We start from the raw sequence: 106004 nt of genomic DNA, 5'->3' as shown, positions 1-106004 counted from the left end.
GTAATTTCTCATTTTCTCCCTCATCGACTCGCATCTTAGTCCCGCCCCAAGGGGATGCGATCGGTGGAGTCGAGGAGGGAAATCTGTGTTTAGAGAAATTAGAAATCCTGTTCTGTGAGCAGTCATTTTAAAGCGACTTCCTTTAAAGATGAAAGGAGGCACATCAGACGTCAGTCCGATGGGTATTGTTAGAGCCAGTATTTTGATTTTATAAGAAAGGCCACCTAATTGTGACGTCTGTAGTCAACATACTATAAAGGACTACAAATCCCACAGCGCCTGCGCTAAAGCGACATGAGGGCAACCTGTTTGAGAGACGCAGTCGAGGAACAGTTTTTAACCGTGCACGTAGCCTACTACACGTACACATAAAAATCGTACAAGTACCATTTAAGTTATGAAGTTATGTAAGCATTATTAAGAAAGAAAGAATACCTAAGTTGTTTATTATTTTACTTGAGTTTTGCTTATTTTCTTTTGAATATTGTAAAGGCCTATTTTCTTTGTCCAAAAGTTTGTTATTTCATTTTGAGCAAACACATCGCAACATTATTCAAACCACCGGAGGCCAAGCAACTCTTCAAACTGTAAGTCATTTAAAGGAAGGAAAACGAGTTAGAACTGTCTGTTTAAGGCATCTAGTGGCTTGATAGAAAAGACGATGAAGGAAGCCACGACAGGCATAACTATGTTCATGAAAATGTATATATTTACTTTCAATTAATTCACAATGTGGTATAATGAGACAACAGGCTGCAGATTTGGATATATATATATGATTTCAGAATCAAACGAGTATCAGAGCACTCATAATAACGTAATACTATCAGAGATATACACAAGTTATTGAGCCGTTTCCGCTCTACATCCTGAACTCCTCCCTTCGATGCAATGCACTTCCGTTTTGGCGGACTGGGTTTGTTTTGCTAGCTAGCTCCGTTGTGCCGACAAAGCACTGATATCGCAGAGACAAAGAGGATATAACAATTACAACATGAAGAAAAGTGGTTCGGGAACTACGTGTGCGGTAGTTGGTTGCAATCACTCGAGAAAGCACCTGAACGAGTGGTTAGATAGAGAGTGCTACGACCACAAACCAGCACCCAGCACCCAGCCATGTTGTTCATTAAATACAGATAAACACAACAAATACTGCATGCATTGTATTTTTTAATATTATATATGAATATTTTCATAGTGATGTAATTGTGTGGGCTGCTTTTATATTTTAATTTGTAATACCTGTTAGGATTAAACATGTGATCTTTCTTGTTGAAGCCATTTCTTTAGTTTCCTCTAAACAATTAATTAATTCAGTGTTATTTATGTACAGTATGAGCTTAATATGAATGATGAACTGTGTTAAAAGAAATTGTAGCACTCTAAGGAACATATGAAATGCAATAATGCAATAACAGTGCAATAATGAAATGAAATTACATCAAACTTTATTTTCACTCAAACAGTACAGGCACATATGATATATTGCACAGCATAAAGAGATCATGTAAATTGTGCATTATGTAAACAACAGACAACTGTTGGCTCCTGTGGGCATGACCTAAATAAGGCAGTTTATTATGCTGGGCCACGTCGTCATGTTATCCTCCCAGTTTTGCACTGAATTCGGGTGGGGGAGAGTAACGCCATCTCCAGTCAAAGAAGTAGAATCGTGTTCCCAAGCTAGCATCACTGTTAGCATCGAAATCGCTGTGTTTACACCAGTGCCCGTCTGACTGTTTACACCGGTTTACACCGACAGACGCTGTGCAAAAGACTTCCGGCGGAAATGAAGTGCATTTGTGTAGGGTTATGGCGCTACCCGTGGTTTGTCGCGTAAACTTGTCTATATTTCCCTCACCTCTCTCTGGTCGCTACAAAGGGGAAAACGTAATTACGGGCCAAACGTTTTTTGCTATTATTAACAGTAATCAGGGGAAACCAACCAACTGAGACCTGTCACATGCACACACCAGCCTGTCCGTCAACAAAAAACGACCATATAGGCCGATTGTTCATGCCCTTATTACGGGCCAGAGACACGTTTTAAAGTGTATGTTGTTTCTTACACGACCACTAGAGGTGCTCTAGTGGTCGTGTAAGAAACAATATGCTCCCGGCCCGTTCATTGCAAACGCTCCGGAGGGACGTTTATTCACAAATAACTCTGTCCGGAAAATCCTAAATTGTGGAAAAGTTTGGCCATTAAAATGCTTTTTGATTCGATTTTTGGCGAGAAGTGTTTATTGTACTCTGGTCTCAAAGTTTTCATAATAAAACCGGATATATTCCCCTCACTGTCAAATGATTACACATTGATATCTGCATTACTCATCCACTAAAAAAAATCAGTTTATACTTGTTAATTACACAATATTGATAGGTTTAAATTGTGTACAATGCTTTTTTGTTTTTAACCTTCGATTCAGAGAAACAAATAGTTTTTTCGGAATTAAGACACTACAGTTTCCGAAGACACTACACTACCCAGAATCCCCAGCTATCGTTTGGGACTACAACATCCGCCTTGCTTTACAAACCCCGTGATTAGTCATCAAGCCCTGTGATTGGATGTTGGAGTGGCAGCGCGACAAGGTTACGCTGAGCGTCACAGCTCTATGAAATGGAATGGAACCACGGCAGACTTTCCAAAACTGGAATTGGACGAGTCCAGCCCCCGGCTCCAGAAGCTGATTCCACAAATGTGGAGCTTGATAAGAAAAGGCTCTGGCTCCCATTGTACTTTTAGAGACTCTAGGAACAACCAACAACCCTGCATTCTTGGAACGCAATGCCCTAGTACAGGGGTGTCAAACTCATTTTCATTGCGGGCCACATCAGAATTATGGTTGCACTCAAAGGGCCGGTTTTCACGTTAAGACTATATAAATCTACTTATATAAATATATAATATATATTAAATAATGTCTTATATTACATTATTGTCTCTGCATTGGATTATTATCAGTTCTGGTAATAACTTTAATAATTAGTAATTAACTGGTAATTACGTCTGAAAGCAGAAGTCTAGGGCAAATATTTTAAAGCAAATATTCAACAATTGCACCAATTGTTTTGTATACTATATTGTTTGCAAGCTCTTGTGGGCCACATCAAATGAGGTCACGGGCCGGATTTGAGTTTGACACCTCTGCCCTAGTAGGACAGTAGGGTATAATGAGTTATTTAAGGTAAGATGGCGCCTGCCTATTAAGGGCTTTGTAGGCGAGAAGAAGAATTTGAAATGATATCCTGTGTTCTATAGGGAGCCAGTGTAAGGCAGCCAGAACAGGAGTAATGTGGTCCCTTTTCCTAACTTTGGTTAGTACACGAGCTGCAACATTTTGAATCAGCTGAAGCGACTTGACTGACTTATTGGTACACCCTGATAATAAGGAGTTACAATAATCCAGCATTGAAGTAACAAATGCATGGACTACTTTGGGGCGGAGCCACTGGACTTTGATTGACAGCTGCCAGGAAACCTGGAGTTGCCAGGTTTGATAAATGCCTGAACTACCAAGAGCCGAGGAGTGACAGCAGCAATATCAGTTGGACGAGATTGAATTGTAAAGATGTCCATAAAAAAACATTATATTCATAAAGTGTACAGTTAATGTATAAATACATTTTATATATAACAATATATTTTTGAGTGGGCTGTATCTGTCAAAAACTGCTAGCTACTGTCTGCTGTGTGCACCTCTTACAAAATGAACTATAAATGGACTATAGTATTACTATAGTATACTGTAAGAGTTGTATAGTGTCCTATAGTCAGTTTGTGTTCTGTAGTATTTTTCACCTGCTATCGTATTACTATAGTTTTTTCTGTAGTGCCATTTTATTAGCTATAGTAGCCCTATAATATTTCAATAGTAATACTATGTATCTAGATCTTTGTAGTATTCCTATATTATTTTATATAGTATAACTATAGTATAATATATAGTGTTTCATAGTTGTTTTTTAAACACACTATAGACCACTCCTAGTAATATCATGATATTGTCATAGTGAATGCATATTATTACTATAGTGTTTGTAAAACTACCACTATAGGTTTTTTGTTGGTGTTTCCGTATTAAGACTATATTATTTTAAATAGTACTACCATAGTATAATATATAGTGTTTCTGTAGTTGTTTTTTGAACAAACTATAGAACACTCCCATAGTAATAGTATGATATTGTCATAATGAATGCATATTATTACTATAGTGTTTGTAAAAGCATTACACTCCTAGAATTAATGTGTCATTTTTTTTATATCAAATTAATTGATAGTTCAGGCATTTATCAAACCTGGCAACTCTGGGCTTCCTGGCAGCTGTCAATCAAAGTACAGTGGCTCCGCCCCAAAGTTTGAGCAACTTTTCACGCGCGTACAAACAGACTCCGCGGGCGAGTGAGGCTGACAATCCCGCGAGCGAGTAAGAGGGCTGTCTGCGCGCGAGGGTCATTTCATGCGCGTGTAAAAGCACATTTTCCGCTCGTGAGTAGCTTGTTTTGCCCTTACTTGATCTGTCCGGCATGTCCTCCATATTCATGGTATGTGCACCGCTGCTAAAATGTAACACATTCATTAATATCCTCCACTTTCCAGTATCAAGTGTCGCTTTCCGGGACACACACCCACACACAATATTGTGTCTCTGTTTTGATCTGTGTGTATTTACGGTATTTACATGAACACAGAGCGGATCAAAGCAGAGACATAAACACAGTTTTTTAGGGAAAACACTGCGGTCCCACAGACAATATTGTATCTTTAACAATCAACACCTTAAATGGGTAAAGATGGTTGCTTAACGTAAGGTAGGCCTACAACCTGCATCAGCGCCCTTAAAAGTCGGCACAAGAGTAGACATGCAGAGCCGGACCGACGCAGTAAAGTTCTACACCGCCTGACAGCAGACATGAAACAATCATTTAAAACAAGACGTAGCCTATAGACATGCCACAGGCTCATCCATCAGCTATGACTCCCCCCTCCCCACTGAGATTGGTTTAATGTGCATAACTTTGGGCAAGGTTCATAGTTTTAAATATTGTAAATCAAGCAATTGCAGGACTTACGCTCTACAAATACTCACAGTATAAAAACACGCTAAACACAAGTCAATCAATAGTAGCTAACACCAGTGAATGACAATGTTCACAAATTGTCAGCTGTATTTACGTTGCTCGTTGTAAAGGCAAATGTGAACTCTGCTTTTTGCGAACAATGCGTCTTGTGATAACCTGTAACTATGACGAACATTTGATGACATTAAAAACCTTTAAATAACTTTGACCTTGTAGAGATGTTCTCGGGACAGAACCAGCTTACTACTCCGATGCGGGAAGAAAATATGGTAGAAACCCTCCCCCCACCCCTCTTTTGTTTAAAAAAGACAAAGCTTAAACATTTTTTAAATAAATATATTTTGCAATTTTTTTCTGCTTTACATCTTGTCCATTAAAGTGCCATATTGTTCAGGCTCAATTACGAAACTATTAAAGTATGGGTTTGAGTCCGACCATATTAATTTGTGAATAAAATATTTGTAAATAATAATTAGAAGCTGAGTAATCGGCTGCAGAGCAAGCTGCTGACGTATGTGCTCAGTGGGCGGAGTTACAGAGATAAACATAACTTTTTTCTTATTTCTTAACATGATTGAGACTTATAGAACGTACAGCCCTCAAGATTAAAATAGTTCTACATGATTGATTCATGTTTCGACGAGAAACATTATTAATTATGTCTCATATATTAACTGCATATTTGCAAATTGAACAACCCCACTTTCCCCTTTTTTTCAGTGTGGGGCTGCATGATGGAGAAACCAAAAGCACATCTGGATGTGTGGTGGTTGTTAATATTGTTTTATTTTTTGAGAAAAATACATGAATGTTGTTCAAAGAAATGTGTTTGTCTTTATTGACTATTTGTTTTAAAATGTTATGATAAATGCTGTAGATATAAGAGATTAAGATGGATCCTGTTGAAGAATGTACAGAATGCCTCTATTCACATGATCGACCAGCTGTGCAGGTGGGGGCGGGGCTTTTATACGCGAGTGGTGAAAACACTTCCACGTAGTCTGCTCGCGTGTATCCTCCCTTTCGTCTCCTCCTGCACCCCTCCTCCCTCACCTCTCCTCGACTCCTCCGTGTGCATTTCAGCTATTGGGACGTCCTTCAAAATGGCGTGTCTTGATCGATTTCCGGGTCAAGTCCCGGAGGAGGGGAACAGAGGAGTCGAGGAGGGGTATTGGGATGAGGCTCTTGTGTTTTGTCTGGTCCTCCTCCCTGTCGTTAGTTTCCCTGGTGTGTCTGATTGTCTCATTGTGTTCACCTGTTGCCCTTGTGTTTCTCCCTCCCCTGCCCAGCTGTGTCTTCTCCTGTGATTACCCTTCTGTTTATTTAGTCTGGTCTTCCCCTGTGTTCCATGTTGGTTCATTGTTTCCCCTCCAAGTTGTTTCCACGGTCTGTGTTCCTTGTGCTGCTCGTTTGTTTTTGGATATTTTGGATACTGCCTTTTTTTGCCACAGCTTTTGTTATTTAATAAAGCTCATTTTTCGTTAATAATGCTTTTGGGTCCTACCTTTTCCATGCACCCTGACAGCAATGAATTCCTTGTTAAAAAAAGACTTTAAAAAGCTGAATATTTTAAAAAGTATAACATATTTTGAAAAAGTTGAAAGTTTCCCATCATGTGCTGAAAAGGCTGAATAGTTTGATATTTGAATGGTTCCTGCAACTGAAATTAGGCTGAAGGAGTTAAACAAAGATATTAAATGTAAGTAGTAGTGAATGAATGTGTACAAATGTAACAGGGACAGTTATGTCTCATTTGTATATAATATATTATGTAAATATGTCTATATAATTACACAAAATCTGTGTTTATTCTTGTTTCATCTTGTGTTAATACCTGACGCAGTAGGACTCACATCAGTATGTGGAACTATAATTTTAGCGTGTACCCCTACGTTCCTTATGTATGTGACACTGTTCCCCTTTTTTTCGCGGGGTTCATGCATCGTTCTCCCCTTTTGATACTGATCTCTGTGGGAGAGGTAGGCGGCTCTTCAGCCAGAAGCAATTTCCGTGTTTTAGTGTCGACTTTATGCAATTTAAGTTACTTTTTATTACTTATTTTTGTTGTAGTGTCTCACGGGTGTTCACAATGTATTTCTGTGTTGTTTAATTTGTATAGGGGCACGTTAAAGAGAGTACTGACTGGAGAAATGTTTTCTTTCTGTCGCTGTTTCGTCAGGTATGTTGTGTTACTTTTTACGTTATGCCCTTTTTGATACTGATCTCTGTGGGAGAGGGGCACGTTAAAGAGAGTACTGACTGGAGAAATGTTTTCTTTCTGTCGCTGTTTCGTCAGGAGTGAAAATAAATGTACATCCTGAATGAAGCTACACGTCTGGGTCGTCGTCTTTCTACACAACACAACGCAGAGTCAGACACAGCCGGTTACACAAACACCTGTGTGTAAACCCAGAGATCAAAGGTTACCATGGTGACGACTTATGACGATTTACCAACTGCAGCACTGAGTCCCATTAAGAATGCATTGAGGATTATATCAGACAATTTTGCCACCTGTTCAAAAACCATGGCTCCTATAAAAAAAATTACCAGACCGTGAGCATCAGGGAACCCCAATGAACTGATATGTTTATTTTTTTGGTTTTGTGTATAAAATGTGGAGATGGGAGCAGTTTGTCTAAAGTTTACTTCTCTCTGTTCTGAAGAGAGTTCTGGAAAGATTTAACATGGGAATCAATTGGGAGCAAGGTGGACTTTTTGTCTCTTCATGCCCTCAAGAGGCATTTTGTTTAATGTTTTTGTTTCATTTTTTTTTATTTTCCAACCTAGGAGAGGTTTTCCTACGTTTTTCATGAAAAAATATGTCTGAGCTTGGGAATTATGGCAAGTTTAAAACATTTTTTGGGGAGGATTTATAGCACTCTATTTTGAGATCAAAGCACTCTAGACTTAATGAGCTGCTCCATCCACACTAATGTTAAAATCTAAAAAAGGCCTCCCTACCAAGCTCCAAACTAAGTTAAATATCTCAAAAAGTGTAAAAGATATCAAAATGGTGTCCGAAAACCAGTCACTATCTGGTGTGACCACCATTTGCCTCACGCAGTGCAACACATCTCCTTCGCATAGAGTTGATCAGGTTGTTGATTGTGGCCTGTGGAATGTTGCTCCACTCCTCTTCAATGGCTGTGCAAATTTGCTGGATATTGGCAGGAACTGGAACACGCTGTCGTATATGCCGATCCAGAGCATTCCAAACATGCTCAATGGGTGACATGTTAGGGTTAGGGTTAGTGTTAGGGTTAGGGTTTAACCCTAGGGTTTTCGGACCCCCCCAGACCCCCCCAATAAAGCAAAACTGCACGTTTCAGAGTGGCCTTTTATTGTGGCCAGCCTAAGGCACACCTGTGCAATAATCATGCTGTCTAATCAGCATCTTGATATGCCACACCTGTGAGGTGGGATAGATTATCTCGGCAAAGGAGAAGTGCTCACTATCACAGATTTTTTCAGATGTGTGAACAATATTTGAGAGAAATTGTTATTTTGTGTATATAGAAAATGTTTTAGATCTTTGAGTTCATCTCATAAAAAATGGGAGCAAAAACAAAAGTGTTGCGTTTATATTTTTGTTCAGTGTATAATAAAAAATAAAAACGATTTCCTTAAAAGATTATGGCTCGTCATCACGCTCGTGACCCCAGGGTGACACCACCAGCTCGCCGCCCGTCGATTTTGTAGCAGCTCTTTCCCTCAAGAACGCAAACAAAACAGCTCTATAATGGCAGGCAAAAAAACGTTACTTGACTTATTTTCTAAAAAGTATATCATTCTTGAGAAGAAAGACAACCTGTTCAACCTGTTCAATCTGTACAACCTGTACAACCTGTACAGGTTGTACAATCTGCCACAAGTGCGTGCATAACGTTGTTATTCCAAAGTGAACTTCCCCATGGCTAAATGCCATAAAAACCGCCTTTGGAGGTTCCGATAGCATGACCTACATTCTCGTGGAGGCAGCAACAGGTAAGAAGCTCTTTGTTCCAGTTAGACCCATAAAAAGAATACTAAAAGGATTTGCAAATTATTCGTTTAGTTATAATTTATGTTTTTGTTTTGCATTGATTTGAGAAATGCAGTGAAAGTCAAGTGAAGAGAGTGAAATTTAAATTACTGCTAAAAGGATGTTGTCTTTATTTTTGTTGATGTCATTTTTAAGGGTGAATTATCAGAGTCAGGGGAGTTACTTGTACAATGTTACCCATGGCATTTATTTCATAACAAAATACACTATAGGCTACAGTACATGTAACCTGACTACTTTCTGTCAGTTTTGGATTAACTCAATATCCAATGCAATGCAAATAAATCCAAGAGAAAACATTTATAACTAAGATGTTTTTTACTGAACAGAACAATGTGACCTTAGAAAATAACATATTAAGAATTTTAAATGATTTAATTTACAGTAAAACCTATCTTAGACGGGGGAGGTGATATCATAAAACTGTTAATGTACGCATTCAAACCCTTTTTTTTGTGTATCAGCTGTTCTTCCTGCATCTTACAGGTGCAACTATGTTACTTTTATCCAGGATAAAGTGTTTAAATCATGGATGTTTAAAGTTGAACTTCTTCGTATTTGTCTAACGTGATAGTTTGCTTTTCATTCAGGAAGTATGACACTTCGCTGTCAGTATGCTTGTCCCTGTTTGTGATTGGTCAAATGTTGATAACCCCGCCCTTTCACGTGAACCGTGAAAGCCGGAAAGAGAAACCCTGGGTTGATTTACCGAGTTGATAACCAGCGTCGTAGGACCGCTTAGCGAGATGTCGTTTGTTAGGGTTCGTTAAGCCGGGTAACTCAAACATATCCAGGGTCTGTTGAACTGGCTTCGTAGTACAGGTCACTGCTCCATTAGTATTCAAACCTGTGTGTCTTATCTATAACTGAAAACCTGTTCATATTTCCTTGGGTGAAACTCCCAAGGTGGCTTGTCGGAATTGTGAGTGGTGTAATCAAACCAACTTTAAACAAATACATTCACCTATCCTCCCCTCTGCGGCTACTGCCACAATAATAAGGTTTTTTGGTGCCTGTGGACAAATATTTAGAGTTTCAGAAAAAAACATGTTTGGGGTAAATGCATTGTATCCAAATTAAAATGTTTTCATGAAAGAAGGTTCACAATGGCAATGTCAGCATTGTTTTTGTTTTGCTGTGTATTGGATCCTTCATTCTGTAAATTAAGAGAGTGTTTATTTTTCCAAACAGTATCCACAGGTGACCATGGCTGAGTACAAGATAGAGATGACAACGGGTGACCTGCCATATGCAGGAACATCGGACTACATTTATGTCACCTTATTTGGAACTGAGGGGCAGAGTGAGCGAACTTTGATGGACAACTATGGTTTCGACTTTCAAACAGGGGCAGTAAGTAAAACCCAGTTAAACATCTGCACTTGTCTGTACATAACAGATTGCATCATCAAGTAAGCACTTTAGATTTAAAGTCATCATTTAGTGCAAGACTTAGCGCAAATGTATACCACACTAGTTCAACACCTTTAAAATACCTTAAACCCATATTGATCTTTGATACAGTAAGCCACATTTTTGTAATGAATCGCCAAATCCTTTAGCGTGTGATCTATGTGACGTTAACTGCTATAACTCTTACTCTCAATGTGCAACACTGATATAAACACAATCTAATGGGCTTTTACATTTATGGTACAGTCAAATGATACATTTAACTTTAGTGGTCAGAGTGAGAGGACTCATTTGAAAAAAGCCACTATTGTAAAAGTAAAAATCTTAATGTTAACAGACTGGACTCTGGTATTCTATACTGTAAATATCAACCCAGCCAGTTGACGTAATGGGCTATCATCACATGTAATACAATGCTGACCACTTTAAAAAGATAATCTGGTTTTGGCTGAGGCTTCTAATAATCTGTATCATAATATAATAACAATGATTATTCTTATTCCAAGACAGGGAGCTACACCGTGAAAACCAGTTTTTCTCTGGGCAAACTTCTGCTGGTTAAGGTTGAGAAGGACCAGTATTTATGTCTCCCAGAGGATGAGTGGTACTTCTCCAAAATGGTGGTGACGACTCCAGAAGGAGATGTTGTTCTTTACCCCTGTTACAGATGGATTGGCAGGGGAGAAATGGTGGAGCTGAGAGGAGGGAGAGGTCTGTATCAATGTCCCCAAATAACTGATTAATATAGATAATTATTGTCAGTTTTTTTACATCTTGTTGGCTTTGTCAATTTAAATTTGACAGCTAATGTTCTTTTCATGTCTCAGCAATGAAAGCTTTTGAAGATGATCACCCCCTGTTGATTGACCACCGGAAGAAAGAGCTAATGCTCAAAAAGAGCTTGTTCCAGTAAGTTTCCATGTGTGCAATAGAGCTGCCGTTTGTAGCCAAAGTTTATCTGGAGAAATGTCTTTGTGCTTTTGGGTATACTTTGTTTGTTTTATTAGATGGAAGAGTATGGGTGACGGACTACCCCATATCAACAGTTTCAATGACGTGTCTGAGATCCCAGCTGAAATGCGCTTCTTCGATTCCAGAAACGCTGACTTCAATTACTCAAGAAAAAAAATGTGGGTCAATATATGTCATTAAATGTGTATATATTTATTATTATACAGCTCTATTCTTTAGATTTCTATATATTGAGGGAAAGGGTAAATTGCCATTAATTTCTGTATGTTGTTTATTCCTGTGTTCTAATTGTTCCTTGTTTTATTTCAGTGGTATTGAACTCAAGGTTAAGGGGCTGCATGGATCTACTGCACAATGGGAAACCATTGAAGACATGAAAAAAATATTCTGGTACAAAAAGACAACAATGTCAGGTATTTTCTTTTCATCCCATTAACCCAGTGGTTCAGCGCTATTGCTATTGCTATTGCTATTGCATTGCGTGAAGCTTGGGAAGAAGTTGTAAACAAACATTGTTTGCTCATATAATGTATACATTTTTAACACAACTGGCAGTTAAAAGAGTGGACGAGCCCACGACAAGTCTTTCAGCTATAATGCCCAAATCAACAAAGTATGATGAGGCATACATCTCCCTTGACATCTAACGGTACGTCCACACAGCAGCTTTAAACAAATCTTCCAACGCTTCCAACGCTTCTCTGCGCATTGACTTTGAATGGGGATGACGTCACGTTGCCTCGCTTTTCGCCGAACTGCATTGTGGGGAAGCGAAGCGAAGATTTACAGGATTTACAGGATTTTCAGGATTCAAAAGTTTAGCAATGTTCAACTTTTGAAGCTGAGCTGGAAGCGTCAGCCAATCAAATCCCGTTTATGCAAATCTGACAGTACAAGCGCTAGCCAATCAAACCGCGTGCAAGCTGGGAGAGCCACACCGCAGTTCATTTCCTCATATTCCAAACGAGAAATTACGGTAGCAAATCAACCGGTTCTTTACGAACAGAACTATTTACCGGGATACAAACCGGAGGAACCAGGCATGGAGGGAGGTGGCAGAGACAGTGGGTGAAACTGGTAGGTTTTCGCCTGTTTGGGGAGTTTATATATATATATATATATATATATATATATTGCTCGCATAAAATCCCCAGGGTTTTTTGCTTTGTATGCCGGGGGCGGGAGATTCATGTGATTGGTTGTTGGTCGCGTTGTTCACGAAAAATCCCCAAGCTCTCAGACACGCCCAGCTCCAAGATTTTCAAGATTTTTTCAAAGCTGCTGTGTGGACGTACCGTAACATGTTCGGTGCGGAGATCTCTCTTTCTCCCACTCGCTCTCTCGTTTGAATGGGGGGCGGGGCATCTCGCTCACAGACTCGCTGCACTGCTGCAGCACCGTGCACACAGAGAACCGCTGGTGAAGAACCAACCCAGTCTCACATTTCGTGTTATCGTCACGACATTTAATCCATTGATTCATGTTCACCAACACGATTTTCTCCTTTTTTTCGTGTCACACGGAACGATTTTAAAAGCAATGTATTTCAATTGGTGGTATTTTTCGTGCCTGCAACACAGATATTTTTGTCCGGTCGGGTGTTGGAAGACCGGAACCTGTGGGGTTGATAAAAACATCTCCTTACGGCCCGTCACTACAGGCATCAAAACATCTTGAAGCTGGGCGTGTCTGAAGCTTGGCGATTTTTTGCGAGCAACGCGACCAACAACCAATCACATGAATCTCCCGCCCCCGACATACAAAGCAATAGCAATGTTAAAACGAAGTAAACTGGATATAAACTCTCCAAACAGGCGAAAAACCTACCAGTTTCACCCACTGCCTCTGCCACCTCCCTCCATGCCTGGTTCCTCCGGTTTGTATCCCGGTAAATAGTTCTGGTCTTAAAGAACCGGGTGATTTGCTACCGTAATATCTCGTTTGGAATATGAGGAAATTAACTGCGGTCTGGCTCTCCCAGCTTGCACGCGGTTTGATTGGCTGCGCTTGCACTGGCGGGATTTGCATAAACGGGATTTGATTGGCTGATGCCAAGCATCGAGCCTCAAAAGTTGAACATTGTTCAACTTTTGATGCCGATAGATGCTCGTGATGCTTGCAAAGCCATGCCATACTCCCCACAATGCAGTTCGGCGAAGATTAAAAATCTTCTACGTCACGTGAATGGGTGAAGCTTTGAAAGCATTTTTCGATGCCTGTAGTGTAGACGGGCCGTTACTCAATATCAAGCCACGATTATTGTTTTTATTTTAAATCGTATAATGTGGAACTTTTTTTGTCGTCTGTGAGGAAAATAAATGGGGCTGAAATAGTATAGCAATATGCTGTAAAATTATGTGAAAACATGAATAAAACTACACATCTTCAGATGTTATACATACACAAGTGTCCTACACTAATAATAAAAAGTTGTTATGGCTGTGTGTACCTTGTGTGCACCGCCTAGTGGTTAAAGCATGTTATTTAATTATTGTTTTTATGCGTTATATTTGATGAAAAAACATATTAAGAGTACATGCTTTCATAGGGGGAAAGTAGAAGGTCAGTCAATGATAGAAATATAGAATATAAAAAATCAAGAAGATACTATAAGTGATCTCTACAATAAAACAGTTTAGTGCAGGATGTACAAAGATATTAATAGGAGGATGTGCAAAACAGAACAACAAATTAACCTTTATTTAAACATTAAACAATACTTTAGATTAAACTGTTAAACCCAGAGCCTTTTTTTCAGGTTTCAGGCTCGAAAATGACATTCCCAAAACAAATGACCATATCTTCCCTTCTAAAAGGGTTACATTAATAATCTTTTTTCTCAAAGTAATGATAAACCTGTCGGTTGGATGTAGAAAAGTCAGATTCAATATAGATGTTTTTTTATTTTAAAGAAAATTCAGATTGAACATGGTAAAAAACTGTAAATTATAGTGTCCGTCCAAAATATATTTTGTACTTATAGTGAAAACTAACCTTGGATGATGGGTTAGAAGACTAAAAGCTTTAGGAATCCAAAGTACAACATATAATAAGTACCCTGTATCAAGATTGATGCAAAACAAGTGATATTTGACATTTTTAGACAGATTTAGCAAAAAAAAACTCTTCTGGGGCCATTTGGGTGGATTTTTCATATCTCTGGCTCCCCCTGCTGGATTTTGACATGTGACATCTCTTTCTAACCGTCAGAGCCAATGGAATCGAGGGGAACTGCCACATAGTCCTTATTTGGTCATGTGTGTGTATTATACTGCAGCATAGCCAAGACCGGAAGCAGCAGCCACTCTGGTGGCTACCATTAGCAGCTAACTTTTGCACTGCGATTTTTACATAAAAATTGAATTATGGATTATAAATAATTCCAATTATTGCCCAGAAACTTTATCAACCTATGGATTAACCGATTCATCTGCGTCTTTTCTCGTTTTAATGCCATTGAACACGTCTTTTGATCAGATTAACAGCTACGGTGAGACGATCTCCCTAGAAGCTACGTAAAGGTACGTGTTGTGATGTCTGTGTTTGCTTCCCCTGTCGCAAGTTCGGATCACTCCGTGATGATATATATACCTAAATAATCTGTGGAACCTCAGCTTTAATGGGATATCTTGTATGTGCAGCTACGATGAGTAATAAATAGGTGTACTTTTATCTTGAGTTCTGTGCCAATGTCCGTTAGCATTTTTCGCTAAGGGGTCATTTAGATGCTTCTTATGAGACTTGTGTTTTGTTTTGGTAAAAATTGTTTATATCGTCAGTTAGCTGAGATTATTCCCGTTGATCTGGTATAACACATTAATAGGTTCTTAAATATTAAGATCCCCTGAGACACAGTGTCCTGAAAAAAAAGCTTAACAGGTTTTAAGGTCTTCTTTTAACACTAGAACCGCCAAAGGGTACATTTTACCCGCAGCTGTTTTTTGATTGTATGTAACTTTTGTTCAATAACATATTAAAGTCTCCCAGTCCATGACTTTTCCTGAAAGTGTGTTATGTAGAACCCTCTGTTGTTAACAATTGTCAATATGAAGTCAGATTGAAGAAATCGGCAACAAAAATGCCATTTATACCTATATCCGCCAGCGGGTAATATTTACCTCATAGAAAATGCAGCGTAAACATGACGTGTTGCTATAGCAACGCCTTTTGTCTACTGCGGTTCCTTATAGATAGAGAGATATATTGAGAGAGATAGATAGATATAGATATATTGATAGATGGATAGAGAGAGAGATAGACGGATAGATAGTTATAGATCGTGTAACATCTTGGAGAATACAAGATCTTGGATGACTGAGCTCACGTTGAGGACGTAATTCATGTGTGCAGGTTACGTGCCGGTTGAAGAAAGATGGACACTCGGAATGAGAGAATTAGTCCGCATCGTCTATTTATGTAGACAATTATATGTTCATAGAACAGAACATTACAGATATATCGATAGAGAGAGATAGAGAGATTTGTACCGAAACAAAACACTAACACCAAGCGTTTAAATCAGCACTCTTAGCGATATTTTAAACTTCATGCTATCTACACAACCTATATAATATGAAAAGCTGAGAGTCCACAGATTATATTGGTATAAGTTTCATCCCTGTGCGATCAAAACTCACTGTTCTGTATGATAAATAAAAGAACATTGTACCTTGAAAATCTATAGCGGGTACATTTGACCCGTTGGCGGTTTTAGGTATACAGCGACCTCTGGCGGTTCTAGTGTTAAATAAGAAACAAGCTTTGGGGGTATATATCTACAGATAAATATTGAGCCTGACAAAATACTTAACGTCTAATATATTGCTTTCCTGCAATGTTAACTATGTTGAAGCACTTATTTAAACTGATATTATACATATATGAATTATACTCTTATGCATGTAGATAGTATAAGAAATGTGCAGAATATGACAGTTTAATGGTGGAGGTATACACACATATTGATAGATGTCTTGTAATGCACTGTTGAGGAACCGGCGACCCACGTTTTTTTATTAATTGCATAACTACACCATAGTTGTGTATATGATATGTCAATAAACCTTAGAAAATATTGAAATATTGAAAGGGATGTGCAAAATAGCCATTATACAGTCTTTAATTAACTATTAAAAATACCAGGTTAACCTCTGAATTATAGTGGAGTAGAATTACAAAGTAACAATGAGCTGTGATGGGGGTATATATTAATGCTGCGCATTATGGACACAAGCGATTTTTAACCCATTTATTCATTATATGTTTTACATTTAATAATGCCAATGTGCTCTCAATCCCCAAGGCCAAACTCCGGAGCTTCGGGGACAGAGCCTTCTCTGTGGCAGCCCCGAAGCTCTGGAACTCCCTCCCCCAAGACCTCCGTGAGTCTGATTCCCTCACCCTGTTCCAGTCCCATCTCAAAACCCACCTCTTCAACTCTGCTTATCCTTAAACCCGCCCCTCCTCCTGACTGCTTTTCTGTTTTTGTTTTGTTTTTGTTTTTGTTTGTGTTTTTGTTCTTGTTTTGTTTGTCGACCTGACTCATAATGTGAAGCGTCTTTGGGTCTAGAAAAGCGCTATATAAATCCCATTTATTATTATTGTTATTAATACTGGCAAATTGTGGGAAAAACGAAAACGTTCACAATAGCCAGCATGTGTAGTTCTGGGGGGCGTTCGATTCCAGTTTTGGATAGTGTAGCGTGGTTTAGATCCATTTCAAACAGCTGTTTGACGCTCGCCGTCACCTTGGAGCACTGCCACTCCAACATCCAATCCCAGAGCTTGAAGATTAATCACGGGGACAGTAGTCCTAAACGATAGCTGGGGATTATTACTCCGAAATGTTTCTCGGATTTCATATCACAGTAACACCATATCCCGACGTGCATTGCGGCTAAAACATCCAATCAAAAAACCGGAGATTATGGAATTAAGCAAATAAATAAAAACAAGGATAATCGTGTGTTATTGTTGAGTAAATAACAGTGTGTTATTTAGAAAAGAATAACAAATTAGAAGGAAAAAAAGATTTTAAAAAATACAGATTTCAGTATTTTGAGGCTCTGAGTCCCATTTATTTTCCTCACAGACGACAACAAAAGTCCGACATTTTACGATTTAAAATGATTGATATTGAGTAAGAAGATGTTTTTATGAACCCCACAGCTTCCGGTCTTCCAAAGAACCGAACGGACAAAAAGACGGGCTGCAGGCACGAAACATACTACCAATAGAAATACGTTGCTTTTAAAATCGTTCTGTGCGACAAGAAAAAAAAGTGGAAATACTTAAAGGTGGGGTAGGTAAGTTTGAGAAACCGGCTCGAGATACACTTTTTGTTATATTCCATGGAATGCTCTTAACATCCCGATAGCAATGAACATCTTAAGTGCTTTGAAAAAAAATCCATACAAAAAATTCATCTGTGGAAGCCGTAGTGCTATAAAAAGCACGACCAATCATTTTAGCCGGCCCGGCTTAAAAACTGGATCGCCTACCCATAGATATATATATATAAACACTAGATGACTCACCCGCGCTGCTGGCCAATGGAGACCGACGTTGCCACATGGCGGCCATCTTGCCACAGGCAGCTCGCTCATTCATAACATTATGTCTATGGTGCACTATTGAAATAACCGTAGATTGCTCAATTTTCAACCAATTTTCAAACGGTTTGGTTTGTTATAAACATCAAAGATGTAGTTATGATACTGCATACTTATAATTATAATCATGAACTTTTTTTTTTTCAACATGTCTTGTTGTCTCCCGTATCATAGCCATGCTAATAACGTTTAAAAATAAACCAAACCGTTTGTAAATCAGTCAAGATTTCAGCGAATTAAGAGTATTTTTCTGCAAATCACTCACCTTACAACAGCTGTAGCAGTAGTTGTTGACTCTGGCAAGATGGCCACCGGTGAGCTACGCTCGCGACTCCCCCTTGAGCCATCTAGTGTTTATATATATCTTTGGGCCTACCTGCCTGTCAGCCTTCCATCTGTGCACAAACGTATCTAGTGCCCTCATTGGTCATATGCGCGTTCGTGTGTATTGGAGGAGGGGCTCTGTAAGTAAGTAGCAGATTTCTTCCGGTTGTGTATTTTCAAATTCTAGCTTACTCGAGCTGGTTGCTCCAAAATTACCTACCCCACCTTTAAGTACCTCAATATAAGAACAGTACTTGAGTAAATCTACTTACCACCACCACTGCAGGAATGTTATGTGTGCTAGCAGCCCATAATCCACACTATACATATCATTAATCAATATGAATTATGTTTCTAATTTGTTTAGTTTTCCCCTAAAGAATTACATAAATAACCTATAAAAATACTGTTAAAGAACCGGATCGATAAAACGTATTGTAATTGTTTCAATTAAGCCTCATTATTTCACAGTGGCACAGGATCATCTGCCAATACAAGCACTTTTGTTCATGTTCAATCCATAATAATGTGTACAATTATCGTTGGATATTTTTGTCTTGTTATTATTAGCAGAACAAATGTAATGTAGAACTATTTCCAAATTAATTCTACCAATCTCGGTGGGAACCGGATTGAGGAGGCTCGAAAATATTTTCCAATTACACAAGGGGGGCCTCACTGAAAAAGGTTGGGAACCACTGCATTAACCAGTTGTCACTGTAACTCACCCCATCTATGTCATGGTTTCATAACAACAGATAGATATTCAGTAGATGTTCTTGCTGTTCTGTAAAATGTTTTGTTTTCTACAAAGTTAAGTATTTCTGTAAAAGTTTAAATTATTTAAATAACTGACCAACATTCTTGCTTTACAGTCAATGACAATGATGATTATGTTGAACCTGAAACACCCAAAAACTATTTAGATAAATGATATTATATTATTTATGAAATGTACCAATTGTTATTCGTATTAAACCCAATATATAATTATATTATATTTTTTAAATATCAATTGCTATTCTTCCAGAGTATGTTGCAGACCACTGGATGGAAGATGACTTTTATGGATATCAGTTCCTGAATGGAGTCAACCCCGGTGTTATAAAGCGCTGCTCAGAGCTTCCCACAAACTTCCCGGTCACAGAGGAAATGGTGAAGCCATTCCTTGAAGAGGGAAGCTCTCTGCAGAAGGAAATGGAGGTATGAGTGAAGATTAACTTTAAATGGATGGTAATCTTTGTTTTGGAATCACGATTTGTCCATTTACCATCCCTCTGTCCTACTTCCTTGACTTATTACAATTCTGCGATACCTCTCGTTGTCTTAAAAACTTCTTTCTGATGTCTTTCCAGAAAGGCAATATGTTCCTTTATGACCAGAAGAAGATGGATGGAATTCCCCCTGCAGCCTATAATGGTGAACCTCTGCACGTGACTGCTGGTCTCTGTTTGCTCAACGTGAACCCAGAAAACAAACTGATGCCAATTGCAATACAGGTACTGTAAAATCCATTTAAAAGCCAGCATGTAATGTTATGGGTCTTTACCATGGTCAGTCTATGGAAAACAGAGGTATCTAAAGGGAGAGTTAATAATAAATTTCTTATACATTTCCAGTTGAATCAACAACCATCTGAGAAGAACCCCATCTTCCTGCCCAGTGATCCAGAAACTGACTGGCTGCTAGCCAAGATGTTCATTAAAAATGCAGATTGCATGGATCACGAATCAGTCCATCACTTCATGAGAACTCACTTTCTGGCAGAGGCCTTCGCTGTTGCAGCTCTCCGCAGCTTCCCTGTGATTCACCCAATTTACAAGGTATAAGTACTCCACAACAGAGGTAGTGCAGGTTTTTTGTATTCCCTTGTTCTGCACTAATGCTTATAATTTGTATTGATTGATTTCCAGGTATATTATGTCTGTAATAGAGATGGTTGATGGTAAAGCTGAGACAGCACATTTTCAAAATAAAAAGAGGAATGCTTGCAAACAAGTTTCCTTGATTAAACCCCATTACTTTGCGAGGTTGAGTGCAAAGTATGTGACTATGCTGAGATGGTCTTATGAACCATTTTTTTTGTATGTATTGAAGAAGTCAAGCTTTTAATACAAAAATTGTAATTGATTTCAGTTGTGTTTGCTTATAGGTTCCTTCAGTTACCCTGGTGATGTTCTGCCTGTTGTCTGCTGAATCAAGCATCTTACTTTGACTTTTATATTTTTTTCCTCTGTCTGTTCAGCTGCTGTTTCCCCACTTCCGGCACACTCTTCACATAAACATTAGAGCCCGCCTAAGTGTATTAGGCCCTGATGGGGCTTTAAACAATGTAAGGATTTTTAAAATTGATATATTTATTACAATTCTAAATCAAATCAAATTCATACCACAACTTGCAGCTTAGATTAGGACGTTTTGGATGTTTTCTAATTTGATGTCAATAAACGTGTCTGATGGTATAGTGTATTTTTGATTTGTTAGAGTTCACTTGGATGTGATGGACTAATGGAGCTCATGAGAAGGGATCTCTCTGAAATGACCTACAGCTCTCTCTGTCTGCCGGAGAACATCGCTACACGAGGACTGGAGTCTATCCCCAACTTTTACTACAGAGATGATGGCCTGAAGCTGTGGAACATCATCCAAAGGTTTTACCTATTCATAAATATTGTGACTGTCCACAGTGATTCATTGTACAAACACCATTAGAGACTTTCTCTGGCACTCATATTATTAAAAATACAACTGTTTTGTGTTTACCAGCTTTGTGAAGGCAGTAGTGGAGCACTATTATCCCTCAGACTGTGAGGTACAAAGAGACACTGAGCTGCAGGACTGGATCAGTGAGGTCTTCACACACGGCTTCTTAGGAAACAAAGCCTCAGGTATTTGTCCCATATTCTGATATCATTTGTAGATATAAAAAATATTATCATAGTATATTTTAATACACATAGTGATTGACAAAAATAAACCTATTACAGTATGTGGTTATGAACATATTGTGCTGCCAACAGGGTTTCCAGCTGCCTTTCATACTGTCGAGGAAGTGGTCAAGTTCACAACCATGGTGATCTTCACAGCAACGGTTCAACATGCTGCCGTAAACAGTGGGCAGGTAAAGAGTTGGGGCATTAAAAAATGTATTGATCAAGTATAAGTTTGGCAGACCAGCCAACTGCTTTCATTTCCATTACAATAACCATTCCTTTTGCAGGACATTAGCTGAGCATTACAATGGAGTAAAGGTTTCCTTTTTTTCTATAATGTTTTTTTTCATAGTATGACTACAACTCCTGGGCCCCCAACAGCACGCTCCGTCTGCGCAAACCTCCTCCAACCACCAAGGGGCAGTCAAGCATGAAGACGGTCCTGGAGACCCTCCCGAATGTTGGTGATACAGTCATCTTGGCAGGAATGTTGTGGTTGCTTTCAGACAGATACTCAAACTATGTAAGTTTGGCGTCATAAATACTTACAGAAGGATGTCCTGTCCTGATGTTTTCTTTTTTTTTACCATAAACTTTGTTTCCTGATTTTATCCTTCTGGCAGATTCCCTTGGGAACATACCCAGAGGAACGATTTGATGAGCCTGAGCCTAAGCAGATGATAAAGGAATTCCAAGCAGCATTGTCGTACCTCAGTGAAGCGATAACAACAAGAAACTCACATCTTGAACTACCCTACACATACTTGGACCCTGCGGAGATAGAGAACAGTGTCTCAATTTAAGCAGATCTGCGATTGTATCCATGTATTTCTCATCACCTATTTTACATTCTGGGAGGTCAATTATACTTTTAATATAATACATACTGTATAAAAGCTGGGGAAGATAGATGAGGTGTAATGGATAATTCACTAGCAGGGACCACGCCAAAAAAGTGTGATGTTTGTAGGTTTATTGCAAGAAGTAACAAATGAATTGATATTTTTGATGTTTGTAGGTTTATTGCAAGAAGTAACAAATGAATTGATATTTTTGATGTTTGTAGGTTTATTGCAAGAAGTAACAAATGAATTGATATGCAGGGGGTGGTGAGATTTTCTGGTCTGGGAGGACGTGCTGTGGGAGACTCAGAGTGGGGGTTCCGTCTCCGGCATGATCTGCTCGGGCTGATTACGGGCCCCCAGACAATTCCTAGAATTAGACATTTTAAAATATGAAAGTTAAATATGAATGTTGACAGGCAGAGGATGTTGGGATGAAGGGATGAAGGGATGTAGGGATGAAGAGATGTTGGGATGAGGGAAGGGAGGGATGAAGGGATGTCTTGATGACGGGATGTAAGGATTGAGGGATGAATGGATGTAGAGATGTATCACTTGTTAGGGAATAATTCTGTCTTTACTTTAGATATTTAACCTATTCTGTGTGTTGAAGTTTACGACCAAACCCTGGCTCGGTTATCTCTCTTCAGGAATGGGAGGCTCCAGCTATCTTGATAAACCAGTTCAACTCTCGGTCACAAAATGGTTTACGACTGTGAGAACGCTGGCTTTCTCAGCCTCACAGACAGGTGATTGAGTATTTCCAGATATCGGGGATATCTTCAGTGTTCCCAGTGTTTACGCACCCTCCCCTAATATGCTCATTAACTCTCTGTAAAGGTCTATCGAGAGATTGGCTGGTCAGATTTGACATGGCAACCCACCCGTGCAGTCAGAACCTTTGACTGTGTGACTTGTGATGTGAATTTCTCTGGCCGATGCTTGTATTAAAGATCCGTGTGTTTGACATCAAAGCTCCAACTCTCCTCGTGTCTCTCTGAGTCCTGACTCTCCATTGCTGCAGAAGTTTCCCTTACAAATTGGCGTTGTCGGCAGGATACCAACAAATCTCCAGAACTGGTAAGTGTAATTTCAAATCCACATTTGGAAATTGCCTTACCAGAATCTGTGATTGACGGTATCCTAAAATTACCTGTGAAACTGAGCGGTTGTGTTTCGTTTTTGGTTAATGAACATTTGGGGATAATAAACCCAAGGGATCAGTGTCTGGGGACTTTGGTCCTGGCTGATTCTTTCTGTGTATGCTGCTCGGGACGAAAGTACCATACAAGCATGCACAGCTCATGTTCAGAGTAACCTTAAAGAAAGGCATCAGTAAAGTGGAACTTCTATATAGCAATGTAAAGATTTGTATTGAACGAATCGCCGAATTCTGGGGGTTTCAGCGGCCAACACAGCAGTTAAAAATAAGCAGCCCAAGATATTTCCCCCCATCGCCTCTGTGAGCACGGCTGCAGCAGCAGCCGCCGGTGTGTGTGTAAATATCCCCCCGTGTCTGGGTGGCTGGAAGCCGTGCAGCTGAGAGGGAGAAAGTCACAGCTTTTTGTCTATATCTTTAACTCACACCACCGCCGTCTCTATTAAAAACGAGATGGTCTAAAATTATCAGAATTCTCTGAGTTTGTATCAGCTTTGGTACTTAAAACAGATAAAGTAATTATCGTAGGTGACTTTAATATTCATGTTGACGATGATAAAAATAGCCTTACTGTTGCATTTAACTCTATATTAGATTCTGTTGGTTTCTGTCAGAGTGTAAATAAACCAACCCACTGCTATAATCACACTCTTGACCTTGTTCTGACTTATGGTATTGAAATTGAGCAACTATTAGTCGAACCGCATAATCCTGCTTTATCCGACCATTTCTTAGTAACTTTTGAAGTACTGTTACTAGACTACAAAGCATTAGTCAAAAGCTCCTGCAGCAGAAACCTATCTGTTATTGCTATAGCCAAATTTAAGGAAGAGATTCCACCAATACTTAACTCGATAGCATGTCTGCATGTAGGGGAGGAAACTTATACAAAATGTACACCACCCCAAATTGATCATGTTGTTGATATTGCTACAGATGCGCCGCGAATAAAATTAGACTCTGTTGCTCCTTTGAAAAAGAAGAAAATAAAACAACATAGATTAACTCCATGGCATAATGCCGAAACCCGCAAAATAAAGTAAAAGTCGAGAGAACTTGAAAGGATATGGCGTTCCACTAAACTTGAAGAATCTCGTTTAATTTGGCATATTACTCTCAATGAATATAAGAAAGCACTGCGTAAAGCGAGAGCAGCCTACTACTCTTCATTAATAGATGAGAATAAGAATAATGCAAGATTTCTTTTCAGCACTGTAGCCAGGCTGACAGAGAGCCACAGCTCGATTGAGCCTTCTATTCCCATAGCACTCAGTAGTAATGATTTTATGTGCTTTTTTAACGATAAAATTGTTACTCTTAGAAACAAAATCAATGACCTCTTGCCTTTGACCAGTATAGTGTTATCAACAGCTCCCGGAAACGTAAGTTATAATATTACACTAGATAGTAAACTAGAATGCTTTTCAGCCATAAACCTTGAACAATTAAATTAAATGATTCTCTCTTCTAAACCATCAACGTGTATCTTAGACCCGATTCCAACTAAGCTGTTAAAAGAAGTTTTTCCATTAATTAGCACTTCTTTATTAAATATTATGAATATGTCTTTATTATCAGGCTATGTTCCACAATCATTCAAAGTAGCAGTGATAAAACCGCTTCTTAAAAAGCACAACCTTGATCCAGAGGTTTTAGCCAACTATAGACCTATTTCTAATCTTCCGTTCCTCTCAAAAATTCTTGAGAAAGCAGTCGCAAAACAGCTGTGTGATTACTTAAAAAACTATGATTTATTTGAAGATTTTCAGTCTGGCTTTAGAACACAACATAGCACAGAGACAGCTCTGGTTAAAGTCACAAATGACATTCTAATAGCCTCAGACAAGGGACTTGTCTCTATTCTTTACTTGCTCGATCTTAGTGCTGCATTTGATACTATCGACCATGATATCCTATTGCAAAGACTAGAGCACTTAGTTGGCATACAGGGAACTGCTTTAGACTGGTTTAGGTCCTATCTATCTGAACGCTCTCAGTTTGTACGTGTCAACGATGAATCTTCCATGCAAACCAAAGTTAGCCATGGAGTGCCACAGGGCTCAGTGCTTGGACCTATTTTGTTCACCCTATATATGCTTCCGTTAGACAATATTATAAGGAATCATTCTGTAAACTTTCATTGTTATGCGGATGATACTCAACTATATTTATCAATCAAGCCTGATGAAATTAATCATCTAAATAAAATTCAAGACTGCCTCAAGGACTTAAAAACGTGGATGACCTTACATTTTTTGATGTTAAACAGGACCAAAACTGAAGTTATTGTACTTGGCCCGAAGAATCTACGAAACAAATTATCTAAAGATATACTAACTATGGATGGCATTAATTTGGCCTCCAGTGAGACTGTAAGGAATCTTGGTGTTATATTTGATCAGGATTTATCCTTTAACACCCACATAAAATCAATTTCAAGGACTGCCTACTTCCATCTACGTAACATTGCAAAAATCAGGCATATCTTGCCTCAAAACGATGCAGAGAAACTAGTCCATGCATTTGTTACTTCAAGGCTGGATTATTGTAACTCCTTATTATCAGGGTGTACCAAGAAGTCAGTCAAGTCGCTTCAGCTGATTCAAAATGCTGCAGCTCGTGTACTAACCAGAGTTAGGAAAAGGGACCACATTACTCCTGTTCTGGCTGCCTTACACTGGCTCCCTATAGAACACAGGATAGAATTTAAAATTATTCTTCTCGCCTACAAAGCCCTTAATGGGCAGGCGCCATCTTACCTTAAAGAACTCATTATACCCTATTGTCCTACTAGGGCATTGCGTTCCAAGAATGCAGGGTTGTTGGTTGTTCCTAGAGTCTCTAAAAGTACAATGGGAGCCAGAGCCTTTTCTTATCAAGCTCCACTTTTTTGGAATCAGCTTCCAGTTTGTGTTCGGACGGCAGACACCCTATCCGTTTTTAAGAGTGCGCTTAAGACCTTCCTTTTTGATAAAGCTTATAGTTAGGGCTGATTAGATTCAGCCCCTAGTTTTGCTGATATAGGCTTAGTTTGTCGGGCCACATCTTACTTCTTCCTTCTCTCTGTCTATACCTGTGTACTCTCATGTTCCGATTAACCCAGCTTCCCCAAATCTCTTTCTTTTTGGTGTCTATATACGCCGGGATCCGGAGTCATGGATGATCTTGCGGTCCTGTGTCATGGATTGCGAGTCCTGGATCTTGAGTCGTGGCTGTGGTCCTGGATCATAAGTCCTGGATGGATATCCTCGTGGATTCATCTTCCTATTATACACACATGCATTTCCAAACATTTGGACTACCTATGTTGCAAATGTATTATCTTTTCAATTTATACACGGCATCTATTGCACGTCTGTCCGTCCTGGGAGAGGGATCCCTCCTCTGTTGCTCTCCCTGAGGTTTCTCCCATTTTTCCCTTTAAACTGTGGGTTTTCTGTGGAAGTTTTTCCTTGTACGATGTGAGGGTCTAAGGACAGAGGGTGTCGTATTGTCATACTGATATTCTGTACAAACTGTGAAGTCCACTGAGACAAATGTAACATTTGTGATATTGGCTATATAAATAAACATTGATTGATTGATTGATCGTTGTTTGTGACCGTCTTCTACATTGCTGGCAAGGCCGGGGCAGCGCGAGGTGCTTGCATCACCCGATGCGACACAGTTCCCTACATTATGCTGGCCGAACTGGTGCCGGTCCGGGGTGCATACATAACATTATAGGCTAATTGATCACGGGTGGGCAGTGGCAATCAAGTGTAGAACAAAACTGTGTTTCATCGTTGTGATGAACACGATAGCGGGTGTATAGGCTGGTTTTGTAGGACTACAGTTAACTGTGCTGTTGTTGGAGAGAAAGGGTAGCGGGGAAAAGTCTGTGTCTGTGTGACCTCCTGGTCGGGGGTTTATAGCGCCACTAGAATAGAGTAGTGGTTGTCGCAAGAGGACACGCTAGTTATCGCTTTTGGACGGTCTTCAGGCACCGATCTTAGCACTTGTATACAAAGGTGGACGCGCGAGTCAAGGTGCCCCATCTGTAATTCCCTACCCCCTCTGAAACCTCTTAATTCTGACTGAATTGAGCTGGATGAACTTTGCTGTCGTGCTGGTGTTTATTGCGAGTTCATGTTTGTTTGTCTAAATTGTTTGTATCGGGGTCTATATTGGTTCGTCTTCCCGCCATCTTGTGTATGCTTTGTAACACCTAATAATTAATCAGTCCATAGCCAGGGAAAATGAACTAAACTTTAGTTATCTGACCAAAAGTAAATGACTTGAGAAAAATAAATAATGTAAAGATGTAAAGCAAAATTATATATTATATAAGTGCTGCAAAATGAAAATAAATAGCAAAAGAGTGTTTTTATGTCCTGCATCTGAGTGTGCAGAGGAAAATATAGACAAGAAGCACACTGTTCAGGGTGTGTGCTGTAGGTGTAAGAAGAAAATAAGATGATATTTCTTTAACAGTACATTATAAATTGTATTGCTGGTATCTTAAGATATTTTTGTGACCTTGTATAAACCCTTTGCCCCGTCTTACACCCTGAGACCATCAGAGGCATCACTGCTGGTCGTAAATACCTGCCTGAGGAGATCAGGGTTGCAAAAAAATCTGTCTGCTCAATTAGGTCAATGTTGTATTATTTGTTTCATTTATTCTTAATCTATGTATTGTATGGTAATAATGAATTAAAAAAACGTAATGTATTGAACACATTCCGAAACAAAGCAGATAAGACATAACTAGACTCAGACATAATACTAATTATTATTGAAACCTTTTGCGCTGTTGCTGCAAAATGGAGGCTTTGTTGATTATCTATTCCAACTGGCCACTGGAATCAGATAATTAATATAAGTTGAAGTTCAATTACAGTTTTAAATATAGTTTAACATTCTTTGTTAAACTGTTATATATATATATATGTAATATATTACATTTTGGAAGTAGCTTGCCCAACACTGATCATAAATATATCAGCAATTAAACAACATCTTACATTTCTTTTCACACAATACGTCTCCTTGCAGTATCAACACTAATTTGGCTGACTTTTATATTTCATCCAATTGGTAGATAGGCTGTATTTACACCATAATGGTGCACAGCTGATAGAAAGGGACACCTAGTGGTTAAAGCACGTTATTGAATTTTATTATTTGTATTATTGGATATTAATAGGATCCCTATAAAGTATATTCATTACTTGTTATTCTCTACTAATAGTTAATTAAATACTGTATATAATGACTATTTTGCACATCCCTTTCAAGATTTTAATATTTTTTAGTTATGCAATGAATGACAAACTTGGGTCGCAGGTTCCTCAACAGTGCAACAAGACATCTATCAATATGTGTGTATACCTCCACCATTAAACTGTCATATTCTGCACATTTCTTATACTATTTACATACATCTTATAAGAGTATAATACATATGTATAATATCAGTTAAAATAAGTGCTTCAACATAGTTAACATTGCTGGAGGTATACATACATATTGGAACCTACGACCAAAGTTTTTCATTCATTGCATAACTACACCGTAGTTGTGTATAATATGATATGTCAGTGAAAGTGGAGGCTAGAAGGGGACACACTACCCCACTCGAAAATACACACACACACACGTTCTTAATTGCTGTTACAAATAAATACTTTCAATACAAATCCTTATGACTCATTGGCTTGATTCAAAGTGAACGGGTCAATTTGACCCTGAACAGAAGAGGTGTCTCGTCTCTATTTATCAACATCAACCAATTAGAAAAACATTTTTAAAGTAATTTTAAAAATGTTATGTTATGCAAAACTAATGTATTTTATATCAAGGTTTTTCTAATGTAAAAGAGAAAATAGAAAATGTGTTTGAATGTATATGTTTTGTGAAAAACGAGTGACTTATTGTAATGGAGCCATGATCTGTGAGAGGTAAATAACACAATTGCACTAAATATTGATTTCATTGATAGTAATAAAGGGTACAAACTATGTACCAAAAAAATCTGGATTTTGGGGTTTCTGACCATTTTTGGATGATTAAACTGGGTCAAATAGAACCATGAATATTATTGTGAATATAACAGGAGGGTTAATTAACATTGAGTTGTGTCAAACAGTCCACCTCACTCTTTCTGAACCGTCTCACTGCACTAGAGAAGGTTTTCTCCCATGTGCGGTTACACTGATCTTTAAGTGGTCTGGTTCTTTTAAACTCTTCTCACAGTGAGCACAGACGTCAGGTTTCTCTCCGTCGTTGGTAGGCTGGTGGAGCTTCACACTGCCTGAGTCCCTGAAACCTTTCTCACACTGGTCACAAGAGTTAGGCTTTTCTCCAGTGTGGGTTCTCTGGTGGACCCTCAAATTGCCTGACTGGCTAAAGCTCTTCTCACATTGGTCACATGTGAAAGGTTTTTCTCCAGTGTGGGTAAGTTTATGGCGCTTCAAACTGTTTGAAGTCCTGACACTTTTCCCACAGATGTCACAGGAGTAGGGGTTTTCTTCAGTGTGGGTTTGCTGGTGGACCCTCAAATGGCCAGACTGGTTGAAGCTCTTCTCACACTGGTCACAGGTGAAAGGTTTTTCTCCAGTGTAGATTATCTGGTGAACCTTCAAATGGAGAGCACATGGTGTAGTCCTAAACGATAGCTGGGGATTCTGGGTAGTGTAGTGTCTTCTGCCATCCTTTACTCCGAAAAAATATTTGTTTCTCCGAATCAAAGGGGAAAAATACAAAAGCATTGCACACAATTTAAACCAATCAATGTTGTGTAATTAACAAGGATAATCTGGTGTTTTTTAGTCGATGAGTAGTGCAGATATCACTGTAAAATCAATCGACAGTAAGGGGAATACTTACTTCCGGGTGTACAATTCTCCGTTATCCAATGGGAATGGACGCTCACATTGCCTTTAAGGGCAGCCGACACAAACGAATGCCGTGCTTCCATGAGCGTCAAATCGCGCCGCAGATGGGAATACATTGCAATCAGTTGAAAGCTATTTGCGTCCCTTTATGAAGCTGAAGGAGCCTTGGAGCGTCACAACTGCACGCCACGGGACCCTGACCAAACGTCGCTCCTGGACGATTATGGAGTGAGAGTGCGTTGGATACTATCAGAGACTGGATATATTTCCCTGACCACTCTCTGGTCGCTACAAAGCGGGAAATGTAATTACGGGCCAAAAGTTTTATTTACAATTATTAACAGTAAACAGGGGAAACCAACCAACTAAGACCTGTCACATGCACAAACACACGCACCTACGCACAGACAGCATATCTCAGGCTACAGCCGTTGTGTATTGTATTATGTGAAATACTAGTGTCTTCCAATTTTTATTTATTTTTTATTTAGACTTTTTCAATGTAATTTTCAATGTTACAGTATGTCTACTGTAGAAGACGTCAAGACCATATAAGTGTGAAAATATAGCCATAATTAACAGATAAACGATGTAACATTATGCTTATAGCATGATATTAATTCATGAATACATTCATCTTTATTTAAACAATAAATAAGTAATTGTTCTGAACATTGCTGTATATTTGATCACTATAAAACCTATGTTACCTCAATCCCAAATGCAATGAAACACATGAGCACATACTGCAGTTTAAAAAAACAGTTTACCGTTTTAGTTTAGTATGCAGTTAAGCTCACACAGACTATTTTACAAACATATAGGTTCAACAAATGAACCAAAGAAAGTGAAAACCATAAAGCAGATTCAGGCAATAGGCGTATAGATTCACACTTGAAGTATTATAGCCTACAGAACAGTACAGCTTACAGAGAAGAAGTACAATCTGACCCCTTAGGTTTTTACTCACATGGGTTGTTTTTTTCCCCCCTAATTATCCAGTTACATGTAATTTGTTAGTCCCCAGGCCAGTAAACTAATAGGCTATGTCTTTTACTCACATGCCTATAAAATTGTAATTCAATTTTGCAGAAAATAAAATTACTGATATTGTGGAGTTACCTTTATTATTTTTACAGTCAAAACTCACCCAATCATCAGCAGCAGTTTTGGTCATGGATTGCACAGAACCCACCATCAGTCCATCAGGTAAAACAACCACATTATGTAAACATTATTATTATTATCATTATTATTAATATTGTTACCAGTTTAAAATGTTCACTGAAAGGGAAATAGTAAAATTATATTTGTTTACAACTTGAAACTCTTCGCTTATTTTCTGTTAAAGAGAACTTTATTAATCCAGAGGAGAAGTACAGTTTTTACTCTGGTGTTATACTACAATTAGCCGAACGCCGCTGCTCTAGTCCTCACTAACACTAAGAAAGTGGATCACATCGCTCCTGTTCTGAAGTCTTTACACTGGCTTCCTGTATGTCAAAGAATATGTTTCAAAAATACTGCTGCTGGTTTATAAAGCACTGAATGGTTTAGGCCCAAAATACATTTCTGACCTCCTGCTAAATTATGAACCATCCAGATCTCTCAGGTCTTCAGGGACTGGTCAGCTTTCTGTCCCCAGAGTCAGAACTAAACATGGAGAAGCAGCGTTCAGTTATAATGCTCCAAATATCTGGAACAAACTCCCAGAAACCTGCAGGTCCGCTGCAACTCTTACTACTTTTAAATCCAGGCTGAAGACTTTTCTTTTTGCCGCTGCTTTTAATTGAAACTGAGCGGTTGTGTTTAGTTTTTGGTCTATGAACATTTGGGGCTAGTAACCCCAGGGAATCAGTGTCTGGGGACTTTGTCCTGGCTGGTTTTCTCTGCGTACGCTGCTCGGGACGTATGTGCCATACAATTGTACACAGCTCATGTTCGGAGAAACCTTAAAGAAAGGCATCAGTAAAATGGAACTTCTGTGTGAATTATTCATATCTTAAACTGCACTCTAAGTTTTTATTCATGTATTTTTTCTTTTAATGTTTATTTTATTATCTTTTCTTTTTAATGACTGTTTTTAAATGCCTTTGTCTGAATTTCTTTCATTTTTGTAAAGCACCTTGAATTGCCTTGTGTTGAAAGGTGCTATATAAATAAACTTGCCTTGCCTTGCCTTGCTGCTGTAACACCCGTAAATGTCCCAGTTGTGGGACAAATAAAGGATTTCTGATTCTGTTGGAACATCATTAAATCAGTACATGTGATTAATGTACAATTACAGTATGTGCTTGCTGTTGTTATTTCAAAGGGAACTTTCCCATGGCTAAATGCCATAAAAAAAACAGCCTTCGGGCTGAATGAATCGGTTCCTATAAAACCAGAGGTTCCGATAGCATGACCTACATTCTCGTGGAGGCAGCAACAGGTAAGAAGCTCTTTGTTCCAGTTTGACCCATAAAAAGAATACTAAAAGGATTTGCAAATGATTCGTTTATAGTTATTATGTTTTTGTTCTGCATTGATTTGAGAAATGCAATGAAAGTCAAGTGAAGAGAGTGAAATGTAAATTACTGCTAAAAGGATGTTGTCTTTATATTTGTTGATGTCATTTATAAGGGGAAACTATCAGAGTCGGGGGAGTTACTTGTACAATGTTACCCATTGCAATTATTTCATAAGAAAATACACTATACAGTTCATGTAACCTCATTACTTTCTGTCAGTTTTGGATTAACTCAATATCCAATGCAATGCAAATAAATCCAAGAGGAAAAAATGTAAAACTAAGATGTTTTTTACTAAAGTGTATTATCTAACACAACAGAACAGTGTGACCTTAGAAATACATACACATATTAAGAATTTTAAATGATTTAATTTACAGGAAAACCTGTCTTTCATTAAGCTTATTCAGGCAGTAGTCTATATACCAACATTGCTCGCTTCAGGAAAAGTTCTGCAATTTGCCAGCGTATTGATACTTAGCCCTGCTTTGCCTTGCTTAGTGGAGGGTCTTCCGGGTGCCGCCTGTCAACACAGCCATAAAGAGCGTGAAGCTCTCCCCTCTCGGCGTCATCAATAGGAAAGCCTGATCGGTGTGCGCTGTATGGGGATCTATTCAGTCAATCCACCTCATTACTTTTCTTAATATTAACGCTGTATTTGTAAGTGTTCATCAACCTAGGGCCAAACCAATGTTTAAAGGACATGTGCTGTTTGGCTTCACCGGATAAAGTGTTTTGTCTGCAGTAACGTCACATGTGCTGCTGATCCTGCCTAGTGTTTGGGCTACATAATTGTTGCTTCTGATTGCTGCTTCTGGTCAGCTTTGCGTCGCCTACTGCGTAGGTTCGCTCACCAGCAAAGTGCTGCTTTAACTGGATGCCTTCCTGCTGCCTTGCTTGGGCCGACACTTGAAGTGTGGAAGTCACAACTCTGGGTCTAACTCCCTCTATCATTTGTTCTTACTTTGGCCAACTTGATTTAAACTAGTTTGTTTATTTTGTTCTAGTTAATTGTTTATTTTGTTTGACTGAACCTTTTCTCTTGTGATTTGTTTTATTTTAAGTGTCTATACTAGTTGTTATCATCTTTTGTTTATGAGAACATATCTGATATTGTGTTTGTTTATTATTTGATTTACGTATTTTGCCCCCATTAACAGCGTTTCCCTCTTTTTTTCCCAACTTACAGTAGGTACTGAGAGCTGAAGGTGGTGGTTTTCCTCCCTTCTTTTGTGTGTGATGTGCTCCCCCGTCAACCCTATCTCCCCACTGGTAAGCCTCAGCTCCTAATTCATTTTTCCCTTTGTGTTACAGCCCTGTGTGACTGTTTTAAACTGCATTTTAACAATTGACTTGTGAGCCTTTTTTTCAGGTCTCAGGCTTGAAAATGACATTCCCAGAACAAATGACCATATCTTCCCTTCTAAAAGGGTTAAATTAATCATCTTTTTTCTAAAAGCAAGGTTACATCTGTGAGTTGGATGTGGAAGTGTCAGAATCAATATAGATTTTTTTATTTTAAAGTAAATTCAGATTGAACACAGTAAAAAAATGTAAATTATACTTATCGTGAAAACCACCCTTGAATGATGGGATGGTAGACTAAAAGCTTTAGGAATCCAAACTACAACATATAATAAGTACCCTGTATCAAGATTGATGCAAAAAAAGTGCAATTTGACCTTTTTAGAGAGATTTAGCACAAAAAAAACAGGCGTAGATCTCCATGGTAACTTATGCTGAACACCAAACCTGCTCCGGAGCAGGTTAGGTGTTCTGTTCAGCATAAGTTACCTTGGAGATCTAGCCCGCTAAGAAGTGAACCAGTGTTGTAGGACCGGATATCCAGAGCTTCCCAGAAGTTAGCTCGCTAAGCCAAAATCCGGCTTCGTAGTACAGACCTCAGGTTTGGTGTTCCAGGATAAGAGATCAATCAGTGAAAGCACCGCCTGCTGACCAATCAGAGCTCAGTGTGCGGAGTTTAAAGCTATCAAATCATATTACAGGATAAAATAAATACGTTTAAACTGCCGCATGCAGGAAAGAGGTCTGGCAAAAGTCACCGACTGTGTGAACATGAACATTTATAGAACATCACTTCCCATCTTCAGAGCAATCTGACTATTATTACATTAGCGTTAAAAAAGCTAACTTAAATAGCTGCCACAACATAAGTAACCGGAGCAAAGTAACATTACGTACAGTCCGCGACACTGAGTGCAGAAATCGATGTGTCACATTATCATTCATATCACATCACATCACATCACATCACATATTTCCTTATCTGAGTCAGCTTCTCGAGCCGTATCTGGCCGTGCAACACTTGGCGCATTTCCACTACACAGCCTCGCTCGGCCTCGCTCGGTATGGCTAGGCCTCGTTAGGCCTTGTTAGGACTGGCTCACTTTATGGCACAGTTTAGGAACTGGGGTAGTATCTATAGTAATGCAGTGTAGGCGGAGCCGTGACGTCATGTTAAGCTCAAGCTCACAGCTCCTCATATCTGTTCAGAAACTAGACAAAAGTTAAACAAGTACAAACCACAGACTGTCTTTGTCATGGTGAATACAGTTGCTGGTTTATTTATATCTGTATGTTTTTGTGAGTGTGGACGGCATATACTGCATTAGCTTAGCCGATCTCCATTTAGACAACACACATTTTAAAAGGTTTTTCGTCTGCCGTCTGTCTGCAGACTTGTCAAAGCATTAATTCTTGGTTTTTACTAACCGGTATCAGTATGTTTTTTACTTCGGCATCATTTGAAACGTGTATTAAAATTAAATCACGGTCAAATATGTCCATCTTGTTGTAGTTGTAGCCCCCTTGCCAGCAATTCTCCCTCTAGTTTAGCATACTCAGCTCGACTCAGCCCGGTTGTTGGCCCGGAAAGAACCTTGATTTTATGGGGCCAGAAAAACTGTGAAATAGTACCCGCTAGCCGGTACTAACCTAAAACGGGCCCCGCACAGCTCGGCGCGCTTAAAGCGAGCTCCGCGCTGTAGTGGAAATGCGCCATTACATTGTCACATACTGTATGCAGAAGTATTATTAAAAACAACACATTAATTGGCAAAACACTAGAGTCAAATGTAATTAAAGTCAGATCTACTCGTGTCTTAGACGGGGCAGTGATATCATAAACCTGTCAATGTACGCATTCAAACACTGTTTTTGTGCACCAGCTGTTCTTCCTGCACCTTGCAGGTGAAACTATGTTGTTTTTATCCTGGATAAAGTGTTTAAATCATGGATGTTTAAAGTTGAACTCCTTCGTATTTGTCTAACGTGATAGTTTACTTTTCATTCAGGAAGTATGACGCTGCGCTGTCAGTACGCTTGCCCCTGTTTGTGATTGGTCAAATGTTGATAACCCCGTCCTTTCACTTGAACGCGCTCTCGGCCGGAAAGAGAAACCCTGGGTTGATTTACCGAGTTGATAACCAGCGTCGTAGGACAGTTTAGCGAGATGTTGTTTGTTAGGGTTAGTTAAGCCGGGTAACTCAAACATATCCAGGGTCTGTTGAACTGGCTTCGTAGCACAGGGCACTGCTCCATTAGTATTCAAACCTGTGTGTCCTATCTATAACAGAAAACCTGTTCACATTTCCTTGGGTGAAATTCCCAAGGTGGCTTGTCGGAATTGTGAATGGTGTAATCAGTGGCGATCCTAGAGTCGGTGGGGGCCCTAGGCAAACATTCACTGGGGGGCCCCTCAAACCAGCTTTTCATCACCACGTCGGCCGACAGCAAAACTTAAGATGAGAAGCAGCATTTTACGGCGCTCTATGCATGGGTCCACCTTTAGGGGGTTTCCCGACATGTCGTTGCAGTAAATTAAAGGGTGTTTCATGTTGTCGTTGCTGTGGACCTTCTTAATCTACCTTCTTTGGGGGCCCCGTTCTGGTCCGGGGCTCCAAGCAGTTGCCTGCCTTGCCTGTTCGCAAGGAGCGCCCCTGGCTGTAATCAAACCAACTTTAAACAAATACATTCACTTATCCTCCCCTCTGCGGCTACTGCCACAATAATAAGGTTTTTGGATGCCTGTGGACAAATATTTAGCTTTTCAAAAAACATGTTTTGGGTAAATGCATTCTATCCAACTTAAAATGTTTTCATGAAAGAAGGTTCACAATGCACAGGCAATGTCAGCATTGTTTTGTTTTGCTGCGTATTGGATCCTTCATTCTGTAAATTAAGAGACTCAAATGTGTTTATTTTTCCAAACAGTATCCACAGGTGACCATGGCTGAGTACAAGCTAGAGATGACAACGGGTGACCTGCCATATGCAGGAACATCGGACTACATTTATGTCACCTTATTTGGAACTGAGGGGCAGAGTGAGCGAACTTTGATTGACAACTATGGCTTCGACTTTCAAACAGGGGCAGTAAGTAAAACCCAGTTAAACATCTGCACTTGTCTGTACATTCAGATTGCATCATCAAGTAAGCACTTTAGATTTAAAGTAATCATTTAGTGCAAGACTAAGCGCAAATGTATAACACACTAGTTTAACACCTTTAAAATACCTTAAACCCATATTGATCTTTAATACAGTAAACCACATTTTTGTAATGAGTCGCCAAATCCTTTAACGTGTGATCTATGTGACTTTAACTGCTATAACTCTTACTCTCAATGTGCAACACTGATATAAACACAATCTAATGGCCTTTTAAATTTATGGTACAGTCAAATGATACATTTAACTTTAGTGGTCAGAGTGAAAGGACTCATTTGAAATAAGCCACTATTATAAAAGAAAAAACCTTAATATTAACAGACTGGGCTCTGGTATGCTATACTGTAAATATCAACCCAGCCAGTTGACGTAATGGGCTATCATCACATGTAATACCAGTGTTTCCCCTAGGTTTACTGCCTTAGCAGGGTGCTGCAAGAATTTTGTTTTGGAATTCTGAATTTTGTTTATCCTCTTGAGCAGAGAGAGGAGCTGTGGGTTATTGTTATTGATATCGTACAGTAACAAAGTATTTGTAAATTAAAAAGTAATAAAGTACAGTGTTAGACTGTACTGTATTACTTTTATTCAAACTGTATTCCCTTCTTATCATGTAGCCTACAGTTCTTCCTTTCATTGATACATTTAAATCACCTGACTACAGCATATAACATACCTGCTGCAACCCTGTGCTGCTGCTGCTTCTCTCTGCCTCATCCTCTATTGCTGGAGGCAGCTCCACCTCATCTGATCTCTGATATGAAAGCAATCGTGTTATGATCATATTGAGCTATGGTGTGAGTCTAACATTAAACAAGCAGTCTGCTTTTTATACATTGATGACGATACATTTTAAGTGGCAATTTGTTGAGTCACTGCCGCTAAATGCCGGTAGCATCAAACTAGCAAATCCTGCATTAGCCTCACATCAACAGGTGTAGACAGAACATCCAATTATCCTGAGCTAATTTACTGAATAAACCAACTCACATCTCCTGTCTTTTTTTCCACCCAACTCATTAGACTTTTCTTCTGCTGGCGTTTCAATGTTGTTTTCTGTCGAATTCAATACTGTAGTTCAAAACCGTGGAACCTGCTTACCATCTGTGAGCTATTTTTAGAATGCGCACGCTAAGTTCGTTGTTGCGTTCGCGCGCGTCCACCTGGGCAGGCTGTGTGTGTCCTTCTCCCGTGACGATAACGGCTTGAGGTTAAACAATAATAATAATAATAATAATAATAATAATAATAATAATAATAAACAAATTTGAAACTGGGGGGGAGACACAAAAGGGCAGACAGCAGAGCTCGGGGCAACAATGCAGATTTGTTTGACTTTTTTACACTTTGTTGTTCTGCTCTTTTCCTCCGCTCTTGGTGTGTGTGTGTGTGTGTGTGTGGGTGTGGGTGTGTGTGTGTGTGTGTGTGTGTGTGTGTGTGTGTGTGTGTGTGTGTGTGTGTGTGTGTGTGTGTGTGTGTGTGTGTGTGTGCGTGCGTGTGTGTGTGGGGGGGAGCGGAGCGGAGCCCCGCCCTTCAGAAACAGAGCGGAGGGAGAATGTGAATACGCAAAGCAGTGGACACTGAAACATGCACATACATTGGATCAGTGGCGAACCGTGTCTATCACAACTGGACCTTCTGTAGACACACACACCCCCCGCCTGGAACCGATGGAAACTCTGAAAGAATAAGCCAATTGGCTACAAATCAATATATGATTGGTTGATCAAACTGTCAGTCCAAACGTACGCTCTCAGGGCCGTGGGAAGTAGGGGTGCTGAGGGTGCTGCAGTACCCCCTGGTGGAGGACAGGTGATCTGCACTTCTACAAGATATAATACAAAAAAAAAGAATTTTCAGCCTTGATGTAACAACATTCAAAATTAAGTAAAGATAACACCCTTTTCACCCCGGTTACATTTTCCATTTGCCCTGTACGATGGACGCTGTAGTGATGAAAGTGGGGGATGTTGGCTTATCAGGCGCCCGCAGCTCACAGCCAAAGTGAGAGAGATAGAGAGAGGGGGTTCACCGGTACCGGCGGGGATTGTTGTTAGCTTCTGCTGCGCTAACGGATATAAGAAGCTGTTTCTACAATAATGTGGAGGGAGAGCTCTCTCCTGTCAGACTGAGAGGCTCAGTGAGGTAAAGGACTCTGAGGGTTTCTATAGTTCACTTTAGTCTCAAACGTATTGATCACAATTTATGTAAACAAATATTTCCAAGGCACACCTTTATAATTATTAGGATAAATAAAAACAGGTTTGAAATTATTCCAATGTATACTATAGGACAGTAAACCAAAAATATCGTTTAAAACTGGAGAGATTTAAAAATATGCATAAATAAATAAATGTTAACTGGTAAAATAAGATATGAATGAACAACAAAAATAAAATAAGTTACATTTATTTGTTATTGGCTATGGTAGGTGATTGGAAATGTTCATATACTTATTTGATTAATAAAATGCAAACCGATCTGTTTCACATGGGTGTTTAGAGTTGTACCCCCTAGATCAGTCTCTAGTAATTGGGTGCTCAAAGTGCTCCAGATTGAAGCATTTTACTTAAAAATGTTAAAGATCTTCCCGGGGGGCCACCCCCGGACCCCCCTAGAGGATGTGAAGTCTACCCCCCAATTAAAACATGTTCATGCAATACTAAATACATTTGAAGCCTTTTTATATAAGCTGTCCACCATATCAATATGTTTCTCTTTTTGTCGTCTATTGGTCTTTTGTAGAGGTTTTTCCTTGCCAGCTAAAATCTCGCCTATAGGGCAGCACATTGGTCAGAACCAGCCCTGGTGTTATCCCCTCAGCACCCCCCATTTGAAACATGTTCCCACGGCTATGTACGCTCTCAGGAGTGCAACGGCCAGGGCATTCTATCAAGGATGTAGAATACCTTGGTTGAAGGATATTCTACCCAGACACCCAGAACAAGATCTGATTGTTTGCTTTCTTTTCTAACACAAAACCACTGAAACGCGTAGTGCATGGTCCAAGAAGGACAAACAAATCAACGTAACACTGTAATATTACAGATCAACAACACTGCCATTCTCATTTATTCATTTTATATACATTTTATTACATTTTATTTATATAAAATTAAATCGATTTTTTGTTTGTTTTATCTGAGTGTTCCAGGGTATTCTTTGAATACCTTGAAGGCCCTGACGGTTCGGGGCATTGGATAAATAACATAGGTATTTAGTTTATTTAATAAAAGATTACATGTTCAATGTGAAAGGTGGCCGTAGATAGATTACTTCAGTTGCAATTTGGTGCTATATATATATTTTTTTTTAATTAAAAAAACACCTTGAATTTCAGGCGGGGCGTGGGGCTCCGTTGGCAGGGTACAGCGCCCCGCCAAGACAATGGTAGGGGAAACACTGAATACAATGCTGACCACTTAAAAAAGATAATCTGGTTTTGGCTGAGGCTTCTGATAATCTGTATCATAATATAATAATTATTCTTATTCTTATTCCAAGCCAGGGAGCTACACCGTGAAAACCAGTTTTTCTCTGGGTAAACTTCTGCTGGTTAAGGTTGAGAAGGACCAGTATTTATGTCTCCCAGAGGATGAGTGGTACTTCTCCAAAATGGTGGTGACGACTCCAGAAGGAGATGTTATTCTTTACCCCTGTTACAGATGGATTGGCAGGGGAGAAATGGTGGAGCTGAGAGGAGGGAGAGGTCTGCATCAATGTCCCCAAATAACTGATTAATATAGATAATTATTGTCAGTTTTTTTTACATCTTGTTGGCTTTGTCAATTTAAATTTGACTGCTATGTTCTTTTCATGTCTCAGCAATGAAAGCTTTTGAGGATGATCACTCCCTGTTGATTGACCACCGGAAGAAAGAGCTTATGCTCAAAAAGAGCTTGTTCCAGTAAGTTTCCATGTGTGCAATAGAGCTGCCGTTTGTCGCCAAAGTTTATTTGGAGAAATGTCTTTGTGCTTTTGGGTATACTTTGTTTGTTTTATTAGATGGAAGATTATGGCTGAAGGACTACCCCATATCAACAGTTTCAATGACTCGTCTGAGCTCCCAGCTGAAATACGTTTCTCCGATTCCAGAACAGCTGACTTCAATTACCCAACAAAAAAAATGTGGTCAATATATGTCATTAAATGTGTATATATTTATTATTGTACAGCTCTATTCAGTTTTCTATATATTGAGGGAAAGGGTAAATTGCCATTCATTTCTGTAAATTGTTTATTCCTGTGTTCTAATTGTTTCCTTGTTTTACTTCAGTGCTATTGAACTCAAGGTTAAGAGGCTGCTAGGATCTACTGCACAATGGGAAAGCATTGAAGACATAAAAAAAATATTCTGGTATAAAAAGACAACAATGTCAGGTATTTTCTTTTTATCCCATTAACCAGTTGTCAGTGTAACGCCGGGTTACGTATTGTAACCCTTGTTATATTAATACAGGCGGAGCTCTCTACTGGACTCTATGGGTACTACCTTATCATGCAAGCATTCACCTACTGAGATTTCTATAGACGTAGCCGGCCCCGGGGCGGGCCTACCTGAATGCGCGCGCATCTCACTTCCGTATAAAAGGAGGCCCCGCCTCCTGACCATCATCCTACACCACTCTTCAGCGAGCGGTATAGGACAGACAGTGCCCCAGGGTAGAGGGCTCCGCCTGGGTTAATATAACAAGGGTTACAATACGTAACCCGGCGTCATATCTCTCATAGGCTCCGCCCTCTACTGGACTCAATGGGTACAGTGGGCGGAGCCCCGATGTATGCACGCACTGTCGTCCAACACACCGTTCCACCTCACTGTCCCTGACCGGCTTTATCAGCCGCTGCGCCTCACTCACCTCTCCCTCGGTTGTAACCGTGGAGAAGTCCGGGCCGCGGCTGATAGAGCACACCCTGACGCGCTTGCCACGCAAAAAAGTGTGCTCGAAGACAGTGCTGAGGGCTCCCCTGCGTCCGCCTATAGGCAGGCACGGAAAGTTCGCAGCCCTGTATGGGTTCACTATGCACCATCTCTCCTGAGTCCCTAAAGAACGGGGGGAGAACGCAAGTGCCCCCTATGTCCCCACACTCAGACACTGACCCCGAGCAGAGTGTGTAGACTATAGTGTGGAGGGCTCTCCCCCTCCTGCCCCCAGGCAGGCGAGGGGAGCCCTTCAGCCCTGTAAGGGCCCAGAACCCTCCACGGGTCCGGAGAAATGTAAGCGCATGCGCATTTACGCTCCTCACCAGTCCTGTGTTGCCCCAGCAGGCACAGACGCTGAGAAAGACCCAGACATATCCAAGAGATAAAACGTTATGAAGGGGCCTGGCGTTGACCAAGACACCGCCGTGCATATATCCTCCACACTCACCCCGTTGAATAAAGCTGTTGATGCAGCCACAGCTCGTTTGGAGTGCGCACGGACCCCCTTGGGACAGGCTCTCCCTGCCTGCTCGTAGGCGTGTGCAATGCCTCCACAAAGCCAGCCTGCCAGGTGTTTCTTGGACAGAGCTTTTCCAGTCACCCCCTATATATAGTTAACATGAGGAATTTTCTGCAGGCAATGTAGCGATTCAGGCTGCTGAGATCAATAGATCTGAATTCCCCTGTCTTCCTGAGAACCAGGAATTACATGGAATAAAGACCCTTTTCTCTGTGCTGAGGGTGCACAACAGACACAGCCTGTTTCTGCACCAGAGCCTGAATCTCTGCTGAGAGGAAACCAATCTCCTCCTGGGAAGACATATTTACCTCTCGCATGCCCACCAAAGGAGGTGGGACGCTGCAAAACTGGAGTGAATAGCCCCGTTTCAGCGTCCTGTCCATCCACTTTGTTAGTACACAGCTGAGTTTCCATTCCCCATAACATTGTGTTAATGGACAAGCCCTCAGCTGTGGGGCCGCAGAAATGAAGCTGTGATACTCTCTGGTGACCCTTTGCTCCGCAAAACTCCCCGTGAAGGGAAAATTTGCCCATGGAGGGTCGACACAGAAAGGGCCGATTATTTACTGATGTCCCTGAACGCACCGCCGTGTGCTCTTGTGTGACCGCACGCTCCACCATAATGCTGTTTTCACCACTAAGGTAAACAGCATTAATAATCGGAGTCTTTATAGGCGTAGTGTGTTCTACTGAGGTCCCTGAACGCACCGCCACGCGCTCTTGTGTGAGTGCGGGCTCCGCCATAATGCAGCCCTTACCACCACTACGGTAAACTGCATTAATTGGAGTCTTTGCTCTAGGCCAGTGGTTCTCAAACCTTTTCTGTCAGGCCCCCCCTTTGGAGAATAAAAAAAGTTGGGCCCGCCTAACACAAGTCAGGCTCAGTGGCGGCGCCAGATATTTATTTTGGGGGTGCTGTGGGGTAGCTTGACGTTTCATAGAGGTTGCTCAAATATTTAGGGTTTCCCGTTAATGTACCGATCGCTACAGTGGAATTTTCTACTGCAACAATCCCCACGCATATACACAATATACCCGCGACTGTTACAATGAAGGCTCGATAATCAGCTCACGGCATATAAGCTAGGTGTAAGCAGGGGTAAAGTGCTATTTTTATAGGTGGTGTGTGGATCTAACATCCTCTAGGGGGGTCCGGGGGCAAGCTCCCCCGGGAAGATTTATTTTTAAATATTGAAGTTAAAAGCATCAATCTGGTGCACTTTGAGCGCAAAATGAAGAGATCTATACCTCTCAACCTAACCCTAACCCTCAACACCCATTTGAAACAGAACTGTAAACAGATTTACTTTTTCTTTATGGATATTTTACAAATCACCCTTTTAAACTTTATTCTTTTTTTACTGTCATATAGTTTCATACCTGTTTTTCATTTATTCTCTTATTTTTTTATAACTATAATGATCATATAAACGTGTGCCTCCGAAATAATTGTTTACATTAACCAGATTAGCCCTAAGCCTGTTTTTCAGGTCTCAGGCTCGAAAATGACATTCCCAGAACAAATGACCATATCTTCCCTTCTAAAAGGGTTAAATTATAATCTTTTTTGTCAAAGTAATGATAAACCAGTGAGTTGGATTTAGAAAAGTCAGAATTAATATAGATGTCTTTTATTTTAAAGAAAATTCAGATTGAACATACTAAAAAACTGTAAATTATAATGTTCGTCCAAAATTATTTTTTTACTTATAGTGAAAACTACACTAAGGTAGACTAAAAGCTTTAGGAATCCAAAGGACAACATATAATGAGTACCCTGATGCAAAACAAGTGACATTTGACCTTGTTAGAGAGGTTAAGCAAAAAAAACTCCACCTCTAAGGTGATTTGGTTGGAAATGGGGGTTTTACCGTTTCTCTGGAACCCATTGGTCCATTTTGGTGATTGACATCTCTTTCTGACCGTTAGAGCCAATAGAATTGAAGGGGAATCTCCCCACTCACACACATGGTAAAACAAAAAGGTGGGGGCTTCGGGACGCAGTTTTGCATGAGAGTTAATGATGGGAATTCCGGCTCTTCTTGGTGAGCCGGATCATTTGGCTCGGCTCACCAAAAAGAGCCAGCTCTTTCCCAAACGGCTCTTCAGTTTACCACATATTATACCTTTTATAATTAAATCAAATTAAGCCCTGCTTTGACTAATGAATGATTTATATGTGTACATATATCACTTAAATTATTCAATACATCCTTTGTACTGAAGTATTCAAAAGTAAAAATTACATGTTTAATATAAATGATTTGCTGTGGCCAAATGTTTTCATTGCATTTACAGACCTTGTAACTCTCTGATACCACCCAATGAATGCACTGACTTGCTTGTAGAACCACGCTACACAAAACAGATAGCAACACCTATAAAAACTATTTAAAACAAGGGGCTACTGTATTGACATTTTAAAATTATATTTAAAGAAAAGGCCCTGACAAAACAGCAGGGCTCTATTTCAGTAACTATTAACTATTAAAAAAAAAAGACAGCAACAGCTGACATCAAACCTTTGCTGACCCTAAGGATAATCATAAATAAATAACATAGTGAAAATAAATATATTTCAATGCTCAAAACAGCAGCATCCAACCGTCTCTAATGATTGGATATTACCATGGATATTACATTTCCCTGCATGCATGCACGGAGCAGCTGTAGCGCGGAGATCATCATCATCATCATCATCATCATCATTCTGTCTTGTATTACTTAACAAAAAAAAAAAAACGGCTCGTTCGCGGGCGCGAGCCGGCTCCTGTCGTTCACTTAAAAAAGTTTGCGACCGACACATCACTAATGAGAGTGAAGCTATAAGGCAATAGCTCTAGCTCTGACATCTGGAAACCGAAAAGCAGGTTTATTGCTCATGGATTATCAGAAATCATTTCAAAGGGACACAGACACATTGGAATAACCTATGGATTAACTTCAGCAGCGTTTTTATCGTTTTAATGCCATTGAAGACCACTTTTGACCAGACTACGACACAGGTGAGCCATGTTAGCGTTTTTAGCTACCTAGCGCCATATGTTTGATGTATGTTCTTGTTATTACCGTCCTCGAGTTCGTGTATTTGAGTGATAATGAGGGTACCCTTCGATTCTGTGTCACCTCACGATGTGAAACGATGGGTTGAGATGTGCACCAAAGATAAATAATAAGGTTTTGCGAGTGAATTTCGGTGCGGTCATCTGTTGGCATTTTTCGCTTGTTGCTAATTCAGAGGCTCAGCGTTAGCATTGTGGGGTTTTTTTTTGATTTTTTTTTAAAATGATCAGTTAGATGAGTTTCTTCCCGTTACATGGATATAAAACCTTCATAGTTTATTAAATGAACATGCCCTCAGACACTGTTTCCTGCAAGATGTTGAGGCAATACTTGCCAACCTTGAGGCCTCAGAGATCGGGAGCATTTCCAAAACCACCGCGGGGCGTGCTAGTGGATCGCCGGAGGTGTATTAGATTAACATTAACATGCTTATTGTAGTTGCACTGCCTTGGGGCCTATAGCATATGTGTGGACTGGACCAGGAGAGGACTGAGCAGAGGGTCGAGTTGTCCATTCTTGTTCTGTTTTCTGTGACTACCTTCCTCACCCTCTCAGACTTTCAGTTGTGCGCACTGCTAAAGAGACGCGCTACCATGGAAACCAAACAATGGTGTAGCTGTATTAAAGTCATAGTGGAAACAGTCGTGAGTAAATCTGATTTTGTCAGAAATCGGGAGGAATGCGGGAGAAATATATATCAATCAATATATATCAATATATATACAGTGGGGCAAAAAAGTATTTAGTCAGCCACCAATTGTGCAAGTTCTCCCACTTAAAAAGATGAGAGGCCTGTAATTTTCATCCTAGGTATACCACAACTATGAGAGACAAAATGAGAAAAAAAAATCAAAAAATCACATTGTCTGATTTTTAAAGAATTTATTTGCAAATTATGGTGGGAAATAAGTATTTGGTCACCTACAAACAAACAAGATTTCTGGCTCTCACAGACCTGTAACTTCTTCTTTAAGAGCCTCCTCTGTCCTCCACTTGTTAACTGTATTAATGGCACCTGTTTGAACTCGTTATCAGTATAAAAGACACCTGTCCACAACCTCAAAGAGTCACACTCCAAACTCCACTATGGCCAAGACCAAAGAGCTGTCAAAGCACACCAGAAACAAAATTGTAGACCTGCACCAGGCTGAGAAGACTGAATCTGCAATAGGTAAGCAGCTTGGTGTGAAGAAATCATCTGTGGGAGCAATTATTAGAAAATGGAAGACATACAAGACTACTGATAATCTCCCTCGATCTGGGGCTCCACGCAAGATCTCACCCCTTGGGGTCAAAATGATCACAAGAACGGTGAGCAAAAATCCCAGAACCACACGGGGGGACCTAGTCAATGACCTGCAGAGAGCTGGGACCAAAGTAACAAAGGCTACCATCAGTAACACACTATGCTGCCAGGGACTCAAATCCTGCAGTGCCAGACGTGTCCCCCTGCTTACCCAAAATACCAGCAACAGTGTGTCAAAACCTTGTGAAGACTTACAGAAAACATTTGACCTCTGTCATTGCCAACAAAGGGTATATAACAAAGTATTGAGATGAACTTTTGTTATTGACCAAATACTTATTTTCCACCATAATTTGCAAATAAATTCTTTAAAAATCAGACGATGTGATTTTCTGGATTTTTTTTTTTTTATCATTTTGTCTCTCATAGTTGAGGTATACCTAGGATGAAAATTACAGGCTTCTCATCTTTTTAAGTGGGAGAACTTGCACAATTGGTGGCTGACTAAATACTTTTTTGCCCCACTGTACATATGTGCCTGCATACACGACGCTCCGCTTCTGAAACGCTTCTGGAACGCGCCCGGTGGGTTATGGCGCTAGAGGAGGTCGGACCAAAACCGCGGCGCCGCCGTAACGTGACGCAGACGGACCTGGTGGAAACTAGGGGTTAGACTTTCAGTTGCACGCGCTACTAAAGAGATGCGCTATGGAAACCAAACAATGGTGTAGCTGTATTAAAGTCTGAGTGGAAACAGTCCAAATATGACCCCGGGAGGAAACCGGGAGACGGCTATGAAATCGGGAGTCTCCCTCGAAAATCGGGAGGGTTGGCAAGTATGATCACACGGAAGGCAGCGGCGGCCGCCTGTGATGAAGTAGGGTCGACCCTATATCATGTGAAGCCACCGAGCACCGGTCCCCGGGGGAACCGGGACTGGGGCGAGGCCCGTGGACCAAGCTACTTATTCGGCCTTGTGTCCCAATAATCGCTCTGACCTGGTGAGGCGGGGGCATCTCTAGCAATGAGCGAGTAGCCCACACACCCGCCGCCATGATCATCATCCAGGGAGAGTACAGCCCTGGGCGGTGGACTTCCATAGACGCCGGACTCAGATGGAATGGCGAACGTGAATGGCACCACCTCGGCCATATCCTGGTCCCCCAAACACTAGAAGCAGAGGTGGTGGGGATCTGCGCCCGCTATTTAAGCCAGGGCACGATTTCAAAAAATACTTCCTTTCTCTCAAATAATACGTCTCGGACTCAGTGCTAGGCTATCACCTCCGCTCGCTGAAGAGTAAAGGATGATGGTCAGGAGGCGGGGCCTCCTTTTATACGGAAGTGAGATGCGCACGCATTCAGGTAGGCCCGGCCCGGGGCCGGCTAAGTCTATAGAAATCTCAGTAGGTGAATGCTTGCATGATAAGGTAGTACCCATAGAGTCCAGTAGAGGGCGGAGCCTGTGAGAGATATAACTCACCCTATCTATGTCATGGTTTCATAACAACAGATAGATATTCAGTAGATGTTTTTCCTGTTCTGTAAAATGTTTCGTTTTCTACAAATTTAAGTATTTCAGTAAAAAAAGAAAAAATGTAAATACCTGACCAACATTCTTGCTTTCCAGTCAATGACAATGATGATTATGTTGAACCTGAAACACCCAACAACATTTTAGATACCAATTCTTATTCGTATTAAACCCAATATATAATTTATGTTATATTTTTAATATATCAATTGCTGTTCTTCCAGAGTATGTTGCAGACCACTGGATGGAAGATGACTTTTATGGATATCAGTTCCTGAATGGAGTCAACCCCGGTGTTATAAAGCGCTGCTCAGAGCTTCCCACAAACTTCCCGGTCACAGAGGAAATGGTGAAGCCGTTCCTGGAAGAGGGAAGCTCTCTGCAGAAGGAAATGGAGGTATGAATGAAGATTAACTTTAAATGGATGGTAATCTTTGTTTTGGACTCACGATTTGTCCATTTACCATCCCTCTGTCATACTTCCAGTTCCTTGATTTATTACAACTCTGCGATACCTCTCGTTGTTTTAAAAACGTCTTTCTTATGTCTTTCCAGAAAGGCAACATGTTCCTTTATGACCAGAAGAAGATGGATGGAGTTCCCCCTGCAGCCTATAATGGTGAACCTCTGCACGTGACTGCTGGTCTCTGTTTGCTCAACGTGAACCAAGAAAACAAACTGATGCCAATTGCAATACAGGTACTGTAAAATCCATTTAAATGCCAGCATGTAATGTTATGGGTCTTTACCATGGTCAGTCTATGGAAAACAGTCTTTGAGGTATCGTAAAGGGAGGGTTAATAATCAATTTCTTATACATTTCCAGTTGAATCAACAACCATCTGAGAAGAACCCCATCTTCCTGCCCAGTGATCCAGAAGCTGACTGGCTGCTAGCCAAGATGTTCATTAAAAATGCAGATTGCATGGATCACAGATCAGCCAGTCACCTCATGAGAACTCACTTTCTGGCAGAGGCCTTCGCTGTTGCAGCTCTCCGCAGCTTCCCTGTGATTCACCCAATTTACAAGGTATAAGTACTCCACACAACAGAGGTAGTGCAAGGTTCCCTTGTTCTGAAATAATGCATATAATTTGTATTGATTGATTTTCAGGTATATTATGTCTATAATAGAGATGGTTGATAGTAAAGCTGAGACAGGAATTTTTCTAAATAAAAAGAGGAATGCTTGCAAACACGTTTCCTTGATTAAACCCCATTACTTTGCGAGGTTGAATGCAAAGTATGACTATGCTGAGATTAACGTAACACAACATGTGAACTCCAAAGGAAACTACAGTACTCTAAGAAAGGCCTTTTTGAAATGCTTGCCAGAGGCCAGAAGTGCAAACAAGTTGTGGCTGGGGTGAGAGGTATGCGGGAAGATGTTGCACACATCTAAAACACATACTTTGAAGCAGCATGAAACGCCGGGTTACGTATTGCAACCCTTGTTATATTAACACAGGCGGAGCCCTCTACTGGACTCTCTGGGTACTAACCTCTATGCAAGCATTCACCTACTGAGATTTCTATAGACGTAGCCGGCCTTGGGGCGGGCCTACCTGAATGCGCGCGCATCTCACCGTATAAAAGGAGGCCTCGCCTCCTGACTATCATCCTACACCTCTCTTCAGCGAGTGGAATAGGACAGACAGTGCCCTGAGTAGAGGGCTCTGCCTGTGTTAATATATGTATATATTTTAAGTCTTTTTATTTCATTATAGTGTACAGTAATCAATGCCAATTCATTTACATTGTAATAAAAAGTACACTAACTACACTCCCCCCTTCCTCCCTCCAGCCGCACATGCCCACACAGGCAAAACCAAAACATGCTTATCAAGATAACTTAAAAAACAGAGCCATGAAAATAAACATAAAAAGGAAAAAAAACATATCGAAGTAAAACAAACAAATAATTATACAATACAGCGACAATGTAGACAATGGCAACACCACAACTAGTATTTCCGGCCGTCAGGATAAATAGCCACAGAATGCACCATTCCATCACTGGTTATATCTCGAATATATTTTCCAAGTGAGAAAACAATGGCAACCACAGAGCCTCACTCTCCCCAGGAGAGGGAGAATGAGACGCAGTGGTGGAAAGGCGTATAGCAGCTTCCTTGGCTATGGCTCGTGTGCAAACGCGTCCACCCCCAAGGCCAGGTCGTCGCTCAGGGCCATGGAGAACCAAAGGGCACAGTGACTGTTGCACCGGCTAGTGAACAGGTCCACTTCCGCTCTCCCGTACTGGGCCCAGATCTTCTTCACCGCCTCTGGGTGAAGGCCCCTCTGTTCTCCAGTCCCGGTATGTGGAGGGCTCTCAGAGATAACACCACCTCTGAAGCCCCTAACCACAGTTTCTCCGCTGTGGTCAACAAGGCAGTGGAGCGGACTCCGCCCTGCCTGTTGATATAAGCCACTTTGGTGTTGTTGTCGCTCCTGACCATTAAATGTCTCCCTTGAATTAGGGGCATGAAATGCTGGAGGACTAACACTACTGCCCGTAGCTCTAGGAGGTTGCTGTGTCGTGACTCTGTTAGAGACCAGCACCCACCTATAGCCCTATCTCTATCATGACCTTTGTGCACTGTGTGCTCAAGGGGGCTTTCATCTCACAAAGTGGATTAGCAACAGACGTATCGTGCTTGCTGCTATACCTTCGATGGAGAGAGCGAAAGAAGTTAAGGATCTGGACATGGATAATAATAATAATACATTACATTTATAAAGCGCTTTTCCTGGTGCTCAAAGCGCTTTGAAACACTCCCTGTGGAAAGAGCATTGGGTGTACAGTGGTGTGTTGAGTCAGATGTCTTTAAGTTCAATATCATGATCAAGGACAAACCCATAACCAGAAGAGGGATCCTTTCCATGGTCAGCTCAATATTTGACCCATTAGTAATATTGGCACCTGTGGTCCTATCAGCCAAGATGATTCTTCAAGACTTGTGCAGAAGGGAACTTGGTTGGGATGATATTATACCAGCCTCAGCTGCACAAGAGTGGAAAAGTTGGCTGAAGGAGCTCTGCAATCTCGAAGAGTTTAAAGTTGGCAGATGCCTAAAACCGGTGGATTTTGGGGAAGTGACCTCTGCTCAGCTATACCACTTTGCAGATGCAAGCGAAGACGGCTATGGAACAGTGACTTACCTGTTGTTACATAACATCAAAGGACAAGTGCACTGTGTCCTCATTATGGGAAAAGCTAGAGTGGCCCCATTGAAACCAATAACCATCCCTCGAATGGAATTGACGGCTGCCGTGGTTGCAAGTCGTATGGACAAGATGTGTAGGAAGGAGCTGCAATGCAACTTAAAGACTCCATCTTTTGGACTGATAGTACTTCCGTACTGAAGTACATCAGTAATGAGACCTTAAGGTGAATAAAGATGATGATGATGATGATGATGATAACATGCTTAACAGTAAGAGACATCCACATCGAAGTAGCTTCATCCTTGGATACAGATTCCTTTGTTAATGGCATTAAAACGATAAAAACGCTGCTGAAGTTAATCCATAGGTTATTCCAATGTGTCTATGTCACTTTGAAATGATTTCTGATAACCCATGAGCAATAAACCTGCTTTTCGGTTTCCAGATGTCAGAGCTAGAGCTATAGATCTATAGCTTCACTCTCATGCAAACCTGCATGCGCAAAGCCCCCACCTTTTTGTTTTACCATGTGCGTGAGTGGGGAGACTCCCCTTCGATTCTATTGGCTCTAACGGTCAGAAAGAGATGTCAATCACCAAAATCGACCAATGGGTTCCAGAGAAACGGTAAAACCCCCATTTCCACCCAAATCACATCAGAGGTGGAGTTTTTTTTGCTAAACTTCTCTAAAAAGGTCAAATCTCACTTGTTTTTGCATCAATCTTGATACAGGGTACTTACTATATGTTGTACTTTGGATTCCTAAAGCTTTTAGTCTACCTGACCATCATCCAAGGGTAGTTTTCACTATAAGTAAAAAAGATTAATTTACAGTTTTTTACCATGTTCAATCTGCATTTTCTTTAAAATAAAAAAACATCTTTATTGATTCTGACTCTTCTACATCCAACTCACAGGTTTATCATTACTTTGAGAAAAAATATTATTAATTTAATCCTTTTAGAAGGGAAGTTATGGTCATTTGTTCTGGGAATGTCATTTTCGAGCCTGAGACCTGAAAAACAGGCTCAGGGCTAAACTGGTTAAACTTAATACACTTGGTCTCCTCCTCAAACTTCTTAATTTCAAAATTACCGTCAATCTCTTTCTCCTTAATCGCCAGCCTGCGCATCTCTAGCTGAAGCTGAAGCTCGGCCATTTCCGGAGAGACCTCTGTCTCCTCGTCTTTGGAAAAATACTCAACGCCCACTTCTTCCGACAACACTTCCTGTTCTATTAGCGCAGCCAACAGCTGTTTCTTAACAACCGGCTTCTTGCTTTGCTTACTAATCGCAACGTCAAATCTGCCTGCTCCAGTTGCGGTTTACTAAATGCGTCCAACTTCCTCCGAGTCGGACCTCTAATAAACCCCTCTAAATCACAATCCATTGCGTAATTGTATCCAAGATAAAGTCACCTAAAAAAACAAAACAACAACACTAATACCAGTTAGGCTGTCAATCAAGCAACCCTACACTGCACACACAAAAAAAAAAACACACGCTGTCAAGGGCTATATCACACAAGTAGCACTACTTGTGCATCTGTCTACTAAAACACAGACAAATGCACACACTACATACATTTCGCCACCCACAAAGCTACACAATCCGGAGGCAGAGATCTATGGCCCCAAAGATCACCTCACACAAACACTATTTGAGTCATTCTACCATGGTTTGGTGACCGGTGAATTATTGTTCTGAATGATTGGGATAATCTGCCTAACAATGTACTAACAGTACCAATGCAACAAATGTGCATAATGTTTTACAACCAAAATTGAAAATATAAGATTAACGGTGAGTGCCTCCATTTCGGGAAAGGGGTCTATGGCAACCATTCATCCTCTTAAAATACACTTAATCCGCATGACACAGTTTGATCCCATCAGCCATAATGCCCTTGAAGACATAGGCCGTTTCTCAATTGCGAGGAAACTGGCTTCCAAGCCAATATTTCAAGAATACTACGTCATCGAGTGCCGCCGAAGGACTGTTCCAATCTCCAGCATACTTGGAATTCCACGAGGCCGCGTCCTTAGTTTGGTGGTAATTTCGAGGCTGCACATGGGTAGACTTCGCGTCCTTCAAATCCCCACAATGCTTTGCGCACGAACCAATTTCCCCAAATCTGTGGCGGAAAATGTAAGGCGGGGCCTCTCATATGACGCACACCTGCACACTTGCTAGCCTGTTCCACTCTTCGTTTTCCGAATGCCAGGAAGGATTCTTGCCTAGCTTCTGAAGGAAGTGACTCGGAAGACATGTGCTACCAAGCAAGCATCCTCGTGATTGAGAAACGGCCATAGTGTTGCATTTAAGTTCTTCCTCCTGCTGCTTAGATAGCCCCACAAGCTTCCTGCATGGCATCAGAGCTACTAGAGATAGTCAACACCTCACTCAGCTCGGAACAGTTCCCAAAAGCACTAAAAACAGTAGTAATCAATCCTCTTTTTTAAAAAAACTATCTCAGTAGGTGAATGCTTGCACAGTAGGGATGTGCATCTCCATCACTGAGGCAATGCACATCTCGATACGTTGACAAAGATACGATACATTAACGATACATTTGAAACACCAGGTGATGCAATACGATATGATACAATTCACCCCTGTTGCGATACAGTTAGATACGATTTGATTCAACATTATGCGATACGGGGCGATGCGATGCGATTCAACACGATACAAAATAATGATACTTCAATATGGTGTGACAGAGGATTTTTGTTTTATTCCTTATATGCAGCAAATCATAAATTAACAAAAAAGTGCTTTACATATTTGGTTCTCTCTACTAGTACTGCACACCCCATCATGCTGTTTCTTTTTTTTACCTTTTTTACCTTTAAAAGCTCTCCAGAGTACAATTGTATAACACCTCACAGTTAAACAATGTAAGGATGTATTGCACAAGATTAACAATGTGCAAATAACAACTACCATAGTGCAATGCCCATACAACTGCCAGCCTGATGTGCTTAACACTCACTCAGAGGCTAACTCACCAGTGAGCAGAAAGCAGTGGTGTGGTTTCTATATGAACAATAAAAAATACAAATAACCTTTCACAAACAGGTATTTCATAACTGCTTACAGTAAGGAAGACATTTAAGCTATTATTGGCCGTCACAGGCTGCTGTAAACTAAACACCACTCTCTTGACATAACACCTCACTGAGTGATTTAACTCAGTCTAACTTTCAGGTTTCTCTTTTCAGCCGCAGGCCCCATGTCGCCTCTTTATGTGCGTCGCTAAGTTCCTCGTACTACTTGTGTACTTTGAAGGCATCGCTTACAATTTGCGAGCGATTTTTCAAGTTGACCGTCTTTCTTGAAAAATCCAAAGTGTTGCCAAATGTTTGATTTGTAGGTATTTTTCGGTGCGCTGTGTTTGTCTTTCTCCTCGACTTCCATGTGTGTTGATAACTGAGACTCTCGGCCTCCGTAGTGTGAAGCAAAGATCATAGATCGTCTCTGCTCAGTGCTGACAGGATGAGGGGATATTATATGAATGAATCAGTTTTTTACCGATGCAAAGACGCTACAATCGATGCATCGCGAGTTCAACCCAAACTGTAGCCGATGTGCACTCTTTCAACCGGTGCACCGATGCGAATCGGTGAATGTTAACATCCCTATTGCATAGAGGGTAGTACCAATATATTCCAGTAGAGGGCGGAGCCTGTGAGAGATATAACACAACTTTCATGTGTGTATTACATGTGTGTCTCACTGTTTTTGTATCTTTCATTGTACTTGAAGATCGCTTTGTTATTTGTCATTCACTCTTTTTTTGGTTACATACTTTTCATAGATCGTCAGTGGATATGGTTTTATGAACCATTATTTTTGTATGTATTGAAGAAGTCAAACTTTTAATACAAAATTGTAATTGATTTCAGTTGTGTTTGCTTATACAGTAAGTTTCTTCAGTTGCACTGATGATGTTCTGCCTGTTGTCTGCTGAATCAAGCATCTTACTTGGACTTTTATATTTTTTTCCAATGTCTGTTCAGCTGCTGTTTCCTCACTTCCGGCACTCTTCACGTAAACGATATAAGCCGCCTATGTTCATTAGGACCTGATGGGGCTTTAAGTAATGTAAGGCTTTTTAAAATTGATATATTTATTACAATTATAAATAAAATACAATTCATACCACACCTTGCAGCTTAGATTAGGCCGTTTTGGATGTTTTCTAATTTGATGTCAATAAACATGTCTGATGGTATAGTGTATTTTTGATTTGTTAGAGTTCACTTGGATGTGATGGACTAATGGAGCTCATGAGAAGGGATCTCTCTGAAATGACCTACAGCTCTCTCTGTCTGCCGGAGAACATCGCTGCACGAGGACTGGAGTCTATCCCCAACTTTTACTACAGAGATGATGGCCTGAAGCTGTGGAACATCATCCAAAGGTTTTACCTATTCATAGATATTGTGACTGTTAAAAGCGATTCATTGTACAAAAACCATTAGAGACTTTCTCAGGAACTCATATTATTAAAAATATAACGGTTTTGTGTTTACCAGCTTTGTGAAGGCAGTAGTGGAGCACTATTATCCTTCAGACTGTGAGGTACAAAGAGACACTGAGCTGCAGGACTGGATCAGTGAGGTCTTCACACATGGCTTCTTAGGAAACAAAGCCTCAGGTATTTGTCCCATATTCTGATATCATTTGGAAATATAAAACATATTATAATAGTATATTTGAATACACATAGTGATTGACAATAATAAACCCATTACAGTATGTGGTTATGAACATATTGTGCTGCCAACAGGGTTTCCAGCTGCCTTTCATACTGTCGAGGAAGTGGTCAAGTTCACAACCATGGTGATCTTCACAACAACGGTTCAACATGCTGCCGTAAACAGTGGGCAGGTAAATAGTTGGGGCATTAAAAAATGTATTGATCAAGTATAAGTTTGGCAGACCAGCCAACTGCTTTAATTTCCTTTACAATAACCATTCCTTTTGCAGGACATTAGCTGAGCATTACAATGGAGTAAAGGTTTCCTTTTTATCTATAAGGTTTTTTTCATCATTTAGTATGACTACAACTCCTGGGCCCCCAACAGCACGCTCCGTCTGCGCAAACCTCCTCCAACCACCAAGGGGCAGTCAAGCATGAAGACGGTCCTGGAGACCCTCCCGAATGTTGGCGATACAGTCAGATTAGCAGCATTGAGTTGGTTGCTTTCAGACAGATACGCAGACTATGTAAGTTTGGCGTCATAAATACTTACAGAAGGATGTCCTGTCCTGATGTTTTCTTCTTTTTTACCACAAACTTTGTTTCCTGATTTTATCCTTCTGGCAGATTCCCTTGGGAACATACCCAGAGGAACGATTTGATGAGCCTGAGCCTAAGCAGATGATAAAGGAATTCCAAGCAGCATTGTCGTGCCTCAGTGAAGCGATAACAACAAGAAACTCACATCTTGAACTACCCTACACATACCTGGACCCTGCGGAGATAGAGAACAGTATTTGTACTTAAGCAGATCTGCGATTGTATCCATGTATTTCTCATCACCTATTTTACATTCTCAGTCAGTTGTCAGTTGTACTTTCGATATAATACATACTGTATAAAAGCTGGGAAGATAGATGAGGTGTAATGGATAATTCACTAGAAGGGACCACGACCAAAAAGTTTAATGTTTGTAGGTTTATTGCAAGAAGTCACAAATGAATTGATATGGAGGGGGTGATGAGATATTCTGGTCTGGGAGGACGTGCTGTGGGAGACTCAGAGTGGGGGTTCCGTCTCCGGCATTATCTGCTCGGGCTGATTACGGGCCCCCAGACAATTCCTAGAATTAGACATTTTTAAATATACACAAGTTAAATATGAATGGTGACAGGCAGAGGATGTAGGGATGAAGGGATGTCTGGATGACGGGATGTAATGATTGAGGGAGGCGTGGCCATGCTCCTGAACCTAGCTTAACAAATTAACTTCATTTAGTAAGATGTTGCTCTGGCCCCTATTTATCAATTACAGGCAAATTGATACAAAAAATGGGTGAATGTTTTCTTTTTTCTTTCTGTGTATTTTGTTGTCTCAGACTTTCTTAATGGATATTGAATGCAGCTACTGTTTGTTTAACGTTAGTCAAGGTTCCTTTTTGTTTTTCTAGCAATTCATAAAAAAGCTATTTAACTTCTGCTTGTCTTTAAAATAATTTTACTCAAACAAATACCTGTATGTAGATCTACTGTGAATTATATTTGTCGAGTTCACTTTGATTTCGCTGGTGTTTGATGCACTTTCATTCTGACAGAGTGGGACTTCATTCTTTCTACCTCCTCTTTGATGCAACCCACACTTTTCAAAACACAGTCCGAGTAATTTTAGACCACACCATACAGTCAATATCCCTTTCTCATTTCTCATTTTCCCCCTCGAATCATGTCTTAGTCCCGCCCAAAGGGAATGCGATCGGTGGAGTCGAGGAGAGAGGAGTGGAAAGAACAGGTGTTTAGAGAAATTAGAAATCCTGTCCTGTGAGCGGTCATTTTAAAGCGACGTCCATTAACCTGTTTATTTTTTTCACGAAACTGTGTCTCAGGGCTTCTTCAAATTTAACAACCTATTAATGTGTCATACCCAGTAAACGGGAAGGAACTCAGCTAACTGACGATATGAACCATTTTTTACCGAAACAAAACAAAAGTCTCACAAGAAGCGTCTAAATGAGCCCTGAGCAAAAAAATGCTAATGCAATTAGCACAGAACCCACGGTAGAAATAATGTATTACTTATCGGATCTGCACAAACAATATAACGTATATAATTTTCGCGAGCACTAAAACGGCACTTGCGCGAGAGCAATATTGAAGCCTGCAGGGGAGAAACATGCCTTGAGCATGTGCAGCATCTACATGAGCTCTCCTTGGTCTCCTGCGCTCTCGCGAGCAATTCCTGCTCTTCTGCTCGTGAAACTCTGGCCTGCTCTCACTCGCGAAGAAATGTTAGGAAGTGGGCGTACCGTGTCCCAGTAGCCATATCTAATTGGTTACACCCCTCCTCTTTTATGATTGGCCGTTGTCTAGATTTAAACTTAAGTACTTTTTGTCCCTCTCAAACATGATGAAATATGGCTGTGGAAACGTCTCACGTAATTTACTTTACTAATGATTATTTAATTAAAGGCATGTTTTTGTATCAACCTGATCCCACCAAAATGCGTGACTCCTTAACACCGCATTGCGTGATGGAGTCACGCATTCTGCTACATTTATGTGTCGGCACCACGCAAACAAACCCAATGTAAAGTGAATGAGGCTCTTTTGTCGTGGTGCACACACGCATTTCTACAACGTCCCGCAGTGAGCTTTTATTCTATAAAACGTTTTTTTAAATCTACTTTATAGCTTGTAGTAACTCACGGGAGGCTTCTTTTATTTTATTTGTATTCATAATAATTGTTATTGTTTTGTCAGAATGTAAAAATTACATTACATTACAAATGCATTGTGTGTAATACAACTGTGATTTTTATTAAATTAGTTAGTTTTTAATGAAGGCCACAGCTTCAGCTGTGTCAAATAGATTGTTCCCTTTAGTTAACGTTATTTAAAAGATAATGATTATGTCCCCTTTATTGTATTACGAGCGTCCATTCCTATTGGATAACGGAGAATTTTACCCCCGGAAGTAAGTATTCTCCTTACTGTCAATTGATTTTACATTGATATCTGCACTACTCATCAACTCAAAAACACCAGATTATCATTGTTAATTACACAACATTGATTGGGTTGAATTATGTATTTTTCCCCTTCGATTTGGAGAAACAAATATTTGTTCGGAGTTTTTGGATGGCAGAAGAAATTACACTACCCAGAATCCTCAGCTATCGTTTGGGACTACACCATGTGCTTAGCTTGACAAACCGTGCGCAAAGTTTACAGGGAGCGTCAAAAAGCACTTTGAAATGGAATGAAACCCATCGATGGCACACTATTCAAAACAGGAATCGAACGTGTCCTACCCCCCCCCCCCCCCCCGCCTCCCTTAGGTCGCAGGCTCCTCCACCAGTGCAATAAAACAGATACACAGAAAAAAAAATTAAATAGTGCAATAAGAGTCTATTCAAGTGATTGGAATATATATTTTTTTTTATTTAACCTTTATTTCACCAGATCAAAGCATTGAGATACAATCTCATTTTCAATGCTGACCTGGCCAAGAAGGCAGCAATGTTACACATAACACAAACATATAAAATACAGAGAATATAACTAAGAAAACAAAAGACAAAAAAGCAGTCACTACATTGTGATGATATAGATAAATAATTTCTAAGTAGCAGCCAGATGAATGTTATGGATGTTGTTGCGGTACCGCCTGCCAGACGGCAGCAGACAGAACAGTTTATGGCTGGGGTGATGGGGGTCTTTTCTAATCCTGAGGGATTTCTTTAAGGTTAACATTGTATTTTTAATCCACTACATTTATTTTTTTATTTTATTTTAGTTACTTTGCAGATTCTGATTAATGATGTGAAATATAAACAAACCTTAAATCAGACTTTAGTTACACCTGAGTAAAATTCAGTGAAGGTGATTGTCAAGTGCCAACAATCAGGAGAGATTAGTTAGTTAGATAGTTTTTTATTAGATAGTTGGTCCTTGAGAAGACTAAATATTTATCTGCAGATCCGTATAAAGCATATTCATTACTCGTTATTCTCTAATCGTGTCACGGTTTGTGAAACAAGCAGGACCCAAATGCAGATATAAACGGAAACTTCCTTTATTTCAAGGCTATGAAATATATGTACAATGACAAACAGAACACTCACCGCAGAACTAGTCAGGGAACAAGACGAACCCACCAAGACAGACAGAAAACCCAGAGCTTAAATACACACAAGACTCAATCACACAACAAGACACAGGTGAGGAGGGAGGAGAAAACACAGGGGCCCAGGTGAACATAATCAGACAATTAGACACACCAGGGAAACTAATGACAAGAGGAAAACACAGGGAAAAGGACCAGACAATAACCCAAAGGAAAACATGACATGGAAAACAGCAAAAACACCCAAACCTACAAAACTATAAACGTGACATAACATGAGAATCGTGACAAATCGTTCATTAAAGACTGTATATAATTGCTATTTTGCACATCCCTTTCAAGATTTCAAGATTTTCTTAGGTTTATTGACATATCATATACACAACTACGATGTAGTTATGCAATGAATGAAAAACTTGGGTCACAGGTTCCTCAACAGTGCATTACAAGACATCTATCAATATGTGTGTATACCTCCACCATTAAACTGTCCTATTCTGCACATGTATTATTCTATCTACATACATCTTATAAGAGTATAATAAATATGTATAATATTGGTTAAAATAAGTGGTTCAACATAGTTAACATTGCAGGAAAGTTGATTGTCAAGTTCCAAAACAAACCATGCAATATATTAGCGTAAGTACTTTGTCAGGCTTAATATGTATCTGTAGATAGATACCCCCAAAGCTTTTTTCTTATTCGAAAGAAGACCTTAACATAAAGTATTCTTTAATGTTTAAATAAAGCCTTATTAGTTTGTCTGTTTTGCACATCCTCCTATCAGGCACTAAACTGTTTTATTGTAGATATTATTTACAGTATCTTCTTTATATTTTATATTCTATATTTATATCATTGATCTTCTACTTAGCCACTATTTTGTATGTACTCTTAATATTTAAATGTTTTCATCAAATATAAACACATTAAAAAGTGCTTTACAAAAATGAAAGACATTAAGAAAAAGGCATTTTAAAACAGTCATTAAAAAGCAACACAATCTTCCTACATTGCAATTACTCCAAACGTGTAATAACGTGCTTTAACCAGTAGGAGGTGCGGGTTAAAAAGCTGTCAAGTTTACAGTGTTAACAAAAACAAAATATACTGCTGTTTCTGGTTTAGTTTACGACGGATTTATTTAGTTATTGTTTTGATATTTGTAACACAAAACCGATGGAAAAAACCCACAGCAACACAGAAAAGATGGTCTTAACATGACCCAGAGGTCTAGTAGTTAATAAAAAACAATAATATCAAATTAAATTATTACTACTGTTACGGCTGCTGCTTTCCTGGTCCTCTTAACTGTGTTAATGTGTGTTGCATATAAATGAGCTTTGCGATTGCCCTGTCGTGATTGGCTGCCATCTCCTGGTCCGCCCCCTGAAGATTGTGATTGGAGCACGCACCCTACGCACTCCAATCGCAGCGCACAGCCGGCGCACACCTGCTGGAGACGACTACAAAGCCTGGGGACAATCATCACTCTGGAGGCTCTGTATGTTAACAGACGTCTCTCTACGTGCTCTGGGATTGATTGTGATTTTTTTAACAGGGGTTAACTCGTGTGGTAGTATTGTGTGATAGTTACCTCAGCTGTGTTTTCTTACAGCTTCCTTTTCTTTAGTTTGTACCACTGCAATAGTGAGTTTTATTTTTGTTTAGTACCCTTGTATTTAAGCGGGCTCCCTTTTTAGAGTCCTCCCTTTGTTTGGTTGTTCATTTAAACTTGCGCCCTTGTGGCCACCTTTGTTTGTTAGTTAAACCGGTGCTTTTTTGGCACTTTGTTTGTTTCAGACTGCCTGCCTGCCATTTTGTTTCACCCTGGTATAATAAAACCATTTATGATTATTACCAATTCCAATCTGGTGTATGTTGCTTTCCTCTTCCCTTAGTCGGGACGTAACAACTACTAACTTTATTGTGAAATTAAAACAGAACGGTAAAATAATAGTTTCCGGTCTATTCTGATGCCCGATCTCTGTAGATAAATAAAGAACTACGACAGATGTGTAATATTTAATGCAGCCAAACCATTTATTACAATGCATTCATGTGATGACTTTCAAAGAGTAAAGCAAGCACTGCTGAATAAAGTATGATTTTATGTTTTACGAAACTTTGTTTTTCATATGTAATGTAGTTGGAGGTCAACCAATCACAGAGCTTGAGGACTGGTCACGGGGTTTGTCAAACTAAGCACATGGTGTAGTCCCAAACAATAGCTGAGGATTCTGGGTAGTGTAGTGTCTTCTGCCATCCAAAAATTCCGAAAAAATATTTGTTTCTCCGAATTGAAGGGGGGAAATATAAAAGCATTGTACACAATTTAAACCTCTCTAAAAAGGTCAAATATCACTTGTTTTGCATCAATCTTGATACAGGGTACTTATTATATGTTATAGTTTGGATTCCTAAAGCTTTTAATCTACTATCCCATCATTCAAGCGTGGTTTTCACTGTATGTAATGGTTTTTTTGGGACGGACACTATAATTTACATGTTCTTACTATGTTCAATCTGAATTTACTTTCAAATAAAAAAAATCCATATTGTTACTGACTGTTCTACATCCAACTCACAGGTCTATCATTGCTTTGAGGAAACATATTATTAATTTACCCCTTTTAGAAGTGAAGTTATAGTCATTTGATCTGGGAATGTCATTTTCGAGCCTGAGACCTGAAACAGGCTCAGGGGCACAGCAGCAGTCAGTCTGATGGGCATAACTATGTTCACGAAAATGTATATATTTACTTTCAATTCATTCACAATGTTGTGGTATAATGAGACAACAACAGGCTACAGATTTGGATATGATTTCAGAATCAAACGAGTATCAGAGCACTCATAATAACGTGATACTATCAGAGATTGGATATATTTCCCTGACCTCTCTCTGGTCGCTACAAAGGGGGAAACGTAATTACGGGCCAAACGTTTTATTTACAATTATTAACAGTAAGCAGGGGAAACCAACCAACTGAGACCTGTCACATGCACACACACGCACCTACGCACTGAAAGCATATCTCAGGCTACAGCCGTTGTGTATTTTAATATGTGAACTAGCCTACTAGTGCCTTCCAATTTTTATTTTTTTATTTCCTACGTATTTAGGGTTAAAAACACATTTAGACTTACAGTATGTCCACTGTAGAGGACGTCAAGACCATATAAGTGTGAAAAGACAGCAATAATTAACAGATAAACTATGTAACATATTATGCTTATAACGTGATATTAATTCAAGAATACATTCACCTTTATTTAAACAATAAATAAGTAATTGTTCTGAACATTGCTGTATATTTGATCACTATAAAACTAGTTTGATTTTTTTTTACCTCAATATAAAATGCAATGAAACACATGAGCACATACTACAGTTTAAAAAAGCAGAAATAAAATCTAAGTTTACCGTTTTAATTTAGTATACAGTTAAGCTCACACACACAATTTTACAAACATATAGGTTCAACAAATGAACCAAAGAAAGTGAAAACCATAAAGCAGTTTCAGGCAGTAGGCGTATAGATTCACACTTGAAGTATTAGCCTACAGAACAGTACAGTTTACAGAGAAGAAATACAATCTGACCCCTTAGGTTTTTGCTCACATGGGTTGTTTTTTCCCCCCCTAATTATCCAGTTACATGTAATTTGTCACTTCCCAAGCCAGTAAACTAATATGCCTTTTACTCACATGCCTATAATCTTGTAATTCAATTTTATTTCACAAGTCTACCAAGTGTCAGCTTGCAGAAAATAAAATTACTGATATTGTGGTGTTACCTTTATTATTTTTACAGTCAAAACTCACCCAATCATCAGCAGCAGTTTTGGTCATGGATTGTACAGAACCCTCCAAAGTTTATCTTAAACAGAAAATAAGCGAAGAGTTTCAGGTTGTAAAAAATATCATTTGACTATTTCCCTTTCAGTGAACATTTTAAACTGGTAACTTTATTAATCCCAGAGAATAAATAATTTGTTTTACTCTGGTGTTATTCTACAATTACCTAAAATACACACACATGCACAAACAGGACATGCACTAATGAAGAGGTGGCAGAGCGAAGGAGAGGCACATGTTGAAATGCTTCCATTAAATAATGAATCAAATATTTATATTTTCTTTGATTATAAGAAAATACATTTAAAAATCAAATTACAAACAGTTAAAAATAAACATCAATAAATAAAATGTTTAATTTGTATGTTGCTAGATAAGCGTGAATATGCAACCGAAGTCTATAAATAACAACTTTATCACAAAATAATTGCATTGTTAAATGTGATCGAAAAAGAGAGTATTTGCAAACAATAATGTTTCCTTTATAGTTGGGAATTTTAAAGATGGAATGAGTCCTTACTTAGTGAAGGAGTTCAAGTATCTCGGGGTCTTGTTCTCGAGTGAGGGAACAATGGAGCGTGAGATGGGTTGGAGAATCGGAGCAGCGGGAGCGGTACTGCAGTCGCTTTACCGCACCGTTGTGACGAAAAGGGAGCTGAGCCAGAAGGCAAAGCTCTCTGTCTACCGGGCCATTTTCGTTCCTACCCTCACCTATGGTCATGAAGGATGGGTCATGACCGAAAGAACGAGATTGCGGGTACAAGCGACCGAGATGGGTTTTCTCCGCAGGGTGGCTGGTGTCTCCCTTAGGGATAAGGTGAGAAGTTCGGTCATCCGGGAGGGACTCGGAGTTGAACCGCTCCTCCTTCGCGTCGAAAGGAGCCAGTTGAGGTCGTTCGGGCACCTAGTTAGAATGCCACCTGGGCGCCTCCCTAGGGAGGTGGTCCAGGCACGTCCAGCTGGGAAGAGACCAAGGGGTAGACCTAGGACCAGGTGGAGGGATTATATCTATTCGCTGGCCTGGGAGCGCCTTGGGATCCCCCAGTCAGAGCTGGTTGATGTGGCCAGGGAAAAGAAAGTTTGGGGCTCTCTGCTGGAACTGCTACCTCCGTGACCCGACCATGGATAAGCGGGAGAAGATGGATGGGTGGATGGATGGATTTTAGAGATATATTTTTATTTCTGTATTTTTAGACCCAAATATTGTCATGGCCCATTTTGACCCAAACTGAACCAAAAGGTGCAAAATGTGAACATGGTAAAAGGGTTGGATCAGAGTCAAACACACTTTCTGATGGTCAGCAGGTCGATAGAAAGGCAGGGGCGCCCCCTCCTGGGTGCTTTAGCAAAGGCTTAAATCCCTGTGTTCCCGCCAGAGGGAGTTTCTCTCCCGAACACTCCCCCACCCTGCATGAAACGCCTCCATCGGACTACATCACTATGCAACACCCGTGCTAATATTTCGCTAGTGTTCTATCACATTGTACGTGATAGGCTAAGGGGCGGGACATCTCTAAGCAGTTGACCAATCACAACAGAGCCAGTCAGTTAACCAATCAGAGCAGATTGGGCTCTGGTTTCAGACAGAGGGTGAAAAGAGGTGCTGCAGCACAGGCAGTATGAAAATATAAATATGAACCTGAACATTTGCAGAATAGGGCCCCTTTCAGGCACAATTGTAAAGGTTTTGTTGCTTTTGATTGCATGCCTTGTTCTTATTATCATTACATTGCACACTCTCTAGAGACTGTGACCTTTACTGCCAAGCTGAAAGTGGAGGAAAGCAACTCGTCTGGCGATGGAGTGCTGAAGTTTGCCACGGTGCTGATCAACGAGGGAGGGGGCTACAGGGCCGACACTGGGATCTTCACTTGCCCACGGGACGGCTGCTATCACTTCAGTATGCATCATGTGTGTATGGGATTGGAGAGTGTGCTATATACAAAAATGGTCAGAAAGTGGTGTCTCTGTATAACACCACTCACCCTGTGAAGTGCAGCCAGGTGGCCAGCACGAGCAGCGTGATCCAACTGACAACAAGATGTGGGTGAATCTGTGGGGGCCGGGCAGAAACAATATCTTTGCAACTGAAGATAACAAAACTGTTTTTGTTGGGTTTCGTTTGGGTTAATCGAACCATTAATAAAGTCTGGTCAGTGCAACTTCAGTCCTATATCAGTGGATAAAGTGTGTAACATGAATGTTACCTTGTGCTTTCAATACAAAATATCAATGCTTTACTAAATGTGGTTTTCATTTCATATCAATTAGAATATGATAATGTCACCAATTTACTCAAGTTTGGTTAAGCTTATTTTTGAGGTTGTTGTAGGCTACTTGTGTATTTCCATTTGATGCAACATTAAACTAGTACACCACTATGGCAGATATTGTTCTTATTAACTCCATTACAGTTGTCTGACATCATGACGTACATTGCAGGTTCAGATTATTAATAACAAATATAAATCAACATATATCCGAGGATGTATACCCAGCAGTTTTTTTTATTTTAACAACTAATACATTTAACTTGTAAACACATGAATCAACAATAGTTATAGATTTATTGCAACCAGAATTATGGAAATAATTTAGTGTTTTTGTTTGTTTGATTTTCACATTTGGACACAAGCTACCTCTCTTAGTATCTTGACAGCTTTCCACTTTCCAGAACAATAGTGCAAATATTTGATTTGATGATTTTGATTACTCTGCAAAAGTATACTGTACGTACAGTAGTTCTTTGTTACATCCAGATGTCATGTAAACAATGTTCTATATCGTAACGTATAATCTTAATCTTAATGTCGTACTTAAAAAAGATATGGTTTATCTTCTTTAACTGTTTAAGTATACACCATGTACACCAAGGAAATAAACCTGTTTCTGATTCTGATTGTTAGTCCCAATTCCAAACCTCCCCCTACACAGTTTTAATTTTGTTATTTTGCTGCTATGACGCTGGCTTGAACAGCCACTCTAATGACCAACAAACAAAACAAAAAAAAGGACCACAGGATTACATCTTATTCTTTTAAACTAACAGGGAAACGAGGGAGACTGTAACGTCATGACGAGACGCCGTTACTACTATTTATTAAATGGCATTAATTATCTAAGTGTTCACCCCTCATCTTGTCTGTTGTTTCCGGTCGTCTCTGTGTTCCCTCCTGCTGATTATCCGATTGTGTTCACCTGGTGCCTTGTGTTTGCTCCTCCCCTCACCTGTGTCTAATTGCTCCCCCATCACCTGTGTCTTCTTAGTCTGTATGTGTATTTAGGTGCTGTGTCTTGAGAGTGGTAGTGTGTGTGAGATCCTGGCGGCTGCAGGCTGGGCTCACGTGAAACAGCAGCAGCAGGATTGAGGCTGTGTGTAATGTTTTAATAAATGCCCACACCGGGTTATCTTTTTGGACGTTCTGCCTCTGCCTCCTTGCTTGGTCGGGCCGCTCAACGGTCAGTCTCACAGAGACGTAGCAAACATTACCAATCTATGCAGAATGTGTTGGATGTCAGCCGTCTGACTGTTTACTGCGGAACTACAGTAACACAAACCACTACACTGATTCTGAGAATATAATTTAAAACAGGAAATATTGCAGTATATTTACATATACTGGGAGATTACTTGTGCAACTCCCAGAAACCTGCAGGTCCGCTGCAACTCTTACTTCTTTTAAATCCAGGCTGAAGACTTTTCTTTTTGTCGCTGCTTTTAATTGAAACTGAGCCGTTGTGTTTCGTTTTTGGTTGATGAACATTTGGGGCTAGTAACCCCAGGGAATCAGTGTCTGGGGACTTCGGAGAAACCTTAAAGAAAGGCATCAGTAAAATGAACTTCTGTGTGAACTATTCATATCTTAAACTGCACTGTAACTTTTTATTCATGTAATTTTTATTCATGTATTTTTTATTTTAATGTTTCTTTTATTATCTTTTATTTTTGATGACTGTTTTTAAATGCCTTTGTCTGAATGTCTTTCGTTTTTGTAAAGCACCTTGAATTGCCTTGTGTTGAAAGGTGCTATATAAATAAACTTGCCTTGCCTTGCCTTGCTGCTGCACCCGTAAATGTCCCAGTTGTGGGACAAATAAAGGATTTCTGATTCTGTTGGAACATCATTAAATCAGTAAATGTGATTAATGTACAATTAAAGTATGTGCTTGCTGTTGTTATTTCAAAGGGAACTTTTTCATGGCTAAATGCCAAATCTATTAGAAAGCTGCAGCTGATTCAGAACGCCGCTGCTCGAGTCTTCACTGACACTAAGAAAGTGGATCACATCGCTCCTGTTCTGAAGTCTTTACACTGGCTTCCTGTATGTCAAAGAATAGATTTCAAAATAATGGTGCTGGTTTATAAAGCACTGAATGGTTTAGGCCCAAAATACATTTCTGATCTACTGCTAAATTATGAACCATCCAGATCTCTCAGGTCTTCAGGGACTGGTCAGCTTTCTGTCCCCAGAGTCAGAACTAAACATGGAAAAGCAGCGTTCAGTTATTATGCTCCAAATATCTGGAACAAACTCCCAGAAACCTGCAGGTCCGCTGGAACTCTTAATACTTTTAAATCCAGGCTGAAGACTTTTATTTTTGCCGCTGCTCTTAATTGAAACTGAGCGGTTGGGTTTCGTTTTTGGTTAATGAACATTTGGGGTTAGTAACCCCAGGGAATCAGTGTCTGGGGACTTTGTCCAGGCTGCTTTTCTCTGTGTATGCTGCTCGGGACGTATGTGCCATACAAGCATACACAGCTCATATTCGGAGAAACCTAAAAGAAACGCATCAGTAAAATGGAACTTCTGTGTGAATTATTCATATCTTAAACTGCACTGTAACTTTTTATTCATGTACTTTTCATGTATTTTTTCTTTTAAAGAGCCTGTGACAGCATCCCAACAACTGTTGTGCCATTAAATATTGGGCTACGAGTCATCTCGAACCGTCAGTTTAAAAAAGAAGGTGCGATACCGTTCCGATTAATATCAATAATTTCGAAAATCGCGGGGACATTCCTTCGACTAATTTTTTAAGTTTTGGGGGAAGCCGGAAGTGACGTCAATGCGGGAACGCTTCACTGTGCGGCGAGAGAGCCAAACACGGACAAAGTGTGTTGTCATGTGTAGAAATGGTGAATTACTGAGTTTAGGCACGTTAATAACGTTTTAATGAAGTTGACTACAGTATATTCATATTTGTCAGTGCTTTCATGTCAATTCGGCGAACATAAACATAAATGAACGTGGTGAAGATGATGATTAAATTAGGATTAAAAATCGGAAGTGAGAGCTGCTGAATTTCCTCCCGTAGGATGTGATATAAAAACAAATCGATTATTTTTGTAGTTGTAAACTCAAGTGGATGAAACTACATTTATTAGTGCTCTCATGTCAATTCGGCGAACATATGATACATTCAATGATCGTGAGGATGATGGTTTAAAAATCGTTTGTTTGAGCCGGTCTGCATTTCCTGATGAGAAAACAAACCGATACTTTTTGTAGTTATAGTACACCAACATGGATTAAACGTGTGGTTTTTTTACCACAATGTTGGGGAAATGAATGGATAAATGCACGGATTATTATTATTATTATTATTATTATTTCCACTCCGATCAGGACACTAGGTCCACCGTTTCCCCGCAGCGAGGCTCCCCTCGTTCACAGTTTACGTAGGCTGGGCTGGGTGCAGTGGCAGACTGGCCATCGGGACAAATCCCGATGGGCCGGTACCGAAGTGGGCCGGTCGGATAACCCACTAGCACATCCCCCACTCCCCCCGTTGACAATGTACTAGGGGTACTGAAGTGCAGATCCCACGGAGCTGTAATAATGGATATATTGCACATGTTTGCTGTAATTCGTACACACTCTAATTTAAATTTCGTATTAGTAAATAATGATGTTCAAAATAAAATAGTCCCTCCGTTGCCTTCTGCAAAAAACATAGTGCGAGGTGGTTGCTATGCAACAACACTAACAGCTAGCGAACATATAAGACAAAGAGCCTTGATCCATTATTTGGTTGTTTATTTACATTAATGTGTATGTTGCTGTTTATTGTGCACCCACTGAAAAACTGTCCAGCATCAGTAGAATGGCTTACGTGGTCACTTGTATAGGTTGAGGTTGTTCTAGGCTGTTGCTTGGCGTGGCGAGAATATTGCTCCACTTTCTCTGGTCCCCGAGATTGGGCTTCCAGTAGCTCTGGAGAGAGCTTTCGCGCCTGTGGCCACTAACGGTCATAATTTGTCTGCTTCGTTTCAAGACCTGCATTAGAAAGCTTTTGAATGGTGGTACTTGTTAGCAGATTTAGATTTATACCTTTTGTCTCCTGCAGCAGAAAGGTGAATAATCTCAGCAGTTCAAGTTTAGCCATTCATCACGGCGTTATTTATTATAAGAACACATCTCAAGAGACTTGAGGACAGAGAGAGAAGAGGCGTGACTTCCAATGGTCTTATAACCCTGGTAGTGACATCACAATCATGTGGTACAGCACTAACCAATGAACACAGTAGTCGCAGCTACTTACATAAACAATATATGGTACACAGTAATACATGGAGTCATACACTATACATGTTATATCTCAACAGTACTTTTCCACTTGGTCTACCTGCTCTTCACGTAGCTCTGCATGTCGTCGTTAGGTGCTTTTTTTTTCTGGAGATAGGCACTGCTCAATCCACTCCTCCATAGTAAGACCCCCCCGGAGGTCGAAGTTAATCTTAAATGTTTCCATCTTATGCTTTGTAAGTTTGTTTCGTAACGGCAGAAATGCAAATATATTTATAAAACTGACAAGTCAAATCAAGCAATCTGATTGGTCGATAGTGTTTTTGCGGACCTCTTTGATTTAAGCAATCATACACGAGAGGCTGACTCCAGTACAGGCGTACGGACCGAGGCGCTTGCCGCAGTACTGTCGTACCAATAATGACGTTCATGAACGGCCTCAAGTGTATGATTGCGATTCTATTACACAAACTATCATTGTAATCAACAATATCGTAAAATAATTTCATAATGTGGGCTAATTTGCTCCCAAACCTACGCTTTCTGCTTGAGTTAATCTCCGTCAGAAAGTAGTTCCTAGAAAGTAGTTCCCATGGTGACTTTTTTCCAACGCACTCAACTCGTCAGTTGAAACAGCCGCAAATCTTTCTTTGGTTTTGTGGTCTGTGTCCATGTCCAACCATTCATCAATACTGAGGCCCCCCAACAAATAAAAATTAACTTTAAAATCTGACATTTATTTTTCAGAATAAAACAGCTTTAAAATTACAGTATGTTTAAACCAAGCGGCAAACTCTGGGGAACAGCCGGGACGCCAATACGGAAGTGCAACACACTGCAGTTCATACATGGGCCGCTAGGGACTGACTGCAGAAATTAGCAATTTCCATAGACCCCCATGTTAAAATGCCCAACTTTACAGCAGAAAAAAAAATGTCTCTACCCATGGATGCAATAAATATTATTATCGATATAGTTAGATTCCACCTTCATGATTATGGATCTGTGAGTGAATTGTTTTCTAACACGACCCTTTTATTTATATTAGGTCTTAAAGTTTTTGCATAAATTAGGGCGTGGTCACTTTGATGGACATGTACATGCCTCACTGTCAGCTAACAGCAACTTGTCCACTCTGCTAGGTTACAACCATAGAGGCTACAACGTTAGTTAGTCATAGTACTGTGCTTGACCCTTTAGCTTTAGCCGTGTTCGTGGTGATTGTGCCTTTTAGGGAATATTGTTACAAATACCAGACAATTAAAATGTTGTGCTGTGCGCTTGAATGTACTAACAGAACTTCCAAGAAGTCTAAAATGATAATATTATACATGTTAATCCCGTTCGCAGGTGTTTGTGTGCTTGGTAGCTTAGCTTGTTACTTATTAGCCAGCTAAGGACGTAACCCTTTATAAATACATATACATTTTAGTTTATGATTTAGCCTTGGGTAAGACTTTTAAAGTCTATGGCTATGACGCCCATAATACTAAACAGGAGCCAAATTATCCCAGTGGTGGCCGCCGGAGCTAACGGAGCCGCAGGGGGCTAGCTCCAGCCGGCGTCCCGGAGCTAGCCCACTGCGGCTCCGTTTGGTCTGGGCGATGGAGTCCGTCGTTATAACTGGAGATCAAGGAATGCAGCGAAACGCAGACTTGGTTCGCCTGCTGTAGTATTAGCTAAATAAATTATGTTGAACAAGGCTTATTAAGCTGAACATCGCCACAATTGTTCTGCTATGTATCGGTACTTCTTTTCTTAACGTGTGAATGACAAACATTAAGAATGACAAAATATAGCTAATTCTCTTGCAGATTGTCTCATTTGATTATGAATGTAACGTTTATATAGGGGAACTGCACTGTTAGCAGTAACTTGGTATGCATGTATTTCATATTAGCTTTGCTTCTTAGCCTGAGCTAGCACTGTTTACTTCCAGTTCGGAGGCAGCAGGTCCCGCCTCGGCTCGGCCTCTTTGCCCTTGTTTGGAGCAAGCGGGATTAGACTCTGACGTCGCTGTCAAGCCGTTAGTGGCCGACTCCGCCTACTAAGGGCTTCTCTGCAACTCTGCAGAATCCTATGGGTGACGCCACGGACACTACGTCCATTTATATATACAGTCTATGGTTTAAACTAAATTATGCCATTTAAACATTGATTTTAATTTCTAACATTTCGGAATCACGATTTGTCCATTTACCATCCCTCTGTCATACTTCCAGTTCCTTGACTTATTACAATTCTGCGATACCTCTCGATGTCTTAAACACTTCTTTCTGATGTCTTTCCAGAAAGGCAATATGTTCCTTTATGACCAGAAGAAGATGGATGGAATTCCCCCTGCAGCCTATAATGGTGAACCTCTGCACGTGACTGCTGGTCTCTGTTTGCTCAACGTGAACCCAGAAAACAAACTGATGCCAATAGCAATACAGGTACTGTAAAATCAATTTAAAAGCCAGCATGTAATGTTATGGGTCTTTACCATGGTCAGTCTATGGAAAACAGTCTTTGAGGTATCGTAAAGGGAGGGTTAGTAATCCATTTTTTTATCAATTACCAGTTGAATCAACAACCATCTGAGAAGAACCCCATCTTCCTGCCCAGTGATCCAGAAACTGACTGGCTGCTAGCCAAGATTTTCATAAAAAATGCAGATTGCATAGATCACCAATCAGTCCATCACCTCATGAGAACTCACCTTCTGGCAGAGGCCTTCGCTGTTGCAACTCTCCGCAGCTTCCCTGTGATTCACCCAATTTACAAGGTATAAGTACTCCACAACAGAGGTAGTGCAGGTTTTTTGTATTCCCTTGTTCTGAAATAATGCTTGTAATTGTTATCGATTGATTTTCAGGTATATTATGTCTGTAATAGAGATGGTTGATGGTAAAGCTGAGACAGGACACTTTCTAAATAAAAATAGGAATGCTTGCAAACAAGTTTCTTTGATTAAACCCCATTACTTTGCGAGCTTGAATGTAAAGTATGTGACTATGCTGAGATTAACGTAACACAACATGTGAATTCCAAACTACTGTACTCTAAGAAAGGCCTTTATGAAACGTTTGCAAAGGCCAGAAGTGCAAACAGGTTGTGGCTGGGGTGAGAGGTATCCGTGAAGATGTTCAAGACATCTAAAACACATATTTTGAAGCATGAAACACAACTTTCATGTGTGTATTAAATCTGTGTCTCACTGTTTTTGTATCTTGGATTGTACTTGAAGATCGTTTTGTTATTTGTCATTCACTGTTTTGTTATTTGTACACTGTTTTTTGGTTATTTACTTTTCATAGATCGTCAGTGGATATGGTTTTATGAACCATTATGTTTGTATGTATTGAAGAAGTCAAACTTTTAATACAAAAATTGTAATTGATTTCAGTTGTGTTTGCTTATAGGTTCCTTCAGTTACACTGATGATGTTCTGCCTGTTGTCTGCTGAATCAAGCATCTTACTTGGACTTTTATATGTTTTTCCTCTGTCTGTTCAGCTGCTGTTTCCCCACTTCTGGCACACTATTGACTCAAACGCTAACGTTCACCTAAGTCTATTAGGACCTGATGGGATTCTCACTAATGTAAGGCTTTTTAAAATTGTTATATTTATTACAATTATAAATCAAATACAATTCATACCACACCTTGCAGCTTAGATCAGGCTGTTTTGGATGGTTTCTAATTTGATGTCAATAAACGTGTCTGATGGTACATGTGTATTTTTGATTTATTAGAGTTCACTTGGATTTGATGGAATAATTGAGCTTATGAGAAGGGATCTCTCTGAAATGACCTACAGCTCTCTCTGTCTGCCGGAGAACATCGCTGCACGAGGACTGGAGTCCATCCCCAACTTTTACTACAGAGATGATGGCCTGAAGCTGTGGAACATCATCCAAAGGTTTTACCTATTGTTGGAGATATATCTCTTTATATTATTTAATAGTTTAACATTTATTTTCTTGCTGTTTATAGTGTTTATTATTATTTATTTATGTGTATTCTTAGTTAGCTATTAGTTATTTTGAAGGCATGTTTTGGGCACTGGGTGATTAGAGCACCTGGTGTAATTGTATATATTGGAGACAGGTGGGTGGTGGGAGCCAGAGCACTAGTAGGCAAACGTTTTTGCCTCAGCGGCTTTATTATTTTAAGTTAATTATCTGTTTTATTTCTATATGATTCTGGCCGCTACACCTATTCATTAGTATTGTGACTGTCCACAGTGATTCATTGTACAAACACCATTCGAGACTTTGTCTGGCACTAATATTATTAAAAATACAATTGTTTTGTGTTTACCAGCTTTGTGAAGGCAGTAGTGGAGCACTATTATCCTTCAGACTGTGAGGTGCATAGAGACACTGAGCTGCAGGACTGGATCAGTGAGGTCTTCACACACGGCTTCTTAGGAAACAAAGCCTCAGGTATTTGTCCCATATTCTGAAGTCATTTGTAAATATAAAACATATTATAATAGTATATTTGAATACACATAGTGATTGACAATAATAAACCTATTACAGTATGTGGTTATGAACATATTGTGCTGCCAACAGGGTTTCCAGCTGCCTTTCATACTGTCGAGGAAGTGGTCAAGTTCACAACCATGGTGATCTTCACAGCGACGGTTCAACATGCTGCCGTAAACAGTGGGCAGGTAAAGAGTTGGGGCATTAGAAAATGTATTGATCAAGTATACATTTGGCAGACAAGCCAACTGCTTTCATTTCCTTTACAATAACCATTCCTTTTGCAGGACATTAGCTGAGCATTACAATGGAGTAAAGGTTTCCTTTTTTTCTATAATGTTTTTTTCATCATTTAGTATGACTACAGCTCCTTGGCCCCCAACAACTCGCTCCTTCTGCACAAACCTCCTCCAACCACCAAGGGGCAGTCAAGCATGAAGACGGTCCTGGAGACCCTCCCGAATGTTGGCCATTCAGTCAGATTAGCAGCATTCACTTGGTTTCTTTCAGACAGATACGCAGACTATGTAAGTTTGGCGTCATAAATACTTACAGAAGGATGTCCTGTCCTGATGTTTTCTTCTTTTTTACCATAAACTTTGTTTCCTGATTTTGTCCTTCTGGCAGATTCCCTTGGGAACATACCCAGAGGAACAATTTGATGAGCCTGAGCCTAAGCAGATGATAAAGGAATTCCAAGCAGCATTGTCGTGCCTCAGTGAAGCGATAACAACAAGAAACTCACATCTTGAACTACCCTACACATACCTGGACCCTGCGGAGATAGAGAACAGTGTTTGTACTTAAGCAGATCTGCGATTGTATCCATGTATTTCTCATCACCTATTTTACATGCTAGGAGGTCAATTATACTTTTGATATAATACATACTGGCCCTAATTACGAGTATTAGGGCCACACTTAGAAAAAAAACCAGAGTGATTTCGAGAATAAAGTCATGGTTACGAGATTAAAGTCGTAGTTTCATAAGTGACTTGAGAAGGAGACAACGGGAGCGTCCTGCAATAAAATGAGGACTGTGGAGCATCTTGTGAAGCAGTACTTTAGTTTAGGTTTCTCAAATAACAAAATACTTAATCTTTTGGCACATCAGCATCTGATTATCATAAGTATTAGAACTTTGAAAAGGTTGTGCAAGAAACTACTGTATGTCTATTATATCGAAGAAAGAACCAAACGGACTTGGAGGAGATTGTCTCCTTTCTGAAGGAGGAAATGGCTGGTTCTGGCCGACTACAAGGCTATCGTTGGTTACATCTACGAGCTGTTCAAAGGGGATTTGTTGTTTCACACGAAACGATGAGACCTGTAATCAAGGCTTTGGATCCAGAAGGAGTCGAACGATAGCCTTGTAGTGGAATCGGAACGAGCTCCCCATTGAAATCAGGAGAGCAGATCTTCCGGCGCAGACTGAAAACTCATCTCTTTCGACTCCACTTCGAGCGATAGAATTACGAACAAAGAATTGCTAAAAAAGCACTTATATACTAATAAAGCACCGGCTTATCTAAAGCCAGTTGAGTAGCACTTGAAATGTTTTAGCTCTATGAAAACTGATGTACTTATATGATTCTGTTTTCTTCAAGGTTGTATCTTGTTGGTCGAATGCACTTATTGTAAGTCGCTTTGGATACAAGCGTCAGCTAAATGCAATATAATGTAGTCGGCCAGAACCAGCCATATCCTCCTGCAGAAAGGAGACAATCTCCTCCAAGCCTGCTTCTCAAGTCACTTATGAAACTACGACTTTAATCTCGTAATTATGACTTTATTCTCGTAACATTACGAATTTATTCTTGTAATGTTATGACTTTATTCTCGTAACTATGACTTTATTCTCGTATTATTACCACTTTATGCTCTAAATCTCTCTGTTTTTTTTCTTCTAAGTGTGGCCCTAATATTCCATCGTAGTATAATAGCTGGGGCAGATAGATGAGGTGTAATGGATAATTCACTAGCAGGGACCACGCCAAAAAAGTAATGTTTGTAGGTTTATTGCAAGAAGTAACAAATAAATTGATATGGAGGGGGTGATGAGATATTCTGGTCTGGGAGGACGTGCTGTGGGAGACTCAGAGTGGGGGTTCCGTCTCCAGCATGATCTGCTCGGGCTGATTACGGGCCCCCAGACAATTGCTAGAATTAGACATTTTAAAATATGAAAGTTAAATATGAATGGTGACAGGCAGAGGATGTAGGGTTGTTGGGATGAGGGAAGGGAGGGATGATGGGATGTAAGGATTGAGGGAGGCGTGGCCATGCTCCTGAACCTAGCTTAACAAATTAACTTCATTTCGTAAAATGTTGCTCTGGCTCCTATTTATCAATTACAGAAACATTGATACAAAAATAGGGTGAATTTTTAATTTTTAATTTCTGTGTATTTTGTTGTCTCAGGCCTTCTTAATGGATATTGAATGCAGCTACTGTGTGTTTAACGTTAGTCAAGGTTCCTTTTTCTTTTTCTAGCAATTAATAAAAAAGCTATTTAACTTCTGCTTGTCTTTAAAATCATTTTACTCAAACACATACCTATACAGTACATATTAAAACCAGAGACACTGAAAATGCTGCAGTGGACTCCAGAGCTGTATGTAGATCTACTGTGAGTTCTATTTGTCGAGTTCACTTTGATTTTGCTGATGTGTGATGCACTTTTATTCTGACAGAGTGGGACTTCATTCTTTCTACCTCCTTTTTGATGCAAACCACACTTTTCAAAACACAGTCCGAGTAATTTTAGACTACACCATACAGTCAATATCCCTTTGTCATTTGTCATTGTCCCCCTCCTCGACTCCTCGCCTCGCATCTCAGTGGAGTGATATAAGAGATCGGTGGAGTCGAGGAGGGAAATCGAGGAGAGAGGAGTGGAAATAACAAATGTTTAGAGAAATTTGAAATCCTGTCCTGTGAGCGGTCATTTTAAAGCGACGTCCATTAACCTGTTTTTGTCCCCGCAAAACTGTGTCGCAGGGCTTCTTAACATTTAACAACCTATTAATGTGTCATACCCACTTAACGGGAAGGAACTCAGCTAACTGACGATACGAACCGTTTTTACCGAAACAAAACAAGTCTCACAAGAATCGTCTAAATGAGCCCTGAGCGGAAAAATGCTGACGCACTTAGCACAGAGCTCACGGTATAAATACTTTATTACTTTTCGGATCTGCACAAACAATATATCAGCTAGCAAGCTGAGATTCCACTAATGATAGGGGTATTAGTATCATCAATGAGCGATCAAAACTCGCGGCAGGGGAAGCAAACCCAGACATCACACCACGTAGCTTTACGGAGCAAACACGGGAGAAATGTCTTACCTTTTGCTGTTTCTGATCAAAAGTTGTGTTCAATGGAAACGATAAAAGCACTGCTGAAGGTTAATCCAATGTTTCTGTGTCACTTGGTGTCGTCAACGAGGGAGGGGGCTACAGGGCCGACACTGGGATCTTCACTTGCCCACGGGACGGCTTCTATCACTTCAGTATGCATGTGTCTACGTATGAGCATGGACAGTGTGCTATATACAAAAATGGTCAGAAAGTTGTGTCTCTGTATAACACACAGTAAAGTAAAAATGTGTTAACTTATAGGTTAACAAATTAACTTCATGTAAGGTGTTGCTCTGGCCCCTATTTATCGATTACAGGCAAATTGATAGGTTTAAATTGTGTGCAATGCTTTTGTGTTTTTCCCCTTCAATTCTGAGAAACAACTTGTTTTCTCTGAAATGTGGAGCGCCAAAGAGACTACAATACCCACAATCCCCAGCTATTGTTGTGACGAACCCTGTCCGCTTTACGACAAACCTCGTGATAGGTCAACAAGCTCTGTGATTGGATGAAACCAGCGCCATATAGAGAGAAGAGTTACGACAGCGGAAGACCAAAATGCTTGATCGTCACGATCTTCAGGGAGACTCAATAGTTCCCTCGAAGTTTGTGGCGGGACATTTGAGTGCATGATTACCGGAGATAGAACTACGATTTTTGGTAATAAGTAGTGAATAAAGGTTTTGATTTGCAATATTTATATAACATACCGATATGTGTATGTATTTACATCAATATGTTTTAAAAATACTATGCTAAAAAAGCTAATATTTATGTATATTAGGAATAGTGTGAACAGCTAGTTTACTTGTTAACATATACATGTTAGGCTAACGTTGCCCTGGTTAAAGAGCCTGTTGCTGTTGTGTATTGTTTTGAATTATTATAGGTTTTGGTCCTGATGGAGAGAGGTTTTGGTCCTGATGGAGAGAGGTTTTGGTCCTGATGGAGAGAGGTTTTAGTCCTGATGGAGAGAGCTTTTGGTCCTGATGGAGAGAGCTTTTAGTCCTGATGGAGAGAGCTTTTGGTCCTGATGGAGAGAGGTTCTGGTCCTGATGGAGAGAGGTTTTGGTCCTGATGGAGAGAGGTTTTAGTCCTGATGGAGAGAGGTTTTATTCCTGATGGAGAGAGGTTTTAGTCCTGATGGAGAGAGGTTTTAGTCCTGATGGAGAGAGGTTCTGGTCCTGATGGAGAGAGGTTCTGGTCCTGACGGAGAGAGGTTTTGGTCCTGATGGAGAGAGGTTCTGGTCCTGATGGAGAGAGGTTTTAGTCCTGATGGAGAGAGGTTCTGGTCCTGATGGAGAGAGGTTTTGGTCCTGATGGAGAGAGGTTCTGGTCCTGATGGAGAGAGGTTTTGGTCCTGATGGAGGGCAGCCTCCAGCCAGAGGGTTGTGTTGAAGGCAGAGCTGAAGTCCACAAACACGATCCTGGCGTAGGTTCCTGCTGTGTCCAGGTGCTGGAGGAGGAAGTGAAGTGATAACTATTAGTGAACCATAATGATGTATGTTATTATCAGCAGCTGCCAATAGATCCCCTAAATCTTGTATGATGGACCTTTGAAGTGCACGCGCACACACACACACACACACACACACACACACACACACACACACATTATTGAGAGCATCCCAAGGGCATTGATTATTTCATAAGTTTAGAAGGGGGGAACATAGTCTAACAACAGTTAGCTTTTGTTAATTTTACCTCGAGCCAAACTTGTGAGACTTGTTTCTGAAATACCTTTCTCTTAAAGTGAATACATAAAAAATAACACAATGGAGCTTACCCTAAAACTAACCACTGGATTGCTTGTCTAATATGACCTAGTCCATAAATGAGGTAAGGGTGGGAACACTCAAACGCACCCTCCCAGGCACTGCGTGTTAGCGAAGTACAACTGGGATTTCGAAGTGGAAGATATGCTAGGTAAATTCTTATTAAAAAAGAAAAACCAACAAATTGAGCACTTGAGTTTTCATTAGCAGCCCCTAGCTACAGCTGCGGAGCTTTGGTCAATACCACTAACAGTCTATTTCCTACATATCGCTGAATCTATATTTTCATCTTCAGGTGATTAAATCTGCATAATGCCTCTGTACAATAACATTCAAGCATTTTGTAATCCAGTGAGGAAATTCAAGACCAGTAAATATTGATTGATTAAACAACACCTCTCTGAAGAACCAGCACCTTACCGTAGGGCGCGTCACTGCACCACTCTAGCCTACAGAACAGTACAGTGTACAGAGAAGAAATACAATCTGACCCCTTAGAGTTTTACTCACATGGGTTGGGTTTTTTTTCCCCTAATTTGCAGCTACATGTAATTTGTTAGTCCGCAGGCCAGTAAACTAATAGGCTATGCCTTTTACTCATATGCCTATAATCTTGTAATTCAATTTTATTTCACAAGTCTACAAAGTGTCACCTTGCAAAAAATAAAATTACTGATATTGTGGAGTTACATTTATTAATTTTACAGTCAAAACTCACCCAATCATCAGCAGCAGTTTTGGTCATGGATTGCACAGAATCCACCATCAGTCCATCAGGTAAAACAACCACATCATGTAAACATTATTATTATTATCATTATTATTAATATTGTTACCAGTTTAAAATGTTCACTGAAAGGGAAATAGTCAAATTATATTTTTTTACAGCCTGAAACTTAATTTCTGTTAAACAGAACTTTATTAATCCCAGAGGAGAATTACATTTTTTACTCTGGTGTTATTCTACAATTACCCGAAATAAACACACACGTGCACAAACCGGACACGCACTAATGAAGAGGTGGCAGAGCGAAGGAGGGGCACATGTTAAAATGCTTCCATTAAATAACGAATCAAATATTTATATGTTCTTTGATTATAATAAAATACATTTACACAAAATCAAATCACAAACAGTTAAAAATAAACATCAATACAAAAGTGAAGCGTGAATATGCAACCGAAATCTATAAATAACAACTTTATCACAAAATAATTGCATTGTTAAATGTGATCGAACAGAGAGTATTTGCAAACAATAATGTTTCCTATATTGTTGGGAATTTTAGAGATATATTTCTATTTCTGTATTTTTAGACCCAAATATTGTCGTGGCCCATTTTGACCCAAACTGAACCAAAAGGTGAAAAATGTGAACATGGTAAAAGGGTTGGATCAGAGTCAAACACACTTTCTGATGGTCAGCAGGTCGATAGAAAGGCAGGGGCGCCCCCTCCTGGGTGCTTTAGCAAAGGCTTAAATCACTGTGTTCCCTCCAGAGGGAGTTTCTCTCCCGAACACTCCCCCACCCTGCATGAAACGCCTCCATCGGACTAGTGACATCCAGTGTTGAAAGTGTGCCGGTCCTACCCGGTCCTTAGTACCGGTAAGAGATTTCCAGGCGGTCCGGAGGACCGGGAAGAATTGATAGCTCCACCCGTGGAATTTATACTACGAAGGGCAGATATTTTGGTTTGGATTACTGGTCTGGTCGCGTGTGTGTGTGTGTGTGTGTGTGTGTGTGTGTGTGTGTGTGTGTGTGTGTGTGTGTGTGTGTGTGTGTGTGTGTGTGTGTGTGTGTGTGTGTGTGTGTGTGTGTGTGTGTGTGTGTGTGTGTGTGTGTGTGTGTGTGTGTGTGTGTGTGTGTGTGTGTGTGTGTGTGTGTGTGTGTGTGTGTGTGTGTGTGTGTGTGTGTGTATTTGTGCGTATTGTGTTTGTGTCCCGGGGAAAACACTAACGAGAAACACCGGCTGCTGTTATGCCTGCTGTGACCTCAAGTTACTCCGTTCTTCGCTTGTAATTATGCCGTTACAAGCTTCTAAGTTGTATTTATCATCTGAATTTGCCGAAACAAGTTTCATATTCTGAAAGCCAAGACTTTGTTTATTAAACAAAACACCCGAACCCCGAAAAACAATTTTTTTTACGCAAATCCACGTTTATTTTGAAATGAGCCGTTGCGACTTCCGACTGATTTCGATAGAGCGGGTCACATATTAGCTTTTTCCCACTTGATCAGAATAGCGGGAGGAGAAAAGAATGGAGTGACTGAATGACAGCTAGAAAATTAGGCTACGTGGTAATTAAAGCAAAAATGCAAACGACGACTCTTTAGATGTTTAAGAGAAAGGAGAGAGATGAAGAAACTCAGAATGTGCTTAAAATTTGAAAAACAACGCCCACAGATGACACAGGTGATGATGCTTATTTAGCCCAGAGAATGGACATGAACATGGCCATGATGAATATAATAAGTTAGCTAACTAGCAAACTGTATCTCTATATGGGGTGCCCAACCAGTCGATCCCCAGTCGATCTCGAGATGTCTAAAAGTAGAACAACAATATTCAGTTAATGTCCTACAACAGGGGTGGCCAAACTTTTTGGTTCAGGGGCCACAATGATGTATCAATGTGACAGCCGGGCCGGGGGGCATTGTTTGGTTCCGTCTTGATTCATGTCGGGCTGAGGGTTGTTTTAATCTCATTCTCCCGCGCGCGGGGTGACGTCCACGCGCAGCTGCGACGACCAGGGAGGAAGGGACTTTTCGCGGCGCGCGCGGCGTGTGGACAGTGGGGGATAACATAAATAAAAATTGGATCGTTGTATTTTAGACTTTAAGGCTTTTTAAGATCAGCGCGGTAACCCTGGCTCATTTATACCAATATTGGACGGGCCACATTAAACACATCAACGGGGCGCATGTGGCCCGCGGGCCGTAGTTTGGCCACCTCCAGTCCCGGTTCTACGGGGGTGCATAAGGGTCCCAGTTGAATGTTAAGCAACCTCACTTGAAAAAGAGAAGGGAGTGAAAAATATTACATATACAATAACAATAATAATAATAATAATAATAGTAGTAGTAGTAATATGAAGAAGAAGAAGAAGAATATAGTTGAAAATAAAATAAACTGTAATTGTGTTCAAATATTGTGGTCAAATAACTATAGTTAATAACCCCCCCCCGTCAACGATCGCCGCCGTCTTGGTTAAAAAAAGATTGGGCACCCCTGCTCTATATAGTCAATGGCTATTTTACTCAGAACACAACATGTACACAGCATACTATTTTAACATTAAATATTTTGCTTTGATATCTTCTATTTTAATCTGCACATTGTGGCATACATTTTATTTTATTAGTATTTTAATTTATGTAACCAATATTCTGAAAATTCAAAGAAAGACAGAGACTTGTACATTTTTGACTGTCTGCTGAATTTAGTTATACATCTTTATTCTAATTTATAACAGTTGAGGCCCAGAGGGAGGAAGAGGAGACTCAGCCAGAAGAAGTGGCAGCAGGTCCCTCAGAAGCCACCATAGGTGATGCTAGCCCTACTGCATACCCTTCTATATGGAAAGAAGAACAATATGAACAGTTCAAACAGAAAAATGAATGGATGTATGCTCACAATGGAAGGCTAGGCTGTACCCCATGCCATGATGTGAAGGATCTGGGTGTCATGGCCTCCCGTGGTGTTAATATTGCTATTCAGTAGGCTGATGGAAAGATAATCCCAGCTGGTCCATCAAGGGATGTCCAGCTTTCATCACTGCGCAAAAAAATCCGTGAACACAAGAACTCTGCAGCACATAATGAAGCAGTCAAGATTATTCAGACAGCAAATAAAGATATTCTTCTGAACATGAACGCGAGTAGTCAGGAGTCTGTGTTTGAGTCTACTGCCAAGGTATTCATGACAACCTATTATGTGGCCAAGAACAACAAGCCTTTCACAGACTTTGAGATTCTGATTGACCTGCAGCATGCAAATTCTGCTGATTTGGGGCGTGTTTTGCATAGCAAAACTGTCTGTTGACATAATTGAGCATGTGTCATCACAGATGAAAAAGGAACTTCTAAAAAAGATAATAGAGACCAAAAGCAAAATCACAGTATTGGCTGATGAGTCAACCAGTGTTGGGCACAAATCAACACTAATTGTGTTCCTGAAGGCTAGTGTTGATGGAGACATGGAGCCCATTGCCTTTCCGTTGTACCTGGTTGAGCTGGATAGTATGTCTGCTCCTCATATCAAGGAACAGATTATGGGTTGCTTGCTTAAAAATGGCTTTACTGTTGAGTTGCTGAGAGAAATCCTCATTGGATTTTGCAGTGATGGGGCCAGTGTCATGCTGGGAGTGAAGTCAGGTGTTGGGAAGTTGCTCCAGGATGACTTCCCAGGCATCATACTATGGCACTGCCTTAATCACAGACTGGAGCTTGCTGTTGACCAGGCACTGGATGTGACAGGGGGAACAAAGGACTTCCAGGCATTCATGGACAGCCTATATTCATTATATAGCCAGTCACCAAAAAACATGCGGCAGCTGAGTGAATTTGCTCACAACCTGGACATCGCCCTCAGGAGGATTGGAAAAGTGTTCAGTGTTCGCTGGGTAGCTTCTTCATGGAGGGCAGTCTCTGCAGTTTGGTAGTCTTATCCAGTCTTGGCACAACATTTCCGTGAGGCATCAGAGGATGATACAAGGGACAGCAGAGAGAGGGCCAAATTCAAAGGTCTGCTTTCTAAGTTGTGCTGCATCAACTTCCTGAAAAGTCTTGCACTGATGGCAGATGTTCTGACTGAACTTAAGAACTTGTCAGAAATTCTTCAGAACAGGAAGACCACACTCCCAAAGGCCCATGACATCATGACGACGTATGTCAAACGCATAGAAAGTTTCAATTGCTACCCAGGACAACATGCAGTTGATGCCAGTCAGGCAGAGGAAGTGATGGAATTCAAGGGAGAGGATTTAAGAGTTGGCAGGTCTCCCATCATTGACTCTGCTCAGTTCATCCAAGCAGTGGCAGACAATATGAAAGAAAGACTCTTCACAACCACAGCAAACAGAGCACAGGCCAGTGTTGCAGCCAACCGAAAAGAGGCTTATAACAGCCTTATCAATCAAATGGCAGTCCTCAACCCTGACAACTGGGACCATGACAATCCTCGATTTGGAGATAATGAGGTGAGGGCTTTGTGTGATGTCCTACATGTGAACCAACAATAGGCCCATCTTGGATTCACAGAATACAAGGCCAGTGGAGGAAGAAACATTCCCAACAAAATGAAGAAGTTGCTCATGGCAGTGGCACTGTCTCCAAGCAATGCTGACTGTGAACGGGGGTTCAGCACAATGAATAACATCATAACTGAGTATAGGAGCAAACTTACAACAACAAATGCAGCAAATCTCCTCTTCATCAGCTCTGTGGGACCACCATGCAGACAGTGGGATCCACTGCCTTATGTGAAGACCTGGCTGGGCAAAGGAAGAAGAGCAGCCCACTCAACAAGCTGCATGGCTCGCCGGTACACAGAAGAGGAGAGCTACTTCAGCCCTCTGTGGAAAATGTGGAAAAGTGTGTAGTTTACCTCCCTCAACATGCCTTGCTAATGGTCTGTTAAGTTTTGACACAAGTTGTATGCACAATTGAAAATAAATAATTGACTATACATATTGTCAAGTGTTTCTAATTTCTACCCCATAAAGACATTACAAATTTGAAGTTTGTGTTCAGGGATGCATGAAGCTGGGGGCGGGAGGAGAACAATATGAACCAATGAAGGTCAGGGTAGCATTATAGTACCTGCAAGAAATTCAAACCACTTTCACCCCTGGTGACATCACTATGCAACACCCGTGCTAATATTTTGCTAGTGTATCACATTGTACGTGATAGGCTAAGGGGCGGGACATCCCTAAGCAGTTGACCAATCACAACAGAGCCGGCCAGCTAACCAATCAGAGCAGAGCAGGGCTCTGGTTTCAGACAGAGGATGAAAAGAGGTGCTGCAGCACAGGCAGTATGAGAAAAATAAAGAGCTTTTTGAACATTAAAGCATGGGGACATGTCACAGAGACTCAAAATATAAATATGAACCTGAACATGTGCAGAATAGGGCCCCTTTCAGGCACAATTCTAAAGGTTTTGTTGCTTTTGATTGCATGCCTTGTTCTTATTATCATTACATTGCACACTCTCTAGACACTGTGACCTTCACTGCCAAGCTGAAAATGGAGGAAAGCAACCCGTCTGGCGATGGAGTGCTGAAGTTTGCCACGGTGCTGATCAACGAGGGAGGGGGCTACAGGGCCGACACTGGGATCTTCACTTGCCCATGGGACGGCTGCTATCACTTCAGTATGCATCATGTGTGTATGGGATTGGACAGTGTGCTATATACAAAAATGGTCAGAAAGTGGTGTCTCTGTATAACACCACTCTCCCTGTGAAGTGCAGCCAGGTGGCCAGCACGAGCAGCGTGATCCAACTGACTAAGAGACAACAAGATGTGGGTGAATCTGTGGGGGCCGGGCAGAAACGATATCTTTGTAACTGAAGATAACGAAACTGTTTTTGTTGGGTTTCGTTTGGGTTAATCGAACCATTAATAAAGTCTGGTCAGTGCAACTTCAGTCATATATCAGTGGATGAAGTGTGTAACATGAATGTTACCTTGTGCTTTCAATACAAAATATCAATGCTTTACTAAATGTGGTTTTCATTTCATATCAATTAGAATATGATAATGTCACCTATTTACTCAAGTTTGGTTAAGCTTATTTGAGGTTGTTGTAGGCTACTTGTGTATTTCCATTTGATGCAACATTAAACTAGTACACCACTATGGCAGATATTGTTCTTATTAACTCCATTACAGTTGTCTGACATCATGACGTACATTGCAGGTTCAGATTATTACTAACAAATATAAATCAATATCCGAGGATGTATACCCAGCAGTTTTTTCACCTTAACAACTAATACATTTAAGTTTTAAACACATGAATCAATAATAGTTATAGATTTATTGCAACCAGAATTATGGAGATAATTTAGTGTTTTTGTTTGTTTGATCAGGGACTGGTCAGCTTTTTGTCCCCAAAGTCAGAACTAAACATGAAACAGCATTCAGTTATTATGCTCCAAATATCTGGAACAAACTCCCAGAAACCTGCAGGTCCGCTGCAACTCTTATTATTTTTAAATCCAGGCTGAAGACTTTTCTTTTTGCCGCTGCTTTTAATTGATATAATATATTCATATCTTAAAGTGCACTGTAACTTTTATTATCTTTGCTTTTTAATGCCATTTTCTTAATGTCTTTCATTTTTGTAAAGCACTTTGAATTGCCTTGTGTTGATTCCCCCCAAAGGTAGTTAAAGTCATTATTGGGGTTAAAGTCCCCTACATGTGCCGTTTTGATTTCAAGACCCTGGTTCGCAGAGGACACCAAAAATGTTCTAGAGAAGACAACTTAAACTTAACTAATGTGCATTTAAAGAAAATAGGAATAGTTTTTGCAAAAACTAAAAAGGTACCATGGGGTACAGTAATACGTTTTTTTGTTTCAAGACCCTGGTTCACGGAGGATACCAAAACAGTCCTAGAAAAGACAACTTAAACTTAACTATATGCATTTAAAAATAAAAAAGAGGAATAGTTTTGGCGAATACTAAAAGGTACCATGGGGTCAGATTATAATTTTCCAAAGGGGGGTTCGTTCAGATGTGTGTATCTCACACTGCACTGTAACTGTAATTCATGTATCTTTGCTTTTAAATTAGTGTTTTTAGATATCATTTGATAATGTGTTTCTTAAATGCTATTAATGTATTTCCTTTTTGTAAAGCACTTTGAATTGCCTTGTGTTGAAATGTGCTATACAAATAAACTTGCCTTGCCTTGATTTGCTCATTTGTACACAAGCTACCTCTCTTAGTATCTCGACAGCTTTCCACTTTCCAAAACAATAGTGCAAATATTTGATTTGATTATTTTGATTACTCTGCAAGAGTATACTGTAGGCTACGTAGTTTTTTGTTACATCCAGGTTTCATGTAAATAATTTTCTATATCGTAAAATATAATTTTAATCTTAATTTCATACTTTAAATTTATTTTATTTTATCTTCTTTAACTGTGTTTAATCCTTTTGTGGTGTTCATATTTTTGTTACTCAGCCAGTGTTCGTGGGTCTGTTGGACCCGCTGCCTTTTTGGGCTTCAATTCAACACAATCAAACAATTTGATGTTAAAACACTCAACAGATGTTTACTTCATCCCAATTACAAGTAATATAAACAGCATATATGGTTCATATTTGCCCTTTTACATTTGTTAGATCACATTAATGAATTAAAGGGCTACTCGTCTTTTTGCCCACTGACCGGCTGGTCCTGTGGCTCGTTCTCTCATCTCTAAACCCTACCCCCACACAGTTTTAATTTTGTTATTTTTAATCCAAGAGATGCTGATTTGAACCGTTGTTACGAAACATTACGGCATTTCCTGTTTCTTCCGGAGAGAGGGGAGTTCGTCCCAAAGCTTGCTGCTGTATTTACATACGGAGTTCACTCCATCACGGAAGGGGAGTGGGTAGGGTGTGTTTTGGAATTGGGCCTTCGTTTTCTTTTTTCTGCTCCACACTCCAGTCCATTAGGTGGCGGTAATTTACCTATTCATTGGTTGTTTCTCTGATTACGTTTCACGCATGCGCAGACGGTATGTTTTCAAACGAATTGGAATAGCCTTAGCATCGTTAGTAGAAGTGAAGCAACATCACAGTTTGTCGTGTTTATCTTCAACCTAAAGTTTTCAAAATGGATATGGAAACTGGGAGCTTCGAGCCGGGGTTTGTGGGGATCCGGTTTTGTCAAGAATGGTGAGTTTGTGACTGAATAGAAGTTAGATAAGTCATACTAGCTAGCTGAAGCTAAACGCATGTTAACTCAACGGTGTCTTAAGGAAAAGATAACGCTGCGTATTAATGTGTAAAATAATTAACTGACTCTGTTTTCCAGTAACAACATGTTGTACCCCAAAGAAGACAAAGAAAACCGGATCCTGCTTTACGCGGTAAGTGTCTGGTTCAGATATCAATGGTTGAGACTATCAAGTCAAATAAAGGTTTTATTGTCATATATGTACAGTAATTACAGTGAACATTTGAAGTCCGAGGCTCCTTCAAGAGTGCAGCATAAACAGAGGTGGAAGAAGTAGTCGGATCTTGTATTTAAATAAAAGTAGAAGTACCAGAGTGAATGAATACTATGTTACAAGTAAAAGTTCTGCATTCAAAATGTAACTCAAGAGAAGTATTGGCATCTAAATATACTTAAAGTACCAAAAGTACTCATTAGGATTGGCCCATTTCAGATTTATATATGTTATATGTTTTGGTTATTGTTATTGATGTACTGTTGTGTTGATCAAAGCTGGTAAAGGTGGAATTAATGTCAATTACTTTATATACTGCAGGGTAGCTTGTGAATTGTATGAAGTGTTTTAGTGTTGATCTTATTGTGTATCATTAATCTATATCTGCAAAGTAACTAAATGTACAACATACATTTAGTGGAGTAAAAGTACAATATTTACCTATGAATGGAAGTGGGGTACAAAGTAGCAAAAGATTGAAATACTCAAGTAAAGTATGAGTGCAACAAAGAGAGATGCAAACAGACATACAATTAAGAACTGATAAAACAAAACTGTATTAAAAAATTAGTAATAAAGGTTATATGAGAAACCCAGGAAAAAGGAAAGATCCCTCAGTGAGTGTAAACTCCAAAAAGAACGGTGCAAAGGGAAAAGATTCACATTAAAGTGTGTTAAGACATAAAAATACAAGATAAATTAGGAGATAATAAAAAATGTAATGAATGTATTTCCAAAGATAATTGTGAAACTGCTTTCAAACATATGTTGCAACTGTTGTGATGCTAAATTAGGCAATATGTGCACTTTTCTGTTGGATTTGATAAATGAGGCTGTAGCATTTCCACTTATTTGAAGCTTGAATGAGACGCTGAATAAGCTGTTTCTTTTCATCCATCAGTGCAGGAACTGTGACTACCAACAAGAGGCGGACAACAGCTGCATCTACGTCAACAAGATCACCCACGAGGTTGAGTAAGTAAAAGACAGTTCTTATGTCTCTGATAAATGTGTTTAAAACTTTTCTTTGTGGTGTGAATTTGCTTCCTGTTTGTTGGGCCACCGCTACATCACTTTATCAACACAAAAGGTGGTCATCGACACATCAAATTAAATGCATTACTCAGACACTTTTAGGCAGAGTAGTGCAGTGATGACATATCCACAGGCCATAAGACTGTTAAACACCTGAACTAAGAACCTTCCATAACATTCACCTGTTTGCAACTTACAAATTATTTATCAGTTGTATATAGACTTTATACTTCTATTCTATTTTATTGTATTTACTTCCACTATTTTATCTATTTATTGTGTTGCACTGTTGGAGGAGCCTGTGACCTCAGCTTCAGGTTCAGGTTCTTTATTTGTACCCGTAGGTAGATTTTGTTTGCAGAGAAAAAGACAAGGGATCCATCCTGACACACTGTAAAAACCACAGACACATCTCTAATAAAAGGACTAGCAAAAAGTACAAGTACACCCTGCTCCGTCGAATCTCAAAATATTTCAAAAACATTTAAGAAGGAAGGAAAACACTAATACAAACATGGACATTCAAAATTCATAATTAAATAAATAGGCATCTGTGTGACACTCCTATGATGTGTTAATTTGTGCAATAGCTGCTGGGATAAAACTGTTTTTATACCGCTTTGTTCTACTCTTTGGGACCTACGATTTTCATAGACATAACTACACCATAGCTATGTACGAATGAAAATAAAAGTCTTGAATCTTGAATTACTGTAGTTGACCCTGAAGGCAACATCTCCCTGGTTCGCTTGGCAGAAAGCAATGGGATCTTCAATTGGATTTTGGATTATTGCAGAAAATATTGTCTGTGTCAAACAAATGTTTATGATACATTTTGTTCAGACGGATGATCTCCACATGCTAACACCACTTTATGATTTTTGTATTAAAAAGCTAATGTTATGCTATAAAGGAACTACATCACGGTCACATGACTTCACACCACCACTGTTAAGCTAAAGGCGGCTAATGTTTGGCGATTAGTAGTCTCATCTTTCCTGTGTAATGTCAGGCACTTGAAGGCTAATTGTGAGTAACTAATCTAGCATCTTGCTTCTGTCTTTCTCCAGTGAGCTGACACAAATCATCGCGGATATTTCCCAGGATCCGACACTACCCAGGACAGAGGACCACCCCTGTCCCAAGTACGTTTTTACAACATAACTCAACATCAATTATTCTTGTCATCAAATAAATATTCTTTAAATAATTGTTGGTAGTCCGGTCCAATGCGTACCAGCGACTGGAACCGCAACGACAGCAACGTAACTGTCTTCATACAATTGTTTTCATACAATCATATGTATTAGGACAGTGGTTCCCAAACTGTGGTCCGCGAGGGTACTGCAGGTGGTCCGTGGAAAAAAGCTAAATAAAATCCACTTTTTCATGTCTTTTCTACATCAACATGTGTCCCCTCTGTGTAAAGAGATTCTGAAAGTTTCTCTCTCTTTTTTCCTGATCCATTTAAAAAACTGTCTGAAGGCGTGTGGCGCAGTGGATAGAGCGTTGGTGATCAGATCAGGGGGTCACAGGTTCAAACCCCACTGCAGTCAGCATGTCGTTGTGTCCCTGAGACACTTCACCCCAAATTGCTCCTGTGGGGATTGTCCACAGTATTGAGTATGTAAGTCACTTTGGATAAAAGCATCTAACAAGTGACATGTAATGTAATGAAAATAAGCTGATTAGATTTTGGCTACTTTATGATGTCATAACAATTTGTTTGGCTTGTGTACCCATTAGCCAATCACCAACCAAGGTAACCCCCACCTTATCACCTGAATCTCCTCCTAGAGCACCATTGTGTTCTTTTTAACCAAATATCTCCCAGAGGGCGTGGGGAGGGGCTCCTTATTTTCATCTAAAGTAACAGACAGAGAATCAGCACTTTGGAAACAGGGCAGGGACAAAAACAACACCATAAGAGCGCACAGTGCAAAAGTTGTCCGCGATAAAGAAAATGATTGTTTACCCATGGCAGAAATACATTAATAACATCCACTGGCGTCTCATGAATGATCATGTCACATAGCATAAGTGCAGACGGATTCGCAAACCACCTCAGTTGTCTTTTCCTAAATCCTGGTGAGTCCCCCTATCATCTTTTGTTAACCCAGAGGTTAAGGGATAGTGGTTAAGAAAAGATGATAGGAGCTGATTTTTGGACAATTCAACCCCAACCTGTGTTCCTGTTAGTGTTTACTTCCTGTCGGTCTTTCTCTGACGTCCAGCTCACTGTCTTTTACCCTCTTTCCTTCTCTTGTTCTCTTCTCTTTACTGGAGACAGTCTAGCCATCATGAATCCAAAGTACTGTGCTCTCCACAAATATAAAAGTGAACTTACAAAAAGACTCTGATGGAGTGAAACTAATGTTTGTTGTCCACAGCTGACGTTAAATTGACCAGACTTCTTTCTGCACATTAATCAGAGCTACTTTCCAAATCGACCAATCAGAATTGAGCTTTCAACTAGCTGTGTTTATAGGGGTTTTTAAAGTTGTTCTCTCTCCTTGTCTCTCCCCAGGTGTGGTCACAAGGAGGCAGTGTTCTTCCAGTCTCACAGTATGAAGGCTGAGGTAATGATGCTTTGAATGACTATATAACACAATGCATGACCTGAAGTCTTGATATTGTTTGTCGAGGAATACGTTTTATTGACAACGACCTTAATCCGGTTGTCTGCACATCTTTAGTTTGGTATTTGATATTGAATTAAAAGCTCTCATACATTTCCTGACAGGACGCGATGAGACTGTACTACGTGTGCACAGCGCCTCACTGTGGACACAGATGGACGGAGTAAAGATGATGAAGAGGTCTAACATTTTATCTACAGTAAATCTCCAACAGAGTTTGTTTTTTAACTGCTGGTGTTTGTAAACTCTGAAACCATCTTTGTGTTTGTCTTTTTAGTTTCCATCATGTGAATATATTGTATTAATAGTTATTTTTTATATAACAGTTGTCATTCAGGTGTGTTTTGTTAGATTAAAAGAATCAATTGTTTCTAATGTCTCTGAGTTTTCATTGAAAAGGTGTAACGAACGTTCACATCAGCGGACACACTAAACAGAGGTAGAAGATTTACTCGGACCGTGTACTCATTTATTTATGAATCCTCTGGCTTTAAGAAGCACTTGTATAAATCCGTTAAATCTGAGTTTTCAGGTCATGTTGCAGCTGGTTCAAAGCAGAAGGAGCAGCCGAACCGAACGCCCTTTGCACAGTGTAGACTTCAGGGACCGTTAGTAAAAACAAGTTCTCAGAACGGAGCTGATGGGTTCTTGCACTTTTTCCAGCAAGGCAAGTTTATTTAAGGCAATTCAAAGTGCTTTACAAAAATGAAAGACATTAAGAAACATATTATGAAATGACATTTAAAAACACACGTTTAAAAGAAACTATATAAAATGGCATTTAAAAGCAAAGTTACAGTGCAGTGTGAGACACATCTGAAATGTTTAGGTCCGACTCAATCATTGCTAATCTGACCTCATGGTACCTTTTTTAGTTCTTTGCTTTTTGTTTTTCAATGGAAGTACGCAAAAATAAGTTGGAAGAGCACCAAGAACAGCCTCATAAATAAAGTGTGCTACTGGTTTTGCCTACGGGTGGTCAGAGAAGACCATGCAACCCGAGCATACAAGGAGCCGTGGTGCGTTCAAAGGTTTTAAGGTTTGTAATGATCAGTGGTAGAAGGGATTAAACGAGTGACGGCATGTAGAAGATGCATTTATAAAAACCACATCACCAGATTCCACACCGACATTAAGGTTGCAGCTATAACTCTCTGGTTGGAATCAAAGGAAGAAAGAAATCCTTAATTTTTACACCAGTTGTTGAATGTGGGGCTTAAAGAGAGAGAATTGTCAATTAGGACTCCAAGATAGGATTCCATCTTTGATCTATCTTGTATTTTAGGACAAAGTATTTCTACTTCTGGTCTTTAAACACTCGATTCCATGTAAAGATCCAGAATTCAAACTAAAAGTGCAACAAAAACAAAAAGTACTCATTCTGTAAAATGACCCATTTCAGAAAAATATTAAGTACAGAAGTATTATCAGCCTAATGGACTTCAAGTATCTAAAGTAGCCGAATGGATCCTGTTTTTATCACATGAACAAACTTTTTCATCTTGTAGTTTTTCAATATGGAGTCCATTTCAGAGACTTTGTAGAATACATGATTGATATGTTATATTGATATGATTAATGTAAGCATAGTGTGTTTAAAGTAACTGTAGGATTATAAAGTTGCATGAAATGCTCAAGTAAAATGAATATAATACTTTGTTATACATTCTGCTTGATAGGGATTTTAGCATAATGATTGATATTGCAAAACAGCTGATTTCCCCTAAAAACTCCTGTGACTTAAAACATCATGTATCTTATGTATTAATGCCTCATTTGTGGGAAGAAAAAAAATGCCACCGTGTTAATGTTGCTTAATCAACTTCCTCTTTTGTATCCACACGTGTATTCCAAAGACCTGTTTGACAACTGGAGAATAATTACTCAGTCAGATGAGTAGTTGGAATGTATTTTGAGCATTGGCATGAAACAACAAGAAACCAGGAAGGTGTATTTCCCCGAGACCACGCCTCCTGAGAGTCACTCAAGATAAGGCGATGCACAGCAAGCTGATTCCATATATTGACGGAGAGATGGCAACTACAGGTAACATCCTCACACTGCAGACATTACACTGGGAGACGCCGTCAGATTACATTTCTAAAAATGGTGTATTACCACCAAGATTACATTGATAGTAACAAACTAAAAATAGCATATAGTGTTTGTTGTATAAAGGTCCGATTGTATTTGTTCTCTGTAAGCTGTACTGTTCTGTAGGCTAATACTTTAAATGTGAATCTATATGCCTACTGCCTGAATCTGCTTTATGGTTTCACTTTCTTTGGTTCATTTGTTCTTTTTTTACTCAGCAGGTGAACCTATATGTGAACCTAAAATAGTGTGTGTGAGCTTAACCGTGTGTCTTAACTAAAACAGTATTTTCTGTCAGCTCAGATTTGATTTCTGCTTATTTTAACCGTAGTATACGTGCTCATGTGTTTCATTGAATTTGATATTGAGGTAATCCAAAATAAAGTATCCAGGTTACATAACTTTCATATTTTGATCCTCATAAGGATTACATGACCCCCCCAACCCGGCTGCTGATGACATTTTATAAAAACATTTTTTTATTTGATTTCTCCTCAGTGGAAATAGTGTCGAGGCAGCAGTGGGGGGCGGCTGCTCCGAAGACGGCGCCGGAGAAGATCTCCTGTGCTCAGAGAGTGATCATCCACCACACGGACACCCCGAGCTGCAGCAGCCGCAGCGAGTGTGTGAGCCGTGTCCTCAGCATCCAGAGATGGCACATGACTGAGAAAAATTGGGATGACATCGCGTACAAGTGAGTAGCTGCAGGGACATGCGGTTTCTGAGTGATGTTCATACAGTGTTTACAATGTGGACGTAATGGAGGGACACTTAATTATGTGTTCTTTCTCTTTAGTTTGGACTTTTTTCCAATCCTAGGTCCTTAAAGAGGCCCGATTATGTGTCTGGTATTTCCCCTTCCCTGTAGTGTGTTCTATAGGTTTGTGTGCATGTAAATGGTCTGCAAAGGCTAAAATCCCTGTGTTCTCTCCAGACGGAGTTTCTCTCCCACACACTGAAATCAGAATATGCCCTCTAACCATAAACCCTGTCTGTGTTTCAGTTTCCTGGTGGCAGCAGACGGGACGGTGTTCGAGGGCCGCAGCTGGGGCGCGGTGGGGGCTCATGCCTTAAGCAACAATCATGACTCAGTGGGGATTGCCTTCATCGGCAACTTTAAAAGTAGGTGTGCTCCTAATCTTTTCATCCATTGTGCAACATAAAGACAAGGTTCTCACGGGTCAGTGAGTCCTGTCTGTTTCCTAATGAACAGAGATCATTTGTGGGGGAAATATCAAGGAAATAGACATATGTCATTGGTCATTAAAGCGACTTCAACTTGTATATGTAGAACATGTTATCTTTTAATTTCCTTTTTTGATGTAATGCACTTTTCATACACAAAGTGTTTCACCAACAAAAACAAAAAGAGAAAAATAACACTACCACATGTCACACATGATTAATAAATACGTGAATACCAATAAAAGCCAACATATCGAAGGACTGAATAAAATAAGAATTAAAAAAGGAATTAAAAAAGAAAGAAAATAGAATAAACTAAAGAAAGAAAATAGAATAAAATAAGGATTCAAGTTTAAATTAATTTATTCATTTTAATCAAGTTTGTACCTTTGTGGTTTATTGCACTTATTGTAAGTAACTTTGAATAAAAGCATGAAATGTAATGTGTTGAGATGTCACATATGATGACAATGCATTTTTTATATTTTAGGTGAAGCACCGAGCTGTGAAGCGCTGGCTTCAGTCAAGCAGCTGCTGCAGTCCGGCGTGTCTCAGGGCTTCCTAAAGCCCCAGTTCGGCCTGTGTGGACACAGAGATGTGAAAGACACTGAATGTCCCGGGGCGAAGCTTTACGCTGTGCTGCAACAACTGAAGAGCACATAAGGCTTATCTTTAAAGGTTTTAAGGGCCAATCAGTTCCCTGGCTTCACAAAGAGTCCTTGTTAATGCTATAAACATGATCATTCAAATAAAACATTAACCCTAACTTTTTCTCTGTGTTTCTTTTTTATCATGTCAAATAAGCACAGGTGGATTAAGAACTGCGATTTGTTTTATGAAGTAAACGAAACCATACTAAATTGAAAAAGTAATCTGTTACAAGCTAAAGTCCTGCATTCAAGAAGTGACTTCTGTTACAAGAGTATCGGCATCTAATTATACCAAAAGTAAAAGTACTGGTTATGCCTAAAGGTCAATTTCAGGATCATATATATGAAACGACGAGGATCAGTGTTGGAAGAAGTACTCGGGTCCTATGCTGAAGTAAAAGTAGCATTAATGTCAAAATACTCCATTCAAATAAAAAGTCCTACACTCTGAAGTACAGGTCAGCAAAATGTACTTAAAGTATACAAAGTAAAAGTACTAACTCTGCAGAACTAAATATGATATATGTGATATATTATTATATATATTAGATGATTAGGTAATATTGTTGCATCAAGCAGCATGTTGCTGTTGTAGACAAACAGCGCTTTGATACACACATTATTCATGTGAGGACTTTTATGTAATATATTGTATAACTTTACTTTGTTGTACCTTTAACAGTTTGTCCACTAGTTTCATTCATAGAGATGCATTATGTTCAAAGTGTATCACATGCTTTTTAATTGAAGATCTGAAAAGTCACTAAAACTGTTGAAGGAATGTAATGGAGTAAAAGTATATAGTAGTATTAAATGGAAATTCTCAAAAAAAGTACTCCAAAATGTAACTCAAGTCCAGGAACTGAGTAAATGAGTGACTTTCCACCTGTGGTAATAAGGGGATGTTTCACAGGCTGACAGACAGGGGGAGCCACCACTACAGGCTTTAGCTGTGCAAACAATATTCAATTCATTCATTCAACTTTGAAGTTGCTCACAATGACTTATGTCATAATAAATTAAGCAACTATCATTTAAAAGTTACACAAAATCAATGCACTTAAATAAATGTGTTTATAACTTTTTGTATTTGATCACATTCTTTAACTTTACGATGCTTCTTTTTAGTGCAGTATTAACATGGCAGGCAATACATTTCAGTTATCTTTGCTCTATAACAAGGCATTAGGCTCAACTTTAAAAGATGATATCGCTTATGATTCAAATATTTTGGAAATAAATGCTATATTTTCTGGACTATTTTACTTTTTTAATAATGTGAGGCCTACAACAATTGTCTTTGATACAGCTGTGTTTTAATGCAATTGTACGGTGGCTGACAGGTTCAAACACGCTACAACAGCCTAAAAGTCAAGTCAAAGTCAACTTTAATGTCAATCTTACTCAGTTTGTGTTTACAGACAGAGAGATCGAAATGACGTTTCTAACAATCCTGAATGTAAAATGATACAGTAATACAGATATAACATATGTATATCCTACACACACAATCAACATACACATTTACACATGCACACATTAAGATAAAAAACAACAACAATTAATATTCACAAAATAACAGTCACTTCAATATCAATAACTTTGGTGCAAGATTGTCCATAAAATGTGCATTTATTCAAGATTGTCCATAGCAGCGTAAAAAAAGTGTCTTGTGCTGGATTTTGAGTTTCTTAGATTTTGAATTGAGATTTTAAAACCTTTCCATTAGCAGAAACACACTGCAGCTTCAGTGACAATACAAATATAAAAACAGAAATGTGCCAAAACACATGCAAATTAAGAAACATCTTCACCAATGTACAACGTTTACTAAAAGCACTGCATAAACAAAACGCTGCAAGAAGCTCAAAACATATAACGGAAAATGACGCACACAGCTGGGATTGAGGATTTAGCGACACTCAGCGATTATAAAATTGTTCAACTGTAGCTGTTGGCAGAGTTTAGTCTGTTTAATAATTGTAATAGAGGCTGCTAATGATAAATCACTGTAAACAACACAAGACATGATATCGAATATTAAAAATAAAACAGGGGGATTACAGGTATTAAGGAAACAAGGTGTGCTTTCTAGAGTCTGAGACATTCCCAACAAGTGCTCACTTGTGTAGCGCGGGGATTATTGAGGAAAACTCATCTCCAATAAAGAGGAGGTGTAACGATGACAGATTAAATGTGTACTTCCTCATGTTTGATGTCTGACATATGAACTGTCAAACACAGCATAGGAGGGGATTACTTTAGAAGCGTCTTTAATATGGTATGTTCCAGTTGTATAGGGAAAAAACTGAAACGTTAACGGTTTTTAGGTTAGTTTAAATAAACTAATATGAAATCTGTTGACATAATACATTTAATTAAAGTTAACGTTTCCATTTGTCAGTGTTGGGGAGTATTGGATTACATGTAATGAGTAATCAGGATACAAAAACAAAGATTCCCTACCCGTTACATAAAACAACATGTAATCAGATTACTTTTACATTTAAAGAAAATTGGGGATTAGTAGGCTACCCTAAGTAAGTGTTAATACAAATGAATTATCAGGTTGTTAGGTTTATCTTTTTATTTATTATTTAATAAATAAACCTCACAAACTAAAATTGTTGTTTTGCAAATGTTAATGGAGATATGATATTTTAGGATCACAACCTTTCAAATGTTTTTCTTTGAACAGATTTGTGTTTCTTTTGGTATTATAATTTTAATTTTGGATACTTCTTCTACCTGTAGTTTATTTTAAAGGCATTTTGCCAAATCATGGTGTCAGACAAGGTTCACAGGAAGAAAATAGTAGAAGAGCGCGATGAGGCCAGCCCCGAGGGAAAGGCCTGTGCAGGGTTGAGTTTCATGAGTCCCGGAAGTGTTATAAGTGAACCCGAGAGTTCACCGATCAGTCACACAGATTGACAGCATTTAATCCTTTAAAAAAGCCTCTTTAACTCAATTATTATCCAGCTTATATGGATTTGTTTATATTGACAATGGACAATGAGTGACTTAAATGCCTTTTTGAAAGTGGTTGTTTTTCTTTAATGGGTTAAAGGGGCCATATTCTGCTCATGTTCAGGTTCAAATTAGTATATTGTGCCTCTACTGTGACATGTTTGCTTCCTTTGATGTTGAAAAGGGTGTTTATTTTTATCATAATGTGCTGCAGCACCTCTTTTCACCCTCTGTCTGAAACCAGAGCCCAGTCTGCTCTGATTGGTTATCTAGCCGCTCAGCTCTAATTGGTCAACCACTTGGAGATGGTTTATTTTATATTGTGATACTCAGATTTGTAAAGTACCCCCCCCCCCTCAACCCTGGAAATAAGAGGCTGTTGAATGCACCACTTGTGTCACTTTGAGTTTGTAACGCTCCTGTGATCATGCGCATTTGTTCTCTGTGGCTTTGGCTCCTCACCACTTTGCATCAGAGTTCAGTGAGTCGCTCTGCTCTCATCACTGCAAGTCTTTGAGGACTTTATGACAGATATGGCGGACTTGAAAACTTCTGACCGATTGTTCCACAAATCCTCATTCAGCATCAGCAGCCTGCTGTTGAGACGAGAGGGAGTGATGGATGAGGAGACTCCTTCTGCGTCCCAGAAACCTCCGGAGAAACCCAGCCAAGAGAAACACTTTGACACCGGTAAAGGGGGAAGCAAACCCCTGCTTACGACTGGGAAACGAGAGGGGACTCAGAAGAAAGGAGGAGAAAAAGAAAGCATTAAACCTGAGAAACCTCCTTTCAGCTATAACGCGCTCATCATGATGGCGATCCGTCAGAGCCCGGAGCGACGGCTCACTCTGAATGGCATCTACGAGTTCATCATGGAAAACTTCCCTTATTACAGACAGAACAGACAGGGGTGGCAAAACTCAATCCGGCATAACTTGAGCCTGAACAAGTGTTTTGTTAAAGTGCCGCGCCACTACGATGACCCGGGGAAAGGCAACTACTGGATGCTGGACCCCTGCAGCGAGGACGTGTTTATTGGTGGCACATCTGGGAAGCTCCGGCGCAGAGCCACGGCTGGATCCAGGACCAAGCTTGCGTTAAAAAGAGGAGGAGGAGGTCGCCTGATGTCCTCCAGTACCGCCACCAGTGTGACTTTAGCCGCCGCTGGTTCGTTTTACTGGCCACCGTTTCTTCCTCTCCAAACACCAGTGCGCACTCACCTTGGCACGGGGACTTACCTGACACCACGGTTCCCAAACCACGCCACCTCCATGGTCTCCCAGCGGCTGAGTGCGTCCAGTGCCGCGGACGCAGATCGGTTCCTGCAGACCCACCAGGAGATGTCTTACATCGGACTCAGCTGCGCGCAATCTCGACGCCATCAGATTGGCAGCGCGTGCACTGCTTTCTCCACGTCCATCCCCGCGTGCACCCTGCCTCTGTCGGACCCCTACTCTTTTAACATGATCTCTGGACAAGCCAGCTACTTTTACTCTCACCAGATCCCCTGTGCCGCGGCGTTCAGTCCGTGTCCAGAGGAGTGCGCCTCTGCCAAGACTTCAGCTCCGGGACAGTTTTTATCAAAGAGCGGCCACTCAGAGCTGGGAGGATTCTGCAATGACTTTCCGAATTACTGCCCTCAAGTCAGTTCAAGCCCCTCTGTGTCTTGGAATATAGAAAAATAGAGTAAAAGATATTAAAGATTTAAAATATTGCTGTAGAAGTGTGATTGAAAAAAAGGCCAATTTATAAGGGCCTGCAGACTGGATTTTATTGCGTAAATGAAAAATATCCCACAACATTTCCCAAATAATTTCCGCGTTAAATTAAAATATATATTAACTAAAATGGGAAATGTTTTGCACTGACTTGTATTATTTCATCATAACGTGTGTTGTGCAATCTGTGTCAAATTAACTATTAAGAATATCTGACACATAGACAGTGGTGAGGAGGATCTCGAAATGCCATCTTCCACAATTGTGCAAATAAATATGTACATAATAATAATAAGGACAAAGTGTCATTTTTCATTCACTGAAATTTGTTTTTTCCAGATATGTGTATGCACTTGTCAGTATAGAAATTGAGTTGTTTGCGCATGAATTATCTGCAAAATAAAATCAAAAAATGTATAAAAATAAAAACGAATCTGTCTGAAGTCATTATTTTTGCCCAGGATGAGTTAAAATGCTGTGGAAGTGCTTATAAAACGACAATAGTTATATTTTTACGTAATTTAAAGAAAAGAGACACAAATTGGCTATATGTTTCATCGAAGGAGTTGACATTGTTTTATAATAAAGAAAATAATTGAGATTGAAAAATTACGATATTAAATTTGTTGCATTTATTTTCTTAATTGAATTTCCTTAAAAATATTTATATGATAAATATAATAAAATGAATCAAATAAAAGATAATCATAAACTATACATAACAGCAGAACATATATCTATACATATTCTATTCATGTTTTTACTGTTGATATATATTTATGTTCACCTTTTTTATACTATTTGTATTTTATTTATATTTATCATATTGTAACTCGTGTGTTATTAACTTTCTGATGCCGTTAGAAGAAGAAAAATCCAAATTTGGGATAAATACAATACATATAATATTATCTAATTGAATGCTGGATTTTTTTCTTTTTAAAGATCAACAGTTCAAATGTGCACCCGAAGCTTTTCCTGAAGAGACATGATGTGGAAACAGACTGAGACATAACCTCAGCAGGTAGACATGACTCACCTGCAGATCTGCTCACCTTTCCCTCACCTCTCACTACATTCATATAAGAATAGCATATTAATATTGTTTGCAGATACAGATTGAAGCAGCTTTCTGGACGGCTGCCTCTGTGATACAATGGCCTCTTTATATCAGAAGACCCCGGCCCGTCACCTCTCCAAACCTGAAACATGCCTGGTGGTTGAGCAAAGGGGAATGGATCTCTTCACTGTTGGCAGACTCTCAGTATAGATATGCGAAGATAAGAATATTGTCATCAGTGATTGTGTCTGAGCTGTGAATCAACGGGTTTATGGCACACAGAGTTTTATACCCTGAGGCAGGAGTAAGATGATACTTTTTGCTTTTAGAGTAATAAACAATCGCTTTTTGACAGCTCCACTGATTACTTCAGAGCTAATACTCACAGCCTATACTGATTCATGAAAAAAAAAAACTAATACAGACTGTTGGAATGACACAATTTGGTGATAAATGTTGATAAGGGATAACGTAAGGCGAACAAATCTGTCTTCTGCTGTTCACTTTAGTGTTTACTTCTTGTCTGTCTTCTTCTGTTGTTCCTGTTAGTGTTTACTTCCTGTTGGTCTTCTACTGCTGTTCCCTCTAATGTTTTCTTTGTGTCTCTCTTCTTCTGCTGTTTCCTCAACTGTTTACTTCTTGTCTGTTTTCTTCTGCTTTTCCCGTTAGTGTTTACTTCCTGTTGGTCTTCCTTGGTGTTTTCTGATGAAGGAAAACACATTTTTTATTTTAAACAGCCGACGTTTAATTGAACGGTCTGCTATCAAAAAATAGTAAACCTCTAATGTCCAAATGCAACAATCAGTATTGAGTATTCAGCTATAAGCCAATGAGATGGTTTTGTTCTTGACATGGTTCTTGATTGTGTTCACTTTAGGCCACTTTGTGAGATTTCACCACCGAAATCAATATAAAGTGAAACAGCTAAATTATTTGCACGAAAGGTCAAATGATGAGGGGGAGTCGCAGAATTGTTAACTTTTTATTTGATGTGAAAACAGAATAGTGTATTTTTTAGGAGAACAAGAGAGTTAGGAGAGGGTTTGTCATTTTGCACATCACTCTGTTGTTTCAGAGTAATTTCTTCTCGCTGTCCATTTGATTTACTTGCTTTATGTGAATCTATGCTCTTCGAATTGCATTCATCACATACATTGAGCTCACTTTACATGCCCACAGTTTAAGTTGTAAGTATTTTGGCTAAACTAGGTGTGCTTACAAAGATTAAGAACAGCTCTGGAAATCAATCCTATACACTTGGGTCTCTCGGCAGAACACAGGCCTCCATTATCCTCAGCAAGTGGCTTCCACAGGTAGACCTGCCACCATTTGAAAGCAGGTGGGTGGGTTGTACACCCCCAGGCGTCTGTCTGTCTGTCTCTCGCCGGAAAGACAATCTCTCAATGTCTCACTACTGCTGTGTAGATAGTGTAGCCTACATTTCCGTCTCTCTCTCTTTCTCTCTCACACACACACACACACACACACACACACACACACACACACACACACACACACACACACACACACACACACACACACACACACACACACACACACAACTTTCCCCTGTTTCTTGTTGTGTTAATGAGCAAAACAAAGACTTATCTGTTTGGGTCTGCGGTGTCACGTTGGTGGCTCCTTCTGCCTTTTTTCTGTGACAATTTCCTGCAAAAGCAATGCATAATGCCCGGCGTAAAACGTAATATAATTCTTAAATAAAATAGATGAATTAATAAAATTGAGGAACAAAGATATTTGTGAAAATGTAACGCTTCTTTTAGTTTTGCAAAATTGTATTGACATTATATGTACCATGTCATTAAAAATAATCAATGAGGGATACATTTGAGAACGCAACATTTGTTGATGAAATACTTTTCCTATAATACTAATACAAATGTAGTGTCCTTTACTTTCCATCTGAAGGCCAAATGTTTCTGCTATCATATTTTGAAATTTGAATATTTGTAAAAGTAAGCTAATGGAATTTATCCCAAACTCTTCTAGTTTTTCAATATCTATACAAAAGGAGCATGTATTTGAATCTAAATCAGAGATTTAGTATCGAAGGTGATAACAAGAGTACATTTCAGGAAAATCATTTTTATTTTTAGGGAAATGTTACATTCGAGATGGGCTGACTAAACCTAATGTTGTGTATTTAACAAATATTTAATATGAAACAGTATTCTTCTTTTAATGCATTTTTTAATTTGTGTATATATCTTCCCATGATGTCAACTTTTTTGTATACAAAATATATGATGTTCATAATGTTCTTGAATAAATAAAGGGAAGAAACAAAATGTGTGCTGTTCTACTTCAATGAAGTAGTGACCCGGAAGTTATTGCCAAGGTTTTTAAGCGCGCAGTAGGTGAACCGGAAGTAGCTCTGTGCACGCTGGTCTTGCTGAATCGTTCCGGAGACGAAGAGCGCAATACTATCTGAGAAGACTGTTTTTATAAATCTGCAAACATGTAAGTGCTTTTAATGATCAACCTTTCTTTGGCTCTGTGGTCACTTTCGGTCTTTGATCCTTAAATTAAAACCGCAGCAGCCGGAAGCTAACTGTTGTTAAGCTAACAATGTTAGCATGTTAGCCAAGGCCGGTTAACTGGAGTTAATGAATCCTTTTTAAATGTATTGTTGCTTCTATATATTCTAAAGCCGAGCTATGCTGCAACTCGGTTACGTTTACATTATACAAATAAAATGCTGTATTCATTCATTTCATACTGCTGTGGTTCAGTTGATAAGTTACTTCAGTAGTACACAAAAGCATTGATATGAGCTAGTTAGCCACATGCTAATATCGAGCACTACAGTTGATGCGAAAAGCGCTACAGTTGATACGAATTGTGTTGTTCCTTTTTATTCAAGAAAATATATATGTACATAAAACATGACATACACTCACACACAATAGTGACATCAAGGGGACATATA

General features: G+C 39.8%; 7 protein-coding genes across 7 annotated transcripts in view; all 7 read left to right on the top strand.

The window, feature by feature from the left end:
- Positions 1 to 8945: 8945 nt before the first annotated feature.
- Positions 8946 to 23202, top strand: LOC307037266 (hydroperoxide isomerase ALOXE3-like). The gene is made up of 16 exons (XM_079678043.1): positions 8946 to 9075; positions 10325 to 10486; positions 11053 to 11257; positions 11374 to 11455; positions 11554 to 11676; positions 11828 to 11931; positions 19484 to 19656; positions 19809 to 19952; positions 20073 to 20276; positions 20699 to 20785; positions 20938 to 21104; positions 21220 to 21341; positions 21474 to 21574; positions 21739 to 21909; positions 22010 to 22356; positions 22453 to 23202. Exons 2-15 carry the CDS (start codon positions 10340 to 10342, stop codon positions 22187 to 22189), a joined length of 2010 nt encoding a protein of 669 aa, XP_079534169.1. The 5' UTR covers positions 8946 to 9075; positions 10325 to 10339; the 3' UTR covers positions 22190 to 22356; positions 22453 to 23202.
- Positions 23203 to 46838: 23636 nt separating this feature from the next.
- Positions 46839 to 77914, top strand: LOC307034951 (hydroperoxide isomerase ALOXE3-like; the record flags this gene model as incomplete). Its single annotated transcript, XM_079673873.1, has 10 exons — positions 46839 to 46923; positions 48756 to 48928; positions 73211 to 73354; positions 73483 to 73686; positions 74417 to 74503; positions 74657 to 74823; positions 75228 to 75349; positions 75482 to 75582; positions 75751 to 75921; positions 76022 to 77914. 10 exons carry the CDS (start codon positions 46839 to 46841, stop codon positions 76199 to 76201), a joined length of 1434 nt encoding a protein of 477 aa, XP_079529999.1. The 3' UTR covers positions 76202 to 77914.
- Positions 49513 to 57600, top strand: LOC307036630 (hydroperoxide isomerase ALOXE3-like). The gene is made up of 7 exons (XM_079677114.1): positions 49513 to 49561; positions 55721 to 55805; positions 55958 to 56124; positions 56240 to 56361; positions 56494 to 56594; positions 56763 to 56933; positions 57034 to 57600. Exons 3-7 carry the CDS (start codon positions 55982 to 55984, stop codon positions 57211 to 57213), a joined length of 717 nt encoding a protein of 238 aa, XP_079533240.1. The 5' UTR covers positions 49513 to 49561; positions 55721 to 55805; positions 55958 to 55981; the 3' UTR covers positions 57214 to 57600.
- An 11316-nt stretch (positions 77915 to 89230) lies between the features above and the next one.
- On the top strand, positions 89231 to 93750 carry polr2i (RNA polymerase II subunit I). Its single transcript, XM_079678042.1, has 6 exons — positions 89231 to 89431; positions 89571 to 89625; positions 90608 to 90681; positions 91812 to 91886; positions 93269 to 93320; positions 93485 to 93750. Exons 1-6 carry the CDS (start codon positions 89370 to 89372, stop codon positions 93545 to 93547), a joined length of 381 nt encoding a protein of 126 aa, XP_079534168.1. The 5' UTR covers positions 89231 to 89369; the 3' UTR covers positions 93548 to 93750.
- Positions 93751 to 95268: 1518 nt separating this feature from the next.
- Positions 95269 to 97425, top strand: pglyrp5 (peptidoglycan recognition protein 5). Its single transcript, XM_079677486.1, has 4 exons — positions 95269 to 95426; positions 95973 to 96168; positions 96478 to 96596; positions 97150 to 97425. The coding sequence occupies exons 1-4, from the start codon at positions 95378 to 95380 to the stop codon at positions 97320 to 97322; spliced, it is 537 nt and encodes a 178-aa protein (XP_079533612.1). The 5' UTR covers positions 95269 to 95377; the 3' UTR covers positions 97323 to 97425.
- A 3384-nt stretch (positions 97426 to 100809) lies between these two features.
- foxg1c (forkhead box G1c) lies at positions 100810 to 101961 on the top strand (the record flags this gene model as incomplete). The annotated part of the gene is made up of 1 exon (XM_079677878.1): positions 100810 to 101961. One exon carries the CDS (start codon positions 100810 to 100812, stop codon positions 101959 to 101961), a length of 1152 nt encoding a protein of 383 aa, XP_079534004.1.
- A 3435-nt stretch (positions 101962 to 105396) lies between these two features.
- The window catches only part of snrpd2 (small nuclear ribonucleoprotein D2 polypeptide), a 6351-nt gene continuing 5743 nt past the window's right edge, over positions 105397 to 106004 (top strand). Inside the window, exon 1 of the mRNA XM_079677879.1 lies at positions 105397 to 105535. Coding sequence (XP_079534005.1) covers positions 105534 to 105535 — 2 coding nt within the window. The 5' untranslated portion in view covers positions 105397 to 105533. The remainder of the gene's footprint in view (positions 105536 to 106004) is intronic.

The sequence above is a fragment of the Notothenia rossii genome, assembly GCF_949606895.1.
Source record: "Notothenia rossii genome assembly, chromosome: 4".
Classification (NCBI taxonomy): domain Eukaryota; kingdom Metazoa; phylum Chordata; class Actinopteri; order Perciformes; family Nototheniidae; genus Notothenia; species Notothenia rossii.
Note: the sequence above shows the minus strand (reverse complement) of the source record. Positions and strands in the feature narration are given on the sequence as shown.

What these genes read in the sequence shown, in the direction of transcription:
- LOC307036630 (XM_079677114.1), top strand. Translation starts at nt 55,982, where the DNA reads ATGGAGCTCATGAGAAGGGATCTCTCTGAAATGACCTACAGCTCTCTC. An exon ending in CTTAGGAAACAAAGCCTCAG is followed by an intron (nt 56,362 to 56,493) that starts GTATTTGTCCCA and finishes TGCTGCCAACAG; the next exon opens with GGTTTCCAGCTGCCTTTCAT. An exon ending in CAGACAGATACGCAGACTAT is followed by an intron (nt 56,934 to 57,033) that starts GTAAGTTTGGCG and finishes TCCTTCTGGCAG; the next exon opens with ATTCCCTTGGGAACATACCC.
- polr2i (XM_079678042.1), top strand. Translation starts at nt 89,370, where the DNA reads ATGGATATGGAAACTGGGAGCTTCGAGCCGGGGTTTGTGGGGATCCGG. An exon ending in ACCGGATCCTGCTTTACGCG is followed by an intron (nt 89,626 to 90,607) that starts GTAAGTGTCTGG and finishes TTCATCCATCAG; the next exon opens with TGCAGGAACTGTGACTACCA. An exon ending in GAGGACCACCCCTGTCCCAA is followed by an intron (nt 91,887 to 93,268) that starts GTACGTTTTTAC and finishes GTCTCTCCCCAG; the next exon opens with GTGTGGTCACAAGGAGGCAG.
- pglyrp5 (XM_079677486.1), top strand. Translation starts at nt 95,378, where the DNA reads ATGCACAGCAAGCTGATTCCATATATTGACGGAGAGATGGCAACTACA. An exon ending in TGGGATGACATCGCGTACAA is followed by an intron (nt 96,169 to 96,477) that starts GTGAGTAGCTGC and finishes TCTGTGTTTCAG; the next exon opens with TTTCCTGGTGGCAGCAGACG. An exon ending in CTTCATCGGCAACTTTAAAA is followed by an intron (nt 96,597 to 97,149) that starts GTAGGTGTGCTC and finishes TTTATATTTTAG; the next exon opens with GTGAAGCACCGAGCTGTGAA.
- LOC307037266 (XM_079678043.1), top strand. Translation starts at nt 10,340, where the DNA reads ATGGCTGAGTACAAGATAGAGATGACAACGGGTGACCTGCCATATGCA. An exon ending in GGAGCTGAGAGGAGGGAGAG is followed by an intron (nt 11,258 to 11,373) that starts GTCTGTATCAAT and finishes TTCATGTCTCAG; the next exon opens with CAATGAAAGCTTTTGAAGAT. An exon ending in TGATGCCAATTGCAATACAG is followed by an intron (nt 19,953 to 20,072) that starts GTACTGTAAAAT and finishes ATACATTTCCAG; the next exon opens with TTGAATCAACAACCATCTGA.